The following is a 121,278-nucleotide window of genomic DNA, read 5'->3' on the forward strand; positions in this document are numbered from 1 at the left end:
GATGGCGTTAGCCTTTCGATTAATGCAGCCTGCAGTTGGTTTGCCGCAGGGATAAATTAATAATATGAGAATGGCACAGTTCTAACACCAAGCCAAGCACACAGGCACCTGCAAGAGACGAATAGCACCCAGTGCCATCATTTGAAGTCTACAGTTCGATACAAGTAAAAAATGAAGCGACAAATGTCCCTGGGAAAGTTGGTAGGAATATACATAACTTACCGGAGCGCCGCAGCACCTGTTGCTGTGGTGTCCATTCATTTTCTATTTGTTTTCTCGTATCGCTGAATTCTTGTAAGCTATGTATTCCTCAAAAGATATGCCTTTGAGACAACGACTTCGGTCGCTTCTCGTGACGCCGTGATTAATCCTCATCTGTTAGCCTGACATCGTAGGGGATGGTAGATTAAAGGTTCGTTGGTTGGTTTGTGGGGTTTAACGTCCCAAAGCGACTCGGCTTTGAGAGACGCCGTAGTGGAGGACTCCGGAAATTTCGACCACCTGGGGTTCTTTCACGTGCACTGACATCGCACAGCACTCGGGCGCCTTGCTTTTCGCCTCCAGCGAAAAGCGGTCGCCGAGGTCGGGATTCGATCCCGCGTCCTTCGGAACAGTAGTCGAGCGCCGTTACCACTGCGCCACCCTGGCGGGGCAGATTAAAGGGGATTTGAATAATTTTATCCGGAATAAATGCAGCATCATAAACATCGGTCGACGCCACTGGCTGGGGGCCCCCTTCGAGGCCATATGCCGCTTGTATACGTTTAGTGTCCCCCAATTGTTTTTCTAGTCAGTTACGAATCCGTGCAGAGCGTCACCTACAATTCGTAAAACGAATTGACAGAAAAATTTGTGTATGGTCTTGAAGAAGCTATTATACAAGTCGAGAAAAGGATTGTTCTTTATATTTTTTTTCTATTAACTTTGAAAAATGCTTGCCGCACCAGTCAGGGCGCTAACGCACTTTTCTCCGTCTCTGACGGCGGATTTTTTCGCACTGCTTTCTCTTAGAAAACACATTCGCAGCGTTAATAACCCTGCGGAGTCGGCAAGTGACCTCCTTCCTGTGACATTTTTAAATGCCGCATGTGTTTCAGATGACAGATGATCCCCTTCGTCACATCTCGCTCTATCAAGCTCGATATCAACGCCCCTTGCTGTGGCGTGTCAGAAGCGATACAGCTCGGTAGCTCTGTATACGTATGCATGTAAGCAACAACAACCAACACTCCCAGTGAACAAAAGGAAATTATGTGATATACAGGGTTTGGTGCCCCAAAGCGATTCAGACTATGAGGAACACCGCAGCGTATAGACTCGGGAACAATATCTGCGCTCTGGTTAACGAGCACTGACATCGTACGGTACACATATATACGGCCGCCTTTTACGCTTATCTACGTCAAAATGCTGCCATAGCGGCGGGGTTCCAACGTACTAGGTACTCCGTTATAGTATGGTCGACCGCTCTAAATTCTAAGTCATCGAGCGGGGTTGGTAAGGAGATGCTTAGTGGCCACGCAATTAATATCGAAGCATGCATAGGCATGTACGCGACTGTAGAAAGGAAGGTCCATGGTAGAAAAAGAGAAAGAACGTGGCTACACAGTATGAAGGAGAACTGAACAATGACTCAGGTGCAGTCTCAGTTCGCAAGCAAAGCCAACGTTTCGAAAAGGGGACTTGCCTTCGTTTGGCCCAGACGAAGACAAGTCCCCTTGTCGATACGTTGGCTCGACGTGTGAACTGAGACGTACCCCATTTACCCTTGTTCAGTGCTCCTTCATACTGAACATGTGAAGGAGAATACTGTTCTCTTTACCTACATAAGACCGGTAGATAGTCACTGTTGAGTTCTCATTATATTTTCGTCCACTGGAGTTAACTGACCGCGGGATGTGGACGCAATTGACGGAGTAAGGTCTCAAGGTTAGAAAGAAATGTTCGAAAAAGTGCATTTCGTCCGAGATGCCCTCAAGCTATTACACGTATCGCCGATAATCAACAGCCTTGGGGAAGTGGAGGAGCTAGACTAGCACTACTCTAACGACTTTAACACTTCAGGATCAATTCCAGTCTGGGACAGATACACGAGCAACTAAAATCTTTGTTTTTGCTACGAGCATCTCCTTCCAACCGGTCTGTTGCACCATCGTGGCAAAGATTTGTCCCTTTTCTTGTGCGTATTCTTTATCTGCGACCCAGTGTCATTTTATTACCGCTCTGCTGCTGTTTCAGCAGTACGTTTAAAACCAAAAAGAACAGCAGATTTAGGTTACAGGTAGCGGCACAAACCTATACAAATAACTTCACGTACATCTTCGGGTAAGATGAACACTCCTCGCTCCGCAATATGGTTGCACACTCTACACAAATTTCATGTGGGCCATTAAGGCGCTCTTTAACGACACATTCGTCCACATCGCGCTAGAAACAAGTCCCGACCCTATGTTCCGTGATGGGCCCCTGGCCACGCTTAAATAGCAAGAACATGGTGGTCCACCAACTCACCCGTGGCATTACGCGTCGGGTACCAGCCTCCTCTGACCAAGTTTTCTCCCTCATATGATAAAACATCCTTCAGTACCAAACCTCGCTCAGACAACGTCAGGGAGACGCCTAACTGACAGCACACCCTACCCCCTCCTCTTTCTGCTTGAATGCGGCGCCCCAGAAGCGCCGCACTAGGATGCCTCGATGAGCGCCGCCGCACCACCACCGCACGCAATCTGCAGACATATCCACGGCTTCTCGCACCGCTCCGAAGGCCAAGTCGCGAAACGAACGCGCGCCATCAATGCCTAGTGGAGCTGCAGACCTCGAATATGGTACTGAATTCTGTAAAACGTGGGAAATGGAACAAGAGATGAAAGTTCTCGCAAGCTATATTATAAGCAAATCTAATGAGTAATAGGCATTAGCCGTACTCGGACCACAAACAAATAAATACAAGCGTATATGCATGTTCCAATTATCGTAGCGACAATTTATTTGAAGTTTGTCACACAGGTGAAAGAAAATGTACTCATCGGCCGGGTTTTGTATAACCGAGAGCAACAAAGGGCTCTTGCCCCGTGTTGCACTCATATGTAGCACTGCTAACTTTCAGCACGGTGGTGGTGGTGGTGGAAAAAAACTTTTATTCAGGCGAAAGCCTTAAGGCCCATGACTTATCGGCCTGCTCGTGCGTGCGTCCATGCGTCCACGGCAGCTGTCAAACGCATTCAGAAGTATTAGGATGGTTTCAGTACTGATAATTAATCAATGATGAAGTAGTAAGTGAATGAACACTAGTTAATAGCTGGTTAATTAGTCAAGTTTAATAAGGTAATCATAATTAGTTGATTGTAACTAATTAATTAGTCAATGATGATTAGTTATTAGAAGCTTTAAAACATCTTAAACTCACGCTTCTTCGTGTGCAAACCTCCACCGACACCTAGCAGCAGCCACCACAACTGCGCATTCGTCACATTTGCGCAATGCGCTTTCGCCTCTGCGCACTTTAGAGCGTCAAAGTGCACCCCCCCCCCCCCCCCCCAAGTTTTTGTATTTTAATATATATACAGAGAGGTTCTCAGCGAGAGGCCATCGTATGTGGGTCCCGCCCCTTACAATACCAGGCGGAGTACTTCATTCCAGGATCCCGTTGGCCTTGACCGCTGCGCAGGTCTGCCGAACGAGAGCCTTTTGGGCCGATAGTTCCCGGCAGCAGAGCAGGGCCACCTTTATGTCCTCTCGGGTAAGGAAAAAGGTGATTGGGGGAGAGAGAGACTCTGCCCGTATGTCCAAACCACGTGTAAGGTGTCGGCCGCCTCCACACAGAATGCCCGTGAAAAGCAGGATTAAAGTGCTTGAGAACCTCCAGGCACAGCAGGATGTTTGTAAAGGGCCCAAGGACAGTTAGTTAGCCAGCTTTACCCAGCCCCTTCATAACTGGGTTATGCCGGTGTTCAGCACAATAGTGCTCAGTGATCTCTTTAAATGAGGTGAGATTTATTTGAGAGAGCTGTAAACTGAGTCAAAATCCATCCAAGTAAGGCCTAGTGACAGCAGTAATTGAGGGTGCGGGCTGCATCATGGGTGGCTTCGTTACCTTGCCTTGGTGGCTGGGGACCCATATGATTGAGCAGTGAGTTGGATCGCATTCATGGATACTGTAGCGAAGAGCTGGGTGGCCGGAGTCGGCGATCGCCACCTCCTCCGCGTGCATTTAGCTGGGCGCACTGAACGAGAGGCTGTTCACCTGTTTTCCCTAGTATACCAACACCCCCCCCCCCTCCTCCCGTAGTGGTTTGGGTTCCAGAAATGGAACCTCCATCCCCTGGATTCCCAGCCGAGCGCTTTACCGCTAGGCCACACCCCGGGTCGCGAAACGCTCTTCATAATTCCGCTTGTCTACCGGGAGGATGATAGCGGGATTCCGCGAGTGACAGATACTGCAATTGGCGCGCAATTTGAATATACCAAAGACTAAAATAGTTGTTGTTGTTGTTGTTGTTGAAAACCTTTATTTCCACCGAGAAGAAGCTCCGTTTCGGACTCCCCGGCACGCAGGCCTGATGGAGCCTTACTCAGGAGCCTGGCGAACTAAGGTCTGGTGAATATACATTGTTGCTTCACGGCCTCAGCCGCCAGGCGGATGGCTTGCTGCTGCTGAGCGGGGTCCTCGCTTCGCAACAGGGTCTCCCAGGCGTCTCTATCTATATTTTCTTTAGCTCCTGGGCTGTTCTTACATTCCCAAATAATATGATCTAGAGTGCCCCATCTCCCACATGTTATGCAATGTAGATCCTTTTCATCTTTTGAAATTGTTGCATATACCCAAAAGGGACTAATATGATTGCCCGCTTGTAGCCTCCTCCATGCAATTGCCTCCCCGTTTCCGAGGGAACGGTCTGGCGGCGGATAGACCCTTCTGCTTAGTTTATAGTGCTCTGTAACCTCTTTATACGAGATTCATCATCATCATCAGCCTGATTATACCCACTGCAGGGCGAAGGCCTCTCCCATATCTCTCCACTTAACCCGGTTCTGTGCTAGCTGCATCCACTTGACCCCTGCGAACTTCTTAATCTCATCCGCCCACCTAACTTTCTGCCGCCCCCTGCTACGCTTCCCTTCCCTTGGAATCCAGTTTGTTACCCTCAGCGACCATCGGTTATCCTCTCTTCGCACTACATGTCCTGCCCATGTCCACTTCTTCTTCTTAATTTCCACTAGAATGTCGTTAACTTAAGTTATTTCTCTGACCCACTCTGCACGCTTTCTATCTCTTAATGTTACCCCTACCATTTTTCGTTCCATAGCCCTCTGGGTTGTCCTCAACTTAAGTAGAACTCTCTTGGTTAGCCTCCACGTTTCAGCCCCATAGGTGAGTACAGGCAAGATGCAACTGTTGTATACTTTCCTCTTGAGCGATACCGGTAAGCTGCTAGTCATAATCTGCGAGTGCTTGCCAAATGCGCTCCATCCCAATCTTATTCTTCTTGTTATTTCCTTTTCATGATCCGGATCTGCGGTTACTACCTGTCCTAAGTAGATATATTCGCCTACTACTTCCAGTGTTTCGCTACCTAATGTAAACTCCTGATAAGCTTCATACGAGATTAGGCTATCTTTTATATCCATGCAAGAGGGCTGCTCGGCAGCCGCCCGGTGATAGAGAGCTCGGGCAAACTCGTGAGCAGCCTCATTCCCTGCGATGGATTCATGTGCTGGTATCCATATAATTTCCACGTTGCGCTCAAGCGGCCTCGATTCGAGGACTCGTTTAGCTTCTTCTGATATTCTTCCCTTCCCAAAATTTCTGACCGCATTTTTGCTATCGCATAGTATGAATTTAGCCTTGGTACCGACACAAGCAAGCGCTACTGCCAATTCCTCCGCCGCGTTGGCGTCTCTCGTGCGGCTTGAAGCCGATACTACAGGTGCTCCTGTTCCGTCGACTACTGCGGATACGGCTGCTCCTTGCCGTCCACATGCAGCATCTACGTAGGCCACATGTTCTGCTGGTTGTTCTCCCATTCTTTTCTCGTAGGCTCTGGCTCTATGCCCACGCCTCTCTTTGTTATATTCGGGGTGCATATTTTTTGACATAGGCGGGACGCGTATCCTGGCTCTTATCTCTTCCGGGATATCCACTGCCTTATGAGCAGTGTATCCCGGTTTGATGTCTATCCATTCTAGTATTTTTCTTCCTGTTTCAGATTGGCTAAGTCGCTCCAGCTGAGCTATTCAAACTCCCTCAGCTAGCTCGGCCCATCTGTTGTGGATACCCATTTTCTCAAGACGTTCCGTTAATGTGGATATGGGAAGTCCCAGGGCCCTCTTGGCACATTTCCTCAGTATCCTGTCTACTTTATCTATGTTCTCTTTGTTCATATTTAAGTACGGCGTTGCATAGCAGATTCTGCTTGTTATGTACGCCTGTGATATTCTTAGGAGGCTTCTCTCTTTTAGGCCTCTTCCTTTTACTGCTATCCTTCTGAATATGCCCTGCACTTGATCCGCATATGTTGCTAATTTCTTAATGGTATTGGTATTGTTGCCTTTATGATTGATAACCATACCCAGGACCCTCATCTCCTCGACCTGCGTCAACTCTAGGCCCTCTACTACCACTTTGATGTTTATTGGCTTTTTGTCTCTGCTGTTGGTGTTGTACCTAAAGAGCTCCGACTTCTGCGGTGAGCATGCTAGTCCTCTGTCGGCTGCATACTTCACCACGGCGTCTGCAGCTCTCTGCAGGCTCCACTCAATTTCTGCATCACTTCCATTGTTCATCCAGATGTTAATATCGTCAGCATACATGCTGAACTTTATTCCAGAGATCTCATTCAGCTTAGCTGGGAGGCCTCTCATTGCTATGTTGAATAGAAATGGAGATAACACGGCACCTTGAGGGGTTCCTTTGCTTCCTAGCCTTATGCTGGGAGACTCTGCGTCCTGAAATTTAATCCAGCATCTTTTAAATGATCCCAAGCACTTTACCAGGTCAGGCACCTCGCTCCCCTCGAATAGAATCAGCAGCGAGCCGGAGTCCCCGAGTCTCCGTGCGCCTAATATCGGTGGGTTAGCGTCGCAATCCAGCGTCTCTATGATCAGTTCCATGCTCATGGGAATTCCATGAATGACTCCTTTTCCGGCGTCTTCCGGCATCGGTGCATGGTTGTTCACCTCCACGGTCTTCCCTCTGATCACCAGTTTCTTGGCTCCTTGGTACTTCACTGCCCTTTCCTCGTTTGCCGACGCTACGAGGATGGTTTGTTGTGTCATATTGAGACCACGTCCTCTCTCATGAGTACCTTGAGGTCGACTCCAGCTTCTTGCGCTAACGCGCCAGTAACTTCTGCTTCTTCTATGTTTCCCCAATTCGGTTGTCACTCAGGGTGACGTCAAGGATTCGCCTATCTGTTGTCAACTATGAGGACCAAACTGCAACGAGTGCGCTCCAACGCCGCCGGGCGGCGCTTCTTGCCTTCCGCAAGTGACAGATACAGCACCTTTCCTTTTCTGTAAACGAATTATAGAACGCCAGTGAACTTAGACGCACTCAACATGGAAACTATGAATAGAGAGTTTAGCTGCTGGTCAACGGCGCAGAAACTGGAGAAATTAACTTCTGATCCAGAGGTAGTCATTGCTTTTCGCTACGTATATCCAGGCACAGCAGAGCTAAGCCATCATTAATTTTTTTTAAGCAAAGGCGCATAACTCTCATGCCATGTGCACCTCAAACATGGGCGTTTTCGTACCGCAAGCCAGTTCTTTGGCGCCCATTCCTGGGTTCCGCGGTGTCGGTGTTCTCCCTCGTAACCAGCTCCCCTTTCACTCCCACCTTCCTTCCTTCCCTTACGGCACGATTCAAGTGTCCACAAATAAATAATAAATTGGTTCACAGGAAGGGAAAGGCGCAGTAACTGTCACACTTGCTCTGTGGACACCCGAACCGCGCCGTAAGGGAAGGGAGGAGGGTGGGAATGAAAGTGGAAAGAGAGAAAGAGGAGCCGTAGTGGAGGGCTACGGAGTAATTTCGACCACCTGGGGATCTTTAACGTGCGCTGACATCGCACAGCACACGACGCCTCTTCGTTTCGCCTCCATCGAAACGCAGCCGCCGCGGTCGGGTTCGAACCCGGGAACTCCGGCACAGTAGTCGGGCGTCTTACCACTGCACCACCCCGGCGGGGCTGTCCACAAAACAAGTGTGGCAAATACTGCGCCTTTTATTCCTATGAACCAATTATGAAAGGCACGCTTCACAGCTCAAGTGGAAGATGTGACCACATGGTACACACTGCAAAGATAATTCAAGAATAATGCGAGCGCTCACAACGAACTGCAGGGTAATATGTGCAGTAACCGAGAAGTCACGCACTCGCAGAGAAAAGCATATTTTGATGCAGCCCGCGTATATACACCTAGTTCACCGTGGTAAAAAAAAAACGCTTTTCAAAAAATGTCTCAAATGGCATCGTTTCATCATTAAGTTCTTTGTCGCCCGTTCCTGGGTTTCGCGTCGTCGTCGCCGTTGTCCCTCGTAACCAGTTGTCTGTAATTGTACAAACATGTCTTGCTCGAATTATTTGCCTCCTATCGAAAGCTGAAACAGCTGACGAGCTGCGCTCAAATTTCGCATTAGGAAGTACTGTAATCTTCACCAATTTTTTTTTGTTGATTCTGTTTGTTCACCCCACGCATTCAGCCCCTTTGTAACGCTAAGGCCTTCAGGGTAAATAAATATTGAAAGAAATGTTTTTTGAATCTGGTTATATTTAAATACCCTTGTTTAATTTCGATTTAGCTTCCGTGCGTCCCCTCCCTGCTATTTATCCACCAATCTTTCAAACTTTTCTTGTTAAACTATACCGCCGATCTATGTCCGCATCGGCATCTGGATGGATACTGCCACAGCGCCATCTGGCGCCCTTGAGGCAAGTTGCCACGCGTCGGGACCAATGAAACGCGTGCGCACTGCTGGTGGAAGGGATCCCGCAACTGTAGTAACGCAAGCAACGCGCAACACGGTCTGCTAAAGGTGTCTAATGTCACGTGGTCTCGTGACGTCACATAACCCACCGACCAATGTGCCCGGCTATGTCATCTGTCAACTACCACCTGTCCGAGGCATTCTCGTGATTATGAAGCGATAGCTTCACTACGTGACGTAAAGCCAGGGCCTCCTAAATTGGTGGAAAATAAAGTTTCAATCAATAAATCAATCAATCAATCGTGTGCTTCCGATGACCTTCGAGCAGCTTCGAGGTCAAGTTGGAGCACAGCCACAACCACTTTGGGCAGTTATGTTCCCACCAAAGGTGAACGTCAAAGTCAATTAAGTGACGTGAGAAGTAGCTTAACGCGTGAGCAGGTGCGTATCGAGACACGATAGCTGACGTGAATCTCGAGTTTGCATATACATAGGCGCGCCGGGCACCTCGGCAGGAGCCGCGCCATGGACTCGGAGAAGAGCAACTGAGCAGCCATGCTCGCTACATAAAATCGTTTTGTCTCTTTGTATGTCAGGGTAGATATCTAATATAAGCACTTGCGTTTCGCGACGAGTTTGTAGACATCATTTGGGATCTGGGCCTGATTCTTATGTGAAGCACTTACCCTTGCTTTTGTTTGCTTTTCAGGGCATTGACATGCCTCTATCTTAGTGCATGCGCGTTAAGGATTTGTTGTAGTCTGCATCCATTGCCGTCTGTTCGTCAGATTGTGGAGGTTTCAGCGTGGCTTGAACCTAGTGATGGCGCGAAAGCTGTGTGTTGTAGCGATAGCCTGTTTAATGCCCGCTTTTCAATCCGCAGTTTTTTTCAGTTCAGTTCAGAAAAAGAGAACTTTTAATTGGGTTGGGTTGGGTTGTGGGGTTTAACGTCCCAAAGTGACGTTGAGAGACGCCGTAGTGGAGGTCTCCGGAAATTTCGACCACCTGGGGTTCTTTAACGTGCACTGACATCGCACAGCACACGGACGCCTTGCTTTTCGCCTCCATCGAAAAGCGGCCGCCGGGGAGGACAAATCTTTTAGTCAGCGAGAGGGGGGGGGGGGACCCTCCACCCAGGGTCCCGTTGGCCGTGGCTGCAGTAACAACGCGGCGAGCCAGCCATTGCTGGCGCTCCGGGCAGGGGTCCTGCAAGGCGGCCTCCCAATCTTCCATGCAGGGGGAGGGGGGAGGAGAAGGCTTTATTAAGGGGTAACTTGGCACGTCGAAACAATGTGGTAAAGCGTTGCCCGCTCACCACAATGCGAGCAGTCAGGGGAATAAAGGGAGGGGCACCAGAGGTTTAGGAGAAATGGTGTAATAAAGGTATTAGTTTGCAGGCGGCGGTAAGTTGCTGCTTCTTGAGTAGACAGGGTGGGAAAAGGGGGAGGTAATGTACGGCGAGACAGCCTGTAGTGTTCAAGCAGTTCTGTGTATGTAAGGAGCCCGTTATACTAAGTGGCACGGGCCGAGGCACTTTATTTTTCTTTCCTTTTCTGCCTCAACATAACATATGTGTATGTAAGGATCGGGGAGGCATACGTGATTCGGGAGAGGGGAGGCTCGGGGAAGGAGCGCGCGAGCGTGTCGATAAGCAGCTTCATTGCCGGGCATCGCCTGCTGTCCCGGAATATAGATCACTGATCCTATTCGGACGGTTAGCGACGAGGATCTGGCGGCACTGATGCGTCCGCGAAGATAGTTACGGCAGGCCGTGCGGGAATCTGACATGACGGTAGCTTGTGCATTAGTGGCGGCGGCCAGAGCGATGGCTGCTTCTTCGGCAATACTCTGTTCGGTCGTGCGAAGAGAGGCATAGTTGTCACGGAGATGTCACGGTAATGGCCATGTGTCCATTAACAGGGCCAGCAGCGTCTACGTACAGAATATTCGGTTGGCTGTCCCATATTCGAGAGAGGTGAGTGGCTCTTGCCTGTCGGCGGTCTTGGTGATATTCTGCATGCATGTGCTTGGGGACGCCGGGATTCGATCCCGCGTCCTTTTTTTATTTGTCCAACAAAGCGACTATCCCGCTCTTCGGGGGATAGAACTGTAAGGTGGGATAGTCGCCTTAGTTGCAGGCCGATAGTTCTTAGACCCCGGCGGACTCTTCGGCCAGTTGCATAATTTCTCTTCGGGCTCTTGGGTCTGAGCTCCGCAGAAGGGTCTCCAAGGTGTCTTTTATATTTTATCCCCGCCTGGGGACTTCACCCATTCCCGTATCATGTGTTTAGTGATCCCCTTTCCTTACATGATGAACAAAGGTCTGATCGCATTTCCGGCCATCTATTGTTGGCTAGAACTGGGTTTGGGTATGTATTTGTGTGTAGCTTTCTCCAGGAGAAATTTCGACCACCTCTTTAACCTGCACTGACATCGAACAGCACACGGACCTCACTTCGTTTCGCCTCCATCGAAACGCAGCCGCCGGCGATCGGGATCGAACCCAGATACTCCGGCAGAGCAGTTGGGCGTCTCACCACTGCACCTCTGCGACGGGGATGCTTCTCCCTTTGAGTAGTTCCAACGAAAACAAGGACTTATTTTTGACGTTTTGGCCGCGCCCCGGCCGATACGTCGGAAATAAATCATTGGCAGTGGGGAAATGAAGGCGCAGTATACACATGAGTGACATCATGAAATCGTAGACACCCACACTTAATTAGGTCGATCATTTGAAGGGCAAATTTAGTGTCACACGAAGACTTGCAGCGTAGTTCAGCTGTTTCGCTTTCATTGTAAATTGGTTTATAAAAAAATTAGCTGGGGTTCAACTTTAGTTAAACCCGGTAGGTTGCGAAAGCAATCAGCCCGTTCTTCCGGTGTCTCTTCTGCATGCCCTTTTCTATTGTCCTGATTACATTTCAACCTCCTGGCAGCCTCTCGCACCCGCTCCTTTTCAAGTTGTTATTCCCACTCTTCAGCAGTCCCCTGGGCACGCCGTTTTCGCTTGGTCGCATTACGTCGCGCTTGGCTGCTCTCTGACCACGTTGATATGGAGTCTTCACTCTGTAAGGCAGAAGGTTCCATTCAGTATCATCACCAGCCGTCGATGATTCGGTTTCGAAAGAATCACGACGCGCTCGCCTAGCAGCGTTTGGCAAGGCGTTGTTCGCGTTCATCCGTCTCTTGAGCCCGTTGCTTCCTAGCTGCAGAAAGCCGACGTAGCTTCTCTTTCTGTTTATCAGACAGCATGTCGAATGGTCGGGCAAAGCTGTTGTTGTGGCTGTAGGAAGAAGGAAAAGAAAATGCACGGACCTACTACTGGCTCTGTAGCTGAGCCACCTCCGCTGCCTCGTGCGGACGGAAGAGAGACAGTAGAAAAGGAAGAGGGAGAGAAAGACTCGCGCCGCAACAGCCGTCGTCCACCACCTAAGCGGTGGCGGGTGCAATGACAGATAAAAATTCGATGGCAGGCTAGCCCCACCGCAAGCGGCGTTGACCAACTAGTCCCAGCCCCATGGGGCCAGGAATAGTCACCCTTCACCTCCCCGTCGGGCAAAGCTGCTGTTGTGGCTGTAGCAACAAGGAAAAGAAAATGTACGGGCCTGCTACGGGCTCTTTAGCTGAGCCACCTCCGCTGCATCGTGCGGACAGAAGAGAAAATAGAGAAGAAAAACAAGGAGAAAGACGCGCGCCGCAACAACCGTCGTCCACCTCCGAAGCGGTGGCGGGTGCAATGACGGCCTCCGCCCTCCTTCCCCCTCGGGCAAAGTGAGCGAACACGCATTTTTTATACTCAGTTTCCACCTCCTCTCCACATTCCGAAACATCTGGCGAGAGCGCAGCGCCTCCACTCGGCAGCGGCCACGGAACAAGAAACAATTTAGGAGGTGAAACTCCCGTCAGCGCGAGCGACCAGATAAGGTCACAATTGTAACCGCCTTTTGCGGGAGGATGTGGCGCTATCATGCGAGAAGCGGTAGGAAACACATTATACGGCAGTGTAGCAGACAATACGAAAGCGCACCATGCGAAATGGCCACGCCAACGCAGGTAGAAAGCAAAAGCTCCCCCCCCCCCCTTTTTTTTGCCTTCGGGGCGGAAGATAGCAATTGCAGTTTCACGTTCACGCAGTATGAAGGAACGTTTCAGCGTTTTCACAATCCACTCATAACGCATGCATATACTGTCTCCGTATTGTAAGAGCGAGTCGCGTGGGCCATGGTGCGGGGTGTGTTCGACGTGACAGAATGAGACTCTCAGCGTGCAGAGTCACTACTGACTTAAAGTTATTGTAAAAAAAAACATCCAAAGGAGAGCGCAGAGGCAGAGAGAGAGGGGGATTTCAAAGGGCAAAGAAGCCAGGGGTTTGTTGATGCTGCAGAGCTAGGTGCAATCGTCTCCTGTGACTTACGAGCGGCGCATATGCGCGGGGCGTTTTTGTTACCGAGCACAACGCGGTCACCGCGGCGCCGGCATGGTGCAATGGGCGTCGCTTCCTCCTCGCGTCATCTACAAGCGTGCAGAGGATTTCATCTACGAAGCTCGGCACAGAGGCACTTATCCACACCCCTGAACAGGGGATTGTCCCGGCCCGAATGCACCTGCAGGAAACGCGCGGCATTTTTCTGGCAATGGATGATTCAACGCTGTAGCCGGCTTCTGCCCCCAGAACAGATGGGGTCGTAGTGATGAAAAGGTTCTCGATGCACAAAGAATGGTCATTCTGTTGTAAAAAGATCCACCACCTTTCCGCTTCCACAGCGATTTCTGCGGAATCAACGACTGCATGGTGACACATGCGCATCTTCTACACATCGGATGCGCATGTCGGTCAGGAACCAACGCTGTTGCACACGTCCAGAGCGCTCCACTCCGCAAGTGAACGAGCATGAACCCTCCAGGAGACTCATTTGCGCCCGGCGGTTTCCGTGATGTTGCAGACGTTTGGGCGAAGACAACGACTTTCAAGCTCCCTAACAAAATGCAGCTGATTGCGTACACCGAAGGAACAAAATCCGAATGCTTTGGCGAGAACAAAGACGAGCTCGTAAGGTAAAACAAAAAACTGCATCGTGCAAGAGTGTCAAGTGCGTCATATGCTCCGAGCGGCAAAAACAGATACTACAGGTATGTATGCATCTAAAGGAAATATGCATGATAAAAAGTACCTACTGGAGTTTGCACCCAGCCTGTAACACACCAGTGATAGCTTCAACGAGGATTTGTTAGATGCGTGTTTGCTTATGTGCGAAGGGGCCTGATGGCGATGTATTTTGTCGTTTGTTTTCTTTATGTGCGAAAGGGCCAGATAGCACAGATATCACAGACGGCTGTGCGCGCTAGACCGTAATATTTAGCGTGTTTTATCGTGACTGCCGCCTGACTACAAAGAAAAAAAATACGGTGTTGGTAGTGATGCACCGCCGTTCGCGAGCCTCATGACCAGCACAACCACATCGGCTCGCGAACGGCGGCGCATCAACGTCGTATTTTTTTCTTGTTAGTCAGGCGGCAGTCGCGATAAAACATGCTAAATATTACGGTCTAGCGCACATAGCCGCCTTGCGCTACCCGGCCCCTTCGCACATAAAGAAAACAAATGACAAAATACATCGCGATAAGGACCCGTCGCTCATAAACAAAACACGCACCTAACCAATCCTCATTGCGGCTATCAGTGTTGGGTTACAGGCTTGTTAACTCCAGTAGGCACTTTTCATCATGCACATTTATTTTGGATGCATACGTACCTGTAACGGAGTGCTTTTCGCACAGTCGAGAGTACGCGGTCGCCGAGGTCGCCCATTCACATCCTGACGCTTGGTAGCTCTAATTCAAGCTTCCCGTTGTTGGTCGCGGCTCGCCGAAAGGAACCTGAAAAGCCACGTCTTGCGTCCCGGCACACCTCGAAAAGAAAGTATACAACAATTGCATCTTACCTGCGCTCACCTATGGGGCTGAAACGTGGAGGCTAATCAAGAGGGTTCTATTTAAGTTGAGGACAACGCAGAGGGCTATGGAACGAAAAATGGTAGGGGTAACATTAGGAAAGGAAGTGTGCAGATTGGGTCAGAGAAATAACTCAAGTTACTGACATTCTAGTGGAAATCAAGAAGAAATGGGCATGGGCGGGACACGTATTGGGAAGAGAGGATAACCGATGGTCGCTTAGGGTAACAAACTGGATTCCAAGGGAAGGAAAGCGTAGCAGGAGGCGGCAGAAAGTTAGGTGGGTGGATGAGGTTAGGAAGTTCGCAGGGGTCGAGTGGATGCAGTGCTATTAGAGAAATATAGGAGAGGCCTTTGCCCTGCGGTGGGTATAGTCAGGCTGATGATGATAATGATGATGACGCCTCGAGAGTGGCAACTGTACGCGGCAGATGTGGTTGTCATCGCTTTGCCAAGACTGCGACGGTCACCGTGACAACTGGCGGCGACGAGAAACGCCGTCGACGCCGAGCAGTGTGTTTCCATCAGTCGCCGCTGGGACTTCGCGCTTGCGCGCGGGCGTATTGCCGTTCCCCGGAAACTGCAGCAACGGAAGTGCCGGTTGCGTCACTAAAAAATAAAATACAACATTGTTTTTTTCGAGCATAATGCGCAGTACGAAAACAGAAATGCAATATTAATAAAATAATTTTATGGAATAAAATTACTTGCTGTAAAGAGCGTAATACATCGGTGGCGTCCGTCGCGCCATCTTTGAGACGAATAAGTTAACCTGAAAAATCGTCGCGGCGTAAATCCGTAAAAAACAAACAGTTTAAAGCATGTTAAAAAGGCGATTGCTGCTGAGAGCTGTCTCTGAACGCAACCTAAAGGTAACATGCACTCACTGAGACAGGGATTGATTACAGTGAAGGTAATTGTAACCATTGTCATACCTTCACATCCTGGCTGCGTTTGCGGCCTCCTTGGTTTGCGGCTGGTTTTGCTGCTGTTGAGTAAAAAAAAACATGGTATTAGAAACCTAAAGGGGAGCATACCTCAGGAAATATGGTCGTAATTTATTTTAATGTTGCGATTTTAAAAAAAGAAATTGTGCCCTATACAGGAATCAAACACGTTTTACAAACCATTGCACCACAGCAGCGACAGGAAGTGCGGTCTTTAAATGCACTCTTATTCGTGTTCATTGAACGTACTAAAGATGGCGCGATGGACGCCACTGGCATGATCAGATTACTGCAAGCATTAATCCAGCAAACTACTCTATTGTGTATGGATATTAATTTATGCACTGCAATGTATACTCAAAAACATATAGCTTTATTTACTTTCTTTTTGTTGTGTTTTATATTTTAGTGACGCCATCCGGCACTTCCGTTGCTGGAGTTTTCAGGGAATGGCCACGGCCGCTCGATGGAAGCGCACTAGGTGCGGCCTGCTACGTCGCCCGAAACCGGCGGGAGGCGCCTACTTCCAGTCGCCACCGCTGCGGCGCCACCGTTCGGGGACAGCCGCGCGCGGAGAGCTGCGCCTGGCTGCGCTTTGAGGGAGGCGTGGGCGTGGTAGAAGCCTTTTATTTTAAGTATATAAGAGCTCCGCTTCACACAATTTGGCAACAAGAATTAGTATATACTGTCATGTCTAGTGTGACCATGTCAGCACTTAGCGCATGCTCGGCAAGGATGTATACTGGAGTGTACCCCGAAAAACTTATAGTGACGATGGTTCAAGGCCACTCGATTGGAGAGCTCGCATTACCGTGATGTTGCATTTGGATCCAGTTGTTCGTCACATTAAGATGTGACCCGGCTGTCAACAATTCGAAGCTGTTCAGCTGCCATGGTAGCCTAATGCATAACCACTTAAATAACTATGTCGCGAATTCCGTGTGTCATTTTCATACCATTTACTCATTCCTGCATACAGCTTTTATACACAAATTGATGTCAACCTGTTCTAAGCTGCCAGCGCTATCTAATAAAAAAATGTCCTACTGTGAGCAACCTCTGTGAAAATTCGACATGTAACCAACCTTTCTATCTCATTGTGACAAATTTTACGGTGGAAATATGAAGATCTTTATTAGGTTAAATTTAGATGATAACCTGGGATCTTCTACTCAGTTGAGACCTTAAACTTTGTACGCAAGAACGCTATCCGTCATGTCTTCCCGCATTTTGCATGACCGGACAAAGTAAGCGCGCTTGATAGAGCCGGTCTACCTCAAGGTGCTACGTATATGCGCCAAAAGTTTTTATTACTATTTTTATTGGCTGCTCGCAAACCCATACAATTTTGCTGGTTCGTAATTTTCAGTGGAAGAATGCGCATCGAGTGCTGCTGTTGTGAAACTCTTAGCTATGATCACAAGAATGTTTACGCGTCAGAGCGCAACTGCAGCTGAGATTCAGCGAGCTGCCGAGTACGCTTATTTAATGGCTACACAAAAACCGGAAGAAAATTACCATTCGCAGACGGAAAACCTTCCTTTAGAGAGGTTTATGCCATAGCCATAAATATCGCTCCACTGTTGAGTTGACTTTTCCAGCCCAGCTCGCTATCAGTGGGGGCAGCAACTTAACGATATCTTGCATAGCGCCTTAGCGTGGGCACGATCATTGTTTTTATAGATTAGCTGCAGGTACTGTGTACAGTGAGAAAACGATGAAACCAAAAGTTTACACAGCTTGCTACTTCACCGGACCTCCTCAGACTTCATCATTCTGTTAATGAAGGTGCTCGTAAGCTGAAAAAGCTTGATTACTTCCTTTGCGGGTACATCAAGCCACCATTGTCCCTGGCTTTCATTAACCTGTTACTGGTCCAGTTGACTCATATTTCCTGCAACAGGCTTTTGCACGACTGACATGTCGCCTCAAAACCATTACCAAATATCGCATATATTAAGCAACAACCTGGTAGTGATAAACAAAACTTGGGGTTTTTAAGTCTCCTGGAGGAGCCTCGTTAGAGTGCCCGCACTTTGCTACCTGCTTATTCACCATATCCCGTAACTGCTGCCCGTGTCGCTTATCATTAGAATGCAGCCTTAAGCCACCGCATTATATTAAATAGCACCTTACACATAGCTATATAAAGCCCCTCTTTACCGAAGCCGTACAAACATGCCCTATAGGAGTATAGTGTGTCTGACTTGGGATCTAAGGGTCCCGCTTTCAATAATTCCCATTTCACCCTTACATCTAATTGACTCTCTCTAGTTTGGCAGCTCCTGCCACATTGAAAATTTCATATGTTCTTAATGTGCCAAAGGTGTCTGGCCATATCAGCAACTAAAGTGCCTCTTACCAGAGAGGTTTTTATTTCGACTTTCCGCCGACAGTGCGGGCGCCGGATTTTCTGTGGAACGTGGCTTTTTATTTTATCGCATTGGCTCAAACAGTCTCAACAGTATAAACAAATGTTGTATGCACAGGCTCCTTTATTTGCAAGGCCACTCAGACTAAACGCGGCAATATTTAGAACAAATTGCATGCTTATATAAAAAAAAACAACCTTCGAAGGTTTTTCTGATATGTCCTCGCAACATAACCTGCGAGAAAAGCTTCTGGTGCTACCTCATCGTGTTCATCTGCTTCGCAACACATCGTTAAAAATCCTAGTTCACTGGCCAGCTCCCTGGTAATTAAATAGGTTAAACAACGTGACAGAAACACAGAAACATAGGACGACACAACTGGCGTGTTTGTGCCGTCTTCTTCTCCAGTGTTCTCGTCACGTTGTTTGCACGGTTAACCTATAATTAATCACCAACAAGTCCGATCTGCTGTCCCTTGTAGCAAATTCAATGGCAGCTGATAGGGCATTTTCTGGACTTTTTAACCTCAGCGCCGCTTTCATTTCAAAGGACGCGACTGCATTTCCACCCCTCGCTGCTGTCTTTGCCTGAAGCGAGCTCAGCAGATAAAATTAGATGGTCTCTTAGATGTCTCTTAAGCGCAGGACGGCGAAAGCCTACCCTTCTCCTATCATTTGCCTCTCATAGTTTGCCACAGTTCGTCATTTCAAGTCGTCATTTGATATATTGGTCGTTTTTCAGTCATGATGAGTCTGCCTGCGTAGTCACTGTAGCCCTTATCACTCATAACTAAGCAGGTTACTCATTTATAATCAGCAGTGGTCATTACATGTCGTCGTTTCACATATTGGTCATTTCGTAGTCATTAACAGTAATGATGAGTCATGCCTAGCTATTATAGTCATTACCACACATCGCTAAGCACTTTTACTCATTTCTAATCAATAGCGGTCATTACATGTAGTTTGATATACTGGTCATTACAAATCATTTTAGTCATTATTACCCATTATTAGTCATTAGCATCAGTCATTACCTCTAACAATGTCTAACATTTATTGATTACCTATCACCATCAATCATTTTCATTCTTAATCTCCCTCCTTGCACGTCCGCTTTTGCGACTGGCACACCAGTGCACAGACGCGACGCACAGATAACAGGTACAGTTTCTGCGCATATATTTTCGCTCCATGAGCCTAGAACGGCTTTCGCCTTAAAAAACAAACACATCCAGTCTCAGTGTTAACGTGCTTGCAAACGCGCACACAAAAAAGTTTGCGTTTACCACGCAGAAGCGAGGCGAACGCGCCCAGAAAGGAAGCAAATCGCGCGCTCAGTGCCGGCGACCCCGGCGGCGACGTGTCCCCGAACAGTGGCGCCCTCAGCAGAAATAGCGGGCGCAACTGTAAACTCCCCAAGGACGCGCTTGCCCATTGACGGCGGCGCGACGCAGCAGGCCGCACCCAGTGCGCTTCCATCGAGCGGCCGTGGAATGGCAATACGCCACGCGCGCAGAACTCGCAGGGACAAAAAAGAAACCTTGACTGATTGCCCTGGCAACCGAAACGGCGGTAATTTCTTTCCACGCCGGCAGGCGCCGCCAGAATGATAGTGGCGCCGCGGGCTTGTGACCTTTTCCGGTCGCCGCAAACAGCTAAAGGTTTCTTGCTCCGTGGCAGCGGCGCAGCTGTAGCTGCGGCGCGGCATGGCTGCCGACCGGCTTTACCCGACGGCTTGAAGAGGGGCCCATCTGCGGTCGCTCTTGCTGCTATGGCAACGATGCGCCATCTGCGGCGCGGCGTGGCTACCGACCGGGTTCATCCGACGGCTTGAAGAGGGGCCCCATCTGCGGTCGCTCTAAAAGTGAAACGTGGCTACCGGCCGGGTTTACGCGACGGCCTGAAACCTGGCGTATTGCTTACGCAACAAAAAAGCGCAGTATCTGTCAAGGTCACTTGAAGGTGAAAAGCGTGCATACCCGATGGCTCGACCTACCTAGCGGAATGAAGCTTTCAATCCAAAATCAAATCTCTTTTGATGCCTGCTACGATCGTTGGTTGACTGCACCTGACGATCCGGTCATTAGCCGCGTTTACATGAATGCGACAGCTAGCACATCGCATCGCATTTCTTAGCGCCTCACGGTAATACGATGCGACAGCATTTACATGTAGCTCTCAATCCAGCCCCTCTTGGCGCATTAATGCGATGCGCTTTCCTAGCGCATTACCCGTTTACATGAATGCGATACGCTAGAAAGTTGATGCGATGCGATGCGCTAGCTGTCGCATTCATGTAAACGCGGCTATTGGGTTGTGAGCTGGAAGTTTGCAAGGGCTAAGCCAAAATAGCGATTGAAATGCCGGGACGTGAGGGGCGTTTTGCGAAACGCTGTCGCGACGATGCTGGAAGGCGTGAGCGAAGAGCAGCCACTTCTGCGTCCCCATACTTCAGCTATCGCATCACACTTGGTTTAACTGAATTGCTAAACCACAGCCAATTTTTTTCGCTCATAACAATTACACAAACAATGCCGACGCCGGAAACGGAATAATGAGGTGTCCGGTGTACGTCCTCACGAAATTCACCATTTAATAGAAGTGGTTGTGTCACGTCACGACACCACCTGACACGATCGAATGTTTATTGACCTCTGGGCGTGTAACGTCATGAGATGCACTTGATATAGCCGACGAATGCAATCATTGGAAGTTGGCATAGCGTTATGGCGGCATAGCGGCAGCCGGCTCAGCAGTAGTTGCTTGGTTTGGTTTGGGGGGTTTAACGTCCCAAAGCAACTCAGGCTATGAGACGCTGCCGTGGAGGACTCTGGAAATTTCAACCATCTGGGGTTCTTTACATCACTTGTATGCAGATGTGCATATGCAGTTCCACGTAACATATGTTAAATATGAATCAACACTGCGTGTCCATAATGGTTGTGGTAATTGAGCGCGGAAATGTGGGTGGCTGCACATGCAGAAGAAACATACTTATGTTTCTCTATGCATGCAGCGAGTAGCTAGGAATGACGGAAAGCAGCAGGCCGAGCGAGCTTCAGAACTTAATTCTGTGACATTTTTCAAAATGAGTGATCGCAATTAAGTCTCCTCAATTTCTCTATGTCCCGCGAGCAGGCATCAACAAGTTAGCAATAGGTCGCCAAAAAAAACCTCGGGTCACCCTTGCCCAACAGCAGCCAGCTGCAGTGAAACTTGGGCTCCACTACTTCTTGCGCACATCTGTGAGCATGTTAAGAAACCTCGATCAAGGTTCTTTAATTTCAACCATCTGATAACGAAATTTCAACAAGCTTAGAGATTTACCGGGATGGCGCTTTCAGCCGGCTTTTGGCATTCTGTGCATCCATCAGGTATTGTCGTGCAGCGGACGCCGCACCATCTCGGGACTGATGGATCTGGCTCGACGACTGAGTGAGCAAGCCCATTGGTAGCCTTTTCTGCGCGCTCTTCCTCACAATAAAAAAGGGATGCCAGCTCATATTCGTATGCAAACGTGTTTCCAATATATTTTTGCGAAAATAAGAGGAGGGGACGCTTAGAATCGCGAAGATACAGTAATATTCCATATCTGTATAATGATTGTTTGCGTTACATGAAACGCGCATTTTTCAACTGACTATGCCGAGCTGCCCACAGGAATCGTGTCGTAATGCCGTAAACTAGCTAGATCCAGGGGTACATGACGGAATTGTCGATTTCCTTTACAAAGAAAGTTGTCATAAGTTTTGTAACAGTATTTTTAACATTTAATATTGTTTTTGAAGGTTGAAAGAGAGAAAAATTCCCACTCGATGCTACAATGGCTCGGTGGCTACAGCAGTTGACTGCTTAGCCTATCGTCACTGAATCGAGTCCCGTCCATCCTCATTGACTAACTTTGCACAAAGGCCGGCTTGATGCCCCCTTACCTCAGCCCCTTCATCAAAGACTTGCTGATTGCCAGGGATCTTCCTTGAAACGCATTGCCACTTTTTGAAAAGGCCCATTACAATTGCCGACTTAAACCGTCACAAACAAGCAATATCACTATGCTTCTCGGTGTCATGCCATTCCCCGTTTGGTTTCTCTCACCCGTCAGAGTTATTATATCTCCTTGAAAGTAAAATTTTCTTAGCACTCCACTAATCAGGTGTGTGTGTGTGTGTGTGTGTGTGTGGTTATTTAAACAAGATCTGCAATAGTTTCAGCATGTCATAAACCATGAGGCTCATGAGGTGCACCCATGCTGTTGAACCGCAGAGCACCTAGAAGAAGCGTCACGTCAGATGGGAAAGGAGGCAGAGCCGGACATCAGTGGTTGGACAGGTTGCGGGCTGTGCCTGGGAGATGAGCGCAGCGAGTGCAGCTTACCTACCATTGCAGCACATACACGGGCCAAGCAGCTGTTCGCATCTTAGCAACAGATACTCCTGAACTGCACTTAGATTTAGTTGGTCCCCTCCTTAACACTACAGCCACCTGTTTTCTCACAGTTACCACCAGAGGTATCCCTGTACTGCAAATAATATTTTGCAAAAAAATGCAAGCACATTTTAAAATACATTACTGAAAGGCTTCACTGAAATGAATTGCTGACCTCAGTTATCACTTCTTTATTATTTACATTATTAGCCCCTTTAGCTATGTTCATGCCATCAGGTTTTAACAGCGATGTACCCTCTAACGATCATTAGTCTGCATCAAGAACAATATACATCATTCCAGCGAGGCACTGAGTTACGGACATGAGCTACGATCCATTGGCTACTTGGCTACCATGATAAGCAGTACTTGGCAGTGCAAAAAAACAGGACCAAAGCGAACGAAGAGACACAACACGGGTCTCCTCTATCACTTTGGTCCTACTTTTTTGAGCTGTCAAGTATGAATCTTCACCAACTAGCCCAATTTTCGGTTCTTATTATGACAAGCAATAATAATAGCAATGGTTCAAAAAGCTTGAAGTTTATTAGGCCGATTGCAAAAACAAGGCATTCTCAAAAAATAAACAAGTAGAATTCACAGAAGCTCGACAGTAGGCCAGAGTAAACACGAGACTGGAAATCCAGCTTATATATCTTTTTTAAATATCCAAATATACACCAATATTACCGGTTCCTTAAATTATATTATTCATTACAGAAATTCAAGCAATTATCATTAAATATTAAGCCAGTATGTGCATTATAAAAATAACCAAATCCCATAAGGCAGCCTCAAATATTTGGGGCAGCCTATTGCAGCTCCTGGCCTTCAAAGTAGTTGTTGAAGTCAAGGCAGTGGTGGCTAGGGTTACTGACGTCCTCCTCATTGTCTTCAATTTCTATATTCCAGTCAACTTCAGCCACTGGGTCGTATGGCAGGATAACTGGCAATCGTGTTCGGCCTAACAGAAAAGGAAAAAGGGACAGAGTTGATGTTTTTACCCTATGCCCACCATAGTCTGAAAACTGGAGGTCATATGCTATCATGCCATATACAATAAAATCTCGTTAATTCGAACTTCAAGGGACCGGAAAAAAAGTTCGAATTAACCGAAAGTTCGAATTATCGAATGACCATGAACAAACTGTGACAAAACATTCAATTGCTGCAGATTTATTTGGAAAAAAACTTGGAAACAATCGCCTGCCTTTGACGCTTTCGCGTTGACTACGATTTTGCGCAGTTCTGTGAGATGCTTCACTGCACTAACGCTGTCGTGAGCCTCGAGGCAGAATTGTTCCAGAACGGCAAGAGCCTCCGTGGCCTCTCTCACCGCGCGGCGCGGTACTTGTGGCAGCTCCTCACATGCGGTGTCGCCCTCCGAGGATTCGTTGTCCGAGGCACCGAGCACATCTTCGACAATCTCGTCCTCCGTTAATGACCCAGCAATGGCCACACCTGCGTCTATGTTGATATAGTCCTCAAGATGTACTTGTTCAGGAAGCAAGTCTTCTAAACGATCATCACCAGACAGTGCACCGGCGCACTCGTCAGTAGCGCGCACTGGTTTGTCTGCACCGGACTGAGTAAAGCCGCAGTGACGGAAACAGTTGGCGATCACCGGCGGTGGCGTACTGTCCCACTCATAAGCTAATATGTGCACGGCGCTGAGAAGCGACACTTCATACATTTTCATAGCCTCGTTGCACAGGAGCATCCTTTCCAGGAGGTGCCTCCTATACTTTGTTTTGATGAACTGAATAACCCCCTGGTCCATCGGCTGCAACACAGGAGTAGTGTTTGGAGGAAAGAAGGCTAGCTTTATAGCCTGTAGTCCAGAAACATTGCAGTGCATGCTGCAATTATCAACAATTATCAACAATTATCAACACCTTCCGGTTGTTCGCCTGGAACCGATGGTCCAGCTTGTGCAGCCATTCCCTAAATATATCCACGGTCATCCATACCTTACGGTTCACTAATAGTCAACTGGAAGGCTTCTTGAATTTTTAAAACATCTAGGTTTTCGGGACTTGCCAATCCCAAGCCGAGGCAGGTGCTCCGTTCCTGTGATGTTTGCCGCAAGGAGAATCGTCACTCGTTCTTTGCTGCATTTGCCACTGATACAGGGATTCGCCTTAAATGCGATAGTTTTGTTCGAGAGTGCCTTGAAAAAAAGCGCAGTTTCGTCGGCATTGAAAATATTTTCTGGCGCAAATGCAGCAGTATGCTGATGGAGCTCTATAGCCTTCCAATTATCAGTGACGTTGACATCGATGGCAGCTTTTTCTCCACACACGCTTTTGAATACAAGTCCGTGTCTCTCCTTAAAACGACTCAGTCAACCATCAGACACTTTAATAGTAGTAACCCCCATCTTCAGGGCAAACCTTTCAGCCTGCGCACAAACCATTGGGCCACTTAAGGGCAGCAGTACGCTACGAGAGTCACCAATCCATCGCAGGACGGTGTCCTCCACCTTAGGACGTGCTGCTGTTCTCAGACACTTTCGCCTCTTGTCAAACTTTTCACTCTCGTATGCCTGCATAATCTCAGATTCCATCTTCACGTACGTACGTTGACAAAGTTCTCTTCATGTCGTATTTGCGCATAACTTCTTGGCGTGACAACCCCTCTTTCAAGGCGTTCAAGATCTCCACTTTTGTGGCCAAGTCCTTCGCTGGGCAGTATTTCAGTCGCTTCGGAGTGGCCATGATGTTGAGAAGCTCTAGCAGAACTGTGCTTGACAAGAAAGAGCCTGCCAAACGATGCAAATGCAGAACCACACACAAAGAACAAAGCGAGACAAGCGCGTAGCCTCGGCGTGCTGGAGCACGAAATCGCGTGAACTCTACCAACAAAACGCGCACATGGGCCAGTAAGCCTATGAGTAAGCGTACGAAACGACTGGCGGCTCAGCTCGGCTCAGCTAATTGACTGACCTGCAGCCAATAATCTCTGCCGGCTCTGGCTGGCAGTCTTTTAGAAACCGAAACTAGCGTCCGGAAGCCCTCTAACCCCTATCATGCTCGCTAAACAAGTCGAGAGTGCGTTTCAATAAATTCATTGTGCATTTCAGGCTTCTGGAAGTATATTTTCACGATTATTTGCCGTAAAAGTCGTATTTCGGCACGCCTGCATCGCGGAAGTTGGGCCGAATTAACCGGCACGAGAGAGTAGCAGCGTTCGAATTATTGAATGCCCGACTCCGTATAGTTCTATGGGCACTGGCCGGGACCAAGCCGGCTGTTCAAATTATCCGATTTTCCGAATTAACGGGGGTCGAATTAACGAGATTTTACTGTATTAAATTAACACTGCAATTTTGCCACATGGAATGAGAACAGCATCATTCCCATCTACATAGTAACAGCACACTTGGCAAAATAAAAATATCATTTGAATGCCTAAATCAGATTACTGGTTATGCTACAGTCACTTTATGGACCAACAAGATCAATAACTCTGCAGTAAGGTACAAACACCTCCATGTGGGGTAATAGTGAACTGAACAACTACAGTAGAACCTCACTGATACATTCCCGTTTCATACAATCAAAATCGCGGGCAGTAGAACATCTCTCGTAGGGTAATACTATTTTTCTAGCAGTTAATACCTACCCGGATAACACGAATTCCTGGTTACTGGATTCGAAACTTCGACAAATTGCAGTTATGTAATACGATTTGCGATCATGTGCTAATGAGCTCTCACGGCATGAAAAACTGATCAATGGCACTCATCCACCAAAGTTGCTTGCCTGCAGTGCCTTAACGCAAAGGGGTAAGCATAAAAAAAAAATGTTCATGCTAAAACATGACTTCATGAGGAGAAACGCGTTAGCCTCTTTAAGGTGCCTTAGGGACAGAGGGGTGATCCATTTGATAACAACTATTCGTTTACATACGAACGGGGCCGCGTCTGGGGGCATGAAAAAAAAAACATGGCGACTGTAAGCCATTGCAATGCCTTCTCCACATGTCACTGATGTAAGGGGGCAAAGCATCCGGAAACAATTGGGGAAGAGATTCCGGCTTGTCATTGACATCTAGAAACGGCTTTGTTAATCTCTTCTGTGCTTAGGACAATGCAAATATGAACTGAATTCTGTGAGAGATAAAAGAGCAGCTGCGCATGCTGGATGTCTTTAAATACTGATCTACACTTTTATGCAATGAAAGTCCATGTTCTCATGTACCTCGTTCAGCAGCTGAATGTTTCAAAATTGGGCAGTTCGATTAATACGTTTTCCCAGATACTTTTCCCCCTTTAAAAAAAAACGTATCACCAAGGTTCTACAACTGCAAAATAAAACTTGTCTGAAAAAATACAAAGAAATGCATGTGTGGCAAATTTTACGTTTTACTTTAGGAAGTGTGTTAATGCCAAAATCAAAACAAACTTGCCATTGTGCACAAGAACCAATGCTACAGCAACAGTGCAATAAGCTTAGCTGTACTGCAATAGTTTAACAAAACTTAAAATTGGGCTAGATGGTGCATTGCTTGACTAAGGATAAAGCGCACAGGAAACACACACAAGAGAAGCAGACACAGGACACGCGCTAACCGCATCTCTAACCACTGTCGCATCAGTGGTCCGACGAACCCTGCTCTGCCTACCCGCAGTCGAACGCAAGACTTGGCTCGAGGTTTAGGCCCAAAGGAATTCCACCAAATTGGCCGAGATCAAGCTACATGCCATTAGTCGCCATGCGGCTAATTTGGTGGAATTCCTTTGGGCCCAAACCTTGAGCCAAGCCTTGCGTTCGACTGCAGGCAGGCAGAGCAGGGTTCGTCGGACCACTGATGTGACAGTGGTTAGAGAGCGGGTAGTGCGTCCTGTGTCTGCTTCTCTTGTGTGTGTTTCCTGTGCGCTTTATCCTTAGTCAAGTCATGTACTGCAATACACAATGGCAATGGCTCACAAAGAGAAAAAAGCTACAAAGAAGAGCATGCCACGGCAGAACAGACCTGTGAAGTCGGGGTCTTTGCTTGCTTTGAAGATGTCATCAACATCATCGTCCATGACACGGTTCAGGTCGTAACGAATATGTGGCACCTGCAAACGAAATCATCTGTACTGGATTAGTACTATTTCATCAACTAACAAAGGAATAAAATACCTGGACGTGCTGTCCTCATACTATACCAAGTGCATCCCACAGAATTTGTTCCCAGAAGCATAAGAAACAATGTGAACAATGTCGTGTATTGTGCAGTGCAGTGCACTGTGGTGTAGTTGTGCGAGAGCATTAGAGATGGTGCCACCAGAGTTAAGCTGCGTGGGAGCGTGAGAGATGGCACTATCTCTGTCATGCTGCCGGTGAAATCAGGACTTCGATGATGACTCGAATCAAGCAGACATGCTTTATTCAATACGGCATTATGGCCGTTCCATGACTGATGACGTGGACTCTGGGGACCGCTACCCTCAGTCACGAGACTGAGGGTAGCAGCCTCAATGCAGTGACTCAGGATAGCGTCTCCATGAATGACCAGCTAGGAAGCAAAAATATTTATTCAGCCATCTCATCGACCTAAGCAGTACTAAATCGCAGGCCCATAATAAATCTGCTGCGCATAGCCCAAGCCTACCCGGGCAGCAATCGGGAGCTACTACAGGACCTCCAATGCAGGTATATTAACACGGAGAAAAATGCTTCCCCCTTCAAGGACTATCTGGGAGTGGACAACCCAAGCCTAGACAAGGAAATCACAGAACAGGAGGTCCAGCTCCTCCTAAGTACCATAAAAACCACCTCAGCGATGGGGAAAGATGGGATCACTAACCAGGACCTCCGTAATCTGGGTGATGCATCAATCACCACCGTTACCAAGTACTTCGATGAGTGCTGGAACAACGGCTCTATCCAAAATTCCTGACAGCATGCTAAGGTCATATTCATTCCCAAAGTGGGCAAAAAACTAGATCTTCAAAGCCTTAAACCTATCTGACTAACTTCTTGCCTAGGTAAAGTCCTGGAGCACATAATTCTCAATAGACTTAACGTCTTTGCCGAAAAAGAAAAACTCTTCCCTAGTAATTAAATTGGCTTCAGACCTGGCCTCTCGACTCAGGACATACTCTGGATGATCCAAAACAACGTCTTTCCTCAGACAATAAAGCACAAGCGACTGCGTATGGCCGTGACCTTATATTTGAGCAAGGCTTCTGACAACGTATTCCATTTGTCGATTTTTAAGGGCCTCTCTGAGATTAATGTAACAGAACAGCCTCAATTAAATTCGGCAAGCTGCAAGGAAGGGCGATAAAAATAGGCACCAATGGCCCACCACCAGGGGCAGTGATCTCCCCTTTCCTCTTTAAAGTAGCTGTAAGATCCCTCTCCAAGCTCTTGCATAAAATCTCACACGTATAACATGCACTAAATGCAGCTGATGCTACTATCTGGACCAATACAGGTACCAATTAAGCAAGAGGTTGAACAGGCACTACAGAAGGCTGCGGATACCTTCAGTCCATATGCCACCGACATCGGACTGAAGAGCCCCCCAGCAAAGTCCAAAGTCCTTGCAGTGAAAGTCTGATCCCGTGCTGGATGAGATCACTGCAAAAAGCTCAATGCAAAGAAACTCTTAAACATCAAACTGGCAGGAAATGTTATTGCAGAAGTGGATAGCCTAAAGGTCCTAGGCCTCACCTTCCACAAAGATGGGGGATGTCAAGATGCCCTAATGAAAGCTATTCAGGCACAAGTAAATAAGTACTAGGACTGATCAGAAGAGTCTCTAAAAAGCACAGGGGGATGAAGGAGCAAGACATATGCCGAGTAGTACAAGCCTTTGTGATCAGTCGCATCCCATATTTCTCTACCCTACTGCAACCTCAAGGCAAGGCAGGTAGACTCAGTTAAATGCTACCATTAGAACTGCATACAAAGTAGCTCTATTGCTACCCAGATACTCAAAAACTGGAAAGCTACTCGAACTAGGCCTATACAACACACTGAAAGAGTGGTAAAGGCACATAAGGAAGCAAAAATATTAAGGCTCTCCTCAGCCTCAAGTGCAGGCTACATGGTACTGCACAGACTAGGAATAGAGCCGGTATACTATAGCTATACATGAAAATGCTGCCGATCGCAGCCAGACGGCACATCAAAATCCCGCCCCTCCCCAAAAACATGACAGTGGAAAGACATGCAGCTAGGAGAGCAAACCATGTTCAAAGAATCGAAGACAAGTATGACAGTGACCCAGCTGAAGTCTATGTAGATGCGGCCAAAGCAAAGGAAGACAAATACTTCACCACCATCGTGCAAGCGAGAGACGACGAGTCCAGATTCTTAGCAGTAGCGACAGTTGCCTCAGCAACAGAGGCCGAACAAATAGCCATTGCACTAACTCTCAGGGATGGTAGCGTAGGCATAATAATTAGCGACTCCGAGATTCCAATCCACAATTACAGCAAATGTCTTATTTGCTCTGTAGCAGCAGGACTAATCAAAAACTGCCAGAGAGTAAGCCAAGTAGAAATGGGGGGAACTTTCTATATGACTGTAAGGAAAATCAACCACCAAAAGACCTCCAACCAGCACCTTCAAAGGGGGCCTAGGATCCTGATGGAGCCGGACAAGAACAGAAAAGCCAAACTGGCAGACAGGGTGAGAGAGGTCACCCCTTTGTTAAGAAGGCCACTGATCCCATCCTATTGATCACTGATCCCATCCTATTGATCATCTTAATCAATAAAGTTTCTCCCCTTCAATCCAATCTCCAATGCTCCCACGCAACTATGCACCACAGTGCACTGCGCCACGCAATACACGACAAACAAGAGCAGACAGGAAGCCTCAGTTCGACAGCCAACATTTTGATAAGAGGACTTGTCATCACCTGGCTAACAAGGCCTTCTATCTTTTAAACATTAGCTAGTGAATTGAGGGTTCACCCTAACTGTTCACTTTATTTAATTGGATGTAACCTGTGTGATGGCAGCAGACTATTAGGCCATCCAGCACAATTATCACACACAATTCCCTTCAAGAAAAAGCCTGGGGTCACCATGGTTGGTGACGACTATGTTTAGTCCGTATCAGAGCCATCAGTAAATGTTCAAGCTGCCAGCCAGTTAACTCGTGCTATATATAACACTTAGTGATAGTATCACCTTTCCCAACAAATAGTTAAAGAACCAAGAAGGCAGTTAACAAATTACTCTTTTCCCTCAAATCAAGGCAGTTACCATCGGCAACGAGCAAAAAAAACCGACCACAGGCTTATTTGATTGCAACTGAAATGTTAAAGGTGAGCAGTGAATGCATGCAATTATGACAGAATATAAATTTTAACAGCCAATCAGTCTAAGGATGACCAAACATCAAAATTACAAATAAAACAAACCTTTTTGCTAGTAGGCAAACCTTTTGCACCAAGGAAAATAACTGAACCTATAGAAAAATTGCTGAGAACCATAGCTTGCTTGTTCAGAACACATCAGCTCTCGTAAAAGGCACAGCGTAAGAAGTGAAAATGAAGCTTCGAAGTCAGGAAGTTATCTATTATCTATAGATTATCTAGACTATAGATTATCTATTGATTATGTATAGATTATCTAGACTACCTCTGGTTCTTCAGTGTGCCCTGGTGTCAAGCAGCACATGGGCGTTTTTATATTGCGTTTCAACTCCATCGAAATCGGGCCACAATGGGCAAGACTTGACTTTACGACCTCAGGATTGACAGCTGCATGCCAAAGCCACCAAGTTACCAGAACAGGTGCTTCGAAGCCAGCACAGCAGGCAACTCAAACCTTGCGTGCGGGTCTTGTGAGATAGTCCCAGGTAAGGTTGACTCGAGCTTTCTCCAAGGTGATCGTAAAGCGCAGTTCCTTCTGCACCAGTTTAGTCTGCTCGGGCACGATGGAATGGCGCAGCCTCTCATGAACCAGGAACTCCTGCTCTGCTGTTTCAATCCTATTTCAAAAGAGTGAATCGGCATTCTCAATAATCACGCTCCGTTCCTACATCAAACACGTTTGCGCAGTGTGCAGCCTGTATACAAGCCTCAAAAATGCCTCTTAATCAATAGAAATAATGCAGTTTCGCTCCGATAAGGTCATTTGAATAATACACCAGGAATCTTGTCTGCGTATGGGATGCACTTGCACACACCAGGATACAGCTGTGTCACAAATAGCTGTAAGAGTAATGAGAGATTATAGAGAAGGGCCAATCACTTAACTAGGGGACCCTGAAATCATCACAAATGATCGGGTGATGCTGCAGGACATGTTATATCTCTTCGTGTACGCATTTGTCTCTTTGATGTCAGCCATAAATTTTCTTAAATCTCACTCATGATCACATATCTCAACTCCAAGACAAGCACATACAAAGCTGCAGTCACAAGAGAAACGTCCCATCTCATTCACACTCTCAGCCAGCTGAGCTATGCTCAGAATTGCGTGACCGCTCGCTCGACATTATCATTGGCTATCTGCTGTTCCCTGCTCTGGTGGCAACTAGTCATAGGCTTTTTTTTTTTTTTTTTTTTTTTTTTGTCTTGGCTTGGCTTGCTGGCATGGGCCATAGCTTCAGTCGCCAAGTGTACTCCAACAAACGTTGTTTTGGGTGCCATACCCCTTTTACACGATGACCAGCTTTTACACATCCATAAAATGACAAAGCAACCAACGTCTTCACACACTGTCAAGTTCACTGCACAGGTCGCTCTCGGAGCATAAATCATCGAAACTTGATCGCGACCACAAAAGTAGTTCTTGGAACCCCTCGGTCCCATATGGCACATAGTTTAAGAGCATCAGCTTAAATGACTGAAATGCAAAGCAGCTGACATGGCAGAACAATTCGGGAATGAAATGCAAGTACGCTTCATTTAGGTGCAGACACCAGTGATTCCGTTTTGACCGACAATTTGTAAAAAGTTAGTCTAACTTGGCCCGCAGTAATGCACCAAGACTACTCACACGACAACGGTACAGGCAAAAAAAAAAAAAAAGCCAGATCAGATTTATAATCTGCCCATGATTGCCTATATAATTTCATACGGCATACACTTCTTTCCATATCAAGTGGATGTGCAAATGGCTAACTGAGCCCCAGTTGGTTACAGATAACCAGAGCCCTCCGTGTTTACTCTGCTCTGCCTTGTACTGTGACCGGATTATTCAAATAAGGTTAACGCTACTTAATTATAGTATCTTCACAACAGGTTTATTCGCTGATATTTGTTCAACAGCAATAGATGCATTCACAGGAGAGAAAACCGTAATCGAAAACCACCAGTCGAGTGAAACTTGTTGCTGGTTACCCAAAAAGATGTGTTGCCACCATTTCATAGTTAACAGCAGTTCATAGTTGATAGCAGTGTTGCCAATAATGTAAACACCTGTAGTTCGATCCCTGGTGCTTTCCAGCTTACAAGAACTCCATTTTAACTTTAGGACGAGTGTGTTTTCTCTTGTCCCATCGAACTTTACCTCAGCATCACGTTAACGTTTCGCCTGGCAAAAGCAACCAACAAATGCCAGTACACCCAGTCACATTACATGACTGACCAAGAGATAAGCTGTCTAACCTATCGATACTCGGCTGCATGATTGAATGCTGATATATATGTGACTGAAAGCGACCCACCTGAGCCGAAGTACAGAAGAGGTAACATTCAACTCATAGTCGGTTGCGTTTGCAACCAGGACATCCACATATACACAGGAACAATCCTGCCACCATGACACTGGAGCCAGACGGCTGAAAAGAAAAGGAAACTGAAATCCAAAACTTGATTAAATAATAAGAAATTCTAGGGGGCATTCTGGACCACTAAAGTGCAATAAAGCAAAAGCCTCTATAGCGCGGTGGTCCGTAGCCCTCCACTACGGCATCTCTTTCATTCTTCTTCCACTCCCACCTTACTCCCTTCCCTTAAAATACGGTTAAGGTGTTCGCAGAGAATTGTGACAGACACTATGCCCTTTTTTTTCCTGTAAAACAATTTGAAATGACACTGATTTCTGCTTTACTGCGTCTGCTTATGTATACTGTGTGATTTCGGCGTTTGAGGAAGCGCCAAATGAAAGGTGCTTCCAAAAATGAAAAGACGCCTGGATCAGACGCCCGGCAGTGTCAGCTTTGTATATGCATGAATCGCCTGGTGAAGCCACTGGTGATGGCCGGAAGTGATTTCATGACTGGACGTGACGCCATGCTGTTGTCAGTTCCAGCTATTGGACATGACCGGATGTGATATAATGGCATCACATCCGACCCTGGCCGATGACGTCACCAGCTGATGATATCACAGTTGGTCACGAATGCTGATGTCACCACCAACGCCATCATTGGGAAATATCACTGTGATCATCACTATCACTATTATCATCCCTATCATTGTCATCACTAACTACTACCACAACCATAATCTGTCACTACCTACCACCAACTAAAGTTCTTCAATGACAGCTTTAAGGGTAAACAGAACCCCACGGAATCTCGTGGCATCCCGCGGAATCTCGCGAAGTATGACACTTCTTGTGGATGCATGCACACATACACAGACGGACAGACGGACACTCCTGAACCTACAAATGCTTTTGCCTTAATAACTAAACAATAGAAGCTGTGACCAAAACAAGTTGACGGAACATAGCAGGAGGATATTACAGCTTTAATGTTTTTTTTCCCTCAAAATTTTAAGGAGGCATAAGATATGGCCAGCACTCAGACAAGGCAAAGTGACTTCTGAGGGGTGTACAAAGAAGCGCTAAATAGGGCGTGCACTGACTACGCAATGCTAGCCATCCTTCACAGCTAGAATTTTATTCCGAGCTTTTCACTCCGATCTCGTTTCAGATGCTGAGAAAAAATCTTTGCAGCCCTTCAAACCAGTCCATCAGCACACCACAGGTGTCCAGACGACACTGGAAGAAGCCACACTTTCAAGATGCTCAGCTACCGATTTTGCACCCACGACTTGGTGCAAATAGCCACAGTTTGCTTAGCCAGTTATTCTATAAGCTTATACAAGTGCTGGTTTTTCAACTCAACAATTAGCATGTACCTAATGCCACTGCACAAGCCATTCCACTAGCACCTTGCTTTTTTTTGTTGTTTTTTTTTTTTTTTTGAAGGCATACATCCGCTATCTAAAGCCCTTTGTGCTTCACACCTATAACCCAGGCTATGAAGTAGGCAACACTGTGCCTGCTCTATTTCTGCATAAAACCGTACCTTGTTGCAGTTTTGAACTGAGAATCCAGAGGTGGCATGCCACTCTTAAACGCAGCTTCCAGCTTGGCCTTGGTTGACCTTTTCTTCCTCAATGCAGCTGTCTTCTTTTTGGACTGGCAATGGCCTTGTGGTGACTTTTCTCTCCCCAATTCTTTCTGTGTCTGCCTCTCAGGCTCCCCACACTTTTCCGGCACTTCTTCTCGGGGCAAGGAAGCATTAACGTCGTCCTGCTGGGAAAATGGCTCAGGACATGGCTCAGGACGTGGCTCAGGACGTGGTTCAGGACTTGGCTCAGGACTTGACTCAGGACTTGACTCAGGACTTGACTCAAGACTTGACTCGGGACTTGACTCGGGACTTGACTCGGAAGCGTGCTCTAGATTTTCGAACTGTTTGCAAAACGCGGCATACATTTTGTCCATGATGTGCTCTTCCAAATTCCTTCTAAATGCCAGGAACTGTCCATCATAATCATCATCATCCGAATCAGTTCGCGAATGAGAGCTGTCCCTCTGCAAAAGAAGACATTGACTGAAACGAGCCGCACTGGTTCCTCCTATAAGTGCTGAATGAAACTATGCAATTCTAAAATTAAAAAAAAATGGCCTGCAGTTGCAATTTCACTGAGAAAATATATACATAAAATTTTGTTGTTGAATGAAGAAAAAAGAAACAGAACAAAAATGAAGACTACCAATGAAACTTGGTTTCTCAGGGGTGACCGGATAAAATAGGCACTGGAAATTTTTAAGACTATACAAAAGCCCCGATGACCAGTTTAACAAGAAATTAAAATGATAATTAGGTTGTTATCAACTTACCATATATGACGAAGGCCTAAGATTGTTCACTTGAAATATTAAACAGTTGAGACAGCACAGCTGCACGTTAATAAGTCCTCATCAGCTCAACGATTTATTTTCAACTTGCCAGGGAGATTCTCTTGCTCAGAATTGCATATAATCAATGGTCATTTGAATGCAGTGTCTATAAACTTCATCAACAACATCTAGATCAGTCATATATGCACCTCCTGTGACACAGTGGACTGCATGTGTATGCTTTGCTACCAAGAGTAAATTCTTTTCTTACCAATAAATTTTTCAAGCATAAAATTTCTTCAGATTCTGAAAAAAATTCTTATCCAGAGTAAACTGAAAGAACGGTGTAGCTCTCCGTTACTACTAATCAACTGACAAAAATACATTCAAATTTTCCACAGGCCAGAGCATTACGTGCCCAGTGGAGTCCCCCAAGAAAACAATACAGAACCCTCTCATGAAAATAAATGCGCTAAGGTACATCCGCAAACAATTGTGGAAAAAAGGGCGCCGAGAACAATATAATTTTGGCATGCAGGAAATCTCAATATCCTGCTTAATTTATCTATCTTTAAAGGGCTCACGAATAGCATCTAGTAAAACTAGAAAACGGAAATGAACAATAGGTCTCTCATTAGTCCTCTTCGCAAAGAAAAAATTTTTACGCTAACTTTAACACCGAACACATTGATTGCAAAACTGCACAGTTACAAAACTTTACATACCAATATATTACATTTAATTACCTGCTTCTTTACACATCCCCCATCTTTTCGTGATTTCATGGCTTCACACATCATGTATAGCTTGTACGTGACCCTGTGGAAGTGGTAGTATAACATGAAACCAGTGCAAAATAATTCAACGAACTGCCTAACTGCTTTGCACATATTTTCCATCTGCTCACAATATGGCTGTGGCTCTGTTTTATTTAAATAACTGCATTAATATAATATGGACCTCTTCCCAACAACTCTACATGAGTTCCAGGATTCTGTTGAACGGGCAACATTTTGCAAATCTACCAACAATCAACTCTCACCGCGACATCGGACTAACCTCTTCATCTTGCAGTGGCTCGTGCAGATGCGTGGCGTCGAAGCTCAGCTTAGGCAGCGTTGTTGCGATGGCAAGCCCCTGGTCGACAAGCCGGTCGGCCGCGCTCACTCTAGCCGCGCAGCATGAGTTGAAGAGAAGCACTTCGTACCGGTTACTCTCTGACCGATCCCCTGAACTTTTCGCTACAACCTTCCCAGAAGGAAAAAAAAAAAAAAAAACAGGTTCCGAACCATTATCTGCTGACACTGGTGAAATCTCCAGCAGATACACCTTGAACTTCTAAAGAACGTGCAAGACTGCTTCTGATGTAAGCGAAGTTCAATACTGTTAAAACGAATGTCACTGAATTAAATTTCATTAAACTGGACACTGGAGAAAAATTGGTGCTTTTTAGAATTATGTGAGCAAAAAGACAATCGCGAACTTAAAAGGCCCACGAAAATCTATTTACTAAAATCTTTCAGCTACCTTTATTAGCACTGAAGACGTGGGCGATCAGAAATGATGCTTCTTTTCTCCCCCCTCGACTTGGCCCACACTGGCGCATTAGAAAACAAGAAAACAAAAGAAAACGAGTTGTGGTGACAGCGACCCAATGACGCACCCCATTCTGTGTGTGTAACTTGGTTTGTCTACTCACCCTGAGGCACAAGACCTGGTTGTAGTTTACATTGTTGAAGCCAAAGTCTTCCAGTACGGACTGGGCCTCTGGGCTCCAACCAGAGGTTGGGGGGCCTATGCCGGCCAGGGAGCACAGGACGCCCTGGTAGGGAAGCATCATCATCGACGGATGAGGTTCGAACAGCTCGTTCAAGCAGCAAGTCGCCGTGTCTCCATAGTCGGGAAAAAACACTGTGACTTCGTTATCGGCGACCACTTCCAGCACCTCTGCACGATACCATCTGTGAAAAACAAAATTTAAGAAGAAAAAAAGATGAACGCAGGCATTTATTTACTTGTTTACTTGTAATGTTTTTTTCTTTATTGCCGTTTCATTTCTCCACGTTTGTTTGCACTGTTCCAATCATCCGTTGTGTTCAGCTCAATTTGTTATTGTCATTCAATTTCGGTGTTTATGTTTGCTTTTTTATATATGACTACCTTTTCAAAACTGGCCAAAAGGCGCTACCATATTGGAGACTGGGCTGTGCTCATAACACAGGAAAAAGCTGAAGATTCTCCCCCACGCCTGCTTCATAGCCCAGTCAAACCGGTTTCTCCCAGGGTCGTGAAAAGGTCTAAAGTCACACCGTTGTCTCCCCCCTTTCCTTATGTACCATATATTTCGGTGTTTATATAGGTCGCAGTCTTTTTTCTGAAAATTTCACCGGTGCATCTTATCCATCGGTGCGACTTATGTATGGAATAAATCCGGGCCACGGCGGCCACGCCTTCTCAGCACCTGAAAAGGTGCCTGCGCGCTGCGCGATGCCAATGCACATTAAAGGACCCACGTGGTCTAAATTAATTGCTAGACAACAGCTACAACATTGTTCATAGCCTATACATCATCTCAGGACTGAATGAGGCACCACAACTGCGTGCCATCTTCTGCCATGCACAGTAACTGCATTTCGATAGAACTCAAAAAGTAGCATCAAATTGTCCTGGAAAAACGAAATGCAGCTCGCAGATTTTTGTAGACAGTTTAATTCTAAAGGAGAAAAATGTGTTCATTTTAAAATGGTAGCCTGCCCAGTAAGTTTTAATTTTCGAGTTGCTTCCATTCGCGTCATTTCCGTCTGCCATGACAACTTCATTCCACTGATCACTGCAGCGTTATGATGACCGTAGTAGCGTACTTCATGTGTGCTTCACATCTGTCGCGTCGTGTCTTGTTTTCCGCTAAACATGGCGCCAGCTGCGAGGAGAAAGAGTTGTGCCGCGAAATTCAATCTGCGTGTAGTTTCTGGTTTAATTCTGGTTTAATTTTATTTAAAATATACAAAGCAAACAGCGCTTGCTATATTTTAATTTTCTGTTTTACTTTTCCACTGACACGCTATTCAATTCAATATTTGAAGGCATTTTCTTCCCCTATTTGCATTAAATTCGTGTTTGCAAATTTCAGTATTCGCACACATGTATGGCACTCTAGAAGCAATCACGTAGAATTAGACTTTTCTGTTATTGCCAACTATTTCAAAAACTTGAGGAAAGCAAGACAACAAATAAACTAAGCACCACAGCAAATTTTCCAATAGCTTCCCATATTTGCAATCAATAATCACGATATTATGGTACAGACACAAGGCATGATAGTTTGTGAAGTAAATTCCCTCTAGCCCAGCATCTGTAGAACACTAAGTATTTTTACGCCACGTCGCTATCAGGTCATATGCACGCAGCGTGCTTCGTGACTTTCAAAGACGCTCACTCAGTGGAATTTGGCTCACTGCATCACGCCAGAAGTATGAATTAGCCATTTTTACTGACACATAAATACCTTACTGATGCCAGGTTCAAATCAGCCATACACAGGCGAACAGAATTTTTTTTATGGTAGGTTCAATGCAATGCACGAAAAGTCGGACGCTAAGCTTGAAGGGCAAAACAATTGTCATTAAGAGGTGAAAATGCATGTACACAAAGGAACAAGCTGATGTAGCATTCCCACAAGCATTTTCTACCATAATAACCCACAACTAATAATAATAATAATAATAATAATAATGATAATAATAATAGTTTATAACCCGCAAGCAGCTCCAATTTTCGCCGTCATAATGGCTTCGTTTTCTTCACGCTTGGCTTTACTTCGCAACATCAGCCTCTTTAAAAGGGTAAGATGATGCATTATTAATTATTATTACTGGAGCAGATTCTTACCTGTCAGTGCTGCAAGCGATGCACGGTGCTCCAACAACTGCACGTTCCAGCTTTTTGATAACTTTCTTTTCGACAGCTTTCTGGATATCGTCTTCAAGCCGATCCAAGCTGTACAAAAAAAAATTTGAAGGTTCTTAACTCGGTTATGCCAGTGGCAGCGTGCCGAGAAGTACTGATTTGGCAAATGGCTTACATCATGGTCAAAGGTAAGACGGTAAGTAAAGGTAAAGGTACGTCAAGGCCAAAGGTCCGGTCAACATCACTCATAGGCTAAGCTATACCAGCCTTAGTTTTGAATTACTTGTACGAGACCCTGTGGCTATGCATCCTGACGTCTTGAAACAGCTCAGCCAATCAGAGCGACAGCACACAGGACACGACCTTGCAAGCAGCGACTGCGAACATTACGGTACTGATGGAGCCAGAGCATACAAAAAGATATAAGCTTTCTCATGTTAGTACACTCCTTTAAGAAAGGCATGTTCAGAATATCACATCACTATACTCAATACGCTCTCACATGCACTGCATTATAAGAAAGTAACTGTCAACAGTACCCCGCCTCTGGTTCTTACAGCAGCTAGTAGCGCCACCTATGGTACCAGTGAAGAAACACCAACATTTACCGTGATATGAACAGACAGCCTGGCTCCGAGTGGCCACACTGATTTAACTACACTAAGCAGTCAGGTACGCTACCATCTATATACCAACATGACACAAGGAAGGAAAACGTCCTTTATTAGAATCCACGAACAGATGAAATACTAGACAGGCAAGAGATGGCTTCACTTCATCGAGAAATATTGGCTTTGCTGAAATTCACTCTCTCAATTCTCAAACAAGTAAATTTCAGCATCTCTTACTCGGTGTATATACTAACTATAGTCACAAGGCTAGTGATGCATTGAAATACAATGCATGCAAGACAATTTTGCAGTCTGCAAAAATACTTCACAATAAAATCAATTGGAAAGTTCACATTAGAAGCAGAAGGCAGTGATAAATTATTCACATTAAAGTAATAAATTCATTAAAGTAATTCACATTAAAGCCAGCCAGGTCACTATGTTCATACGAACGTGACACAAAAAAGATGTCCTTTGCTATAATCCATGAACAAATGAACATTCTGGGGGAGGGGGGGGGGGGCACTTAAGTTTCTTTACGTGCGATAATGCGAAAGCATTTGTACCTGCGTTTGCTTGTTTGGTAGCCTGCTGCCGCTTCTGTTGATGCTTATGTTTGAGCAAAGGGCTTCACCCAAACTCTGGTTCAACTGCATCAAACAGTAGATGCACCTTTACTCAGCTTCAAATGTCGGAGCATCGTGGACGAATAGAACCATTCTCTTCTCACACTGTTGGGCCGAGTTCAATTTTCATATAAACCACAGTTCTTTTTTTGTTGTTTTTTTATTCTATAATTAGTTCGGCGGGCACTTTCTGTCCGTGCATCCTGGTCACAGATTCTGGTCATCACACCCCTCATTAGGCAAGAAATGCTGTCGCATTAAAAACACAGGCAAGGCAAGATGGCTTCATTTCATTGAAAAATATTGGCCTTGCTAAAGAAATTCACTCCCTCAAATCTCAAAAACCCTAAATTTCTGCATCTCATACTCCGGGTATGTACTACCGTCACAGGGCTATCAATGCATCGAAATGCAGTCTGTGTAAGACGATCTTGCAGTTTGCGAAAACCCTTCACAGTGAAATAAACTAGAAAGTTTAAATTAGAAACAAAATGCAGAGACTAATTACTCAGTTTCTATTACGCACCATGCAGAGAACTGGGCTGGCTGAACGTAGAAATGGGCAGGTGAAACAACCTTCCAGAGATACACGTGGTTGTACACCTCCACGTCGAGGTGCGCTGTTCGCTGACGTTTGACACGGGTATTCATGCTCTCTCTGCAAGCTCTCGTATCTGAAAAGTGCAGCGGAACTTGGAACATATATCGCTGACTCCATGCACATGTTTACAAAAAAAAAAAGTTAACAGACTCCTGCAGTGTTAAGGCAGACATAGGAACAAATGATTTCCTGAATGCCGCAAGTTCGAACATTGCGATCTCTGAAATGGCTTCAGAGAACCACCACCCAATTGCAGGCTGTTTTCTTGCCCCCATATGATTGCAAAAATCATCAGCCAGCACGTGTAAATGACTCCAGAATCAACACGTTTGAAAAAAGTGTAGAACGCTTAGCGACCGTGACGTCTCAAGATAAAACTCGGGCAGTACAAGCCTGAGGTAAGGTATTTGCCCTCTTTATATTTTTACAAGGCAAAATGCTCCACTGCCAGCAGGCAGGTACAGCTGATGACTGCAAACTTCACATGTGAAGTATGTACAGGGTCATCCACTTCTACCAATAATGCGGCCATTGCTTGTAAATCAACATTGCGTCCGATGGAGGAACATATCAAGCAAAGTGATGCAAGCACAGAGGGACCCGGAGGTGGCACTTCGCATGGCCTGCCACTTAGCTTTATTACGTGGCCCCACCCGGATGCAATGGCACTTTGAAAGCAGTGACCGTGTTATAGCTAGTTGACGACCCTATACATGATGACGGTGTTGCTAAGACAATTGGCTACTGTACGAAGAAACAAGAAACGCAGTAGCAGGTGTTGTCCTTCCGAACCAGTAGACAGCTTTGTGCTTTGTTTTAAAAAGCTTGACAAGTTGGGTTTGGCACGCCTCTTACCATGAAACCTTTTTCATATACTTAGAACCAGGCACATAAGCTGCATAACCAGATGTGGCTTCATACAATACCTGGCACCAAAATCTGCCATCGGTTCCACACACAACCTGCTGAAACACACACACCGGTTTCACGCACCACACACCCAACACAAGTCCCCGTTCCACGCAAAACTCCTATCCTGTTCACAGTCCATGTTTCATATGCATAATGCCTGTTCCACCACACTATGTCCCTTCCACACAAACAACCTCAGTCACACAATTCACACACAGCCAATAGCACACAGCCTAGCTGCGGTGGCGTAGTGGCTAAGATGTGTGACTACTGTGCCGGAGTACCCGGGTTCGAACCCGATTGCCAGTAGCTGTGTTTCGATGGAGGCGAAACAGAGTGGCTTCCGTATGCTGTGCGATGTCAGCTCATGTTAAAGAACCCAAGGTGGTCTAAATTACTCCGTAGCTCTCCACTATGGCCCCTCTGTCTCTCTTTCCACCTTCGCTCCCACCTTCCTCAATTCCCTTACGACGTGGTTCAGGTATCCACAGAACAAGTGTGACCAATATGCCACTTTTTCTTTCCTTTGAACAAACTATTATTGTTATTTAATTAATAGCACACACACCTGCTGGAAGCAAGATGCGTGCGTCGAGAGCCATTCGGCGCAGGTTCTCCATATGGGCGGGGTTCTTGCAGCCAAAGCCCTCCTGGACAAGGGTGCCACCAACACTGCGCACCGTCACCGTGGCACTAACAAGTGGTAGCTCCTGTTGCAGCACTAGCCAGTCGAGCCACAGTGTGTTGCCAAGACGCAGACCCACCTGCCCACAAAAGAACAACAGAGAAATATGAGAAAAGGTCCAGTAATTCCTAACAAACCCTGTTGAGGAAGCCAACGTCACCGAAACCAAGAAAAGCATGGGGTAGGTGTTAATTCTTTTTTTTTTAATGTGAAAGCAGTTCTCGACTTATCAGTGGCGTGCACAGAGAGTGACTGACCACGGAATGCGTGACAAACAATCCAGAACCATTAAGAAAAAAAATTGTCTTCCACTGGGAATCGATTCCTACCCCTCTGATCACCAGCCGAACAGGCTAACTATGCCCCGCCGGCCAGGTGAGAAACATATCTTAATTCTCCTTGTCTTTCATTCCTGCGGTCTCCATGTCAAATGACGATGCAGTTAGGGATAATAATTATAATGATAGCAGCAATGATAATGACGCATTTAGTGATGCTATAGCAATGACAATGATGGTGCATTTATTTGATAATGATGGTATTAGTGCTAGTGATGATGATAAGTAAGGATGAAAATAACAATGCAGTTAATGAAAACAGTTTTGTAAAGTGGTTTTCACTATTTCCACTCTTAAACACACTTAAACGCAGTCTTGAAATTTTTTCACTTGTGAGTGCCGATTATGAATAATTAATGCGCAATCGTTTCATGGTTGAAAAATTGAGCTTTACAAAGTAGAAGAAGAAACAATGACATGGCACCAGCGAGATCTGAACTCATCGACCCCCGTATTCCCTATGATATTTAGCGGGCGGCAGGTGTGGCAACCCTGTATTGCAGCAGCCACCATAATGTTGCGTGGTTTCAAACTGAAAGCACCAAAAATAAAGTTTCAAATGGCCTGCTGCTACCTCGTAGAGTTCGTTCTTAATTTTCAAGTTTAAGAAAATATGACAGTTACTGGTACAAAGGCAGTAACCCTCATGATGCTCAGGTCATCACAGATCAGCCACATCTGGCCAGGGACTGCTAGCATTGATCAGTGGCCGGCCATTTTATTGGACTCCGCAGGACCCGGGAATGGTCCGAATAATCGAACAGACCGAAAAATCAGTGAACTTAAAAAATAAAAAAAAGCACTTTTCTGGGAAAAAGCAGCTCTACAAATCAATAACTTCGCCGCTCCCCTTGTTTCGTCTATATGTTGACAATAGGAAGTTATTGTATAGCGCGATCCGCTACTGTGATCAGCTTCCGCACGTCATCTCCACACCAGTGCGGTCTGATGCGGCGGGCCCGGCCGCCAGTGCGGAGACACTGACTGGTCCCGACGCGGTAGGCGTGCGCGCTGCCGGGAAGCACATAACTCGCTCAAAATGGTCACCACATGCGCAGTGGTGCTCTGCAGAAGCAGATCATATTTAAGCTGTAACCACTATAAATAATCACAATAACATTCAGTTTTCATTTTCATGGTTAACAACAGTAGCAACGACTGCGAGGTGGAACTCGCGAGGGGGGACGAGAGCTTATGTGAATGCACCGCCCCACTCCCCTCCCTCCACTTTTTCTCGCAGTGGGTGACAGCATTGGACTGCTCCACGGTGGACGGTGCTCACGCTCTATTTCTTTATCCAACTGCGTGAGGATTCCCTTTTGCTATTGCCTCCGATGACAACTATGCACACAGAGCCAAGCTAGCTCGTCTAAATAGCTCGGTTTAGATTCGGTTCGCCTGAGCTTTCACGGACGCGCAAAACCAGGCTGTTTGCGACAGCGATGTCTGCTCGCGTCTATTTCATGCCGAAAAAAAAAAAAGCCTTCGGCCAAAGACACAATCTCACATTATTGCTGGCACCAAATTTGGTCCGAAAAATCGAACTTTTGGACAGCATAGGGTCCGAAATATTGGTCGTGAAAATGTTAATTTTTCTATGGGGCATGTGACGGTTCCTGAATGAAGTCTGAATACTGCGCTAGTTCGAACTATTGGAGTCCTCAGAAAAATCAGTCGGCTACTGCATTCGATCACTGCATTTCAACCAGCACTGACTCGCTACTAGGAACATCTATTCCCTGATTCTGATCACTTCGCAGGTTGCAGTAAGCAGCAATCGTAGCATAAATCTGTCAAAATACATCGGCCAATGCCTTACAAGCCTTATGAAACAGCTTACCTTCCTGTGCATAATAGCGGAACCAATGGGAACCAATGGGAACCAATGACAAGAAAACACTTTTTAAAGTCGCACACTATGCTTTTCACTCATGGCACAGATTGTAGATTACACGCATAATTTATTTGGCTGCAGTGGGTGACAAGTACAATGTAAGCATGCATATATGTCTTTAACTAAAGAAAATGAAGAGGATTGCAAAGGCTTCACATTCCACCTCGTAGAAATGGGAACCAATGGGAACCAATGACAAGATAACACTTTTTAAAGTAGCACACTATGCTTTTCACTCATGGCACAGATTGTAGATTACATGCACAATTTATTTGGCTGCAGTGGGTGACAAGTACAATGTAAGCATGCATATATGTCTTTAACAAGAAAATGAAGAGGATTGCAAAGGCTTCACATTCCACCTCGTAGAGACAGCACACCAGCCTCTTCATAACTTATGCGAATATAGTCAACGACCGAATTTTCGGACGTCCAAATTTTCGGACATGCGCGATATTCCAGACGTCTTCACGGCACCGCCAAGAGCCCCAAAGAATCAATGTATAAGGGCATCTGAAATTTCGGACGCTCGAACCCACCGCCATGCAATTTTTCGGACTTTTTGACGCGACAGAAGGTCTAAAACCGCAACTGCGCGAAAAGGAACATCATACTGCAATGTCACGGAAGAGAAAGGCGCTGACCTTTAAAGACAAATTGGAAATTTTAAATAAGGTGGACAAAGAGCCCAAGAAAAGGCGCACTGACATGGCCAAGGAGCTAGGCCTGCCGATGTCAACGTTACAAATCGTTGGTATCTTTGGTCGTTGGTCAGCGCGACCAAACTATGCAGAATGTGCAGCACTTCGCGATGAATTCTAAAGAAGCCAAAACTGCCCACTATGTGAAGTTGGAAGAGGTTCTTCTAACGTGGTTCAGAGAGGTCACGGCGGCCGGCGTCAACATCGACGGAAAAGTGCTTCGTGAGAAGGCAGCGGGCATCGCACTCACACTTGGAATTGGTGACTTTCAGGCCTCCGGTGGATGGATTCACTTTCCTGCAAGACCGTTTGTGGCGAAGGAAAAAAAGTCGATGCATCCGCCGTGGAAGACTGGATGACAACCACACTGCCGTCTTACATAGCGGGATATGAGGCACGTGATGTTTTTAATGTAGATGAAGCAGGGCTGTTTTACAATCTCCAGCCCGAAAAAAGTTTGTGCTTTAAAGGTGATGCCTGCCGGGGTGGACAAAAGAGCAAACAACGTATCACAGTTTTGTTTTGTTGCAACGCCGGTGGATCGGAAAAGATGCCGCTGACAGTCATTGGCAAATATCAAAAGCCCCGATGCTTTAAGGCAGCCGGTCGATTGCCCTGCGTCTACAAGGCGAACAAAAAAGCATGGATGACGTCTTCTTTGTTTATGGAATTCGTCATGTACCTCGACCGCAAGATGTCTTGCCACAACAGAAAAATAGTTTTGCTGCTGGACCAGTGCACCGCCCATCCAAAACAAATGACACTACAGAGTGTTAAGGTGGTGTTCTTGCCCCCGAACGCAACAAGTCATTTGCCACCACTGGATGCTGGGATTATAAGGAATGTTAAGCACCATTTCAAAGCTTTGTTGGTGCGCCGCCTCCTCGCGAAGATTGAAAGGAAGGACGCGAATCTCCAGATCACTCTTCTGGACGCTGTGCATTTTCTTGCAATTGCCTGGGATTGCGTCGTTCCTACGACCATCGCCAATTGTTTAGCGAAGTGTGGGGTTTTCAAATCCGCTCTGGCTACTGCCTCGCAAGTGCCAGACCCGATTCCCATCGATGTCTGGAATCAACTTGACGTCGACTGTTGCGTCGACGATTTCGTCACCGTGGACGACGACCTCGCCACCTGTGGTGTCCGCACGGTTGAAGATATTGCGGAGGAAGCGTCATCACAGCCTGGCATTCCATCCAGTGACGAAGATGACGACGACCAAAGCGTTGATGACCCACCGCCGACGGCAGCAGAAACGATGCACGCCATCGATGTTCTGCGGTGCGGGAGAAGACAGCGGCCCAATTTTTCAGTTTTCAAAACTCTGTTATCAAATTTCGCAGAAAAGAAGGTGCAGAAGGATGTACGCAATTTCTTTCAACGAAAATAAATATTTCGTACCTGTTGGAAGGCTTGAAAACAGATTTTGCTCGTTTTTTGGTGATACGAAATTTCGGGTGATACAGTCGAGCCCACTTATAACGACCCCACTTAAGACGAACTTTCGCTTATAACGAACGAGACTGGAGCAACCGCCAAAATATACATTACTTCAATGCACAAGATCGCACGTATAACGAACGTCCATGAGCGCTGCCGATCGGTTACAGCGAACGGACGGCGTAAACCCGGCACCCCGATACGAGATAACGATGGGCTCCCATCCCTTTTGGTCTGTTTTCGCAATCCTCCTTGCAAGCGAGCTACCCTTTGCTCGCCGACGCGCACTGCCTACGAGTGTCGGCGCGTGGTGTGGCCTCCAAGGCCACGCTGCCGCCCCTCCTCGCAACTCTTCTCTCTCCGCCCCTCCTCGCAACTCCGCTCCCCTCTCCTCTCGCCATTCCCTCGTCTTCGCCCGTCTCCACGGTGCCGGCCGCCGGCATAGTCTTCGAAGTTTCGTCGTTTCGTTTCCTGGCTGTTCCATTGAGCGGCCGTGCCAGGGGCGCGGGGCGCCAGGAGGCAGGCCTCTCCATACGCTAGCGGTTGTACTGTTTGCACGGGCGGACTGAATGCACAGCGGAGCGCGCATTCAGTACGGCGGTGACGGTTCGTGGCCTCCGAGATTTGCAGAGGTAATCTCGGAGGCCATGGGCGGTTGAAAGCAACTACGGTAGGAGCCAACAGGTGGCAGCCCTGACGCTCAGGGATGCCTCTCATTGGTCTCCCCGCTGCATACCATGCCCCGCTGTGTGTCCGTTCCGTTCCGTTCCATTCCTTAGGCACTTCCTCGCTTGCCTCGCGTGATTGTCGCACGTGCGCACGTGCTCAGTCAGTTGCGGCGCTTTGTTGTCATTTTCGTGTGTGTGGTGTGAGCGCTTCGTCTGTCGGGCCTGAGTCGTATAATTCAGGATGGCGGACGAGAATTGCCTGCCTCCAGCGGTCACGAAACGAAAAGCGCTGCACATGGCAACGAAGCGAGCAATTGTGACGGAACTGTCTCAAGGTGCTAAAAATTGGCGAAGAAGTACAACGTGTCGAAATCAACCATCTCGACAGTTCTGAAGAATAAGGAAAAGATCGCCAGCTCCGACGCCAACACAGCGGACAGAAAGCGCCTGCGGAAGGCCACCTATGCGGACGTAGAGGATGCGCTGCTGAAGTGGTTCGTCGACGCACGGGCTCGCAACATTCCGATAAGTGGACCAATGATGCTGGGCAAAGCCAAAGACTTCGCATTCCTACTAGATTTTCCCGACTTCTGCCCAGGCAATGGCTGGCTACATCGGTTCAAAGTGCGGCATGGGATTGTTTTTAAATCGATTTCGGTGAGGCGCGTTCGGTAAGTGACCAGGACGTTGCCAATTGGCTTGCAACAAACGAGCCATTATTGCAAGCTACGCGGAGCAGGATGTGTATAACGCAGATGAAACTGCATTATTTTATCAGATGCTTCCAGACAAGACGCACTCCATGAAAGGGGAGTCATGCGCTGGCGGTAAACATAGTAAAGTGCGCGTTACAGTTCTTCTGTGCACTAATATGAATGGCAGCGACCGGCGCATGCCGTTTGTAATCGGGAAAATCCAAGAAGCCCCGTTGCTTTCGGAACCATGTACCCGTGCGCTACAGGCACAATACTAAGTCCTGGATGACACGGGATTTATTCGCAGAGTGGCTGGGCGAGTTTGACCGCGACATGCAGAGGCAAAGCAGGCGCGTGCTGCTGTTGCTCGACAATTGCTCAGCGCACCACGTGCAAACGTCTCTGACGGCAGTGACTGTACTTTTCCTGCCGCCCAATACCACTTCTAAAGTGCAGCCTCTTGATTTGGGCATAATACGCTCCTTTAAGGCATCGTATAGGCGCCGCATTGTGCAGCGCTTGCTCATCGCCGTTGACCGTCCGGCCGCTAACTTGCCGCTCCGAGTTTCATTGTATTCAGCCCTTGAGATGGTGAAGGCGGCCTGGGCGGAGGTGACGACCGCTTGCGTGCGAAACTGTTTCCGCAAGGCCGGCTTCGTCGACGTAGTACCGGACGTCGGGCCTGATGCCTCCGATGATGATGATAATTCCGGCGGCGATTTGTGGCAGCGCGTCGTCGACTCCGACATGGGAGGCCCTGGTATTGGTTGGCAGGATTTTATTTCTGCAGATGAAGACTCGGATATTGCGGAACCGTGCACGGACGAAGGCATCGTTTCTGAAAAGCGGGCCGAGAGCGACGCGGAAGAATCAGATGAAGATGAAACGTCTGAGCCTGCACCCGTAAGCACGTCTGTAGCAATGGGCTATATAGAGGGCCTCAGACAACTTGTCTATGCCAAGGGACTCGGCGAAGAGCACGCTAGTGCTTTAAATAAACTGGAGATCGCCCTCATCGCATCTGCACTGCAGAAACAGACGAGCATCACAGACTTTTTTGCTAAGAAATAAATTTCGTGTTTTGACCGCCAACTTTTTTTTTTTTCTCTTTTTTAGTTTGTGGTCCAGTTACTACGAACTTCGGGATATAACGAACGGACGCCGCGTGACGCTCAGGTTCGTTATAAGCGGGCTCGACTGTACGAAAATTTTCGTCTCCCTTTGAGAGAAAGAGAGAAATAACATTTATTGCACCCGTCAAAAGGTTGGTGAGGATCCGAGGCGAAGCTCTGTCCCAACCATGTCCTCCCCCTCAGCCGTCGACCTGGATCCCTTGGATCTTAGCAGCGGCCAGGGCAAGATGGATGACTTCTCGTTGCCCTTTTTCATCCTGCTTGAGAAGTAGTGCCTCCCAGGACTCATCTGTTCGGTCAGGTTCTCCAAATCTAGGACACGTCCATATCATATGGATCATGTCCGCTATGCCATCGCAACGTTTGCACCTGGGGCTAAAAATTTCCAGGTGCCACTTGCTGTAAAGCTGGGGGTTCGGGAATACTCCAGTCTGTAGCTTACGCCACATAACCTCCTCGCTTTTGGTGAGTTGCTTACACGCTTTTGGTAGTACTGACCTGCCTAATTTGTAATGATTTAGGATACCTTGGTAGGTGTTAAGGTCATCGTCAAACTGCAGGGGCTCCTCATCGCGCAAGGGGTACGAGGTTGCGCATAAGTCGTCACTGGGATCCCGGAATGTAGCTAATCCTCGGGCCAGTACGTGCGCTTTCTCGTTCCCCCTCAACCCCTGGTGCGCCGGTGTCCAAATGAGCGCGACCTGCTCTGCCGGTGGTGAACCACTGGCCAACACTCTTGCTGCTATGGCCGAAATGCGGCCCGCGTCAAAGTTTCTAATCGCTGATTTCGAGTCTGTAACTATACAGTCGAGCCCACTTATAACAATACTCAAGTGCCAAGAAAATGTCATTGTTATAACCAATAATTGTTATAACCGGGTTTGCCAAAAAATGCAGTCAACATAAGGTTCAAAAATTTTAATCAAGCAGAAAAAAAGTTGTCCACTACTTAACAAAAAAACCATAGTCCGTGAGCTTCGCTTGCTTCACAGAAAGCTTATTAACATTGGTCTCGAGAGCATCTAATTGTTCGACGCGCTCAAGTGGAAGGCCCCTTGAAAAAACGAAGTCCCGGAGGGAATAAATCATATGCAGGGCCTCCTGTGAGGACACTACTTGGAGAGGCTGATCTGCGGTGTCGTCGTCATCGCTGTCGTTGCCCGCCGCTCGCACATTTTCCACGATTGCCGCGTCAGTGAGGATTTCGGACGTTTCCACATCTTCATCTGCATGCAGAAACTCATCCAGTCCCGGATCTGCCATTGTACGACGAGAAAGCAAAACGCCACAGGCGTTGCACACACACCACATGCACCCCACATGTATAAGCACTATGACGCCCGCCCGCACACAGCCGCCATCGCCACACAGAGAGTCGGTCGGGGCGGCGGCGGGGACGCGACCATGTGACGGAGCGCGGAGGTGGGGGGGAGGGGGGGGGGCAAGGGTAGAGAAACGGAGTGCTCTCCTCTCTTCGTATCGTGGGCACAGTCCACTCGTCTCGAGGGGTGGAAGGGTGACATGCGGAGCGAAATGCGCTCGCTTTGTGCGATTGCGAACGCTCGCGTTTTCGTCGGAATCACGCGTATTTTATTTTGAAGCTGGGTCACAGTAGCCAGTTTTAATCGTTATAACCGTTAGTGCGGCAACCCATCATTGTAGTAAATGAATTTTTTTACTATTGGATACATAGTAAATTTGACGGTGACATGGCTGTTCATTGTTATAGCCGATATATTGTAATAACCGGTATCGTTATAAGTGAGCTCGACTGTAATTTTGACCTGTTGTTGTGTTAGAGCTAGCGCGATGGCCACCTCTTCCGCCTCCGTTGTGGTCGAATTTCGGGTGCTGCAGCAAACTACCAAGCCCCCGTCTTCTCTAGTTGCTACTGAAACACGTCCCCTACCGTTCGTGCATTGTGCGGCATCTGTATATAAGACGTCCTGTCTTCCCTCAAAACGGGCTTGCAGCGCTGTTGCTCTATCACTCCTCCGGCTCTCATGGTAAACGGGGTGCATGTTTTTGGGGAGCGGAGGTATTTTTAATTTGTCCCTAACCTGTCTAGGTACTTTTTCTGTACGTCTGGAGCATGCTTTGAATTTCGTATCACCGAGATTCTACTGTAGTAGTATGAACATGGAGATCCCTCTGGTTCAAAGTGAATTCACTTGTTCACATGTGGAATGCAATGCCTTGAAGCAGTTCCTGTTAAAAATAAGCAATTAACGAAATGATGCTCACCCAGCCCACAAGCTCCTTTTTGAAGAAAAGGTTGTGCACCCTGAAGTCCGCTTGGAAACTCCAGCTGACGTCCCCATCTGGTGGCCGGACTCCACAGCAGTACACTTCAACCGCCAGGGGACGCAGCTGGGTGAGACCTAGTGGCAGCGGAATAAGCTGATCAGCAGGCACGCTGGACTGACCTCCGTAGTCTATGTGCGTCACAGTCACACTGGCTGGTGCATGGTCACCTGATGTAACTGAGGTCACCTGTAAACAGGCCATATACGCTGTCAAATAATTTTCATTCCTACGATCTTGGGGGAACATGTTGCTGAAAAAAAGATTCTGTGCAGCCAAGATATGCGAGTGAGATTCAAATGCTGTGTCTACACTCTTAATCTGGTTCTATATACGTTCCTGCTACAAGTGGAACTTGTAAAAAGTCCCATTTATATAACCGTAACTTTTTTTTAAAAGTTCCACTTATAACTAGAACCTATGTGGAGCCATATTAGGAGTGTACCGAATTAAATAAGCACAAATTGATTTCTGTAGCTTTCTCAGCAATGCAGTCTGAAATCAGAAAGCACAATCTGACACAGTTAAAGCACAGGTACACTGCACATGTTCTCACTAAAATTCCAAGTAACCCTGCCTACCCAATTCTGAGCTTCTACTGCTCTCTCGTGCTTCTGTATTATTCATTCCTAACCATGGACGTAACTTATGTAGATTTTTTTTCTTTCTTTTCTTTGCAGATTCATGCAAAAATTCTGAGTGCTTACTAGCTGATCTGTGTGGTGTGCAACATGGACGTGAGTCATAGAGAAGTATGCATGCAAACACTTGTGTCACTTCATGTCTTCACAGCATACAGTACTACACAGTGAAGCTAAGCACAAAAAAAAACGTTAATGATTTTGTTAATAAAAAGAAAGAAAAACAATTTGTACTGCTATAGATTTTAAAGCAACATTAACTGACAACTAGAGATACTGAAGCTGAGCCGAAGCACATTCTCTCTTCCCATGCAGCAGAGCATAGTTCTCTCTGAAACCATGGTATGTATGCTGTAAATATTCATTATTTATGGTGCACTTCTCAAAGAACCGCTATGTTTTAACATTTGCAGTCAAAGGAAAAAAAAAATGGCAGTATAGTTTAGCTCTGGTTAAACCTGGTAAGTTGCACAAGCAATACTGCAATGGTTGTGCTTAAGGTTCAGCATGTAGTGTAGGTGTTAGGTCATTCTTATGAAATAAGTGATCACACACTGAACACACGCTCCCTAATGAATTATGCATGAAATGGCGGTGAAACACCCGCGTCGCAGAATCACATTCACCAACCCATCGAGCATAGTCAAAACGTCTTTGCTCTTCCATGTCCCGAGTCTGGACGATCAGGCCAGCAGCAGGAGCCAAAGATTTACATCTTTTCTTCAAACGTGCGGCTTTCATCTACTCGGTCTCTTCTGCATGTTGTCTTTTAAGCTCTTCACACCGTTTTGCCTGTCTGGCAGCATCGCGAACTCATTCTTTCTCAAGCCTTTCTCTCGTTCTTCAGCAGTCTCCTGAGCACGTCGTTGCCGCCTGGTTGCATTCCGCAGTTCTTGGCTACTCTGCGATTCTTGTCGTCCTGTTGTTGATGCCAAGTCATCACTGTCCAAGGCATTCTGAAGACTCCATCCAGGAACATCACCAGACGTACAAATGTCTAGAGGTGCACGACGCGCTCGTCTAGCAGCATCTTGCGCTCACCGTTTTGCTAGCTGTTGTTCACATTCTTCAGTAATCTCTTGAGCTCGTTGCCATTTTCTGGATTCGCCGCATCGCCGATGCTTCTCCTTGTAGCAACTGATTTACCCTGACGTGAACTCCTATTTCTCTCTTTTCACTTTCACTCCTATTAGCGATCGTCTTTTTATTACTGTGCAATTCCTTACCCTGGGCGGTGGCTGTCCGACCCTTGGACCCTGAGTGGTGCGTCCCGACACCGTAGTCCCGACCACTGCTTTAACGCACGTACCTGGATTTCGACGCGCGCATGCCACATCGGACCTTGCTCGCATCACGTGCGATCTGTGAAATGCCAGGAATGCGAAGTGCGTGAGGACGGGAGTGAGCGGAGCATTAGCATGGAGAGCGGACTTTTTTTTCACATCTTTTTTTCGTTCTAATGCAAACACTCCCCCCTTCCTCCCTTCCCTTACGACGCGGTTCAGATGTCGACGCAGCTGCGGCTAAAGTCAAGTGTGGCGTCCCCCGGGGATACGCGACGGCTCTAATCCTAGCGCAGTAGTATTGCTTACACAATAGAAAACTAATTTTCCCTTGATTACAAAATGAACCTGCTCGAGTACACCTTCTAAGCAAACTGCATTACAGTACTGATGTCCCAGGTCTCGCAAGAGTATTCTTTTGCCACAATTGTAATTTGCAAACTAGAGCACGTGGGAGTCCAATACGCTCCTGAATCTTGCTGCTGCAGAGCGAACTTCATCATATGATCATGATTTAAGCATCTTCTGAAATATAAAACTCCAAACGGACATTTGTTATTACTATCTCATTGAACTTAACATCATACTACCTGAGATTAAATACCTCATTAAACGGATCAAAGATCAATTAATGCTACATCTGCCAGTATTACATATAAAATTGAATTTTGTGGTGGCAATAATTTTAACCATGCAGGTTTTAATTAATGTCATGTAATTAAAGTTGCATAACTATTTATTATCAGAAGTGAAAATGTGATGAATGCAAAAAAATTTTTACAATGTCACTGATTTTCTGCGAGTCTATCACGTTAGACAAAAGCAGGAAGGATGGCCAAAATGGCATCAATTCTCACCAACACCCTCTGGAAGTGGTCAGTGCCGCACTGCAAACCATATACTTGGCCAGCCATGGGTACAGCTTCTCTATCCAAAGGAGTGCAGTTTTCAGACTTTGACAGGTAGTTGTTCAGGGCTGACACAGTGTCGTAAGGCTCCATGTTCTTTTTCCCTTCAGGCTTGCTCTCTGAGAGAAGGATGCAGAAACCGATGAACTCACCGTACAGAGAATAAAAAGGAATCTTTAACTAGTGTACCACCAGAAAGCAACTATGAGGAAGGAAACAGCAACAAGCAGTTAGCTGTATCTTATCACTTAAAGAGGTTAGGGGTGTTCGAATATCAAATTTTGCTAATATGAATTGAATACGAATATAAGGGGGAAAAATACCTTTGACTGTCGAATCAAATATTGATTATATGAACGGTGAAAAAAAAATAGTAAACACTGTTTCGTTTATTTGCAAAATAGCATGTCTTTTGCAAATAAAATTCAATTAGAAATGCACAAAAGTGTTCATCCTACTGAAACATCCAGTACAGATTTTATACAAGACTGTGTAGACCGTTTTTTTGTTGTTGTTGTTTTCATTTTTTTCTGTACAGGAAAGACCTCCATAAAACTGGGTGGAGCAGTTATACCACAGCTGAATTGAGTATACTCCCAAATTAAGCCTTCAAGGAAACCGAAAAAAATGTCCGATTTAACTTAAAATTTCAAAGCATCAAATGGGCATCAAAAAGCTGCCCGCAAGGGGTCTTTAAGGAAAATAAAGTGATGTGATGTGATGTGATGTGATAACAACCATTTTCATCACAGTAATATCTGATGAACCCCTGCATGATAGATGTCTACATTTGAGATGAATCCAAAGTCAAAATGACATTTTTCCCCCATGTGTCCAGAGGTTTGCTCTGCGCAGTTTCAGGAAGGCACGTCAGTCACAAAAGGGAAGCTCCCCATTCACAAAATGGCCCCGTTGCATTTTGAGGATGCAATGAAGCTTGCAGAGCGGTGAAAGCACGGTGAATTCGAAAATTTTCGCAGTATTCCAGGAGCGTAGCCAGAGGGATGAGCTTATGGGGTTTTAGCTCAGCTGACTCTGTCTGGGTTTCGTGACAATGCCCTTGCACTTGGAGTTGCATAACGCAATTGGGGAGCCCCCATCAGAGCACAAGATTTCCAGGCCGCTTCAATGGCAAGCTGGCTCGTCGCAGCAGCAGCGGAATCTATGGAGCGAATGAATTTCAATTTCAAAACTTTACGGGTACAAAGTCCTCATAAACTTTTCACACAAAGGAGGCGACCTTTCTAAAGTCGTACATCTCACCACACAATGAGGCAAGTCACACCATCAGACAAGCTTACAAAGCATATGCAGCAAGGCCAACTTCCTCTGACGCTGCTGCCTTCTCTCTTTCAGGGCCCTTGTATGCTCTGAATCTTGGTGCTTTTAGCAACTGTACATGCTTGAGCGCAAACACTGTCGAAGTGGTCCCCTGAAAATCCGTGTTTTCGCAACACCTTACTCCCTTAGTGCACAACTACATGTTGCATTCTAATCAGTGTTATAGGCACACTGGAGAAAATTGCAGGTAATCTGTTCGCATACAGGTCCGTCAGGAAGACTGCAGCTTCGAGCTAACATTAATTGCATGCGCGAAAACAGGCTGCGATGCGCTTTCTGTTCCGCATAAAATAATTTTTCTGTGAAACAATAGATTCGCATGCCTCGATCTTACTTGATCTAATGCAATTTTTTTCCTTCCTTCGAGGTCTGACAAGACAAAGCATTTCAGTAATTTATTCGTAAAAATATCAACGTTTTCACCTGCGCCAAAGCGTCAATGTCAAAACACTGATCCAGCGAACATTACTATATTGTTCTTATTTTTTTTTACATACTCTGACTTGTTTTATAGAGTCTCTTCAATTTTCTTGTTCTCTCTATCCACGAGAATCGAGAGCCAGCCAGATTGAGTGAGCGCATGTGTTTTTCTTGTGTTGCCCCTACCACTGCATGGTGCACTTGGTGCGTTCGTTTTCTCTAGCCGAGTGAATCTGAGTCTAGCAGTGTTTTTGGCGCCTAGTGGCTAACAGACGAGAGACAAACAACGGTTGCTCAAAGCCCTCGATGTAGGGACTCAATAAGTTGCAGCGCACTCGATTGAAGACGCCACCTCCATTATACGATGAGGAAACAGTGCGCCTTGTGATCTTCGCCTTGTTCGCCGCTTAGTTCATCTTGAAGCGAGAGGCAGCACGAAAGTACATGCTGCTGTCGCTCTTGCTCACACCAGCGTTTTCATAGAGTGTCCGCGGTGATGAATATGTGCATATGTTTGTGCGTGCGTGACGCCTTGCTTGTTGATTCAGCTGTCTAATGTATTGCTATCGCATAAATTGCTATGCCCTTCCAGCGAAACCATGACTTCTTTATTTTCTAAACATGACCCGCAATGCATCAAACTACACCATGGCCACAGATTGGCATCAACTACAGCATGGCCACAGATTAAGTCATTTATTTATGAGGCAGGCAAATAATTTCAAATAGGTAACTACTTGTTTATCATAAAAAATACTGACAGCTTCACAACTCGAATTGACCCTCACGAATGACTGGCTGGCATGACCCGCAATGCATCAAACTACACCATGGCCACAGATTGGCATCAACTACATCATGGCCACAGATTAAGTCATTTATTTATGAGGCAGGCAAATAATTTCAAATAGGTAACTACTTGTTTATCATAAAAAATACTGACAGCTTCACAACTCGAATTGACCCTCACGAATGACTGGCTGGCAATCTACTGTATATTAGCGCTCGAATAACCAGTATTTAAAAAAAATATTCAGGAGCAGGATGGTTGTGATAGCCTACATATATATTGCTACGAAGACAACAAAGCGGCAGTGGCGTGGGGCGGCGCGTTCGCGCTGGGCCCGCTGACCATGAGATGTGCTTTTTCTTAAAAAAGCACATCTCATCGTCATGCGATCATATTGTTCTGTTCCTACCATGCCACCACGTAACAATATTTTGCAAAACATGTACTGAGCTCAAGTAATAGTTTTATCCTGCAAAACATTTTCTAATTAGCTACCGGCTTTTATTTCTTGAGTCCACGCAACACCCTTCTTTAATTTTGGGTGCAGAATATTTATCGTCACTGCACAGGCGGTTATAATACACATTTTGTTATTGATTCCTCCTCAATTATTACATTCATATGGTGCTGTCGCGACCGCAGCATATGGCCCTAGTACATATTTATGACTTTTGAGATCGTAGTTTTGTTCTCGCCTGGATCGTCAGTCTTTATATGAATAAGGTTTACTATCTGTGATTGCGCAACATGCTTAATTGCCTTGTTTAACACATTATGTACAGTGACTTTCATTTAGATACATAGATTTATTCGAGACGTATACATATATTTAAACATCTTTTTGTGAGGTTTCCTGTATGCATGCAGTGAAACTCTCTATGAGTCTATATCAAGCTGTATCTTCACGTTTGAAATATTCGACTGTATCTTCACATTTTTAGTGTGCACATGCAGCACTCCTGCCTTTTATACGTGCTCACTGTTGATAGTACAATTTTGGTGCAGTTACGTAGCACTATCGGTGACAGCTGCTCCTGTGCAATAAACTCGAATATAGGACAGCGCGATTGACATTTTCCCCTAGCCGTTACATATGTGCCAAAATCTAAACAAGGTTCTTGAATGACAATGATTTATTAAAATATTTGTCCTCAACTTGTTCGCTGCATGGCCTTTACGTTTTTTACGTTTGCTGATCTCCAACCGATACAGTTCTAAAGTTAATATGCCACTTTCTTTACTTATTAAACAGCAAAAACATGGCAGCACTGACATTTCTGCCACAATTTTGGGGACATTCAGCAGCTGCTTATAAGAAAAAGTGCATATTTTACTTGTCTTGACAGCGAGCGGCATTCAAGAATCACTTTGCAGAATCTAATATGCAATGGCAATGACAACGCATTTATTATCCATGTATGTGATCCCTCGACAAATTCTATACGGAGAGGGCCGCGCAGCAACGTCGGCCGCCCTCAAACAAAATTTCTCACTATGCCACTGCTGTACTTGGTAATTTTCGAATATTTGGAAAACTGGGAATGTGAATTTTTTTTTTCGAATACAAATATGAACCCAAATCTAATGTAGATTCATATTCGAAATTTCTAATATTTGCACGCCCCTCCTTAAAATTCTTCCTGCGCACAAACGAATGACAAAAAGAAACGAAATAGAGCAGATCGAAGTCTGTTAATAAAAAATGCAGTGTGAAATGTTCAAACCTGTGTCACCGGACGTCGATCCCGACGATGTGCCCCAGTACTGCAGAATCCATGCGTAAAAGTGCGATGCGCTCATCACCTTGGTGATCAGCAGGCGGACCTTGCCTTCGGAAGGTAGGTCAGACCAGAGTGGCGCGTGGTCGGCCTGAGGCAAGAAGTGGTGGCGGTAGGAACAGCGCATCCGTCCTTCTTCACACTGCCCAAAGGACTTTATGTTCGGACACAACGCCACCCTGGCGTCGGCTAAAGTTCTCTGAAAACGGGGAGACGAATTCAGGTCAGTAAGTGTGCCAATTAAATGCGCACGAACCTGAACAACAAATGGTCTTCGAAATTCTCAAATAGGTTAAAGTGATTACTAGTAAAACTAGTAATTATTACCCTAACCTGTCCTCCTGGCTCGGACGTCCGGAGCTGCCAACTGCCAATAGATTGGCATAAGTGGAACAATGAAATATGCGAGCGTGTGCAGGAATTACTGCCAATTCTAAAATAAACCTGGCATCTCAAATTGCAAGCATCCTTCACTTTTTATTTTGTGCTGAGACAATATAGATTGCTTCAACATCTATAGCTACAGCGTAATACAGACTGCATGGCAAGAACAGAAAAAAATGCAACTATAAAAACTGCTCCATGCTTAACTAAAGTAAGCAACCAAAAAAAGAAAAAAGAAAGCCCGAACTTTTCTGACAAGTTTTAACTTACAATCTGCTCCTCGTCAGCAAGCTCTTTCAGTCCATCAGGAATCTCGCTGCCCAATCTTCTCAGGAACTCCACAAGCTGCACGGAACAGTTTCTGTCATCTCTTGATACTATAAAGTAGGAAACTGGTCCTTCAGGTGCGTGTACAGTGTCTTCCTGAAACAAACGGAGAAAAAAAAACGGGGATTTATAGTTTTTGTGGCTGACCACAGGCTTTGACTTCATAACTTCATCAGCATTCAAGAACTCAAGCCTGCCCGTTTTAAACCTTCAGTTAGCACGAACTTCACAGCTCTGCACTAGAGCTAGTTAAGTTTTCAGCGCCTCCTGAAACCAAGATTAAAAATCAAGTGCCACTTTTGACTAGGCCAACTTTTCTTCCATGTATAGCAAGGTACGCAGTACATTAACATGTCATAATACATGAGAAGAAGGGACATTCCTGGGGTACCCGATAAAGGTGTTGAGACAAAGCCTGAAAATTTTATGAAAACATGAAATTAGATATTAGATGTGGAATCACCAAGCATTTACAGCTACAGTAGTACCACCAACTAAATAATTTAAACATACCTTCTCAATTTTTTCTGTCACCCTCAGGAAAAGAAGCATGAGGTGTCCTCGATAAATGCAAAGACAGCAATGACAGAACAAATAGAGCGATGTGCCGAAGAAAAAAAAGTGTTGAAGCCTGCTATCCTAAAAAGTGCAAACAATGCAACCTACACAAGGGTTGAGATCACCGAATGTGCATTCTGACACAAGCGCACATGTAATTTAAGACCACACAGTCTGTGCCCACCAGCTTTCAACTAGTACAACCAATCAACACCAATGCATATACAGTCAAACCCGAATATATCGAACACGGATATATAGAATCTTTGGTTATATCGAACTCACGAAATATCCCCTTGAAAATCTCATGTAAAAATATAGGAAAGCCGCGTCATATATAAGAACTCAATTTCACCGGTCGTTCGATTTATCGAACTCTGCACCATGCACTCGAAAGTGTGCCTTCCCCAAAGACGATCGCATCACCCTCGGCCGTTTGCCGCGTGGCGTTTTCAAGCCACGCGCGGAAGGAATGAGAGGGGACAGTTCGGCGACGGCTGGTCTAGGGCAGCGCCGTGCCCATTCCCCAAAAAAGCGCGCATCTGCGGTTATCGTTTCCTGTGCCAGCACGTGATGTTTGCAAGCTATGTGCGTGAATGAACCAGAGAACCGGTGGGAACAAGAGGGGAAAAACGCAATAGAGCAAAGCGCAAGGGTGTGCCCATTCTTTTGCCGAGCTATCTCTCTCCTTCCTCTTACCCCCGGCCTTCGTTCGCAGTAGCACGCGCTACGCATGCGCCAAGCCAGCTCAGCCCATTTTCAGACAGAACGTCGGACACTTTCTCCATCTTGTGTTGTAAACCCTCTATGCGCGGCGGCTGACGTGGCTATGGCGCCTGCGGAAGTGGCGGATATCTCTCTCTCTTTTTTTTTTGGGGGGGGGAGAGTCGTCCATTTTTATCGTTGTTCTGTACGCGCGGCATAGTGTAAGATATGGCGGCTGCAGACGTTAAGAAGGGACAGTTGATTGTTGTTTTTTTTGCAGGAGTCGTTTATCCTTGCATATATGAATCAAGGAAAGCACACGGTCAGCTGTGATCATGACACCGGCTTTTAGCATTTTTTGCTTCAAACAGCATTTGCAGCTATCACGCTTTCCAATGATTTTGTGACAGTGGAATACGCTTGCCCTAAGCGCGGCGTGATAAATCGAACCAGGCTTGTGCAATCAAGTCATCACGGGCACTCTGCCAAGTTTGCTTCCCGCGACTGCAGGAGCTATCAAAAGATAAACACACCATGACGTTATCGCTGCGCAGCATCTTGGCATGCTGCCAAGAAATGAGCTGTGGATGAGACGACCGAAACCACGGAGCGAGAAATCTTTAGGAGTGGAAACTACGCTGTTCGCGGCGACCAAAAAAGATCACTAGCCTGCGGCGCCTGTCGGTGTGGAAAGAAATTACCGCCATTTCGGTTCCCAAGGCAATCAGTCCAGGTTTCTTTTTTTGTCGTCGCAGCTTCTGCGACGCACCACATGCCGTCGCCACTGCATACGGCCGCATCATGCTCCGTGCCGTCGGCGATACAATTGTGACCTTATCTGGTCGCCCGCGCTCGCTCGTGCTGACGGAAGTTTCACCTCCTAAATGGTTTCTTGCTCCGTGATCGAAACGCAGTGGCGCACGCCATCGACATGCAAGCGAAAACTCTCACGATTTCTGCCGTGGCGACACAGAAACCTTGTTTTGAGCTGCCGCGGTGGCTCGAGCGGCGAGAAGGATGCAGTTCCAACAAGTTGGAAATTTTTCGTGTGTCGCTTGTCGCTGAGATCGCTCAATCGCTTGCATGTGAGCGAGCTGGCCTTTAACACTTTTTTTTTTTTTTTTTCAAATTCTCGGATGCAAAAGTGAAGGGTGGGTTCATTATGCGAGTGGGTTGATTACGCGACAAATATGGTACCGTTTTTTCACATCGTAAGTGCCATCACAAGCCGATTTCTGTATATTGAATTTATCGATATATCGAACTATTTCGCAAGCCTCTTCGAGTTCGATATACTTGGGTTCGACAACCAAACTACAAGTACAAACAAAAATCCGAAGTACAACCATGCTTGCAGCTGTCCCTTAAACTAAACTAACTAAACTAAACTAAACTAGTTTTTGCCATGATGGTAGAGGTTAAAGAGACATCTCCATTTCTCGGTGGAGCAGCTCAGACATCATTCCACCGTAAAGCGCTAGCAAATAAAATACATTATAAATAAAGCAAGTAGGGGTGTGCAAATATTGAAATTTTTGAATGCAAGTCAAATATATATATATATGGTAAAAAAATGCCTTCAAATATTGAATCAAATATTGAATATCTAATCAGTTAATAAAATGAAAAAGTTTAAAACAAGAAGCATGGTTGGCCCTGTTAGTTCGAAATTCACATGGTATTTGCAAATAAAATTAAATTACATTTGCACAGGAGTGTATATCTCTACTGAAAGAACCAGAATAAATTTTATACAGTATTCCTTATACCAGCTAACCAGTACCAGGTACCAGTTATACCAGGTAAGGTTCTTTATGTACAAAAGTACGCAAAGAACCTGCATGAAACTGGGTGGATCTGTCAGATTGCTGAATAATAAAATGAATTCCTGTTATTTTGCCTACAAGGGACCAGAAAAACACCTGAAGTAACCGAAAGCTCAAATCATCAAATGGGCCTGAGAGAGCCACCAAACCTGTTACTGTTGACAAACAGAACCCGCGGAACGAACGGGACCCACGGACCCACCATAGTAATTTTATCTGATGAACACCTGAATGATACACCTGTATAACGCACGTCTGCGTACGAGACGAAATAGAAGAACAACTCTTTTTCCCAGTTTGGCCAAGCGCTCCACTTCGCGGTCACTGTCACAAAGGCTCTCTTCCCAAAACCAAACTACTGCGTTTCTGCCCTTGCATCGAGGCAGACGCGATAAACACAAGACAAACGTCTGAGCCCCAAACCCAAGAAGCCCCGTTTATTGTCCGCAACCCGTTTATATAACCTGCCGGGTGACGACGACGTCACCCGTCAGCACGAACGCCACTCTCGACTTGAAACATGGGCGTCGATGTGTTGCAGAGTGCATTCAGCGGGGCGCGCTGGTTACACTCGATGCAACTTCAAACAAAACATTCCCAAAGGGTAACATATCGCTCTTCACAAAACGGCCCCATCAAGTTTTGAGGATGCTTCACTGCACAGTGCATGCGCTCGCGACAAAGCATGCAGCGCAGGAGAAACTGCGGTGACCTCAAAACATTTCGATGCATTCGGTACTTTCAAATATTCCGAAATTTCGAAAACGAATTTAATAACAAAACCTATTCCATTTGTATATAACATTTCGAACATTTGCACACCACTAAAGGCGAGTGCTGTCAATAGTACATGCACCTGCTCAACATCAACGTCCAAGAACTAGTTTTCCGTTTCAACAAACTGTGGAAGCACATTTAGTACACTTGCCTTGTCCCTGAATGAGCGCATGCGGTCCGCGATGCAGAAGTAGCGAAGCCCAAAGTTGAACTCTGACACCTCTGCTGGCACGTCATAGTGGACGAGAACGGCGGCATCGCGAACACCAACCAAGAGCAGCATGCTATCTTGGGCCACAAGAACGGGCAACTTGTTACCGGGACGTGCAGATGTCCACTCGCTCGACGCTTCTGCGAGTTCGAAGTAGGTCGCACTTACCTCCAGTTAAGCCAGAAATGTTTGCGTGAAGAAAATTACTCATTCAAACAGTTATATCTGTTGACGCATCTAAATGCTGCCTCACGCAGTCATTCTGGCAAATATTTGCTTCTTTTGCCGTAATGAATTAACAATTTTCTGCAGTTATTTCAGTTTGTTGCTTGTGCTGTTCCTTACAGGATCCGCAGTATCAATTAAGGGGTGGTCTTTCGCTCCATCATTGAGATAAAATGTTGCCACTGGTAAATTTCTTCAAAAGATAAACTACACATCAATGCATGCCATCAAAAATGATGCAAAATTAAAGAATGTTTAGGCAATTATCATTGTCTATAGGCTATATATGCAGTGCCTGGCCCAATCAGGCCTTGTTTCTTGCCGGTCCATGACATAGGGAGAAGAAAAAAAAATACGGACAAAATAAACAATGGCAGCACTCATGCTCTAGGTAGGGGTGTGCAAATATAGAAATTTTCTAATAGGAAAAGAATACGGATATGGGGGGATAAATGCCATCTAATTTCGAACTGAATTTTGAATATCTGGTCAGTGAAAACAAACAAGACATCTAAAAATAACAAACATTGTTTGTCTCATTTATTTCAAAATTCCCATAGCATTTTGAAAAAAAAAAAAAACTGCAAAGAAGATATACCTTACTAAAGAATCCAGTATAACTTTTATACAGGTTTCCATACACTGGTTTACTATACAAGACTTGCATGAAATTGGGTGGATCTGTCACATCGCTATTTAATACAGTAAACACTTATTAACTTGGCCTTCAAGCGAGCAGAAAAATTATCTAAATTTTCTTCTTCACTAAATGACCCTGTCACATTTTGAGGATGCTCCATTGCACAGCCCACTGTGGTCAAGCGTCGCGGTGAAGCACGTAGTGCGGGAAAACTGCGGTAAATTTGAAAATTTTTTGGCCTATTTAGTGTATTTAGTAAATTTCGAATATTAGCTTTTCGACTGTCTATACGATTTAAATAACAACCATGTTTGATCCGTATTAAAGAAATTTAGAATATTCACCCACCCCATGTTTTAGGGCCTGTTTAAGCCTAAATGTCATGCCCTACATGAATACAAGTATGTTGAGTTTTTCCACAAACCCTTTTCTAATGCAAATTTGCTTATGACAAAAAGACACCGAACCAATTTTGTCATATTGACTTTTATGCTGCACAAAATTATTATTCACGTGCTTCACAAGTTACAATATAAAGCCAAAATGTGTAAGGGTGAGTGGCAAGACGCAGCAAATGAATTTTATGCTTCAATGAACAGGTGTGCCATTGGCATTGAAAAGCAGACTTTCAAAAATTGACAACAAAGGGCATTTGTAAATTTACCCCGGATTGCAGCCATTGTCAGCTCATCGTGAACCAGGAGGGAATGTACGTTGGATGACGAGAGCAACTGGTGTGCCGCAATGGCTGCCTCTCTTTTGGTCGCGGTCACCACCACTTTTCGGCTGCGGTGCTCTTCCAAGAGTGCTGTTAATAAACAAGTAAAGAAGCTGATTATTAATCCATCTAGCAGCTGCAAACACCATTCTGAAAGTTTGAACATACTATATCCTCAAACAGCCTTGGGCTTCACTACATATGGTTCGTATGGCACACATTCTCCAACATGTACCGACAGCTGTCGGGGTTACGTGAAAACAAAATTTGAGAACTCCTGCTCTAATGCTTTCAGACATAAAGCATCCATTGCGCAGCAAACAATACCATATGAGAAGAGCCAGTAATAGGGATGCACGCAATGACAGCACTGTCTGATACTGTGAAGCACAAGTCCTTTTAACAGCACAAAAATTTCGTACTGTATTTTGAAAAGTGCCTCTGCCCCCTCGAGCGCATCATCCCAATGCCTTAACTTTGCGTAAGACTCGACACCAAAGAAACTTGATCAAAGAAACCGTGTTACTGTGCGAGAGATGCTCCTTTCTAGCCCCCAGGTGTAGCCACCTTGCAAGCAGAAGTAGCAGTAGAAGTAGTAGCAGTAGTAGCAATAGAAGCAGTAGAAGTAGCAGTAGAAGCAATAGAAGCAGTAGAAGTAGCAGTAGTAGCAATAGAAGCAGTAGAAGCAGTAGTAGTAGCAATAGAAGCAGAAGAAGTAGCAGTAGTAGGAGTAGAAGCACTTGCACGCAGTATTAGTAGTAGAAGTAGTGGTAGTAGAAGTAGTAGGAGTAGAAGTAGTAGAAATAGAAGCAGTAGAAGTAGTTGTAGTAGCAATAGAAGCAGTAGATGTAGCAGTAGTAGGAGTAGAAGCACTTGCAAGCAGTATTAGTAGTGGAAGTAGTGGTAGTAAAAGTGGTAGTAAAAGTAGTAGGAGTAGAAGTAGTAGAAGTAGAAGCATCTGCGACCCCTACTATTCTCAGCTGCTCCAGCTGGAATTACATGCACAGCTATATCTGGCTACAGAAGAGCTTCTCCATTCTCAAGCAGAAGGCAATATGCTTACCAAGCAGAGCTTCACTGCGTGAATTCGGGTCGACGTAACGGACAACCGTTGGCACCTGCGCGTAAACGGCGGCCTCCAGGAACGACGAGAACATGACCAAAGGGCATGGAAGCGCTTTAGGCATGTGTAGGAGAAGGCCCAGGCTGCTAGTCCATGCATTTGAGCAGACCAAGATTTGTGAGAACTGGAGGGTTGGCAAGCGCTTTTCGCGGCCCTCCACAAATTCGTCCACCACTGCCAAGACCTGCAACAACCACCCAAAAACAAACACACAAACCAATGCACAATGATCACGGTGCACAAAGATAGTTTGTAGTCAAACCTCGCTATAACGAACACCGACATAACAAATTATCAAATAAAACGAAATAAAATCAAAGTTTGGTTGGTGTATGCTTCATTTCCATGGGAGGTCTTTTGTATAATGAAACAAAAAATTCAAAATTTCACACCAGGTCGGTTATAATGAAGCCATTTTTCTGTTCATTCAAACAGCAAAAAATGCATAAAGGAGCCAGAAAAAAGATCAAGAAACGCAATTTTTAAACCGATTGAATAGCCCACTGCAGAAGTGTGTTTAAGTCACCCACGCGTTCGTGTGCCATGTCGTCTAGCGGCGACAACAAAAAAAACTACCGCCAACGGCTTAAGGCCTCTGAAGTCACACCCACACGCTCATTTATCTCGGAGGTCATGAACGGCCATGGCCAGACTCGAGCGGTGCCACCAAAGTGTGTTTAAATTATTGCCCGCACATTCGCTTGCCGCGTTATCTAGTGGCAGCGACAAAAACTAGCGCCAACGGCCCATGGCCTCCGAGATCACACCGCCGCGTACGGTGATATCAGAGGTCATGAATGGCCATGAGCGGCAGCAGCTGGGCCGCTCGAGTCCAGCCATGCAATGTGACTGGCATGTCATCACCATTGCCCTGCCATGCCGTGAGCCACTGGCATGCCTGTGCCACTCAGATTGACCCATGCGCACGTGCTGCACTCCCAGAGTCCATTGGCTCCGTCGCACAAATTGTGTGCAGAAGAAACATCCGTTTCTGAGTATTCATTTTTGCTCTCCAACACGGAACAAAAGGTGAGATTTCACCTTTCTACCAAGCATTTAATTAAAAGAATTGTGCATTTTCACACCTTTGTGTTGTCCATATTAGTGCACATTTTTTTTCGTTTTATTAGAAGACTTATCTTCAGAAATTTAGGTGCTCACTTTTAAAATGAATATTGGATATAACGAACAAATTTTTGCGCCCGTGTCCCACTTCATTATAACACAGGTGTAATGCTCCTGATTTGTCTGTACGGGTCCGAAATTAAATACGTGATACCGCTTTGAAATTTTGATGTTTTCGGAAAAAATCCTCTTCAATCCCCTTCATAATTTCAGACAGAAGATGAAGTGCGTTACGTTAGACATCATCTCTGATTTCGGAAGAATTAAATGGTTTTACTGCAGCTTAATTTTAGCATTTCGGTAGAGGTTTCTCATTCGGGCTGGCATCCAGAAATGGTCCCACATGCATCAAACTTGATCATTTAAAAAATAACCAATGACTGCCATTGACATATTTTTACTGAAGCGTGTCCCCCATTAAGACAGGGTGCCCACCAAAACTAAAAAGCTTTACACTAATTGATGTCCACACATCAAGCTTCAAAGGGAGATCCAAGGACGCTAGTAAGTGAACGTTCAAATATTCAAGCAGGGAGATGAACAATCCAAGCATAATAGTTGATTTGCAAAACGTTACCTTGCTTTTATTCGTGGAAGGAGCAGCTCGTTTTAAGTAAGTGAGCCAATGTAACTTTCCTAATAAAGCACATAACCTAAAAGCCAAAGTAGATAAAGTAGTGCAATACTTTTTTTACCAATGTGTTCGGGGTGGAAAAACCGGTAAAACCGGGTTTCACCTGAAAACGAACAACCCTAATGATGTTCGTCTGTATTTGACAACCCAAGTGAGAACAAAGTTCTTTTTTTCCCCAGTTTTGTTTTATCAGACAAAGCGTTGCGCTCTTTCAGGAATGTTGGAAAAAAACTGCTACAAAGTCGTAAAGGCATTTCCTACCCTTTTCGCAGTGCGACGCAGTGTGCCTCTTCACAAAGCTGCCCTGCTGCCTTATGCAGATGCTTCCCACAAAGTCTACACTGTGAAGTATAGAAGTGAAGCGTGTAGTGCTGTGAACTCAGTATGACCGGCATATGCGTAGGCGTCAGAACTGCCTGACACCACCCCAAAATAGAAATAAAAACAGTGCCAAGTCAAGTAGCGTCAGGAACTGTAAGACCAGCCAATGCATGTGCCCGATTGCACCCGTGGGATGGTGTGAAGTTTAAGAAAGCGAAACTGAACCTTTGCAACTGAGCTTTATCTAAAAATATGAGGAATTTCCAATCCAATCATCCTCGTGCCCGCCATACCGCACCCCTGTTGAATGTAATTCAGGTTTGGGGAGGTCTGTTTCAGTAACTGATGGCTACGCAGGTCGTACCTAGACGTGATCCCCCGTCTGAAATAACTAGTGCGAACACGTACATCTGAATTACAGAGAGCCCAAAGCCATAGACATACATGGGTGTCTGCTGAACAGCGCTGCTAGTTTGATTGCTAACTTAAAGAGGGTCAAGTTAACGAGATCTTACAGCGCTAAAAGCTGCTCTATCAATTACTACCCCATTTTAAGCAAGCCCACGACACTAATTTGTGTTTGTACACATTAAGCTGAAGTTTTCAACCATGTTGGGGTGCACTTTGGCCCAACAGGGCACCTTCTTTGCTTACTCCAATCAGATGACCACTGCTAGTTTCTCTAAGCAGCCACAGCAATTTATGGTCGATATACTGCCGAGACAAGTCGTACCTCTGCCTGGTACTTGTCCAACAGGCGGTCACCATCGTCCAGAACCAGATGGCAGCACCTATTTAGGTTTAGGATGAGCCGCTTGTACTTGTTCAGGTAGCGAAGAAAACTGTGCGGAGTAGCCACCAGGATGTCGACGCCATTCACGAGCGGTACCTAAGCACAGAGCAAAAATATCACAGCCAATTCACATTGATACTTCTGTGAAGTGACCCTATTCTGACAATATCTCCATGAATATGCTCCAACTGTTTTCACAAGTAGCACCAGTTGTAACTGAACAAACCCGTATATGAAACCCCTACATGTCAATTAATACGATCTCAAAGTACTACAAATTAAACAGCGTTCTGCAAATGTCCTTCAAGCAGAGATGTGTGAATATTAAAAATCTTGAAAGCAAATAGAATATTTTTGTTATTTGATTTGCATTCATACTCGGAAGACTGATATTTAGCACTTCCAAACATTCGAAAATTTATGAATACCGTTAAACCTCATTTTGGGAAAGTTGAGGGGAGCCATGAACTATTTCGTTAAACTGGGTACTTCGTTAAATTGTGAGAAATTTTTCTGTCATTTGATTTGAAAAATTCGATTATGCAGTGTAGCGGCAACCAGAAAGCTATTGCAGCACTAATTTTGGCAAAGTGTTACTGCTCTGAAAATGAAATTGCCAACTAGCAGTGGCTGCTACTGTATAATTTAAATTGTTTTTAAGGATCAGATATTCAATATTCGAAGGCATTTTTCTCCCATATTCATGTTCAATTCATAATAGAAAATTTCAATATTCACACACCTCTACTTTCAATGAACGTGGAGAGAAAGAATTCAGTGATTGTTATTCTGCTTTCCCCTCCCTTGCATGTCCTGTCCCGCCGGAGAGGACACACAACTGATGTACTGACTACTTAGAGGATGCAAAGATGGACTTCAAGCTAACCCGTTCTGGAATGCTGCATGTTAGAAGCCACCTTTTCTGAATGTTTATGCACGATTCAACCCCTCCCCTGTCCCACAATTCTGCCATTAGCCACGCAGTTTTGATAGTCACCTCTTTTCCAGATTCCGAGCCTGCAGCATAGAGGGCACAACACGTGGGACCTTTTGTTTCGTCAGCCAGCAACTTGACCTGCTCGTAGATACGCTGAGCTCCCTTCCAGGTGGACGTCAGTACCGTAACCAAGGGCTGTGGCGCACGCAACGCAAAATCGTTCTTCAGCACATGCACAGCACTCGTAAAAGAGCACTGCAATATCAGGCACAGACGCTAAGCTGGACACCCGAGTAAATTGCTGGGGCACTGCAAATAAGACGCTATGCACACAGGACCAAAGCACTTGACGGGTGGTGCGTGGTACGGTACAACGTGATAAGCCATGATATCCGATAAATTTGTAAATTTGCTAGATGTCAACTGCGACAATTTCTTACACACCAGCCGAGGAGATAAACCTTGTGTGAGCTAGCACCAAAGCACTTGACGGGTGGTGCGTGGTACGGTACAACGTGATAAGCCATGATGTCCGATAAATTTGCAAATTTGCTAGATGTCAACTGCGACAATTTCTTACACACTAGCCGAGGAGATAAACCTTGTGTGAGCTAGCACCTTCTCACTGGCACTTTACTATGCAAGGAAGAAGCACGAAAGAGAAAAGAAGAAACTCTCTCTCCTGCCTTCTGGTGAAGTGAAGGAGCCAGTTTCGTTTCCCACCTGCAAAGTGCACTGCTGTGCTTTGGAAGCCTCTTCCCAAGCAACTACCAAGCTTAGCCATTACAATCCTATAACAGCAATATTTTTCCAAATAATATTTTTGGCCTCAGAAGGGCATACTGTGCTCTGAATGCAAACTAAAGATGAGTGTGTGGCTGCTCTAGCTTGTGTGTGAATAAGCCGCTTTGAGGAACCTTGTCTTATTGACGTATTCTCCAGTCGTAGTCTGGGGCAAAACTGTTTATTGCAGCGGGAGCGTACAAGCAGGGAAGACAGTCATGGCATAGAGCGAGAGAGAGCGAAGAGAGAGTTCAGTGTCCTTGTGTAGCTTCGTACATGCTAGGATCGAAGAGCCGCGTAAATGTGGGGATCAAGTGTAGAGCAAAATATGACGCTCAGACCAGTCAAAGTGCTATAAGGGAAGCAGCGCTTGGAGCCGCAGTACCACAATGCACAACAGCCTTGTGAGTCAAACCACCCTCACAGAGCTTTAGCACTGGTTCAGAAACTTGCTGTACTTACTCCGACACCCTCGCGCAGCATCTGGTACATCGAATCTGACAGCACTTGCGATATCAGCGGGATGAGGTAGGCGAGCGTCTTTCCAGAGTGTGGTGGAGCCACGGCCACCACATTTCGGTTACCCGACACGGGTGACCAGGCCACCGACTGAATGCACGAGGGAGCACGGAACCCCAGGGAATGTAGGCGCTGGAGGAAAAAAAAAAAAAGAGTGATGGGCGACCAGGGTTATCAAGAAAAGATACCACACAAAGCATAACCTAGAGGCCTCATATTGCAACATGAAACAACTGCTGGTACATCTTATCAGTGATAGTAAATGAATGTACACAGTAATATACAAACATTAATAAGGTGATGGCATCACAAGCTTGAACCTAGAAGTACACAACCATTCAGGTCCCGTGTGCCGTCAGGTACTTACGCCACTGAGAAAGTCATCAAAGCACGCTTCATCCAGGCTCGTTGTTGCCAACACTGGTGGTCTAATGCCGTGGCAGAGGGCCCGCAGTTTTGAAGTGTGGGTTGGCAGAGATGGCAGCCTGCAGGAATCCTGCACACAAACAACAGTAAAATACAAAAAAAAATGTAGTTAGCCAGAATTGCAGCCTGGGCTTGTTGGTTATGCATTTTGAAGTAACAGTGCAAAACGTGGACGGGAGCACAAGATTAGAAGACGACACGAGCGCCGACTTTCACCGTTTATTTTGAAAAAACAGCCAACTTCTTATACCCTTATGCCACGCATATCACGTACAGGCGACTTGCACATCTCAGCACAGTCCTAATCAAAAAAATACACAAGCCACATAAACTTCTCTCGCGCACAGCGCGGTACACTCACTTCTGAACATTCACGGAAAATATTGCACATTTGCAGCTCAATTTCTTTTTGTGTTAGCAGAAGGGATGATTTGCTTACGCTTTTTTAATTAGGACTGTGCTGAGATGTGCAAGTCATCTGTACGTAATATGTGTGGCATAAGCGTATAAGAAGTTGCCTGTTTTTTCAAAATAAACGTTGTGGAAAGTCAGCGCTCGTTGTGTCGTCTTCTAATCTTGTGCTCTCATCCACATTTAGCGCTGTTACTTCAAGAAGGAAAAAAAGAAGGGCCACAGTTTACAAGCCCGGTTTAAAGGAGGTAGTATACTGATATAATTACAGGGACTTTCAAATAAATGGCCTATTCCTTCCTGGTTGTTCTTATATAGTTAGATGCACTGGCAAATAAGGCAGTGTCTCTATACTGAGTACGTAGAGAATTTGCTCTCAGAGTAATGTACTTTTGTAACGTGAAAACTTGAAAAATATTCACAGCAATGCAGTAAACTTAAACAGTATTCAACTCATAAAAAATGTTCCCTTCATAAATGTCCCTCAGTGTTGCTAAACTTATGAAAATATCTGTCAGCGGTCTGCACAGAATTTTATGTGTGATTACGGCAACACTGAAACAGCAATTTTAACTTCACCAACAATAAATGAACTATACAATATTATGCATATGTCTTTCATATTCAGAAATTCCTCGCAATGGCAGAGATTCACAGAACACCCACAACAAATGCAAGTATATCTGGTTTGGTTTCTGGGTTTTAACGTACCAAAGCGACTCAGGCTATGAGAAACGCCGTAGTGGAAGACTCAGGAAATTTCGACCACCTGGGGTTCTTTAACATGCTCTGACAACGCACAGTATGGGCGCCTTGCTTTTCATCTCCATCGAAAAGCAGCCACGAAGGCTGGGATTTCATCCTGCATCCTTGGCCATGGTAGTCGAGCGCCCTAACCACTGACCCACCCCTGCGGGGTTCAAGTATATCTGCCTGTGCCGATATCTTCACTGACCCATAATGACATCCCCCGATGATTAACATTTTTTGCAAGATGTGAAGTTGATGTCTACAATCGAACCCAGATATATCAAACTCGCAGGGGATATTGAAATAGTTCGATACATTGTACAAAAATTGGCTTGAGACGCCGCTTGTGATCGTGAAAAATGATATATTTGTCGCGTAATCAACCCACTCCCATAATGAACCCACCCTTCTTTGCCTATGAGAAACTGAAAAAAAAAAAAATAGAAGCGTTAAGGCCAGTTCACTTGCAAGCGATTAAGCTAACTCAGTGATGAGCGGCACCAACAGAGCCAAAAATTTCCAATTTGTTGGAACTGCGTCACTCTCGCCACTCGCCATTCAAAACAGGCTTTTGTGTCGCCGCAGCATATTTTTTTTCATGCATGCGAAACAGCCTTTAGTCGCTGCCGCATCCTTCCGTTTCAACCGTCTATCCACAGCTCATTTATTGGCAGCACCAAGATGCCGCGCTGCGTTAACGTCATCTTTGGCTATACATTTGATCGTTCCTGCAGCGACGGGGAGCCAACTTGACAAAGTGCCTGTGATAGCTTAATTGCACAAGCCTGGTTCGATTTATCAAGCCTTGTTTGGGGCAGGCAAAGTCCACTGCCACAAAATCATCGGAAAGCGTAACACCTGCAAATGCCATTTGCAACGAACAATGCTAAAAGCCAGTGTCATGATCACAGCTGACCGCGTGCTTTCATTGATTCATAGATGCAAGGATGGATGACTCTCGCAAAAAAAAGAAAAGAATCTGCCGCTTCTCAACGTCCGCAGCAGCCACAGCTAACGCTACACCGCACACTCCGCACGACAAGGATAGACAACTCGCAAAAAGGAAAACAAATTTGCCACTTCTTAATGTCCGCAGCCGCCATAGCTTACACTAAGCCGCACGTTCAACACCACAACAGAAGACGCGCGTCGCACGTCACCCACCGCGCACAGAGGGGTTCAAACACACACTGGAGAAAGCGTCCGACATTGTCTGCCCCGGGCCAAGCTGGCTTGTCAGCGCATGCATAGTGCGCATGCTACTGCGAACGAAGAGCAAGAAAGAAAGAGGAAGGAGAGAGAAAAAGCTTGATGAAAGAATGGGCGAACCTTGCACTTCGCTCTATCGCGTGTCTCCCCTCTCCCGAACACCATGGTTGCATTGGCTGCGTCTGCTCCGTACCGGCCGCTGCAAAACCGGTTCCCTTTCATTCCTTCATAAACATGGTTAGCAAACATCCCATGCTGGCGCGCCGCAAGCTGTCACCACAGATGCGTGCGCCCTTGGGGAAAGGGTGCAGTGCTGCTCTAGATCAGACATGTCTATACCCCTAGCACGCCGGGAACTATCCTGGCGCGAAGCCGTCCATTGGCTCAAAATACAAACAGGAACTTTCCCAAACCCATGGCTATATAGCAAACTTTTCCCAAATCTTATTGCATCTACATGCAAACACTGCTCACAACCGGCCACATTCATTTCCATGATGTGGACATATACACAACACAATGCAGACAATTCAGCTACAGTGAATGCGTAGAGTCCTTCCTGCATACCATAGCGCCAGCTCATTTTGCACACATTGGAGGCCGCAAAGTCCCAAGGGATCTCTGCTGACCTCTTCTAAACAGTGCAACCAGTCTTTCGGCTGGTTCTCATATTTTAGGGAGTAAATAAAAAGTTTACCATCATCATCGACCTGTTATCTCTTACTCCTTCTGTGTGTGGCTTGAAGACGTCATGCAGCAAATGGCCGAGGGTGATGTGATAGTCTTTGGGGAAGGCGCACCTTCCAGTGCATGGTACACAGTTCGATTATCGAGCGACTAGTGAAATTGGAGTTCGATATACGACGCAGCTTTCCTATATTTTTACATGGGATTTTCCAGGGAATATTCCGTGTTTTCGACATAGCCAAAATTTGAATTATCCCGGTACAATATATCCGGGTTCGACTGTATTATAAATGAATATCGAAGACAGGATTGGTTCCCAATGTCTGAAACATTTTATAACTGAATGTGAGCACAAAACATATTTTGAAATAGGTAAGCACAAAAAAAATGTATCATAGAGCCGTGTGCAACAGAACAAATACTATGATTAGAATGATCAGCTATAGGATGAACGATTAAATCCCTCGAGCGATCGGTAAGGCATTTCTGAATGTCCAAATGTTTGGTGGCTCACCTATATATAACCAACCTATGAAAGGCCTAGGCTTTAATGCCCAGCACTAAGACAACTAGCTTTTTTAAAGGCCAACTCCAGGGGTTTTCTCAAATACCGTATACAAGCGTGTAATGGCCGCACCCCGAACTTTAAAAAGAAAATTGGGAAAAAAAACTTTAAAAAAATTTCCCGAGTAAAAGCCGCACCATGAGTTTCAGGAAGTTGGGCAGTGCCGTCTACTGTGCGGTGCAAGAAATACGGAACATTTTGTGGTTACTGCCGCCAGGTGGGGCTCAAAAATCAAGTGAAAGCCAAAATGAAGCGTAAGGTTAGAAGTAGAATTGCCAACAAGAATTAAGAACAAAATATTTGAGGAAAAAAAAAGTCGAGCATGGGGGCAGCGGCCACCACCTCTGTTACAAAGGGGGCACTCCTAGCCGCAGTGATGCCCGCCCATTAAAAAGGGTGAGGCCAGCAAATCCAATCCAAGTCTGTTCGCTCCTCCGTTTTACAGCCATTTCCTCGATCACTCGAAGCATATCACGTGCGATCTCGCAATCGGAACGCATCGCTGCCCTGATTTGTTCTGAGCTCGTGAGCTGAAGGAGGAGGACGACGACGAGGAGTGATGTTTTGGACACGGGACGAGCCTGAAATCCCGATGAACTCGAGCAAAGTAGAGTTCTGGGCTAGTTGGTTCTGGGACATGATTACTGGGAGGCTTAGCGCGGAACAGACAAGGACAAGAGGCTTACAAGAGACAAGAGACAAGGCTTAGCGCTCGTCCTGTGTGCCTCTCTTGTCCTTGTCTGTTCCGCGCTAAGCCTCCCAGAAATCCCAATGAGTTTAGCGGAGGAGGACGAGGAGTTTTTTGACAATAATAAAGGCAGGTACCACCGCAAATAATTTTTTTCGCTGTCTTTTTTCTCATGTAATCGCCACACCCCCTGATTTTCACCCCAATCTCGGAAAAAAAAGTGCGGCCATTACACGCGTGTATACGTATCTTATTTGTCCTGAAGTAACATTCCTTTCAGCCCACTTTCTCCGGTACAAACAAAAAATTCAAAATATTGAGTAAAGTGTTCTAAAAGTGTCAGAAACAAGAAACTGAAACCAAAACTTGGTTCCTACCAATCTATGACATCAGGATCAACCATCTAATAACATCGCAGACACCGTCACAAATTTTATGGCGTGTACATTGTTGGGCTAAACTGACGAGTGTTAACGACAGCTTGGTGCCATTTCTTGTCTGAAAAGACCAAAACCAAGCTCAAAATACTGTCCTAAAAACAGAGCAAATAGCGATGGTTTTGCATTCATAGAGGTCACACAGGCAAGGTTGGCCATAGAAATCTTCCCCTGTTGAAGCCAAAAAATGAAAGATTTTAAAATTCATCCGTGTTCGAATGAAACGCCATGCCACTGTGAAATTTGGCACAAAGGACTAGGAAACGTGAGGAACATATACCATGAACATTTCAGTGAAATCCGAGGAGGTAGAAAAAGTGCTATATGTTGGCTTAAGGTATAATATGGTTCAAGAACTTGCAAGACTATCAGCTAAATCCTCCCTACAGTCACCCTCGTTTCCAGAAAGAAGCAGTTGCAAGCTCTACTGCGCTATATATACACATATACTACATACTGCACTGCAAATATAATGGCTAGGCAGTCATCTTATGTCGCCTTCAGGCAGCTGAACAATGGATCTGCTAGTTAGCCTTTGGCAGCAATTTGTGACGTGCCGCCTAAGCCGGCTTTTAATAGCCTTATAATAAGGAATATTGCCATCAAGTTAAACCAGGGTGACACGAAGTTAAAATCTAATACAGCCCTATTTTCATTTCCATGAGCCTTGGAAGCATGTATACTTACAAAATTGCCACTGAAATGTGCACCATCCTTGAGCTGCATATATGGGTCCAGATTCGGTGGCACTTCAGAAAAGTTCCGAAAGTCATGGCAGCTGTCATTAACAGAGAGGAGAAAAGAAATGGCAAAAGAAGGAGTTAGAAACTTAGTCTACCAAAAAAAAAAAAAACGATCTCGATGAACAGCTGTCCAGATATGTTTGCCATCAGTCATCCATCATAAAACATGCGTGAGAGTATAGTTCTGTCCATTTGATGCATTAGAAGAAAACTACAGTGTAACATCATCATATGAACACTCAAATGCCAACCGTTTGTTGCGGGCACACTGGCTGTAGGATATATGAGAACCCAATGCCAACTTTAGGTACAAAACCACGCGTCAGGCACAAAACTAGATCAAATATTTGAAAATGTACCTGTTACAGTTAATTTCGAAAGTTATAAACGAACCCACTGTCAGCAAAAATAACCAAATGAATATAGCCCGGAAAACAGCTGCATACTCAGGTCGATGGCCCTTAAGGATATTGGCCATTGATTCAACAAAGACTGCCTTCATGAATCTTTCATGTTAGGCGACTGGTTGTTTTGTCCCCCTTTTAACATTTAGCTTCCAACACGGTTAGCGTTCTACTGAACAGTTTTCAATAGCACACAAAGACGTGACCAAATGCATATATGTCTTACATGCATCCAAAACATTCCAAAAATGAGCATCAAATCACTGAAGCAATCAGAGACAATGCTTCTAGTATTTGTGGGATTCAAGAGAATTCTTTTGGAACAATGTCGCTTTCAAATTTCCTTAACTGCAAGGCATTTTTCCTGCCACCACAAAAGTCGTTCAGGACACCTCAATAACAAAATGTATTAAAACACTTGATACATTGAATGCATATTAAGATATTAAAACAAGCAGAGCGCCGACTCACCGAAAGTCTTCTGATGCCTTACAGACATTCATGGCCACAAGGTCTTGCTCTTTGGCAGTGAATTTAAGGTTCCACTTTGCCTCCTCAGCAGCTTCATCTACATTTTCGATCACATCGCAGGGTGTCATAAAATCTCTGTATTCCTCCATTTCGGGTGGTGCTTTGTTCTTTCTTCTTGCAGTAGCCTGGGGAGAATATAAATACAGACTCTCAAGTGACAGGCTTACCATGATGCAAACTATGGCATGTAAAACTGAACACTAGAAAAAAGTCAGAGGGAGTAAGCTGGAAGATCTACTAGTGAAACTCTTCCCGGAGTATACGTGTTGAAGCTCATCGACTCGTTAAGAAGCCCTAAACTTGAAATAATGCACCAAAACTGTGGGAAGCCTTTGTTATCAAGCCTATAGTAAAAAACTCAAATTTTGGGTGCCTTCATGTAGTTTACAGTAGTTATAGTGAACAATATGCATTTACACTGACAAACGTTGCTAATATCAAGTGTTTTGAAAGCCCGCCTCTTTTTTTTTACTGTGACAGCTAATCTTTACGCAATGTCTAAATGCGCGCCGGTTTAAATATAAAAATGGAATCTCAAAAACGGTGCTTTTAACGCGACAGCATTAAAGGCGGCATCCTCACGAAAATCCGACATCGGCGTTGCGAGCAAAAAAATCTCAGGTGTGGTTCTGGCAGGTGGTACGGAACCATGCCCATGATTTTTCCATGCCATGCCCTGACTGGCCATCAGCTTGTGTGACGTCACGTGACCACTGCCTTCCAGCATGTCTGCATTCTGAATCAGACGCAGGTGTGCTAGTTCAGCTTGACTGAAGTGGGACTTTACTCGTATATCTATGCTTGGCAACCGTTGATGCGCAACTGTATGTTAAAGAGTACACGAAAAATATCATAGGAAAAAATTGAATTAGTAATTGTGTGCGGCGAAGTTTATGCATGCAAACAAGAATCTACAAGGGGATACCACAAATGGAAGTTAACATTGTCGCATCATACCTTAAGTGTCCCTCCAAGTTCTTACTCAAGTTTTTCATTACTTTAAACAGACTGGCTACAAACTGGTTTAGGAATATAACTATCCTGAGGCCAGCAGACCATACCAAATGTTTCTGCTTTAAAAGAATGAGGAAGACGTCATGTAATTATGGCTCAGATTTCAAACTGATTCTCCTTTCTGGGTGAGAGCGGTCTCTTAGTAATCTGATTAGGGTGTGGTACCCTGTCAATAAAGGCCAACTTCTACTGGTCCTCAGTGCCAATGCAACTGTTCACACAGACAAGACGCTAAATCAAGATTTTTCAACATTTTTCATGCCTCACCCAACAACGTTTATATACTACACATACTAATTACGAATATACGGACTGAAGCCTTTTCGAAACATACATCACAGGTTACAGGAGGGTATTAAATGTACTGCATTCTATCCGTGCATGTCTCATAAACTGCCAGGGCATTTGAGGTTAGGAACCCAATTTTTTGACAATCTGCAGCATGCCCCGGCTGGGAGAGCCAACGATCATAAAATACATTTCTATTTTACTACGTAACTGGACTGCTAGCTGTTCCTCAAGAAAAAAAAAGATCAAAGAGCATAAATGCCGAATCACCTGGCCTAAAGTGCTAGTCCGATTTGAGGCTGCCTTCTCTGCCTGTGGCTTAGCCTTGGCCGGTGCCTGCAAAGTAGAGACCAAGTTTCAGTACATCCAGAAAAGCTTTCCGCCGTGCTCACAAGTGCCCTCGGTGCAAAGTAAACCTTACCGGCCCATCGAGAGACGATCCGTCACAAGCTTTGACCGTCGTCTCAGACTTCACAAGATCCAGTGACCCACCACTCCCAGCTTCCTCCTCTGTGGAAGAGAAGAGAGAGGAAGAGCAATGCTTTCTCGCTTGCAGCAGGTCCTTCAGTTTGCTTGCTTTGCTGTCTGCCTGGGACATGTCGCTTGCGTCCACTTGAGGTGACGTGTGCCCAGATGCATCGCTGCCCACTTGTGACAAGCGTCCGTCCCTTGACCCTGCCTGAGGTAACATGATCCTAAGTTTATCCCCGTCCAGTTGTGGTGAGTGCCCGTTACTTCCACCTGTCTGAGGTGATGCTAGGAGGGGGTCATGATCTGCCTGCAATAAGCATCCGTCACTTGAACCTCCTTGAGGTGACCTAAGCCCACGGGTGTCGGTGTCACTTTGGGCATGTTGGAACTCTCTAGCATCGCATGTCGGCAAAAGCATCTGATGCTGGTGACCTTCAGCAGTCTCTTGGGATTTGGCAGTGATGGATGGAGACTCAGAGGCTGAAGTTGAAACACTCCTACCGTCCGCGGAAGAGACTGCTTCATGCTTGCCAAGACCTTTTGATGCAGCGCGCTTCAGAGACCCAGTAGAAGACTCCAATGGTTCAAATAGGGGGCTGGTTGATGAGCCCGACTGCTGCAGGGGAGAGCTTGCTACGTCAGCACGAAGACGAGTTCTCGGTGACACTTCCTCCACAGGTTTGTCCGGTGAACTCAGCTGTGCCGCACTTGGCAGGAAAGCTTCAGAGGTGGTGTCAGACGCTTCTTGCGACTCTGTGATGGCATTCTTCTGAATGCCATGGTCCAATCTGGAACCTTCTGCGCAGAGCTCAACGGGAGAGTCTGGGATTGAGGGATGTTTTTCGCTGATTTCATGCTGGATATCCTGCTCGTTTAACACATCTGGAACTGAAGAAAATGCACATAAAAAACTAACAAAAGCTGCCCTTGAAAGCACTCAGAATCAAGGAAATAGTAGAATTCTTTGCAACAATTGCTGACAATTAGCAGCAATGACAGCATCGAAACAAATTCAGCAACATACTTTAATTGCAAAATTCAGACTTTGTGACTGTACAATGAAGTCGGAAAATAAAAATTGCGTGTAACATAACTTAAGCAATGTGAAGAGGAACAGAGAGCCATGATCCATACCATGCCTAATCGAAGGTGAAAATTTCAAAACCAATGGGCAGAAAATCACTTGTGAGCAAAAAAATGCAACAAAGAAATTGTGCCATCTGCAGATTCTTTGCCTACTTGGAGCCTCGGAAAGCTCGCATCTGCTTAAAGTAGAAAAGCAACACAGCAACTGAAAATAATACAGCACAACAGACACGGAGCAAGCACAACCTTCAACGTTTGTGTGTTTTCAAGTGCTACTACGGCCCAATACACACCTTGTTCACGGCACCTCAATGGAAGCGCACTGGGTGCGGCCTGCTACATCACGCCGCCGTCAATGGGCAAGCGCGTCCTTGGGGAGTTTACAGTTGCGCCCGCTATTTCTCCTGAGGGCGCACTGTTCGGGGACACGTCACTGCCGGGGTCGCCGGCTCAGAGCGCACAGTTTGCTTCCTTTCTGGACGCGTTTGCCTCGTGTCGGCGTGGTAAACTTTTTTGTGTACGCGCGTGCAAGCTCGTTAACGTTGAGACGGGATGCGTTTGTTTTTTAAGGCGAAAGCCGTTCTAGGCTCAAGGAGCGAAAATCTGTGCGCAGAAGCTGTGGCTGTAATCTGTGTGTCGCATATCCGTGCACTGGTGTGTCAGTCGCAAAAGCAGACGTGCAAGGACGGAGGTTAAGAATGAAAATGATTGATGGTGATAGGTAAGCAATAAAAGTTATAAATAGGCATTGATAGAGGTAATGACTAATGCTAATGACTAATAATGGTTAATAATGACTAAAATGACATGTAATGACCGCAACTGATTAGAAATGAGTACAAGTGCTTAGCAATGTGTGGTAATGACTATAATATCTAGGCCTGACTCATCATTACTGCTAAAAACTACAAAATGACCAATATGTGAAAGAGTGATATGAAATGACCACTGCTGATTCTAAATGAGTAACCTGCTTAGTTATGAGTGGTAAGGGCTACAATGACTACGCAGGCAGACTCGTCATGACTGGGAAACGACCAATATACCAAACGACGACTTGGAATGATGAACTGTGGCAAACGATGAGAGGCAAATGATAGGACAAGGGTGGGCTTTCGCCGTCCTCCACTTAAGAGACACCTAAGAGACCCTCAAATTTTATCTGCAGTAGTGAGGAGTGGAAATGCACTCGCTTCCTCTGAAATGAAAGCGGCGCTGAGGTTAAAAAGTCCAGATGCTGAAGCATAATGCCCTATCAGCTGCCATTGAATTTGCTACAACGGACAGCAGAGTGGACTTGTTGGTGATTAATTATAGCTGAACAGTGCAAACAACGTGACGGGAACAAAGGAGAAGAGGACGGCACAACCGCGCTAGTTGTGCCGGCCTCTTTTCCTGTGTTCCCGTCACGTTGTTTACCCTATTTAGTTACCAAGGAGCTGGCCAGTGAACTAGGATTTTTAACGATGTGTTATGAAGCAGATGAACACGATGAGGTAGCACCAGAAGCTTTTCTCGCAGGTGTGTTGCGAGGACATATCAGAAAACGGTACGAACCGTTTTTTTTTATTTAAGCATACAATTGCTTCTAAATTTTGCCGCGCTAGTCTGAGTGGCCTTGCAAGCAAACGAGCCTGTGCATACAGCATTTGTTTATACTCTTGAAACTGTTTGAGTCGATGCGATAAACTGAAAAGCCACGTTCCACAGAAAATCTGGCGCCCGCTCTGTCGGCGGAAAGTTGGAAAAATACCTCTCTAGTAAGAAGCACGTTCGTTGGTGATATGGCCAGACACCTTTGGCGCAATGAGAACACATGACATGTTCAACGTGGCAGGAGCTGCCAAATGAGAGAAAGTCAATAAGATGTAAGGATGAAATGGGAATTATTGAAAGTGGGACCCTTTCAATAATTCCCATCGCTGGGCGGCGCTGCGGCTCCTGATGGGCAGCGCCATCTGTGGCAGAAAAATACACAGTGGGGCACCGCCGGCTTGGCTCGCTGTCTTCGCGGCGTGCGCCGCGCGCTTTCTCTCGCACGAGCACGCGCCCTGACCCTCCCCCGCAGGCACATCGCGACATGCCGCCTGCATCCCATCTTGATTACTGGACAACCTGCCGCGATTACCTTGGAGGAAGCGTAATTATAGGTGAGAAAACTTTTATTCAAGTTTTTACTGCACAGCTTACGACAGACGGCAATGAGTAAATACTGATTGTGAATGCGTTTCCCACGTTAGCGAAAACGTAGCAAGTATATTTCGAGGTGAGACTGCTATGTAATTATATTATTGTATATATAATATGTTTTAAAACTGCAAAGGTATTACCAGTACTCTGAAATAAAGCGGCTCGCTCGTTGGTCATCGTTTTGGCCTGTAGCAAGAGATTTGTATACGGTTTTGCTTTTATTATAACGACGTTACTAACGCAAATCTTGTAGTAGAAGAATAAGTTATAGTCCGAAGGAGGTGTTTCTTCAAAGGCATGAACGCTAGCAGTCTCAAAAGCACATGTGTGCTCCACGCGCTGCATGCGACATAACGGCTCGCTGGCTCGGAAGGCAGGAGAAATCACAGCGTGCACTACAATCGTGTTTTATTTCGGTTCTTATTAAATGGTTGTGCTTCATTTCTATTTGGTTTGCATTAACGAAACCTGTGACGCGAATAGGGTGCTCCGCGCGAGTGTTGTCAATCGAGCCATAACTAGGATCGCTTCTGTATTGCGCTTCCGACATTTTCGTTATGAATAATAATAATGTTGGTTTATTTATTGGCTAATTTGCCAAAATCTGTAAAAGAGTCTCCGCTCAGCAAGGCATGTCCCCCCCCCCCCCTGCCCCCTTCCAAGAAAAAAAAAAAGGTCTCGTTCCTAGATATTTTCTTCGTCTTGGGGTACACTCACACAACATTGTCGATCGTGGACGTCGCACGCTGGATATCTGTTGATTTGGTTGCTTTCAGAGCACTCGCAAAGCAGGGAGAGAGCACAGAAAAATCGGCAAAGCAAGACACGCGGGTAGCAAAGAGCTGGATATTCCTCCACCCCCTTCGCTTTGTATGCATGGTGTTAAACCACTGTACTCTTTCGATGCCTCTCCAAGCCGTCTTTATCAACTGTCGACATTTCTGAGTTTATGGAGAAGGAGGAAATTAGCTCTTTTCGTTTCCACAAAGAGCGCGACACTTCTTAGAACGCTGTCACGCGGTTGGAAAACAGGTCTTGTGGAAACGCTTCCAAAGGAATCTGCAAAGTTTCACACATGAGCCTCGTCTTTTGGCGCTTCGCCTACTATTGTGGCTGCTCATGACACAATGCTACTTAGTACCCCTGTTTCGCATCAGCGGAAGCGTTTTTGTATCGCCAAATAACCGCCAGGCGCAACTCGATCGCCGCACGTGCACAGGGAGCTAGCGGAGCGTCTGCTCCAGCGACGTCCCATCGTTTCACATTTCGCTACCATGCCAGGAACACGGCGCTGCCATCGCGCGGCGAAACTTGAGCTTGGGTTCCCTATAGGGCACATTCATACGGCTTCAGGTGCTATTTCATATAATGCGGAGGCTTAAAGCTGCATTTTAATGTTATGCGACAGAGGCAGCAATTACGGGATATGGTGAATAAGCAGGTAGCAAAAAGCGGGTACTCTAACGAGGCTCTGCAAGGAGCTTTAAGAACCCCAAGTTTTCTTTATCACTACCAGGATGTTGCGTAATTTATGCGATATTTGGTAATGATTTTGAGGCGACATGTCAGTCGTGCAAAATTCTGTTGCAGGAAATATGAGTCAACAGGACCAGTTACAGGTTGATGAAAACCAAGGATAATGGAGGCTTGATGTACCCCGCAAAGGAAGTAATCAAGCTTTGTCAGCTTACGAGCACCTTCATTAACAAGATGATGAAGTCTGAAGAGGTCCGGTGAAGTAGCAAGCTGTGTAAACTTTTGATTTCATCATTGTTTTCTCACTGTACACAGTACCTGCAGCTAATCTATGAAAACAATGATCGTGCCCATGCTGAGGCGCTATGCAAGATATTGTTAAGTTGCGGCACCCACTGATAGTGAGCTGGGCTGGAAATGTCAACTCAGCAGTGGAGCGACATTTATGGCTATGGCATAAACCTCTCTCATGAAAGGTTTGCAATCTGAAATTGGTAATTTTCTTCCTTTTTTTTGTCTGGCCATTTAATAAGCGTACTCGGCTGCTCGCTGAATCTCGGCTGCAGTTGCACGCTAAGCGTGAACATTGTTGTAATCGCAGCTAAGAGTTTCACAACAGGAACACTCGATGCGCGCTCTTCCATTGAAAATTACAAACCAGCAAAAATTTTACGGGTTTGCGAGCAGCCAATAAAAATAGTGACAAAATCTTTCGGCGTATATACGTAGCACCTTGAGGCAGACCGGCTCTATGAAGCGCGCTTAGTTCGGTCATGCAAAATGCGGGAAGCCATGACGGATAGCCTCCTGGCGTAAAAAGTTTAAGGTCTCCAACTGAGTCGAAGAACCCAGGTTATCATGTAGGTTTAACCTAATAAACATCTTCATATTTCCAATGTAACATTTGTCAAAATGAGATAGAAAGGTTGGTTACATGTCACATTTTCACAAAGGTTGCTCACAGTAGGACAATATATTTTTATTGGATAGCGCTGTCAGCTTAGAACAGGTTAACATCAATTTGTGTATAAAAGCTGTATGCAAGAATGAGTAAATGGTATGAAAATGACACACGAAATTCGCGACATAGTTAAGTGGTTATGCATTAGGCTATCATGGCAGCTGAACAGCTTCGAATTATTCACAGCCGGGTGAGATTTTCGTGTGACAAACAACTTGATCTGAATGTAACATCACGGTAATGCGAGCTCTCCAATCGAGTGGCCTTGACCCACCGTCACATTTTTTCGGGGTACACTCCAGTATACGCCTCCCTCAAAGCGCAGCCAGGCGCAGCTCTCCGCGCGCGGCTGTCCCCGAACGGTGGCGCCGCGGCGGTGGCGACGGGAAGTAGGCGCCTCCAGCCGGTTTCGGGCGACGTAGCAGGCCGCACCTAGTGCGCTTCCATCGAGCGGCCGTGCCTTGTTATACATTCAAGTATAGAACAAATTTCCACGAAATTATATTTTTGTGGCTTTTTTACTACCTGGCGGTAATTCTCACCAAGTTCAGCTGCCCCGAGTTGAGGTGCAAGTTTTTACTTAAACACAAGTAACTTAATTAAAATTATAATTAATTAAATTAACTAAATATTAACCGCTGGCTCCTAAGTTTTTCAGCCTACTCAGTCTGCTGGAACAGAGTAGCCGATGCTTAGCACCACGCGAGGTTTACGGCAGGTTCACATACCGGTGTGATCATCTTCAGAGTCTAAAGCAGCATAGTTCAGGTTGACCAGCTGTTCGTTCAGACACATGAAACTCTCGTTCCATTCAACAAACAGCCTTCCGTAGAGGCCGCCTGAAATGGCCTTGCCAAGCACTTCGACCTCCACCAAACTTGCCTCTGGAAAATAAAAAGCAAGGCACCCGTTGCGGTTCAAGTTTGTTAGCCAAACGTCACTGCAGATCGAAGAAAATGGACTAAGGTTCACGAGGTTAAATATTCCAAACATGACTGAGGCTATAAAGGGTGTGGTAGTGAAGGGCTCCGGATAATTTCGATGTAAGAAAACAAATTCCAGCCCTTACCAAACCTGTTCCATTGGCCAGAAAGGCACAAAGAGCAGCTAAAATTGCAGCATATACAAAACTATCATAAACTGAACAGGGGATCCTATAAAACAATATACACTGTACTAGCACCACATTCCAGAGAGATAAACCTAGCTGCTCAGCCAAAAACATACCTGTAATTTTATTGCAATTTCATCTGTTTTGTTTTCATAATGCCAGATGGTCCTTTACTTAACTGAGTTATTCATCAAGTTGTCCCCAGGGTAAATTAATAATGACAACCCCCAGATTACTGAATACAGCTTTTATTTTTCATGCAGCAAAGGGACTTTGACAAGCTTGTTTTTTTCTTGTTGTTTTTTGATACCTCAAAGGCCTCCGGGGCATTACATGAGGGATGGGCATGAGAGTTAAACAACAATGGTCTTGACAGCGTTCTTAAAATGAATGGCCTTGATATGATGCACGGCGTCCTGTGTTAGATCGTTCCAGTCCCGGGATGATGTGATGAAAAAAATTTGAGAGTGTGAGCGGCAGTTCTTGCGGTGGGGGTGTAGGTGATCTTATGGTGATTAATACGACTCGAGAGATGATAAGCAGGTGATATGACTGATTCTCTTAAAGATGAATAATAAAACACATGAATGAGGCACAATCGAGAAATTTTACGTCTCGTTTCAAGGCTGAGTAAGTTGGCTCTAGATTTTAAAGCAATCACATTAGTGTGTGTAGTATGAATAATCGGAATAAATGAAGTGGATAGCATGATTTTGTATTTTTTTCTAAGGTTAAAGAGAGGTTAGAATGGTGAGTATCCCATATTGCTGAAGCGTATTCTAGTTTAGGATGGACAAAAGTTAGGTATGCTAGTGATTTGATGGATGGGGTGAGAAATCTATACATTGCACCGTATCAAACCAAGGGTACGATTAGCCTCATTAGCGATGTTCATGATATGAGATGACCATGAAGGTTTTGTGTTAAAGTAATACCCAAGTACTTAGAGGAAGAGGCGGACGACACTTCAGAACCAAAAAGAGTGTATTTAGAAGGAGTATGCATCTCCCGACCATGGAGCGAAATCAAACATGTTTTGAAAATATTAAGAGACATTAACCAACGTTTGCACCAAGCTTCGATTTGGTTAAGATCTTGTTGAAGAATGTCAACGTCAGTACTGCTAGTGAGTGGGCGGTAAATTACACAATCGTCAGCAAATAAGAGGATAGTAGAGGAAATATTGGAAGGAAGATTGTTAATGTATATGATGAAAAGCAAGGGTCCCAGAACTGTACCTTCGGGAACACCTGAAATGACACCTATTGCTTGGGGAACACCTATCACTTCTGCACATTGCCAGCAATGTTCAAAGACCACTGAGGCCGCTTGCGTCACACTGGCATTAAGCTTCAATATGAAATCGACAAGCTTTTTATGCTAGCAAGAGGGAAGAAATGAACTTGCCCTATATGCATACAAGCAAACAGAGCAGAAATGACGCTGAACGAGAAAACAAAATTAAAAATGCAAAGGATAAAATGCATTAAAGCAAAGGATGTTCGGGATCATTAGGAAGAGAAAGTTCAAGCATTGTTTTGCTAAACCCCTTTTACACATGTAACTGAAAAAGTCCGAGTTACTAATTACATATGGATATGCGCTTCTGCACATTCACGGTCAGTCAACTTACTCTTCAGCATTGAGGTAACATATTCCGTGGCAGCAACACTCCACTGGCCATCAGGATTCCTTGAAGCAGAAAGTGACATTAATTTGACATGGCTGAGGCTCCCTGATGGTGGCATGGTATTTACGAAAGCGTAACTGCAACCCTTCAAAAGAACCTTGAAAATCAGTTTTCTGCTGCAAGCCAGCTCCAAATTCCACTCGTTCTTTTTTTTCTCACTCTCACAGTCAGCAACAGTGACCAGCGAAACTGAACTGTTCACAGCAACATTTGTTCAAAATCTTATTTTATCCCCTTCTTTGGGTCTAGATGCAGCTTCAGACAAACAAAGGCTTTCCATCGGACTGAGAGCCCTACGCTAACACACTATAAAGGGTGCAAAAATAGTAAAAAGAAGGCAAAGTATGTCACTTTCTGTTGGTATATAGCTAGTGAAAATATGGTACCAGTACAACAAGGCATCTTTAATGATCAGTGATGACCAATAAATTAGCTGCCATACAACGAAAATTCATTTACTTTCTCAACACCACTGAAGCTTCAAAATATTGTTCAACGCCATACACTACAACCATATTCGTATTGTTGCTGTTCCTAGCAATAGTGTAGCAGAAAACATCCTTACTGCTTTGCTCTACGGGAAGTGGGCTGAGATTTTGGCAGTGCAGGTCGCAGCCCAGACAGCGAAAATTCAATGCACTGGAAGGGAACTTTGAGAACCCTCTTGCTGGGCACCTCGCGTAACCTGCCAGAAAAGAGAGAAGGACGTAGAAGAGCGGCGTCATTAACAGTGACTCGAGAAGAAAACACAAAGTACCATTATTCCCGGCGTAACTTAAATGCTGGTGGAAAGGGTGTCAGCATGGCTTATTTACGCACCAACTATATTAGTGGCCGAAAACAACTGCACAAGTTGCACGAGGACATCGTCACATGATGTTACCTGAAACGTTTTCTCACTAATCACAGTGAGCATATCATTTACATTTAATATAAGGCTGAAACTTATTCTTTTCTAGAGCTGCAGCAAATGCATGTGATCTAGATACATAAATATAAATATGCAGTTTATGTTTAACAGCCTTGTTTTGCCGTTTAATCTTCCTTTGGGGTAATGAAGTGTTTGCTGACCAAGTCTGGGGCAAAATTGTTTATTAGCAGCAAAAGACTACAAGCACGGCAGACAGTCATGCAACAGAGAGAGAGCGAAGAGAGTTCAGCGTCCTTGTGCAGCTTCGGACATGCGGAGGAATACGGGGATGAGATGTTGAGCGAAATATGATGCTCAGGTAAGACAGGAAGTAATATACAGGAAGTGGTGCTTGGAGCGGCAGCACTACGATACACAACAGGTGATTTAGCTTGCTCTGCTGTAACCAGATCCAACCTTTGTTAAAAGCCCACCTTTTATCCTTTTCGTCGCTTTCCTTGGCTGAACTGACTATGATTTGAGATCTGACATCTTTTTGTCTAATGCATCACTTGCCCGATACCATTTGGAAATATTTCCTTAGTACTGGCTTCTCTCATTTCTGTCAAGGCAACAAGAAGATAAGCTTATTTCCTGTAATTATATCCATCGCATTATCACTACAGCTTTAACTGCAGGCCGAGACTGTGGCGTGGATGTTAATGCTGCCCTAATACTGCTGAAAATTCAACGAAGCATTTTTGTTTTATTTTTTTAAAGAAGGCAATAATAAAGGCAAATACAAGCACATACAGGTGACATTCTGTGCACAACACAAAACAAACACGACGCAACGCCACATTTTTTCCTAATATCTAAAGTGCTTTTACGGAAACTGAAATAACTGGAAAGCATGCTAAAAAGATGCATAAAAGGAACAATGCATAATCAGCAAAAATGGCGAAACAATGCACGAAGAATGGGCACAGAAATAAACTGCACATTATGCTATCTCCTGTGAAGCATTCATGCTGAGCAACCAGGAAAAATAAAAAGTGTAAAAACCTCATCAGCACAAACATGCTTTTTCAAAACTCCCAGCACCAAACTATACAAACATAATATCAAGACAAGACAAGTGGACATCAGTAACCTGATGAGACTGAAACCACACTTTCTAATTTAACTGAAAAAAAAAGAAATGAAAAGCCACATACTGCTCTCTCTTCACCAGGAGCTCTTCACCATAGTCGACCAGGGTGACCCTGGCAGGAAAGAAGTACATATATATCGTCAGAAAATGCGAGGTATTATACAGAAAATGTGAAACACTAATATGTAACGTACCAGCATCAACTTGAACAGTTCCATACTCATTCAAGTATCAGAGAAAACTGCTGCACCAATTACCAATCATGCAATGATCTGAAATCAGAGTATGGAATATGGTCATCTAAGTTGAAAATAATAGCGCGCAAAGAAAGACAGGACGAGCGAGTGGACACGGAGCGCTAACTATCGACTGAGATTTTATTGCATTATCAGGTGCAAATATATACATTTCCAAAATATAGAAGAAAGAAAGAAAAGAACAGAACATTGACAACCACTACCGAAGCGCATGGCCAGCACCTGCAGGCACCACCCTTTCGCACCAAAAATTTAAAGTTCTCTTATTCACCGTGATAATGACAACATGCTGACACATCCAGGTCCTGTCTGAGCTAACTTGGACGCTTCAACAGTCTTTTGAGTGAGTTGGTCGCGGTGAAAGTAGATTAACATAGTTTTCTCGAACGCCATTTGGCAGGAAGGCCTACTGTCACACGTTCTGCAATGCTCGGCCAAATGCCCGTCTACGGCATCACTGCTGACTTTCTTTGAGCGCTCTTTCAGGTTTACATTTAAGCACCTGCCCGTTTGCCCAATGCAGGATTTCCCACATGACGTGGGAATCGTGTCCGGTTGCAGGACAGATCGTTATGTGAACAGCTCAACCTGACAAAGTGCATAGAAAGTAGCAACAAATGTTACAAATACAAATGTTTTTCTCTGCTAAAAGGCATAAGATTGAATGCCCGTTTCGTGTCAACCTCTCTGAGTCTGGCTCGTGGCAAAAACGTGAGGCGGACTATCCGCAGACGGACTTGAATTAATACAGTAGAACCCCGCTGATACGTTTTTCATGGGACCGTAAAAAAAAAACGTAAGAGCCGGGAAACGTAAGAGCCGGGAAGTAGGACAAATTGAAAAATGACAGTAGTGGGCAACTGAATGCATTTATTGCCATGTTATCACTTGAAGAAGTCATGCAGCGTTGTCTGTCGCATCTTTTCGCGTCCGGTGAGCACAACTCGCTTCTCCAAAAGTTGCAGTGCCATGTGGCTCTCGCGATCGTCGCGAACGTACCTTCTGGGAAGGTCCAATGCCGCCACAGCCGATGTAAACGTCGGTTCCGGCTGCGGCGCATCCTCCTCCTCCTCTTCCTCTTCGTCGCCACTGTTGTGCGCGTCTACACACTCGGCCACGATCTGGTCGATAGTCATCATCTCGGAGGTGGCAACGGCATCATCCACAGACATGTAATCGTTGCACACGATCCCGTTCGCGCCAACCGCTTCCATGGCCGTGTCCAGTTCGCAGTCCTCGGGGGTTCCAGGGTTGTCCACGGTTCCTGGTTCTGCTGCGCTGTCTGCGTCGCCGAAGCACTTCGCAAAGCAATTCCTGACCGTTGTGGCGGTGACAGCACTCCATGCCGTGACCAGATAGTGCATGGCATCCAGGATCGTAATGCCAGTTGGCTGTTGCCCGCGGTCCACAGAGGCCAGGGATCGCTTCACGATGCATTTCCTGTAAAAATGCTTCACGTTTTTGATGATGCCAGCATCTAAGGGTTGAAGGTGGCTGGTCGTGTTGGCCGGAAGGTAAACCACCTTGATGTTCCGCAGCGACGTAGTGTCCTTAGGATGCGCGGAGCAGTTATCTAAAAAAAGGACGACTTTTCTGTCCTGACAGCCCATATTCGAGTCCATGTACGTGAGGAACTCGTCAAAAATTGCGCACGTCATCCAAGCCTTGCTGTTGTTCTTGTAGTGGCAGGGCAGGTAACGTATATTCTTTAGGCAACGCGGGTTTCGAAATTTGCCGATGACATACGGCTTCATCATCTCGGAGCCATCCGAGTTGCAACACAACAAAACGGTGAGACGGTCTTTGCTGCATTTTCCGCCGTGGCAAGCCTCGCCTTTCAAGCTAAGCGTCTTCGAGGGCTGTACTTTGAAAAAGAGGCCCGCTTCATCGGCATTGAAAATGTCCCTAGGTTCGTAGCCGTCAATAATGCGCGCCACGGTCTCTTTCCAGCTGCCTACAGTAGCCACGTCCACGCTTGCAGCCTCCCCATTCACGGTTCGGTAGCAAATTCCGTGCCTTCGTTTAAATCGGTCGATCCAGCCGTTTAACGCACTGAAATCGACGATCCCGAGCTTGTCTGCTATCTCCAGTGCTTTTTCGCGCAAAATGGTGCCATCAAAATTAACACCTGCAGCTCTGGCTTGCTTGAACCATTTGTACACCGCCTCGTCAAGCTGCACGTGCTCCGCACCGCGGGCTTGCTTGCTTTTGATGTCAAAGGACCAGGCATTTGCTTCGATCTCGTTTCTTTTCGAAACAATAGAGTTGAGGGTGGATGGCATAAGTCCCAGTTCCTTAGCGATGCACACCCGCTTCCGCGTTGGGTTTGCATCCACAGTGCGGAGAATATTCAGTTTATCCTCCAAGGATAGCGCTTTGCGCTTTCTTGATGCCATCTTGCTGTATTTACGTGCTGAACGGTTGGCACGCGCCAGGTGGGCGATTGAGTGCGCTGGACGCGTGTGCACACGACCGCGGAACGAATTCACAGCTGGAAAATACACGCGGAAAGAGTCCTAAGCTCGGCAATCGTGAAGCCAGTCGCACACACACCAACCGCACAAAGGATGGAGCATGGAGTAATGAAAGACAGCAAGACGCAAAAAAAAAAGCGCAACTACTGCTGCTGATGATGATGACGCAGCCTGCCCAAGCGTCACTAGTGCCCTCTGTAGACAAGCCAGCAACGCTAGGCCAAGCCAGGCCAAGTCAATTCGCCGAAAAAGTAAACATGGCCGTCGCTGCTTGTTTTTCGGGTTGGCTTGGGGTGCGAGTTCACAACGTATCATGCGGGAACGTGTCCCAAGCTACGACGTAACAGCGGGGTTTCTAATACATGGATGTCTATGAGAGTCATGCTGGGACTCGACCACAAGGACGTAGCAGCCGGGAAAACGCAGCACCCGGGAACGCAACAGCGGGGTTCTACTGTATTAAGTTCGATTAATCCTTTCCTAACGAAGGATTCTGCAGCAGTTATTAATTTTTTTAAATCCTACGATCACAAAAAGATCACAAATTTTTCAGAGGATACTAAAGACTTGTTCTCCTCGTTGCCCTATAAAGGCTTGCTATCTTGTGTCGAGGCCACCCATCGACCAAAGCGGAGCTGTCGACTTCCAGAATGCCTGTGGTGTGACGATGGAGGGTTTTTTTAGAACATTTATCAGTATACTTGACATCCACTTTTGTTAATTATGACAATAACATTTACCTGCAAAAGCAGAGTGTCTGCATCGGGTCCTGCATAACGCTTAAGTGATTTGTTTTTAGCTCATTGTGACAAGGCTCTACATGAGTGGCTAGCTGATCTTGAGATTTAAGGTGTTTTTCGCTATGTGGATAATTTTTTAATTTTTATTCACACCGCTATTTTTACTGACCCCTTTGCCGGAGGAGGTAACTGCCTTCATTCGAACGACGCTTTTGTCATGCGAATTTTAGATTCTTTTGGTGTGTGTTTCAACCCGTTAACGTTCACGTGTAAAATGCCTGAGAATGACGCTCGAGGTTTTTAGACTTGCGGTTGCAGTTTAGGAATGATCATGTGTATTGACTCCTTAAGCTTAGAGCCAATAAGCCTCCTCTGCCATACTGTCAGCACATTCAAAGCTTGCTCAAAGAAATGTCGCGTCTTTTTTTCTGCTCAATGCTCTTCAATAGTCACGCCTTCATGTAACAGGTTAAAGTATTGGCATGCAAGTGGCACGGTTGGAGACGGCGGACTTTCCTAGACAAACAATTGCTTCAGTAGCTGAAAGCTTGCATAGAAAAAAAAAAGGTGAAGGTGAAGATGGTGTTCACGACCCCCGATAGATTGCGGAACTTGTGCAGGATGACTTTCCCTATTAAGAAGCGTAAGCCCGGCTGTACTATCAGGCACGGGGAGACCTTTGTCCCTTGCCGGCAGGAGGTGGCCTACAACTAAATTCCCTTGTAATGCGGGAAATTCTACATCGTTAAATGGGCAGGTGCTCAAATGTACGCCTGAAAGAGCATTCAAAGAAAGTCAGCAGTGTTACAGTAGATGGGCATTTGGCCGAGCATTGCAGAACGTGTGACAGTAGGCCCTTCTGCCAACCGATGTTCGAAAAAACTGTGGTAATCTGCTTTCACCACAACCAACTCACTCAAGAGATTGTTAAAATGCCGAAGATTATGCAGGCAGGACCTAGATGTGTCAGCATGCAGTCACTATCTCTGTGAGTAAAAGAAATTAAATTTTCGGTGCGAACGGGTGATGCCAGCAAGTGCTGAGCATGCGCTTCGGTTGTGGTTCTCAATGCTCCGTTCTTTTCTTTTCTTCTTTCATTTTTCGGGAATGTATATATTTGCACCTGGTCATACAATAAAATCTCAACTGATGGTTAGCGCTCGTCCGCGTCCACTCGCTCGTCCCATCTTCCTTCGTGCACTACTATTTCCAACTTAGAATGAATCACCAACATGCCCAAATTTATTCTCTCCTTAAGATGGTCACCTGTTATGCCATCATCACCACCACCACTGCCAGAGGACCTAGTGCAATCCAAAGTGATTTAGATTCAAACATGAGCAGTGGATTCCACCATGAGTACAGGAAATGACCTTGTGCCACGGCACTTTTTAGGCAAAGATGCCCTTACACCATAAAAATCCACTACCGGTCATTCTTGTCCAGTAACACCAGACCCTTCATGCATGCTCTAAGTTCGTGACCTCGTAGCTCATTTGGTACACTTTCAGCGTTCAAAAGTTGAATATCCGATTTCCACCTCTGCCAGCAGTGGCAGTTCCTTTTACTATTTTAAATATACCACTTCAATTTTGTCGATGAAACTCTGCTCGGGAAGCAAGTTGCAAGCCTCCATAAGAAGTGTGAGACTATGAGCATGAGCCTAGCTGATATGGCTTGTTCGTGTGTTCTTTTGTTTCCTTGGAAATGAATTTGAATTTCCAAGTGAAGGTCAAGCGGAGGTCGGCAGTCGGATTGTTGCAAAGCCCACATCAAACACACTGTTGAATGAATTTTTAAGTAAAAAATGATGACTGCAAGTGCCCGCAAGGAGAGTTTATGTCAGGATGCTGATTTAAAATAATCATATCTGTTGTTTCTATGGGCTTTAGCGACTCCATGCAGACTATACCTGAAGTCATAAAGAATGACCATACATTACTCGCCAAACTCATTTTCAGATGTACCTATATTGTGATGCCCCATATGAACTAGAGCACAAAAAGTTGACCCTTGCTATTACAACTACATACACACACGCACAAAACAAAGTTAAAGCTCGAAAGTTTGCAGCATCTCCATCACATTTTATGCTTTCATTTAGAAATACTGTCAATCTCCCATATAAACAGATACAAACCCAAATCACTTTAGCTGAAAATGTGCCCCAAGTAAACCATGCAAAGAGATGAGCAATAAGTTTCACAAGCACCCACAGCCCTCACATGAAACCCAGCCCACGGGTAAACAAAGGATGACATATTTTTCAACGCAGCTTTTGATGATGGCAATGCTTACTGAAGGCTTCCCACTTTGCACGTAAAACTGTATGCCACAGAGCCAAAGACAACTAACAGCGCTTTAGCATGTGTAACAAAACGAGCACTCATACTGTAAGACACACTGAAAAGGACTCACTCCACTTTGTAGTCACCCTCATTGTCCACAACCTTGTTGACCAGTGCCCGGTACCACTCCTTTTCCTTTGGCTTGTTCACTAACACGACCTACATGCACAAAACAAAAGCGTAATGAAGAAAACCCTGCAACAATGGTCAAGAGTCTGGTTTAGCTGCAACATACAACTACAGCAGTGAATACCTTTGAACACTTTCTCAGAATAACAGCTTGTGGGGCGAGTTGGTGCGTAATACCCAGAACTGCGGCGCAACATGGACAAACACGTAGAGAGAAACACAACACAGGCATACACTATCAACTGTAGTACAAAACAGAACCGGGCTTCCTCTTTCACACTCAGCCACCACTACCTCCTCTACTTCCAAGTACATCACACTTATATACCTCTTCTTTCTCAAGCAGATATGTCTAGCCAACAATAAATGTTAGCAACAAGACAACCACAACTTCTGCCACATAAACACAAACTAGAAAAATCACCAGACACCTGCAGCTGCCATGAATCACGTTCACGTTCATTCCTAATACATCTAAACAACGAGTCCGGTTTGTGAGTTTTAACGAAAAAAACACATAAAGCCCCCTTCTTTCAATCGCTATCACCTTGGCCAATCTGGTCTGCTGAAGCTCATTCATTACATACACGATGGCTTTTGCTCTACTAGCTTTCTTCGTCACAAGCGCAAAATACTTCTTAATTGCCTGGATTGCCTTCTCTTCTGGGAACACTTTTTTCCTTCTTCAGAGCTATACTTGCCTACTTATGTGATCCCTGAATATAAAGTCAAACAAAATATTAATTTAAATCGTAGTATTGATCTATAAAACAACTATTCCCTTCATTAAAAGGTCCCTATATCCAGTTCACATTTTGCTGTGAAGATGCCAAAGTCACTACTAAAACAGTTAACGATCATCATCAGGCTAACTCTCATGACGATGGAAGACAAAGATCTCTCCCAAGCACCGTAGATTAATTATCCCTGCCCTGTACATGCTGCAGACACCCTGTCTCCCATAAAGAAAAAACTTTTCTCCTTCATCCTGCTCTGAACAACAAAAATGTTTTGCAATCCAATTCAATTCCAATTCAGCCTGCTTTCCCCCTCCTCCCCTCAGAAAAAATTTCAATCTAGGTTATTCTAACTCTACTAGCAATTAACTTAGTAAATACCCTGTAAACAATGGACACAGAGCTGATCGCGCCAGCAATTATTCAAATTCATGACATCTTTCTAACCGACTGCGGTAATGCTGCATAAATTCATGCATAAAGTCTAAAGCCGAAAAGCATGGATAAACTATCCATAATCTTTGCCATCAGATGCTGTGAACTGCAACTCAGACAAATACTTCATAGAGCATGTTAACCGCACTGAATTGATATTGTTGCTATCGTGGTGCGCCTGTGATGATGAATTTTTACTTCGCGTCTCTTTGTGACTACACTCGTTTCCCTCATTCAATCCACTATTATCATTTTGCCCCCTTTGTATCCACTTCTGCATGGGACTAAAAGTATAAATACATAAATAAATAAATAAATGCAATCTCATAGAAGTATAAAAAAGGCCAGGTCAATGAACTCGAAGAAAGCATAAGGGAATACGACCTAAAGGAAAGTTTCTATTTTTGTAGGTGTTCCATGTTTATCAATGAGAAATCGGTATACAGTAATCATTTTTTCCCCCGAAAGGAAATTGATCAGAAGGTAGAAAAAAACACGATCACATGCTTTCGGTGGTATATAAAATCACAGATAGATAGATGGATTTATTGAAAGGAAAAGGCAGAGAGGTTGGCCCGAATAATTCAAATCTGGCCTGCTACTCTGCACTGGGGAAGGGGAAGGAGAGAAGAAGGTCATGATGGATGACGATGTGGGAGAAGGCATATGAAATATATATACAGACACAGCAGCTTGCTTTACAAACGTGAATCAAATCACATTTTTAGTGTGTCACATACAGTGCTCCACCAACTAAGCCATAACGGCCAATACCAAATTTTCTACTTTCAAGGTCATTTATGTTGAATGTAACTTCTTGCCTCCACCATAGCAGCCAATATTCCTAAATTCACCTCTAAGGATGGTTAGATTCAACATAAATTCTCTCAAATGCAGACGACAGAACAGCTGCTCTCGCAGTTCAATTGACGGAACGTCACATATATGCTACATGTGGAGGTAGCGAGTTTGGTTCAGTTTCCTTCTATTTTCTAATTATCTTTAAAGTAAAGATGGTGACAGTGCTAATATATTACTACATTATTATTGATCAACATCTCACAGACAAAAAGACAGGAACAACCCCCCCCATTGGCTATCCTCAGTTTCAGTAACAATTAGCCTTTTTTACAAGTGTACAAATGTATGAAATTTGTATTTTTGTCTAGAATGAGCGGCAAATCACATGGTAGTATTTTCAAAAATCTTTGCTGGAACAACAGTCCTCTCACATAAACGGACCTCCCCTGCAAACCGATTTTAAAATGTCTTGTTTAATTTAATAATTTGTTTAATTAATAGCCTTAACATATTAAAGGTTGAATTAAAGGTAACCTGTACTGTAAGCACAGTCAGAGGAGTTGCACCGATCAGATGCTAACAAGTAGGGACACTGCACTAGTTAAACCTTAGTTAAGCAACAGGTGACAGTAACTTCGCCTATAGGGAAGACAAGTGTTTCATGTCAGACTTGAGTAACCAATCAAGTGGTAATTACCAGTACTTACAGATCCAATCTCAGGTGACATTTCGCTTGAAAGCTTGACATCTTGTTTTTTCAAAAGTTTCTTGATCTTTGACTCCATGGTGATGAACTCTCTTCCAACCTGAGACATATAGGGGCCTGGAGATTCCTTCACCAAAAAGTGAGTAGGTGAGAGCACCTGCAGATACGTAATTTAATTTCATGACTTTCGTTTCAAAATATGAAATCGTAGTGGCAGTAATCTGATGATACATGTACACAGGCTGAATGAAGTCTATCAATCTGAAAGGGCACATTTTTTGAAGTCTAGGTTTTCTGGACTATAAAACAAAGACAAAACATAATTTGGTGGACACGAAATGTACCTACGAGTAATATCATAGGCATTCATAATAGAACTGAAACCTCCACTTTTGTCACAGCAAAACTTCATTGCCACTTAATTTCTGCACATATAGCATCTTAGAAATATGTTTTCTAAAATATTTTTCGCAGCAATAACACTCGCCAAGAGTATACTCTGCACAGAAATTGTTTTTACTTTCTTTTCTCAGCAAAAACACTAACAAACGTACATCAATATATACATCACTGCAAACGCTGTCATTAGTGTCGAAGCAGGCAAAAATTTACTGGCATAATTTCAAAACTTCTCACACCTGTTGGTCCCATGTTAGTCATTTTCTTATTGATTCTGGAACACGTCAGTTGAACCGAGACGCGACTTCGACGTACGCCAGCGAAGATCGAATAGATGCTTCTTGCTGGACTGCTGCGAGCTCGTGCAAGCGACATGCATATAAAATTCGCAGTTCATGCAAATGCTGTGAACATCAAGGGCAATTCATAAACCATCACCACTCCGTTTCCGCTGCTGCCCGTCTCAGAAGAAGCGATGTTTTCTGACGCGTGGTTCGCCTAGCCTTCGTTGCCGCGGTCCTTTACGCAGCTGTGCAGACAGCATTTCCGCAGCCTTTACGTCCGTTCTAACCGTTTTCGCCAGAAACTGAGCTCTCTGCACGTGAACTTCGTAAGATGCCTCCAGGAATACTATTTTCCCCCAGTTTTCACAACCGAAACCTCTTAAATTCCCTACATTCAGGGAATGTAGGGAACGCAACTGCGCAGCGCGAGTTGTGAATCAGTAGAATTGCAGTACTGTTTTCTCCAACCGCAATCAAGTTCCACATTGAATTTAAAATCGAAATATCCATCTATTATTGTTACACCTCTGGTATCGATTACGCCGAAGGAAAAATGTAGCACTATGTGCGCGCTTGTGACAGCAGCGCGTACGTATACAACCACAAATGACATTATGCGCACGTAAGAGAAAAGAAAGCATCCACGTTCACGAAAAATCGAAGTACACTCAAATTTATTCCCCCTTAAATTTATATGTGGATGTTGTTTCTCCTCCGTGCTCCTGCAAATCAAAGCTACTCAATAATAAGCAACCTAGAATTTGTTTCTGGGCCGCGTCCACGAAGACGCGACAACACAATTCATACAGCAGGCCCGAAGAACCGAAACAGTTATAACGCCATTTATAATTCTGCTTGACTGCTCGAGAAAGGTAGTCGAATAAGATCATAGACTCTTATTTACCTTTCGTTACCAGCCTCTACGCAGCCGTGGCCGACGCCGATCATGCATGGGTGAAGTATTCTAGTACACTTTATGGTGCACGCGTATTCTAGATTACTGTAATTGAGGTGCTATCAACTGATCCCAGCTGGACCTTTCGGTTTTACCTAATGGAGACTACCATCTGTGTGAATCAGTATAATTTTCAAACTTAGCTAGGTTGCGTGCGCCTTCTGCTTCTGCAAGCGGAGCTCTAAACCGGCATCTGAGTTTGATTTTTTTTTTTCCAGATACAGCAAGTCAGCACCACGTGAACATGCTGTACGCAAATTACAACCTGTATCTGCAAACCAGAAAATTAAACGAGCGCTGAGGAACCCGTCCACGAAAGGTTCGCCGCATGATCGGCCGACAATCCTGAAACGCGCACCTGTGCGACGCAGGCGCGTCCCCCGTGCAAATTCGCGAACGCTGAGCTTGCTCTCGAAAGTTGATTACCACTTTTCGACCACGTTATCGTCACAATTAAGTCAAACACAAATTTAAACACCTCGCGCCTTCGAAAACAACAGTGTGTATATCTTCCGCGGAACGTTCGTATGGAATACCGTTCCGGAAAGCTTACCTTCAAAACTGTAACGCTCACTCTTGGCTTCCATCCTTGGTCGGTCCTGAACGACTCCATCACCAACGGCCCGCAACGTAGAACTCCTCGTGATCAGTAACCACGAACACGACTTAATGCACAGTGAAAAGAACTGCGCTATCACTTCGGAATGAGATCCTTACCGGAATGAGATCCACCAGTGCCTCCTGGAGACAATGCTTACAACCACTGCAGCGTCGAGCCAGTCTCCATACAAGCTCCGCAGCACGGTGCTCCATAGATGAAATTGGCGGTCTGTTTCACTGTGGGGGCGCTAGCGTTATGTGTTACGCGAGCGCGAAACATTTGCATGCGCGATTTGCATGCGTAGCCCTTTTTTTTTTTTCATTTTCTATTGGTTTGAAACATCTTCAAGACCGTTAAAATGCGCGGAAATTGCCTGCAAGCGGCTGCTCCACTGGCGCGAGGAGCGTCTGCTATCACGGCCTCCGAGATCGCCCCGCGCTGCCCACTTTTCGCGCTCGTGGAAGAAATCTTGGAGGTCATGTTGCTAGAGAATAACTTCGGGACGGGGCCGCGAGACGAAACTACAATATGCCCTATTGGAAAAGGAAGTGGGAGGTGGTATGGCGGAAGGAAAAACCCCCAACGATCCAGGCACGGATAATCGGGCACTGGATCCGCACGTATGATGATATGCCGCTGTCGCTAGCGGTTCTAGACACTGAGGACACTGCGACTGCGATGACTCCCGAACTCCGTGAAATGAAAGAATTAGCGACATCTCCTTCCCCCTCCTCTCCCTCTTCCGTTTCCATTTTCCGCAAGCTCGCCAACACGGCGCGGCGCCAGTGACTTTTTTTTTTTTTTTAAGTAATGAGAATATAATTTTTCGTTTTTAACTGGCGATGCGCGATAGCGCGTGCGTCAGCTTGGAGTGGCTCTCATTTTAAGACAGAGAGCGCCGACTTCCTTCGGATCCTCGGATAGCACCTACACATCCTACACCTACACCCCACCTACACATCCCCCTCCCTTAAGGCTACTCAATTAATTTTTGCACTCACTCGCTCACACCGTTTCCTCCGTTATGCACAATGCACGGTGGTACAGTGATTAGCTTTATGGATGTTTCCCCACGCCGCGGTGGCTTAGTGCATGTTTACGGCGCTCGACGGCTGATTCCAAGGACGCGGTTTCGGTCTTGTTTAATAGGGTTGGACGTAAGCAACTCAGTCTATGGACGACATCGTAGTGTAAGGCCCCGGAAAATTCGATTATCCAGTGTTCTTTAACGTGCACTAATAGATCGCACAGTACAGTGGCGCCTATGGCTTTTCGCCTCCGTCAAAAGGCGGCTGCCGCAGCCGAGATTCAAACCCGAGTTCCGGGGTCCAGCAATCGAACACCTTCGACCTTCCGGTCGCAGTGGCGGTTTTATTATAGAGGAGAAAAGCTAATCGATTGCGGGTACTGTGCGTTATACCACTGCAGGATAAAGATCCCCGCCAGGTAGAGTCAATATATCTATAGCTGGTGTCCTCCACGTGCCACATAACCTGTGTAGCTTTTGTGCATGGCTTGAACTAATTATACGCACAAAATTTGGAGGACGCTTAAGCTTCGCCTTCAAGAGTGGAACGCGATAGCGTTATTGCACCTCGTCGAGAAAACTCATTAAACGCAAGGGTATTGGGACATCCTCGCACCGGTACCCGCGCGGCCCGAAGGGGAGAAGCGGGTGAGCGAAGATAGTGATCTAAAGAAAGGAAAGACGCTTGATTCTACAACCCGTGAGAGTGCACGGCGAAACGTCAGGGGCGAGTGGCGCGCCACGTGTCGGGGCAGCGCCGCACATTGCGAGGAGGGGTTCTTCTGTGTTTGCCGCAAGATGGCTCTGCGCAGAAGAAATAGCGGAAACGTACTTCGCTACTCGTGTAACTGCGACTTCTGTAAGTAACATGCTCATAATTACCGATATACACCGCAGTATAACGTTCTACGGCACGTTTCTAAGGCAACACCGCATTCACTAGAAGCGCTTTTGTACCGCTTTCAAGCATCGAACTCGTGGCTGAGGTTTTGGTACCTCAGCCACGAGTTCGATGCTTGAAAGCGGTACAAACCAAAGCCAGGAAATAAAGAAAAAAAAAAGAACTCGTGGCTGAGTGGTCGCGTCTCCGTCTCACACTCCGGAGACCCTGGTTCGATTCCCACCCAGCCCATCTTGGAAGTTGCTTTTTATTTATGAAGTGCATGCCGGGATTTATCGCTCACGGCCAATGCCGCCGACGACACCGGCTTTTCTGCGACACGAGCTCCTTAACGCTACCGCGATAAAAAAGCGCTGTTGAGCATGGTTTAGCTAGGTTTTAGGCAGTGCGCGATTTGTAATAGGGGGACGCTCACGCCTCGCTTTAATAGTCAGGATAGCGCCTTTACCACCCCCCTTTTATCCCGTGATTTTTCCTATACTTTAGAGCTGGAATCTAACATATTAAACCAGCGAAAGACACAGAAACGCAAGAAAAGAAGAACACGCGACAGCGTGAGTGAGTGAGTGAGAAGACCATTTACACCGACATTGGACCTCGGGGCAGGGGCTCAGCCAGGGGGAGGGTCTCCTTACCGGCTCTCCTGTGCCGTGGCTGGTCATCTGGCGCCGAACATTGACCTGCAGCGGCACAGCGATTGATTGATTTATAGGAAGGGAAGGGCGCGGTAACTGTCTCACTTGTTTTTTGTGGACACCTCAACCGCGCCGTAAGGGAAGGGGGGAAGGTGGGAGTGAAAGTGAAAAGAGAGAAAGAGGAGCCATAGTGGAGGGCTACGGAGTAATTTCCGACCACCTGGGGATCTTTAACGTGCGCTGACATCGCACAGCACACGGACGCCCCTTCGTTTCGCCTTCATCGAAACGCAGCCGCCGAGGTCGGTTTCGAACTCCGGCACAGTAGTCGGGCGTCTTACCACTGCACCAACCCGGCGGGGCGCAAGCGGCACAGCGGGTGTGTGTCATATATACGTCACACCAGAAAGGGGGAGGTGGGCATGCCGTTTGTGGTGGGGGCTCACCTGCTACCGACGGTTGTACCCGGGTTCGATTCCGGCCGCGGCAGCGGCGTTTCGGTGGAGGCGAAACGGAGGCGCCCGCGAGTCAGGTGATCGAAATTACTACGCAGCCCTCCACAACGGCTATTATCTCTCTCTTTCCACTTTCACTCCCACTTTCCTCCCTTCCCTTACGGTTCAGGTGTCCACATAAAAAAGTGTGACAGATATTGCGCCTTTCCGTTCCTGTGAACCAATTATTATTGATTGATTGAATGTCCTTTATTGAATGGGAAGGCTCATGGCCATGGATGGGGATAAAGGGGAGTAGACAAAATCTTCATTGTTTAGGTCGTCACTCAAATCACATTGCTCTAATCAGGCCACTAAGCGAGCCATACTTGGCAAGTATCATCTGTGTGTTGGCATCAGTTTCTAGAAGGGAACGGTAGGTCAGGCGGTAGGGTTTGATCTCGGGGCGTCCAGTAGGAAAAGCAGGGCAATCCCAGAGGATATGCCGCCGTGAGTTAGAGTCGTACAGTGGGGGAACGTAATCATTTTCTCTGTGTACTGACTCCAGCGGGCCATATACGTGGCGCGTAAGCCGCATGGGCAATGAGCTTGTTCAAAAAGACGACTTCGGGTGAGGTGGGTTTTTCTCTTAAAGGGTGGGTCTAGTGTGGCCACCTGCATGCGATGTTGACTGAGGCAATTATTATTATTTTGCACTGACTGACTGAAAAGCTTTATTGCAGGGAGGAAGCTTGAGGTAGCCGGGAACCTCTCGCAATCACTAGGTGGGCTCCTCATTACAAGAGCACATTGGCGACCGCCGGGGCTCGGGCTCGGTGGACAACGGCCTTCTGGCTCGCCAGGTCGGAGCAGCCGAGCAGGGCTGCCTCCAAGTCCTCCTATGTGGAGCTGGGTTTGGGGGTGAGGTTCGGGGTTGATTGGCATGTCCATACTATGTGGAAGATGTCCGAAGACTTCTCCGTACAGTGCGGGTAATTTCCTGTACAGGCAGGAAAAAAGTGTTTTAAAACTGCCGGGCACAGCAGTGTTTTGGTGTAAAGGCGGAGGAGTGTGCGTTCGTCCACCTTTGTAAAGTCCTTACAAAGCTTAGGATAAATTGCATGGCCGAATTGGAATAACTCAGTAATTTCTCGAAAAGTGAGGGCCGGATAGGGTTCGGGATCCGTATCAAAAGGGTCTGAAGGCGTTGCCCGGAGAGTGAGCGCGTGGGTGGCGGCGTCTGCCGTTTCATTGCCTTCGAGGCCCATGTGAGCTGGAGCCCATACAATCGTTCGAGACGCAGGGGCCCCGAGGTAGTCGCTGTTTTGAAGGATGCGGTGCGCAAAGAGAGGAATGCACCCCTGTTTAATATTTCTGCAGGCCCCTCTCGAGTCGGTGACGATGACTCGCGAGTCCTGGTCTGCGGCGGCTAATGCGATGGAAACGTCTTCCGCATGTGTTATGTCTTGAGCAGTTAGGCCATTCACCACGACTTTCTGCAGTGATCTCAAAAGGAAAGAAAGAAAAACTTTATTTGGTTTTATGCTATTTTTCGGGGGTTTTGGGGCGTATTCAGAGGTGTCTCCTTGCATCCCCAAGAGTTTATTCCGTCGACTTCGTCCACCTCCAGCCATTGGTCGGTTTCCCTCAGTCCAGGGATCCGCTGGCCGCTGCCGTGGCCAGACCTTGCTGGTCTTCTCAGCGATCGCTGGACAGCAGTCTCCTATTGCTCCGCACTCGGGTTTCGTAATTTGGGGACCACGTCTATGTTTTGACAGGCCCATGTGATGTTATATATAGTCTGTTCTTTTTTTTTTTTTGTCACGCCAGGGACATGTGTCCGCGTATATCTTAGGGTGAATTTTGTTTAATATGTGTAGTTTTGGGTAGAAATCTCTAAATTTAATGAATGTTTTCAGTGTTTTTGCAGTATCAAATGTTATTACTAGGTTTTCCGATAAATGTGTATTTGATGCCAGTTTTGTTTCTTATGCTGATCTTGTCAATATGCTGGCAAACCACAAAACCAAAGCTTCATCGGGCCTCACCCGGCGGTGAATTCAAATGTTCGATGGGTCACGTGGGCGCGCGCCGCTGATGTTGAGGAACGTGCCGTCCGTGCTACTTGCGGGTGGTGCAGTTACCACTTTTCTGCACTGGCACCTCGCCTCTGCTAAGCCCGGTGTCGTGGCCTGGCGCAATACAAGTAGCCAGTAAAACCAAAGTGTAAGCTCAATCTGCGGAGTTGTGCGCCACACCGTTCGAGTTTTACAAAGCCTCATTGAAGGGCAACTCCCGTGGCAACTGCAGGCAGCACGGCTACTACGGGCAGGTTTTCCGCAGACAGTGATATCGGCAGTGACTGAAGCTTTGCTCTAAAAAGTTAAAGACAAAAAGAGAAATGTTACCCAGGAAGGCAACAGGAGGGCGAGACCAGCCGTTGTCCCGTATTCCCACCGTGTAGCCCATAATTTGAAAAAGTTGCCAATAAGTATAAGATTCCTGTAGTGTTTTCTGCCCCTTCCAAGCTAGCTACGTTGTGTCATAGGATTAACAACGAAAAACCAAGAGAACAAACCTGTGGCGTGAAGCATGCTAACATGTTCGTCAGGTGTAGGGAAGGGGTGATATACCAGATTCCGCTTACATGCGACAAAGTTTATATCGGACAAACCGGAAGGGGCTTGAACGAACGTTTAAGGGAACATGAGCGCTCACTTGAAACGGCACTGGCTCTAATTTAGCACTTCATTGCAGAGAATGCAAATGCATGCCTCGTTTACGCGAAACAGTTGTAAGTAGGGATAACGTAGCCCGGGAGTTGAAAGAAGCGTTCTTTATAAAAAGAAAGGGCTCGGATTGTGTGAGCGATGCCTCAAAATCTTTGTACGAGAATGAACTTGCCTTCTTGGAACAACTTTGTTAGGTTTTTCGCTCACTACGCGTGTTTTAATCGTTGATTTCTCCGTTTTTCGTGAAGGTCTGTGCGCAATTTTAATCCACACGTGGTCACTTTCTATCAGTTTTTATCTTTTCCATAATATCTCTGCTAGAGATGTTTTATCTGTTTTATGGTTTTTTACACCATGTTCCATTGACTGTTTATGTCTTCAATTGTAACTTTTTTCACTTTGTTTTCATCCACTTTCGAATTCAGTTGACTTTTAGCTTTTACCGTTTTTTTTTTTTTGCTCTTTACACCATGTTCCTTTTACTGTTTTTGTCATCAAGTTAAACTTCTTCATTTTGTTTTCATCTCTTGTTGAAATCAGCACACTTTTAGCTTTATCACCCTGTTATGTTTTTATCGCTTTTTGGCTCTTTACCGCCATGTGACGTTGGCGGCATCTGATTATCTTTTCCACTGCCTTCCTATATATTGTACGAGTTTCGTTCAATAAAATTCAGTTGTCAGTCAGCGCTCTTTCCTGTCCCTTCTTTGCTTTGCCTTCGGGCTTCTTTCGCGCTGTTTCACCCAAGTCACCCTCATAATACTCTGCAAACATTAAAAAAAAAAAAAATGTCATGACTTTGTGTGCTGTACGCGAAGATAGCGCAATGCAAGGAACAGTCATTGTTTGGCGCAGCTAGTGAACATATAACACGAGCATTTCCATGGCGACCATGGCCATCATGTCAATATCGTACAAGAAATTATTGAAAGAAGTACTACGCGTACAAGAAATTAATGAAAGTAGCACAACGCTAAAGAATTGATCGACATCACGGCTCTTCGCGCACATACACCTAACCCCCATATGATGCACATTTCAGAGTCAGCTTGGATCATTTTCATCAGCTTGCGACTGCAAACAAAAAAGAGTACCAAGTACATCTTTCCTTTGTCGCTGTATGGCTATGCTTGAATGGATGTGAATCAGTAATTACTTCCTTATTACAAATCTACTCCAGCCTGGAGGATTCCTCTAAATATTCGGCCAGTACGAATGCCCGTTGCACTTGTCAGTGCTCAATTTTAGAGCTGTCGCAGAAACGTCTGGATAAAGTCGCAAAAGAGGACTAGCACAACCTAGAGCATTGTGGAAACAGACGCGAGTGGCTTAAACCACTCGGGATACATATATCGGCGCATCTTGCGTGACAAAAAAAAAATAATATAAAAGCTATATCTCGGCGGCACTGAGCGTAAACGAATAAATAATCCCGAGATCTTTATGCGCTGTACATGCAAAGTAGTAAGGATGCACGCACAGGCTGCTGCCAGTAGCAATAAATAAAGATTAAAAGGTTCGTGACAATATATGTATATGCCTACCTGGTCTCAGTTCCTTGCGATTGACATCGCTCGGTGCTGATATGGAGCGGCGTCCTGCGTAACATTAAAGATCATATTAAATTATGTTTCACTTAATGACTGCGATTAAAACACACTAGAAGACATATCCTTGCGCCACGAAACTGAAAAATTTAATTCGCAAAACGTCGAGGACTGGGAGACAGCTTTAAACATCTTGTGTCCGCTGGCCCTTTAAAAGCTTGCAGGAGACTGCTGGAGGCAAGAACGATAAGCGCGCGCACCTGCATGAAACAGGTACGACGAAGCAGAGCGCGTATCAAAAGCACGATCGTAAGCAAGATCGTAAGCAAGATCTGATATTGCTTAGTCGCGCCAAGCAAGAAACAGACAAATAAAGCACCCCCTTGTTAAACGCGACTGCGGCCGTCTGTTCACAGGAGCAGCGGCGTGGCTATGTGCACTGTCACGGTCGCGGCCAGCGCCAATGTCGGCTGCTGATAACGCAGAAGAGACAGCCATCATTAAAAAAGAAAAAAGACATGTCTGAATCTGTCTGCCACAGCAACACGCATGCGCAAGTGGTCGCGCTTGGCGGAAAAGACAGCATTCCCGCTCAGAAGCCGCGCTGACCGTTGCGGTGGTGGACGAAGAGCCGGGAGGACAGGTCGTCGCCATTATGCTAGCGGCAGCGCGTCAGAAGTAGGCTGCTGCGCACGTGAAGACTGGAGGGGAACTGATGTTCAGGAATAATTATTTCCTGTGCGTATGTATGCAGTGCCAGCCCCTGTGGAGGTTTTCGAATTGCCGGAGAGACCAGGAAACGACGCTGCACTGTTTTCGCAGCAGTTGGCTCGGCTTAGTTCAAAGCTGAAGTATTTTTCTTCCCTGTTGGGTACCGCTGCTTTGAAAAGAAGACGCTCCAGTCGGCCTTGCTTCGGCCGCTATGAGAGGACTTTGCACTGCCGTTTGAATTGACTGGATAGCGGCTATATACGTGGAAGTTTTCGACCGGTGACATGCTTCTGTATACCTTTGTGTGGTGGTGTGCCGAACTTGTGTAGTGCCTAACGTGGTGGTGAACCTAACTTTGTGGCCGTGTTCCCGAGTCGCCTCAACGCCTTTCCACCAATGATTGACGGACGGGCCGGCGACTACCGAGGAATATCTGCTAGCCAGGCTCGTCGGCATCGAAGGTGAGCGCGGGCGAGGGCGACTTGTGTTCGCGAAAACCTCTTTTGGTCAATTGGCGCAAATTTTAGCTCAGTTTACGCGAGCATTGCATAAAAGTCAACAAGTAACAACATACAGAGGTTTCCTGAACCATCGCTATCGGGTTGTTTTTCTCCGTGACGGAAGCGCGCTGAGCAAGCATACTTGGTGCGCAATAGCTTTAGGCTTAGCTCGCACTGTAGGCAGGAAAGCGTATACGTATTGAGCCAGCAAGCAAAATGGCACCTGTAGTGATTTCGGCATTAATCTAAAAGTATGAAATTCGGTTAAAGATGAGCTAAACTAGATTAATTTCTCCGTGCACGACTCCCCGAATGACGTCCGGTGCGCCGCATGTGTTGACTTTGCAACTGCCTTCTCTGTCAATTTTCGTATTTGCTTCAAGACCGTCGCTGTCTCTGATAAGGGTTAGTCTCCATTTCTTCTCCTGATCCTTAGATTGCTTTATCCATTACCACTATTGAGTATTGGCTTAGCGTTAAACCGTGCTTGGATTTCATGGTGAATTTGATGTCGCACTTCGGTAGAAGAGGATTTTTTTTTTCTTTTTCTCGGCTTTCGTGCTGTCTTCTCGGTCCAGATCCATTGTGCGACCTTTTCCGAGCTGTCACCCCTCTAGCTGCGGCGGCTGTCAGCTTATCCATTCTGGCCTTTTGGACATTTTTCTTTTTTACTCTTTTACCACTTTTACTCGTGCCTCCTGCATAGATGGTACCCAGTTGTGAACGTCTCAACTGCCTAGGTCTTCGTTCTTTCCCTAGGGACGGATCCTTGCTCCCTGTCATTTGCTACGACGAAGTCGTCACAGGCGCCACAATCGTCGTTTTGATTTTGAAACCCTCGTTTGATCCCGCTTAGATAGTGTTTTCACTACCGTTAGTACTTGCGAGCAATTTCTCAGTCGGTTTGGCCTCGGCCTGGCAGCTGACGCCTCCGCGTTCATAGCCTTTCATGGCTTTCATGGCCGTCCTTTCATTTCCCCATTTCGCAGCGGCGTGGTTGCTCCGGAAATCCCTAACTCGATAATAGTTCGAAGAATTAGCCTACCGTTGGAGATTGTATTGCATCCAGGTGTGCCGGTCGTTGAATTGTTCATAAAACCTGCCAAAATTTTGATAGTCGACGTTCCACGCTGCGAAAGCTATGGAACACTGTCAAGTACTCTGCCTTGATGGGAGGACAAATCGAGTTCCTCTAAAAGTGGCATTGTTGTCGGTTGCCGTCAGCGGTTGACGAATCTGGGGAAAGGCTTCAGAGCAGGTGTTTGCCATGCATATTTTGTCTCCCTCCTGGGCGGCACTTTTCAGCGGCTGCATCAGCACGTCATCCTCGTATGCCTTTTCCACTTCATTGTGATGACTTTGGGTACAGCTGACATGCTGAAAACGGTGCATATTAGTTAGTTTTTTTTCTTTCTTTTTTTTTGGGGGGGGGGGGAGGGAGGGGCTGTCTTTTACATGTCTTGACAAATAGGCTGCCGGGCTGTCTTTTCTTTTGTATGAACTCCACTTATTTGTAGGCAGTCTGGCTAATAGTTTTTCACTAGGTTTTGGAGGGTAGAGACGAGCGTTTTGCGGTCCATCTTAAATGTAAAAGCTCCTTCAGACGGTTACAGTAAAAAAACAGTGTTCGGGCGCCAATACCATGGCCAGCATTTATTTATCAATTTGAGGATATAAGTTCCTGTAGGAGAACGCTCTACTATAACATGACAGTATACTAAGTTTTTATTTTTACTCTTTTGAATCCGCACTGCATTCCTCTTGATCTGTATCTGTGATGAAGGTTTCTTTGTCGCAGTAGTTGAGAGAATGGCTGGCAGCCAATTCTTGTTTGACATTATTCAAAGCCCCATCCTCTTTGCTGGTCCATTGAAATGTATTGTTTTCTCGAGTGAGCTCCCGAAATGGTTCCACGATCTGACCCAATTGTGGGATGAATCGGCTACAGTAGTTCACCATCCCCAAGCTTCGACTTTCCAAGCGATTCTTTGAACCAATCATGCGCTTGACTACTGCCTCAGACTTGTTCAAGGTCAGTCCTGCTTCTTTCAATGATATTGTCATAAGTAATCTTCGATAGAACGTCCGCGCACTAAAGTATCATCGCTTATATTGTTGATCCACCCCGCCGGGGTGGCGCAGTGGTTACGGCGCTCGACTACTGCTCCCAAGGACGCGGGATCGAATCCCGGCCTCGGCGGCAGCTTTTCGATGGAGGCGAAAAGCAAGGCGCCCGTGTGCTGTGCGATGTCAGTGCACGTTAAAGAACCCCAGGTGGTCTAAATTTCCGGAGTCCTCCACTACGGCGTCTCTCATAGCCTGAGTTGCTTTGGGACGTTAAACCCCACAAACCAAACCAAACCTTATATTGTTGATCCCCTCTTTGTCAGGTGGAATCTGTCGGGTGGCGTCTTCAAAAGTTTCTGCGGCAGCGTTTACTCCAAAGGGAACTATTGCATCTTCTCTGTTTGCAGTTAGTTCCGAACGCTTTTATCTGTCGCGATGTCTCGTGAAGCTCTAGCCGGTGGTTGCCCTCATTCGGCCTTGAGTTCGAGAACACTTTGCATTATAGAGGGTACTGACGTCTTCCACCGTCAGCTTGACGCGTCTTTCTCAGTTTTATGGCAACGTTTGGCTCCAGCATGTCCATGCGCATTCTAACTGCACCCGGCTCCTTTTGTTTTGAGACTACAAACCAACGTGGTCGATCCTGTTGCTGCCTTATGCCTTATGTTATGTGAGTTGTTCTAGCCTCTAGACCTTTATTCACTCAATTTCGCAATTTGAAATGAATGGTCCTGTGTGGGCGGGCTACTGGTCTCAAGCCTGCCATGATGTTGAGCTTAAGGCAAGTTTTCAGTTTTTCCGATACCTTTAAGATGCTTGGGAATTCTTAGAGTTCACACGAGAGCTGTTGATAACTCCGTTTAGGACTTTTATGAAACGGGTCCTATGAAGTTTCGCAGCTCACTGCTTGCTCCCTCAGGATGAAGTGAATGTTTATTTCAACCTGCTTCTCTCTGGCTTTAATGTTTGCTCTGAAGACTCCGAACACCGCAAGGACTGTACTCACTCCGTATGACATCAGGTGCATGCTGATCGTATCTTGCAATGGTGCTTTCAGGTGCTTTGCAATCACACAAATGCCGGCTCTCGAGTCTCGGGAGAATTCCACCTTGGCTCCATTGAGTCCCATGTAACACTGTAGTAGGGAACTTGCACTCCTTGCCCTTTATGCAGTGGATCTCATTTTCAGGAGGTCTGTTGTCTGTTCCAGTTATTGGAGTCTTCGCTCTATAACCTCTGCGATATACACAATTGAGCCCAGTGAATTTTCTTCCTGTGTTGGTAGGCGGATCCCCATGCTGGATATTTCTATTTTGCCCCAGCATATGTGACCGCTGTCCTCTACGTCACGATCAGGGTTTGTTCTGTGCATTTTGTTTTCTGCTGGAGGTTGTGCCAGCTGCTTCTTGTTTGGTACTACCTTCCTTACCGCTACTGTCGTATGTTTCTCCGTACCGGTAGCTTTTCCTTTGCCATTCTCTACGCTGCGTCCGTCGATAAGCAAAGCGGTTCAGTCTGAGTTTCCTGCTCTCGAAGGGTGACCCTCCTCAACCTCGATCATGCGGTGCCTCCTCTAATTTCTGATAGAATTTCTACATCCTGCACAACGAAACAGCACGCGGCTACCAGCTGTCATGCACGTACGTGAAACTGATCGATTGTTTCGTTTTCCTCCTGCTTCGCTTAGTGAAACACGAAACGCCCGAAGACTATGCTCTTCTCTGGTGAAGAATGATCGTTTAGTCATTGAACGACGGTTTCGTACGAAAGACTCGTGTCTTAGAACGACAGAAAGATGTTGAAAATCTTTCCGGCAAGAGGCAACAACATCGCTCTTCTTATGTTGTGATCTTCAGTTGACAGCAGTGGGGTGATTCTCGAATCTCGAATGTCACCACTTCCAACGCTAGGTCGGTGACGCGGAGTATGCGTGCAGATAAAAAGCAGTAATGCATCTCCATGCTTATATTGGTCTGACCTAAGAAGCAGGAGCTTCTTTGTTCCATCTCGGGTGTGTCACAACGCCAAGTCGTCTGTCTTCTTTAAGTGTGGTGCCGTCACTCTGCTGCATCGTTATTGGTTCATTTTGGGTATCCCATCTTGGTTCCGATTTGTGTCGTCTTCAGGGTTAATCCAGAACGACGACACTGTTAAAACCGAGTTCTTTATTCTCTCGCATCCGCATGACAGACTCCACTCGCGGCTCGCACCCAGTTCTTCCTTTCTTTGCTCCTCCGGCTGGCCACTCCTCCGTGTTTACAAACTCCTCGGCTCGGGGCATCTCTGGAGGTCGGACGTCGCCAGGGGTTATGTCGTGTCACGTATGATTGGCGCATAACACTACAGGGCCTATACCCATGCTTTGCTCGCTGCCTCAAGGGGGGTTATGCGAGCCCGCTGCCGCTTGCGTCACTGGGAAAAAAACTCGTTCCGAACGCCATTTCTACGAAGCCACTATGTCGAGTCACCGGTATTTCGGTCGCACACGTGATTTTGACCGACATATGGTTTGAGGCTGCACTCGGCGTTCGGAAATCCTCGCAACCCCGTCCAGCAACTCTGAAGAACGGACGCTGCCTACGGTCTGCGGCACAGCGTGTTTCCGGCGCAGCCAAGGTGGGTGGACACGTTTTCTTTTCCAAGTTAGCTGCGTCAGGCTTGTCTCCCGAGCTTCTCGGGAGTCCGGCGGGCTTATCTTGCTGCCACGGTGAGTATGAAAGAATGCGGTACTCGTGTGTGTGCAGCAGGTTGCCTATATCTTTTTTTTCCTCTTTGCAGGTGTGCTTGCACTTGCAGTAGTGCGTTCGGCTGGCGCTGACATCTGGAATGATATCAGTTAAGGGTCGTGCAAAATGTCTTTCGTGCACACTGCACATATTTTGCCAGCCACACTGTAACTGTCGGAAGTTTCGACTGCGCTGCATCGCAGCGTCAAGTTTTCTGCGTTTTCGATAGACTTATTGAAACGAAAAGACTTGACACGCCTGCCGTAACCCTGTCGGCTAACTCGTCACTAAGTATGGCTGTAGTGGGGTGGAGGATGTAGCTTGGTCGAAGTTGACGTGGCAAACGCCGCACTTGCTTTCGATAGTGCTGCAAGTGTATAGCGCGACCAAACACCTTTGGATAGCTCAGCCTTCGTTCAAGTATAAATGTGTGCTTTCTGCCACGCTTGTCCTCATCTCTTCATTATCAAACGTTTTGCCTCCATTAAGCGATACTATTAATCACGTCCAATAATCGGAACACTGAAAAGTCATCACATGCCAAACAAACTGCTCATAGCAGATCTGTAAATACTCATCACCGACGGTTTGAAATGAGATTTCAGCACACAAACAATTGCATATCCACAGTTTCACCAATAGAATTACGTACCATGCTCGAGAGAGAAAGTATTTTGCATTCTTTTTCGCCATTGTGTTCTGTTTCTTTTTTATTTGCTCCCCGACGTTATGCCGTATTCGTCGCACGTTATGTTACGTGCAACAAGGCCAGGGCACCTCACGCATGCTTTTATAGCTTTTTACCCGGCCTAAACGCAATATTTTTTTCTTGCGGCATAAATTTCAATTCGCGATAATTTCTAAAGCTCGTGCGCAGCTTTTTTTTTTTTTTTTTTTTTTTTTTTTTTTTTGGCTCGTGCCAAAGAATCTTGCTCGACAGCTGGTTATTACTCCAGCATGCAACGAGAACCTTTTTGGAGAGCTTGAAACTTATTTAGAACCTTCAAGTGTACATTTCATCCACACCTACAACTACACCTCACTATGAGTTCCTGCATGGTCTTCGTTACAATAAAATAGATACCTGAACAATTATCTTTTTTTGTTTTGCTTTACACGGCATTATCGGCACTTGCGGAGTGATCCTGCCGACTTCTGTGTAGCTAGTGTGCTTGCGTACAGCTACATGCGCCAGTTTGTTTATACTACAGCAAATTCACATGCACCGTGTTGCATTCCACGTGCATACTCTGCATTCTAAGTGATCCTATATTTCTGACACTAAACATTGCTGTAGCTTAGCATTTTTATTATGCGTAAGTTCTTTCCTCCCGTTAAACCACTGGCCCCTATAATTTCAGATTATAGGGGCCCCTTTCACCATCAAGGTTATACATATATACATATATACATATATACATATATATATATATATAGATATATATATATATATATGTATATATATATGTATATATATATGTATATATATATGTATATATATATGTATATATATATGTATATATATATGCATATATATATGCATATATATATGTATATATATGCATATATATATGTATATATATATGCATATATATATGTATATATATATGTATATATATATATGCATATATATATGTATATATATATATGCATATATATATGCATATATATATGTATATATATATGCATATATATATGTATATATATATGCATATATATATGTATATATATATATATGTATATATATGTATATATATATATATATATATATATATATATATATATATATATATATATATATATATATGTATAATATATATACATATATATAAACGTGCCTTCCATATGAAGGCTCGAACGGAACCGCGAACAAGATAAGGCTAGTATTTCCATCACAAAAGCGATTTTGACTCCACATAGTCACGATTACGAATTGGGCATACACATCTAACACGCCTACTTGCTTTCAGGAAAACAGCCATCGAGCTGCGAGCACTGTAGCGTCCCATTTTCAGGGGCCCATTTTCGTTAAACATGCCTATTTTATAAAAATCATGGTCGCACTCATTTCAGAAACTTTTATCACTATTGCATACTATTTCATCACCAGGTTTCTTTGGGGGTGGCACCATCTGATGACGGCGTGCGTTATTTACGCAACCGGAATTTTAATGAGTATATGAAGTTTTAATACTTTCATTCTTGGTAACTAACAGGGGTAACTGAACTGAAAAGGGGGTAGCCTGGCACTGACAAGAGCGCGTCGTAACCAAGCACGGTATATGAGGAAACTCCTCGCTCTCTTGTTCGTGCCAAATTCCATCTATTAACTTCCATTTGAAGTTTATTTTGTCCATTGCTTCCAGTTATTTACACTGGATTTCGTCCTTTTGTTTACGGTATCGACACACAACGCATCAATCTTCCATCACATCTCACACATCACGCACTAGTTAAACATCGTTTTGGAGTTTTTTGGTCTTAGTTGTCCCTGTGCCATTAAACTCCCAACTAAACATACAAAGAGCCCCTTTCAGCTATTGTACGTTTCGCGTTTCAATCATTTTCCTGCATGATCAATTTATCTGGCAGTTCGCAATTTCTTAAAACGCAGTCCATCAATGCCATTATAAAGTAACTCAGTTATTCAGTTATTTCGAATGATAGACTCCCTGTGCCTGTTTAATTTTACATTGGAGAGTCCTCATCAATGCAGTCATCTGTGATCATCTGTATTCTGCGTAATGATTAGTCAGCCTTGCACGCTATCACGAGTGATTCTTGGCCAAGAAAGATGAGCGTCAGTTCAGCTCTTTTGTGGTGCGCAAGGCTTTGTTGTCGTTGTTTGTCAACTCCGCTTCTTTGCTATCATTTCTTGTTCCGTAGTTACTTAACATGTATGTGCGTTATTTGATAAACGTGTATTTGATAAACGAGTGACATTTTTATACAGTGGTCCCAAGAGAGACGAAGGGAGGAAAATGAGATAGAAAAGGCCGATCAACCTCGAACATCGAAGGCCCATCCGTCGGCGGTAGAACATGGCGAGCTGCCTTATCGCCTTCCCGAGGCGGCGGTAATATCCATCACAGACTTTCACGCAGCGTATTCCCATCAAAGTAACGCGGGCTCGCATGCAGCGCCTCTGGACGCAGTGCATCCTTGACAAAGCACAAGCGGCGTGCACTTAAAATGTCCTATAGCGAGGTCTCAGTAACTTCCCTCTAGTGCATTTACTACCTAACAACTTTGCATGTTGACAAAGCAAACCTAGCAAGGTCAACGTTCGTGAATTTAGGGCTGTCATCAGCACACTCTTCTAAATTGCATTCACAGCTTGTCAGGTATGCAACATAAATGTCATCAGTCCTACTGTTCCCAAGAACGCGGGATCGAATCCCGGCCTCGGCGGCCGCTTTTCGATGGAGGCGAAAAGCAAGGCGCCCGTGTGCTGTGCGATGTTAGTGCACGTTAAAGAACGCCAGGTGGTCGAAATTTCCGGAGTCCTCCACTACGGCGTCTCTCATAGTCTGAGTTGCTTTGGGACGTTAAACTCCACAAACCAAACCTAAATGTCATCAGTCCTCAAGTGGCAGTATGGACAAAGTACCACTGGTTCCAGCCTGAGAGCGACCTTAAGTATCTACTGTAATTGGTCATCAGCTCTTTGAAATAATTACGTTCCATTGTTATAATCCCGGTTATTATGGATAACTCGAATAATGCACGGTTTTTCTGAGAGGGAAGCGGTGTTGATGTTTCGCGCAGTTTTAATGTGGTAGCTCGCTGTCTGGATAATGGACTGGGAGAAAGTGCACGCGGCCCATCGTTGCGGATATATTTTTACATCGTTGTTGTGGACAGCAGAGATAAAAAAAAAATTTGCTAAGGCCTCAAATATTTTCCCGTGTTGATTGCAGGACATCCGCAAATCCAACGCGGAAGTGCATGTGAAATACGAGATGGCTCTATTTTCTGGGGTGTCATGCGCTATAGTGCCATGGTGCCCGGTAAATCAGCTGACCATTTGCCACAATGCGTGAATATCTGAAATAATTCAAAGGACGATTACGCTGCTACATATTGCAAAATCCGAGCACAACAAGTGATGCACAGTCAGTCGGGTGGGATATATTGAATTGCTGCTTCTATCGAACTGTCTGGACATCCCCTTAAAATTCCCTTGAAAAATAGTGTTCGTGTTTATCGAACTCCCGTTAATAGAGCATTTGATATATCGAACCGTGCACAGTCTCCCTGCGAGGAAAGCTTACCCTAATGTCGCCTCATGATCACTCTGCACATGTAGAACCGCCTTCGGTACCTGCTGATAGCGGCGGCGCTAATGCTGTAAAACCGCGTGATGTGGTGAACGTCGAGTCCGCTTGAAATTGGCCTTTAGTCTGCTGTGCTTGTTTTCAACGCGACACTACTGCCATGCGAGGAAGCCAGTATTCGATGCACTCGTTGTTGTGCGGTGAAGCCAGTCTAACTGACCGAAGTCTAGAGACTGCTCTCGCGTGGCTTTCTTCACTGCTGAAGACGACGCAGAGATCAGCTGTAGCCAATTGTAACTGATATATTATTGCATTTAGAGCGTGCCAGGTCTTAATCTTTTATAGTCGGCGATGGCGTTTCCCAAAGCACTACACGACTTTCGACTGTAAGGACAATTGTGCCAGGCGGCGTGAGACGCGAGCAGAGCTTGCTTCGATCTGGCTGTCACCCGTTTACAATGTTATTAACGATAAGCCGCTATTGGTGCGCACACTCCCAGGCACCCTTAGAGTGAGGTGGAGGGGGCTGCTGTTCCGGTCTCAATGGAGATGCCCTCGACGTGGAAAGTTCAACCGGAATTCAGCAACCTGTAGCGACAAAGGAGTGGCCGTTTTGTGCTCAGCTTTGAAGCCAGAGTGAGGGTCGGAGTCAGAATTAACAAACAAAACAGGCTTTACGTACAGCAGGAAATGATAGAGGAATTCACACTAGCACCACTTCAAATACACAGACAAGAGGTTCATAGAAAGACTCTGCAAGGCATGCAACTAAATAGGCTTTCAATAACACAGAAGCTCTGCAGCACTGAACAATACACGAGAGAATCAAACACCAAAATGTTCACCGAGCACTGTCGCAGCCTGGACAGTCCGGATGTGGTCGTTGTGTAGACGAGCACCGCTCCCTCGCAGATATCGCGGGCTTTCCGAACAGCAGGTTGACCCTTTGATTGACCGCAAAAATCGCTTTAACACTTTCTCACTAGCTACCTGGTCGCCTGGCACAAGCGGCGAGACCTCAATAAGTAGGGCGCGCCGCGTCTGTCTGTTAGAACGCGCCAAGGCCGGCGTGCACATACACGTAACTTTCGCCCTTAACCGTCCTCTTCTTCCCGCCGAGCCGCGCGTCGTCATTGGTTAGTGGCGGCAGAACCTCCCCGGGAGGTCTAGCACATTATCGGTCGATTGAGACACCGTTGCCGCCGGGTGATGAGGTTGTGATGCCGATGCACGCAAGGCTACGGTCTCTCCTCGCGCGGTAAAGGAGACATTTCTCCTACATTCTAGAACTCTCTATGTGACGCCGCGCTGACTCAATAAAAATGTGCGCAGATTTCGTGACACTGGCCTAGGGAGAGACATTTGAGGGTTAGTCACCTGATAATTTTGAAAATTATCAAATGGCTCAGTGAGGGTGCGCTCAACGCGCCCTCCTCTTCGATGCCTGCCTCAAGGTGCTGCTCGGAGTCCATGCAGGACGGGGGGCCGCTAGCCTGGTTGCATCGTATCTGCAGTGTATGCAACCCATAGCCCAATGTAGAAGTTCTGTCGACAACAATGTAGAGCATGCAATGTAGATATGCTGGTTTAACCAACAAGCCCGTTATCATCGGCGTCTCGCTAACTCTAATCAACCATATTGTGTCAGCCGTGGCGGCCGTAAAGGAGAGCCCAGAGTCAGTTGTCAAGAGTCCATGTCGATAGATGATGTTTAGTGGGTGAGCACCGTATATATGCGCTCGGTTCAGGTGTTCAGATATCCCA

General features: G+C 45.7%; 1 protein-coding gene across 1 annotated transcript; it reads right to left on the reverse strand.

The window, feature by feature from the left end:
• Nucleotides 1-23,156: 23,156 nt before the first annotated feature.
• Nucleotides 23,157-100,642, reverse strand: LOC146179268 (uncharacterized). Its single transcript, XM_084578939.1, has 32 exons — nucleotides 100,556-100,642; nucleotides 99,720-99,875; nucleotides 96,981-97,069; nucleotides 91,156-91,203; nucleotides 89,654-89,773; nucleotides 89,032-89,090; nucleotides 87,016-87,171; nucleotides 80,525-81,462; nucleotides 80,374-80,439; nucleotides 78,742-78,926; nucleotides 77,811-77,901; nucleotides 72,318-72,446; nucleotides 71,894-72,082; nucleotides 70,709-70,843; nucleotides 69,652-69,807; nucleotides 66,779-67,022; nucleotides 65,662-65,805; nucleotides 64,073-64,272; nucleotides 59,999-60,151; nucleotides 59,291-59,543; nucleotides 54,965-55,134; nucleotides 52,124-52,372; nucleotides 42,894-43,089; nucleotides 41,339-41,486; nucleotides 39,558-39,665; nucleotides 37,369-37,630; nucleotides 36,729-36,917; nucleotides 34,849-35,360; nucleotides 33,256-33,369; nucleotides 31,410-31,572; nucleotides 27,608-27,695; nucleotides 23,157-23,594 (listed from the first exon to the last, which is right to left on the reverse strand). Exons 2-32 carry the CDS (start codon nucleotides 99,825-99,827, stop codon nucleotides 23,443-23,445), a joined length of 5,814 nt encoding a protein of 1,937 aa, XP_084435065.1. The 5' UTR covers nucleotides 99,828-99,875; nucleotides 100,556-100,642; the 3' UTR covers nucleotides 23,157-23,442.
• Between the last annotated feature and the right edge of the window lie 20,636 nt (nucleotides 100,643-121,278).

Source organism: Amblyomma maculatum, chromosome 9 (genome assembly GCF_055883805.1).
Source record: "Amblyomma maculatum isolate TAMU_Amacu chromosome 9, ASM5588380v1, whole genome shotgun sequence".
Classification (NCBI taxonomy): Eukaryota; Metazoa; Arthropoda; class Arachnida; order Ixodida; family Ixodidae; genus Amblyomma; species Amblyomma maculatum.

What these genes read in the sequence shown, in the direction of transcription:
- LOC146179268 (XM_084578939.1), bottom strand. Translation starts at nt 99,827, where the DNA reads ATGTCTCAGGTTGGAAGAGAGTTCATCACCATGGAGTCAAAGATCAAG. An exon ending in ACGCAGTGAAGCTCTGCTTG is followed by an intron (nt 65,806 to 66,778) that starts GTAAGCATATTG and finishes GTTTATTAACAG; the next exon opens with CACTCTTGGAAGAGCACCGC. An exon ending in TCTTCTGTACTTCGGCTCAG is followed by an intron (nt 31,573 to 33,255) that starts GTGGGTCGCTTT and finishes CTTTTGAAATAG; the next exon opens with GATTGAAACAGCAGAGCAGG.